Source organism: Dendropsophus ebraccatus, chromosome 1 (assembly GCF_027789765.1).
Source record: "Dendropsophus ebraccatus isolate aDenEbr1 chromosome 1, aDenEbr1.pat, whole genome shotgun sequence".
Classification (NCBI taxonomy): Eukaryota; Metazoa; Chordata; class Amphibia; order Anura; family Hylidae; genus Dendropsophus; species Dendropsophus ebraccatus.
The window spans coordinates 11,913,428-12,057,606 of NC_091454.1; the positions used below are offsets into that span (position 1 = coordinate 11,913,428).

The window sequence follows — 144,179 nt, forward strand, 5'->3', positions numbered from 1 at the left end:
CATGGACAGAGGTGGCAGCGGAGAGCACTGTGTCAGACTGGAAAGAATACACCACTTCTTGCAGGACATACAGCAGCTGATAAGGACTGGAGATTTTTAAATAGAAGTAAATTACAAATCTATATAATTTTCTGACACCAGTTGATTTGAAAGAAAATTATTATTGCCAGATAACCCCTTTAAGATGTAATAAAACCGCAGCCAGTAGACATCCCATAGTTCTACTGAATGGATTCTACGACAACTAAAACCATAAAAAACAAACTTAACTCATCTGTCCCCGTGCCTCTTCAGCTTTGGTTGGTCACTCTAGGACCCCCGCCGGGCTCCGGGATCGTCTCCCAACCAATGTCACAAACTGGTTGATTGGCTACCTGCTCAGCCAATCAGTGACTGGGGTGGGGCGCTGCTGCAGTCACTGATTGGCTGAGCGGGCAGCCCATCAGACAGGAAGGCATTTTGGAGTACCGCCCCAATAGCTGAAGCTCACATCTCAGCCTCCCCCTCCCTGGGATTGACCACTTCAACAATTGCAGATTATGCTCATGTTTCCCATTCATCTTAAAGGGGTTGTCCAGGCTTAGAAAAACAGCGCCACTCTTGTTTTCAGGTTGAGCGTGTGGGTTTTGCAGCTCAGTTCCATTGAAGTGAATAGAGCTAAAGTGTAATACCCCACACACCCTGAGGACAGGGGTGGTGCTGTTTCTGCAAGATAGTAGCTGTTTTTTTTTATCCTGATAAGCTCCTGTCTTTCATCATCTATGTCCATGGGGCTTGCTGTAAAGCGTATGACTAAATGCTGTTAAAAAAAAATCTCAGGCAAGATGGCTGCTCCTATAACTAAAGGAAAAAACTAGGGATTTTTCTTTTTTTCAACTCATGAGGTGTCAAAAGGTTATACAGATTTGTAACTTAGTTCTATTCTAAAATCTCCAGGCTTCCAGTACTTATCAGCTGCTGTATGTCCTGCAGGAAGTGGTGTATTATCACCAGTCTGACACAGTGCTCTCTGTTCCCACCTCTGTCCATGTCAGGAACTGTCCAGAGCAGCAGCAAATCCCCATAGAAAACCTCTCCTGCTCTGGACAGAGGTGGCAGCAGAGAGCACTGTGCCAGACTGGAAAGAATACACCACTTCCTGTAGGTCAGTCAGCTGCTGATAAGTACTGGAAGTAAGTAAATCACAAATCTGTATAACTTTCTGACACCAGTTAATTAGAAAATGATTTTGGCCGGAGTGCCCCTTTAAGTATAATGCTGTGTGTAGTCCTGGACTCTGTCGTCTTCATGTGGATATGAAGGACGGGCGGGGTATCTGCGGGCACCAGTGCTGGCATACATCGCTGGTATATATTATTCATCCTATCCCCAGGAGGAGCGGACCACCGCTCACAGGGGGAGACTTATCAAACATGGTGTAAAGTGAAACTGGCTCAGTTGCCCCTAGTAACCAATCAGATTCCACCTTTCATTCCTCACAGACTCTTTGGAAAATGAAAGGTGGAATCTGATTGGTTGCTAGGGGCAACTGAGCCTGTTTCACTTTACACCATGTCTGATAAATCTCCCCCCGTGGTGTTTTTTTATAGATAAGACTTTTCGCCTTTCTCTCTCTTTGGCTCCTACCAATGCCAGGGACAGAGATGTGAGAGTGACAGGTGAGGGGCAGAGTGACAGCCGGCCCCATGAGAAGTTCCTAACAGGGTTATCAAGGCTTAGATAAACATGGCCGCTTTCTTCCAGAAACAGCGCCTCTCCTGTCCATGGGTTGGTTGTGCGCTATTGCAGCTCAGGTGAAGTGACTGGAGTGGAAATATGATACCACCCATAACCAGAAGACAGGGGTGGCGCTGTTTCTGCAAGAAAGTAGCTGTGCTTTTTGTAATCCTGGAAAACTTCTTTAAATCTAGTAGGGCAAGAATCACGTCACCCGCGACGTCTGTATATTCCCATATTAGCGGGACGAGACGATGGTTGAGTTACACCTTCCTGATGAACCTGGTTAGGTCAGGTTGTCGGTGGACATCAAGTTATGATGAGACCAGGTTGTCAGTTAATGTAAGGTTGTTGGTGGGTGTTAGGTTGTTAGTGAGGCCAGGATGTCAGTGGGGGTAGGTTGTAGGTGGAGCCAGGTTGTTGGTAACCATCAGGCTGTCAGTGGGGATAGGCTGTAGGTGGGTGTCAGGTTGTCAGTGGGGTCAGGTTTAAGAGACCATCAAGTTGATGGTGGGTGTATAGTTGTAAGTGGCTCCAAGGCTCAGTGGGGAAAAGTTGTTGGTGAGGTCAGGTTGTGGGTTGTGGTTAGTGGGTCTCTGTCAGTGGGGATAAGCTGCATGTGGGTGTCAGGTTGTAGGTGGGTGTTAGGTTGTTGTCAGGTTGTTGGTGAGGTCAGGTAGTTGGTGGGGATAAGTTGCAGGGGGGTGTCAGGTTGTCAGTGGGGATAAGTTGCAGAGGGGTGTCAGGTTGCCGGTGGGGATAAGTTGCAGTGGGGTGTCAGGTTGTCAGGGGGATAAGTTGCAGGGGGGTGTCAGGCTGTTGTTGGGGATAAGTTGCAGGGGGGTGTCAGGTTGCCGGTGGGAATAAGTTGCAGGGGGGTGTCAGGCAGTTGTTGGGGATAAGTTGCAGGGGGGTGTCAGGCAGTTGTTGGGGATAAGTTGCAGGGGGGTGTCAGGCAGTTGTTGGGGATAAGTTGCAGGGGGGTGTCAGGTTGTCAGTGGGGATAAGTTGCAGGAGGGTGTCAGGCTGTTGTTGGGGATAAGTTGCAGGAGGGTGTCAGGCTGTTGGGGATAAGTTGCAGGGGGGTGTCAGGTTGTTGGGGATAAGTTGCAGGGGGGTGTCAGGCAGTTGTTGGGGATAAGTTGCAGGGGGTGTCAGGCTGTTGGGGATAAGTTGCAGTAGGGTGTCAGGCTGTTGGGGATAAGTTGCAGGAGGGTGTCAGGCTGTTGTTGGGGATAAGTTGCAGGAGGGTGTCAGGCTGTTGTTGGGGATAAGTTGCAGGAGGGTGTCAGGCTGTTGGGGATAAGTTGCAGGAGGGTGTCAGGCTGTTGTTGGGTATACGTTGCAGGAGGGTGTCAGGCTGTTGTTGGGGATAAGTTGCAGGGGGGTGTCAGGCTGTTGTTGGGTATACGTTGCAGGAGGGTGTCAGGATGTTGGGGATAAGTTGCAGGAGGGTGTCAGGCTGTTGTTGGGGATAAGTTGCAGGAGGGTGTCAGGCTGTTGTTGGGGATAAGTTGCAGGAGGGTGTCAGGCTGTTGGGGATAAGTTGCAGGGGGGTGTCAGGCTGTTGGGGATAAGTTGCAGGAGGGTGTCAGGCTGTTGGGGATAAGTTGCAGGAGGGTGTCAGGCTGTTGGGGATAAGTTGCAGGAGGGTGTCAGGCTGTTGGGGATAAGTTGCAGGAGGGTGTCAGGCTGTTGGGGATAAGTTGCAGGAGGGTGTCAGGCTGTTGTTGGGAATAAGTTGCAGGGGGTGTCAGGCTGTTGTTGGGAATAAGTTGCAGGAGGGTGTCAGGCTGTTGTTGGGGATAAGTTGCAGGAGGGTGTCAGGCTGTTGTTGGGGATAAGTTGCAGGAGGGTGTCAGGCTGTTGTTGGGGATAAGTTGCAGGAGGGTGTCAGGCTGTTGTTGGGGATAAGTTGCAGGAGGGTGTCAGGCTGTTGGGGATAAGTTGCAGGAGGGTGTCAGGCTGTTGGGGATAAGTTGCAGGAGGGTGTCAGGCTGTTGGGGATAAGTTGCAGGAGGGTGCCAGGCTGTTGGGGATAAGTTGCAGGTGGGTGTCAGGTTGTCAGTGGGGATGAGTTGCAGGAGGGTGTCAGGCTGTTGGTTCCCACACAGTGATGGCCTGATTAGTAATACATCCCACCGTCCATATCTGGGAGGAGGAGCAGTATCCCCCCCATCCGTCCTCCATGCTCCCCCTATCCCCCCCCATCCCTCCTCCATGCTCCCCCTATCCCCCCCATCCGTCCTCCATGCTCCCCCTCCCATCCGTCCTCCATGCTCCCCCTCTATCCCCCCCATCCGTCCTCCATGTTCCCCCCCCCCATCCGTCCTCCATGTTCCTCCTATCCCCCTTATCCGTCCTCCATGTTCCTCCTATCCCCCTTATCCGTCCTCCATGCTCCCCCTCTATCCCCCCCCATCCGTCCTCCATGCTCCCCCTCTATCCCCCCATCCGTCCTCCATGCTCCCCCTATCCCCCCCATCCATCCTCCATGCTCCCCCCATCCATCCTCCATGCTCCCCCTATCCCCCCCATCCGTCCTCCATGCTCCCCCTCTATCCCCCCCATCCGTCCTCCATGCTCCCCCTCTATCCCCCCCATCCGTCCTCCATGCTCCCCCTCTATCCCCCCCATCCGTCCTCCATGCTCCCCCTCTATCCCCCCCCATCCGTCCTCCATGCTCCCCCTCTATCCCCCCCCATCCGTCCTCCATGCTCCCCCTATCCCCCCCATCCGTCCTCCATGCTCCCCCTCAACCCCCCCCTCCATCCGTCCTCCATGTTCCCCCTCTATCCCCCCGTCCTCCATGCTCCCCCTCTATCCCCCCATCCGTCCTCCATGATCCCCCTCTATCCCCACCATCCGTCCTCCATGCTCCCCCTCTATCCCCCCGTCCTCCATGCTCCCCCTCTATCCCCCCCATCCGTCCTCCATGCTCCCCCTCTATCCCCCCCATCCGTCCTCCATGCTCCCCCTATCCCTCCCATCCGTCCTCCATGCTTCCCCTCTATCCCCCCCCATCCGTCCTCCATGCTCCCCCTATCCCCCCATCCGTCCTCCATGCTCCCCCTATCCCCCCCATCCGTCCTCCATGCTTCCCCTCTATCCCCCCCATCCGTCCTCCATGCTTCCCCTCTATCCCCCCCATCCGTCCTCCATGCTCCCCCTCTATCCCCCCCCATCCGTCCTCCATGGTCCCCCTCTATCCCCCCCATCCGTCCTCCATGCTTCCCCTCTATCCCCACCATCCGTCCTCCATGTTTCCCCTCTATCCCCCCCATCCGTCCTCCATGTTCCCCCTATCCCCCCCATCCGTCCTCCATGCTCCCCCTCTATCCCCCCGTCCTCCATGCTCCCCCTCATCCGTCCTCCATGTTCCCCCTATCCCCCCCATCCGTCCTCCATGCTCCCCCTCTATCCCCCCGTCCTCCATGCTCCCCCTCTATCCCCCCCATCCTCCCCCTCTATCCCCCCCATCCTCCCCCTCTATCCCCCCCCATCCGTCCTCCATGCTCCCCCTCTATCCCCCCCATCCGTCCTCCATGCTCCCCCTCTATCCCCCCCATCCGTCCTCCATGCTCCCCCTCTATCCCCCCCCATCCGTCCTCCATGCTCCCCCTCTATCCCCCCCATCCGTCCTCCATGCTCCCCCTCTATCCCCCCCATCCGTCCTCCATGCTCCCCCTCTATCCCCCCCCATCCGTCCTCCATGCTCCCCCTCTATCCCCCCCATCCGTCCTCCATGCTCCCCCTCTATCCCCCCCATCCGTCCTCCATGCTCCCCCTCTATCCCCCCCATCCGTCCTCCATGCTCCCCCTTTATCCCCCCATGCCCCCCCCTATCCCCCCCCCATCCATCCTCCCCCTCTATCCCCCCCATCCATCCTCCATGCTCCCCCCATCCTCCATGCTCCCCCCCCCATATCCGTCCTCCATGCTCCCCCTCTATCCCCCCGATCCTCCATGCTCCCCCTCTATCCTCCATCCTCCCCCTCTATCCCCCTCCCATCCGTCCCCCATGCTCCCCCTATCCTCCCCCTTTATCCCCCCATGCCCCCATCCTCCATGCTCCCCCTATCCCCCCATCCTCCCCCCCATCCGTCCTCCATGCTCCCCCTTTATCCCCCTCCCATCCGTCCTCCATGCTCCGGGGGGGGCCGCAGACACAATGCCCCACTTGTCCGGACTCCTTTGTGTCGCTCTATGACAGGCAGCTCTGGGCACAACAGCTGTTCTGGCCCTGGACGGAAGTGACGTCAGTTGTGAAAGTCGTCTATCTCTCCCCGTGCACACCGGGACATAGAGCGGTGTCACAGGTGGTTGGCTCCTCCCCCTAACTTCCGGCGCCCGGGGCTGCTGACAGCTCTCAGCGGAATGGCCGCCCGCACGGACCGGGCTCCGCTCCTGGACTGGGCCGAGGCGCCGGGGGTGAGTCCCGTCCCGGAGGCCGAGCGGGATGCCAAGTGGCCCCGGGGCTATGGGGCGGGCTGGAGCCGGACCCCGCCGGGAGAGCTGTGCCCGCTGCCGCAGCTGGAGGACGATCACATCGTGGCCGTGTTCGTGGTCACATTCGATCCCAGGAGCGGTGAGAGGAGCCGGGGGAGCGGGGACGGGGGGTGCGCGGGGGAGCGCGGGGGAGCGATGGTGTAACGGCCGGATAATGTAATATACCACAGTGATGGCTGTATGTGTATATATGTATGATGGCTGTATGTATGTATGATGGCTGTATGTGTATATATATATATATATATATATATATATATATATATGTATGTATGATGGCTGTATGTATGTATGATGGATGTATGTATGTATGATGGCTGTATGTATGTATGATGGATGTATGTATGTATGATGGCTGTATGTATGTATGATGGATGTATGTATGTATGTATGATGTATGTATGTATGATGGCTGTATGTATGTATGTATGATGGCTGTATGTATGTATGTATGATGGCTGTATGTATGTATGTATGATGGCTGTATGTATGTATGTATGATGGCTGTATGTATGTATGTATGATGGCTGTATGTATGTATGTATGATGGCTGTATGTATGTATGATGGCTGTATGTATGTATGTATGATGGCTGTATGTATGTATGTATGTATGATGGCTGTATGTATGTATGTATGATGGCTGTATGTATGTATGTATGATGGCTGTATGTATGTATGTATGATGGCTGTATGTATGTATGATGGCTGTATGTATGTATGATGGCTGTATGTATGTATGTATGATGGCTGTATATATGTATGATGGCTGTATATATGTATGTATGTATGATGGCTGTATATATGTATGATGGCCGGAGACTGTGATGGCTGTATGTATATGTATGATGGCCTGATAATATAATATACCACAGTGATGGCTGTATGTATGATGGCCGGAGACTGTGATGGCTGTATATGTGTATGATGGCTGTATGTTATATGTACCATAGTGATGGCTGTATGTATGATGGCCGGAGACAGTGATGGCTGTACGTTATGTACCATAGGGATGGCTGTATGTATGTATGATGGGCGGAGCCTATGATGGCTGGAGACTCTAATACAGTGATGGCTGTATAATGATTGTATAGATGATGATGGTTGTACAGTATTGTGACTGATGGCTGTATGTGTGATGGCCTGATATTATAGTGATGCCTGTATAATACAATATAGTGATGGCTGGAGACTATAATATATAGTGATGGCTGTATGTATGATGGCCTGATATTGTATTGATGGCTGTACAGTGTTATAGTGACTGTATGGATGGTGGCTGTATAGTGACTGTATGGATGGTGGCTGTATAGTGACTGTATGGATGGTGGCTGTATAGTGACTGTATGGATGGTGGCTGTATGGATGGTGGCTGTATAGTGACTGTATGGATGGTGGCTGTATAGTGACTGTATGGATGGTGGCTGTATGGATGGTGGCTGTATAGTGACTGTATGGATGGTGGCTGTATAGTGACTGTATGGATGGTGGCTGTACGATATAGTGACTGTATGGATGATGGCTGTATAGTATAGTGACTGTATGGATGATGGCTGTATAGTATAGTGACTGTATGGATGATGGCTGTATAGTATAGTGACTATGTATGAAGGCTGTATAGTATAGTGGTGACTGTGTATGAGGTGAGGACTATGTACAATATAGTGGGGACTATGTTGTGTGATAGTGATGACTATATACAGTATGATGATGACTATGCATAGTGTCTCCCATGGAGCATTGCTCGGTCTGTTGTCCACTTGTCCCTGTTTCCATAGATTTTCCTGGTTTCGGCCACAGATGGTTCTTTTCCCAACTGAATGACCTAAACCTGAGTAGGAGAATCCGTCCCATGCCGGTATATATCAGGCGTTATGGTCGCCCCTAAAAAAAGATTAAAGCCCAGAAGCTCTAAAAGGCGGGAAAAAGGCTCGTCTCGTTCAAAAACTAACCGACGCTGTTGCCCATAGCAACCACTCAGCGCTCATGTCCTAAACAGAAGGCTCTGATTGGCCGTTTTTCTGTCCGTGGTGTTTCCGTCTCTCTCCCTCATCGCCCTCGGGAGCCATCACACATCCCGGCTTCCAGCTGTCACCAGTTACCTGTATCCTGAGGAGGAGGATGGGCACCACCCTCCTCCCCATCTGCCTGGGTGCGCCCTACACGTGTCCCTATTGTCGCCCGTCTTGTGACTCCTGTTTTACCTGCGTCTGTGTGATCTGGCACCTGGTTCTAACGAAGCGGCGGGGGAAGGGCCCCTCCCCCCTCCTTCCCATCTCATTGTTCCCTCTGCCAGGTCCAGGATTATCAGGACTCCGCCTTCATTTGCTGACCTCACACAGTCCGGACAGACGCTTATTACCTCTCCGGATTTAAAAAAAAAAAAATAAAAAAAAAAAAGGGAAAACTCGAAATAACTGAGGGCAAGAGAGGCGCTGTTTCTGAAAGAAAGAGGCCATGATTTTCTAATCCTGGATAATCCCTTGAAGTGTAGTAACATACACTAATGGCTAGTGTAACGTGGGACTTTTAATGTTCAGGCTACTGTACTGACACAATCGCAACCGCCCGGCTGTCAGTACAGTAGCGCGAAGATTTAAACCGTTGCGGAGCGAATGGCTGATGATGCTGGGAATTCCGTTGCACATCGTCCATAGTTACGGAACGTGTGACTGCCCCCTGCCTGTAACACCTAGTCATCTATTCCCAGGAGGAGTAACAGAGGGACGTCAGAGAGTTCTGTGAGAAGACGTTCTACAACTAGAATCCTGGCCGTTCTAGAACAGATATGTTAGACGTCCGTATCGAAGACGCCTTATAATAGACACCCAGAAGGCCGATATAACTTATATTATACTTCAGTGGTGATTATATAAGGACTGTGGTAGCGACCGTTGGATATTATCATGTTATTACACTACTCGCGTCCGCCTCTCCTGCGGCTGACCGCCATATGTCACACGGCCTCCTCAGTAGTTGTGTCTCGTAAAACTTCTTCTTTCCTCTTCCTCTTTCTGTAAGTTTTTCTCTTCAGGACGTTTTACTTTCCAGCAATCGCTTTCTAGTACGGTTCTCAGTTACCATGAAGCGGCGGCTGAAGATGAAAGCAATGGTGACTGATAGCACTATCATGCCTGGAGTGCCTCACTGTACATCCTGTAGGAAAGCTGGGTGACCCTCTGTGTGGTAGCTGTGGTGATGGCCCATGGCAGTACTGTGTGGGGAGTATATGGCGGTGTTATGTTGGCACTCTATGGTGGTATTATGTGGATACTGTGTGGAGTTCTCTCAGCATTATGTGGCGGTATTGTGTGGTTGTTGTATGGAATGAACAGTATTTGACTATAGGTTAATGGTAATGGGCTCCACCTTGCTTGTTGCCCCTTGGGCTTCATTCTTTATAAACGTTCAGCTTCTCTGGAAGAACGTCATGTAAACTGCCTGATGTAACAGAAATCAGCTGTGTATTATACCCCAGAGCTGCGCTCACTATTCTGCTGGTGGGGTCACTGTGTACATACATTACATTACTGATCCTGAGTTACATCCAGAGCTGCACTCACTATTCTGCTGGTGGGGTCACTGATTACATACATTACTGATCCTGAGTTACATCCTGTATTATACTCCAGAGCTGCACTCACTATTCTGCTGGTGGGGTCACTGTGTACATACATTACATTACTGATCCTGTATTATACTCCAGATCTGCACTCACTATGCTCCTGGTGAGGTCACTGTGTACATATATTACAATACTGATCCTGAGTTACATCCTGTATTATACTCCAGAGCTGCACTCACTATTCTGCTGGTTAGGTCACTGTGTACATATATTACTGATCCTGAGTTACATCCTGTATTATACTCCAGAGCTGCACTCACTATTCTGCTGGTGGGGTCACTGTGTACATACATTACATTACTGATCCTGAGTTACATCCTGTATTATACTCCAGAGCTGCACTCACTATTCTGCTGGTGAGGTCACTGTGTACATACATTACATTACTGATTCTGAGTTACATCCTGTATTATACTCCAGCTCTGCACTCACTATGCTCCTGGTGAGGTCACTGTGTACATATATTACAATACTGATCCTGAGTTACATCCTGTATTATACTCCAGAGCTGCACTCACTATTCTGCTGGTGAGGTCACTGTGTACATATATTACTGATCCTGAGTTACATCCTGTATTATACTCCAGAGCTGCACTCACTATTCTGCTGGTGAGGTCACTGTGTACATACATTACATTACTGATCCTGTACTGATCCTGAGTTACATCCTGTATTATACTCCAGAGCTGCACTCAGTATTCTACTGGTGGGGTCACTGTGTACATACATTACATTACTGATCCTGAGTTACATTCTGTATTATACCCCAGAGCTGCACTCACTATTCTGCTGGTGGGGTCACTGTGTACATACATTACATTACTGATCCTGTATTATACTCCAGAGCTGCACTCACTATTCTGCTGGTGGGGTCACTGTGTACATACATTACATTACTGATCCTGAGTTACATCCTGTATTATACTCCAGAGCTGCACTCAGTATTCTACTGGTGGGGTCACTGTGTACATACATTACATTACTGATCCTGAGTTACATTCTGTATTATACCCCAGAGCTGCACTCACTATTCTGCTGGTGGGGTCACTGTGTACATACATTACATTACTGATCCTGTATTATACTCCAGAGCTGCACTCACTATTCTGCTGGTGGGGTCACTGTGTACATACATTACATTACTGATCCTGAGTTACATCCTGTATTATACTCCAGAGCTGCACTCAGTATTCTACTGGTGGGGTCACTGTGTACATACATTACATTACTGATCCTGAGTAACATCCTGTATTATACTCCAGAGCTGCACTCACTATTCTGCTGGTGCAGTCACGTTACATTTCTTGAGCACTGACCATGACTTTCGTCTCCAGGGAATATAGTGGAGTGGTGTTTGCCTCAAGACATCGACCTGGAAGGAGTGGAGTTCAAGTCGATGGCCAGTGGGTCACACAGGGTCCAGTCAGATTTCATGTAAGTAGCATCATGATATATATATATGTATATGTGTGTGTGTATATGTGTATATGTAATGTGTGTATGTATGTATGTGTGTGTGTATATGTGTATATGTAATGTGTGTGTGTATATATACACATATATACTGTACTGCTTTGCTTCTAGTTTGTATCATACACACATATATATTGTGTGTGTGTGTGTGTGTGTATATATTATATTTATGGCTCTACCCCTGTCTATAGCGCCGTCTCTTACCCATAAGCCTTTGCTTCTCTCCGCAGCTTTCTCTCTACTACCTCTTCTCCCCCTCCGCTTATTTTCATTCATTCCGTCGTATCATCATAAAATATTTACACCCTGGAATGTTAATATTTGTTGCTATCATTTCCTCCGCTCGAGCCTCGATATTGGTTTCCATACATTATTTAGAGGCGCTCTCCATTTATCCGCTCCGCTGATTCTCGGTTTGCCTCGTATTTTATGCTTTTTTTTTTTTTTTTTTTTTTTTTTTTGATAACTGTAAATCTACATAAAATAATGAAAATTTTCAGGCAAATTTAAAAAAATAAGTTTGGTAGGCGGGGCTTATACAATTGTGACAAGTGGGCGTTTTAGACCTAAGTTTTTTGTGCCCCCATCACGTCCTGCTTTCCAACAGTTTCACACCAGAAAGATGCAGAGAGATGTTGCCCATGGCAACCAATAAGATTTTAGCTTTCTTTTTCTCTAGGTTAGACCAGCACAGTGATGTTGCTCATGGCAACCAATAAGATTCTGGCTTTAATTTTCTGTGGGTTAGATAAGGCCTGAGATGTTGCCCATGGCGACCAATAAGATCCTCGTTTTTATTTTCTATCGGTTAAAGGAGGCCTGAGATGTTGCCCATGGCGACCAATAAGATCCTCGTTTTTATTTTCTATGGGTTAAAGGAGGCCTGAGATGTTGCCCATGGCAACCAATAAGATTCTGGCTTTCATTTTCTATTGGTTAGATAAAACCTGAGATGTTGCCCATGGCGACCAATGAGATTCTAGCTTTCTTTTTCTGCAGATTAGCCCAGCACGGTGATGTCGCCTATGGCAACCAATCAGACTCTAGCTCTCAGTTCCTGCAGCTTATAAAATGAAAGTTGATTGGTTGGCAGCTGTGCCAGTGGTCTGCTTTTATATAGCAAGATGGCCGCCATGTTGTTAATCAAGTCACCACCACATTATCTCTAGGACAAAGATGGTTACACCCCCCCCCCCCCCCCCCCCCCAGCTGTTGCGAAGCCCCAATTCCCATCTTGCCGCTACCAGTTGCCAATCTGTGAATTTTCCATATTTTGGAAAGAAATCGGAGTGGTAACTTTTCTTCTACGGTTTTCTCCTAGTTATTTTAGGAAAGGCGGCTTCTTCGGTCTGGCGTGTTTCGCCAACATGCCTGTGGAGAGCGAGCTGGAGAGAGGAGCGCGGATGAAGTCTGTGGGTATCCTGTCCCCGTCCTACACACTGCTGTACCGCTACATGCACTTTCTGGAGAACCAAGTCAGGTCAGTTGTTTTTTTTTTTTTTTTTATAAGGATGGCTACACCTCTTAAAGGGGTTATCCAGGATTAGAAAAGAGCACAGCTACTTTCTTGCAAAAACAGCACCACCTCTGTCCTCAGGCTGTGCGCGGTATTACAATTCAGCTTAATTCACCTCAATGGAACTGAGCTACAATACCACGACCAACAGTGGCGCTGTTTGTGGAAGAAAGCAGTCCTCACCCACGGCTCCATTATAATCGGAAACTGGAGTCCCCATTCTCGAAAATTAAGGTTGGACCGCCCCCGCCCCCAGATGTCAGCTGTAGATGAAAGGGTTATAATAGATTAAAGTCAACCCCTATGGAACGCTTAAAGGGTAGCTAGCTAATCCTGCGGGTGACTAATCACAACAACTGCGGTCACATGTCCCCTTGATGCATGGCCACCACTCTATTCACTCTCTGAGGGTCTTTTTGCCTTCTATGGGCATTTTAAAGTGACTCTGTACCCACAATCTGACCCCCCAAACCACTTGTACCTTCGGATAGCCGCTTTTAATCCAAGATCTGTCCTGGGGTCCGTTCGGCAGGTGATGCAGTTATTGTCCTAAAAAACAACTTTTAAACTTGCAGCCCCGTGCCCTACGGGCGTGGCTTAGAGTGTCTGTGCCCTAACTTTGCACCACCCCCTCCGTCCCTCCTCCCCACCCTCTTCATCATTAGGAATGCCACTGGAACATTTTCTCTTGTTTGAACATTGCACAGGTGCCTTAACAATCCAGCCCATGTGTCGGCCTGACGCAGGTGGGGAATAGCAGGCAATCTGCCTGGAGCATTTCTAATGATGAGGAGGGACGGAGAGGGTGTGCCAGCTTAATGCATATACAATCTAGGCCACGCCCGTAGGGCACGGGGCTGCAAGTTTAAAAGTTGTTTTTTAGGACAATAACTGCATCCCCTGCCGAACGGACCCCAGGACAGATCTTGGATTAAAAGTAGCTATCCGAAGGTACAAGTGGTTTGGGGGGGTCAGATTATGGGTACAGAGTCGCTTTAAATAAAGTCAGCCTTAGGCTGGGTTTACACTGCGTTTTTGCAATCCGTTTTTTTGCAAAAAACGGATGCATTTGTGTCTATCCGTTTTGATCCGTTTTTCCATTGACTTCCATTGTAAAAAAAAAAAAAAAAAAAAAGATCAAAGCGGATCAGTTTTTTTTTGACGGACGCAAAAATGTAGCTGACACTACTTTTGTGTCCGTTAAAAACCGGATCCGTTTTGATCCTTTTTTTTTTTTTTTTTTTTTTTTACAGTGGAAGTCAATGGAAAAATGGATCAAAACGGATGCACTCTAATTCATCCGTTTTTCCATCCGTTTTTTGCAAAAAACGAAGGAAAAAAACGGATTGCAAAAAAGGAAGTGTGAACCCAGCCTTAGCTCTACTGGAGCAGTGGGCAGGCTTCTCCATTAACTCAGGGGACAGTTGACCCCCATTCTTGTGATTGGTGGGGATCCCAGCACTGAGACCCCCAAAAGTCAGATGGTTATTCCCTATACTGTGGGTAGCAGATAACATTTTTAATTTTGGGATAACCCCTTTAAGTGACCATACATGCTGTGTATGGAGCAGGCTGAGTTGCTGAGCCTGCTCCACACACAGCTAACACCTCCATGATGTAATAGCAGAGCTGCAGTGGAGCCCCCTGGAGGATCTCATGCAAACCAGACTACAAAAGGGGCGGGGCTTATAGTAATTTTGCCACTAAATGGGGGCTTTCTCTAGAAAAATAAACGGGTCGTGCTTACAAAAACGTAGCAACCAGTCAGGGCTCGGACAAGGATTCCTTTTTTAGTTTTCCCATCTATAATCTACATTATATCAACTGGAATCTATGAAATCCTGGATTATAGGAACATCCCCCCCCCCCCCCCCCCCCCCCCCCCTTGTATTCCTAGCAGGTGCGCAGTCTCTTATCTCTGAGATGGTTCCTGGACTTTAGAAGGTCAAACTTCAGACTGTGTAATATTGATCGAGGCGTATGATAAAAATATCTGATGATAATTATAGAATTTATGGCCACTTGCTGGTTTCTGATCTTGTGTAGACCAGTTCTCGATCAGAGAGTACATTGTGTACCATTTGGATTAACTGAACCATGGGCCCCGGGCTGTTCATACAACTTTCCCCTATGTGATATCTATAGTTCACCTTAGGCGCTGCCGTTTATAGCACCTCCTACCCACCTGTATACAAACTCCCCATACATAGTGCCCAAAATCTTAAAAATGTCCCCTTCTGTGTACCCCTCTAATGCTCCCTAATAAAGTAGTTACCCCCTTATTTCTCCCACACAGTAGGTAATTCCATAATAGTGGCCCCATGTAGTCCTCAGCCCCCCTCAATAGTGGCCCCATGTAGTCCTCAGCCCCCCTCAATAGTGCCCCTTGTAGTGCTCAGCCCCCCTCAATAGTGGCCCTTGTAGTGCTCAGCCCCCCTCAATAGTGGCCCTTGTAGTGCTCAGCCCCCCTCAATAGTGCCCCTTGTAGTGCTCAGCCCCCCTCAATAGTGCCCCTTGTAGTGCTCAGCCCCCCTCAATAGTGCCCCTTGTAGTGCTCAGCCCCCCTCAATAGTGCCCCTTGTAGTGCTCAGCCCCCCTCAATAGTGCCCCTTGTAGTGCTCAGCCCCCCTCAATAGTGCCCCTTGTAGTGCTCAGCCCCCCTCAATAGTGCCCCTTGTAGTGCTCAGCCCCCCTCAATAGTGCCCCTTGTAGTGCTCAGCCCCCCTCAATAGGGCCCCTTGTAGTGCTCAGCCCCCCTCAATAGGGCCCCTTGTAGTGCTCAGCCCCCCTCAATAGGGCCCCTTGTAGTGCTCAGCCCCCCTCAATAGGGCCCCTTGTAGTGCTCAGCCCCCCTCAATAGGGCCCCTTGTAGTGCTCAGCCCCCCTCAATAGTGCCCCTTGTAGTGCTCAGCCCCCCTCAATAGTGCCCCTTGTAGTGCTCAGCCCCCCTCAATAGTGCCCTATATAGTACTCAGCCCCCCTCAATAGTGCCCTATATAGTACTCAGTCCCCCTCAATAGTGCCCTATATAGTACTCAGCCCCCTCAATAGTGCCCTATATAGTACTCAGTCCCCCTCAATAGGGTTCCATATAGTACTCAGCCCCCCTCAATAGTGCCCTATATAGTACTTAGTCCCCCTCAATAGTGCCCTATATAGTACTCAGCCCCCTCAATAGTGCCCTATATAGTACTCAGTCCCCCTCATTAGATTAGGGTTCCATATAGTACTCAGTCCCCCTCAATAGGGTTCCATATAGTACTCAGCCCCCCTCAATAGTGCCCTATATAGTACTCAGTCCCCCTCAATAGTGTTCCATATAGTACTTAACCCCCTTCAATAGTGGCCCCATATAGTACTCAGCCCCCTTCAATAGTGCCCCAAATAGTGCTCACCCATATTATAATTAGCTGAGCTGTCCTATCGGCGGGCCAGCTCTAGGAAGACAAAGTCTGCGGGCCAAAAAATAATGGCACCACAGGCCAAATTTTGACATGCCTGATCTAGAACCTATAAGATCCTGGATTATAGGAACATCCCCCCCCCCCCCCCCCCCCCCCTTGTACTCCTAGCAGGTGTGCAGTCTCTTATCTCTGAGATGGTTCCTGGACTTTAGAAGGTCAAACTTCAGACTGTGTAATAATGATCGAGGCGTATGATAAAAATATCTGTCTGATAACAATTCTAGAACTTACGGTCACTTGCTGGTTCCTGATCTTCTGTAGACCAGTTCTCAGAGAGTAAATTGTATAACGTTTGCAAGAACATTGCTTGCTGTCAGTGAATTACAATTTCCTCCTATGTTAGATGATCCTAGTCGGGTAAATGCCAAATCTCTTTCCTATGTTGCAGACATCAGCTGGAGCTCCCCGGCCACTACACACCTCTAGAGGCCTTTTATGAAGACAAGAAGGGGGTCTTACCTGCTGGCGTCTCCCCCCAGTCCTGCCAACCTAGTGTACAATGGCTGTCGTCCATACACAAGCACCTATACCCGGAGATGAAGGTCAGAACCCACTTTTTTTGGTGCTGCTGTGCTCCTGATCCCCTGCATAGTTAAAGAAGCACTCCCATTTTTTTTTTTACTCCTGTTTCTGCATTGTCATCTGTTTCATCCCAGCTCTGCTGCATCCATACATTCATTACAGTACTATATCTGCCTGCTGGCAGGGCAATATAATAATCCTCATCTTTAAATATACATCTATGAATAAGCTAAGTATACAGTGAGTGAGGCTGAACTGTCATCAAACTCATATTATATATCATATATATATATATATATATATATATATATATATATATATATTATATTATTATAATGTTTATTATAATTATCATCAGTAACTGTAATGGGCGTTTCTGCCTCCCCCCATAAAGAACATGCGTGGAACAGTCCATTCTAAATCATGATACAGGAGGTTCAGTTAGCTGCAATAGTGAACCCATTGAGAGCACAGAAACACGTGTAATTTCCAGGGGGGTCACCATATGATCACATGACTAAGCTAAAGGAAAGGATTCTAGGAACTTTCGAATAATAGGGACCAGCTAAATATAGAGGTATCACTATATACTGGCTGACTAGCTCCATATTGACTAATAAATTGAGGGAGTGTTTTGTTAAATGTTAATATTTATGACGGAGGCAAGCTTTAAAGGAATGAGAGGAATACTTTTCTTAAAGGTCTGAATATAACCAATTCATTATAAGGACTGTAATGTTATATGCAGAACATTGGGTTATGAATGACTATTTCAGTGTTCAGGGCTGTGGCGTTCATCCACACAGCTAGGCTTTTCGTGGCAGAGATGGGGGGGGGGGGGGGTGTAAGAAGCTTACATGTGACCTGGTATCCAGAGACATCAATGGATGTTGTGTCAGGCCCTTTCCATATGCCTGATACCCATGTGCATTCATGTGTTTGGGCACCTTAAGCCTTGAATAAAAACATCCTACTTTTTTTTTTATTTATACAGCTACTATGCAGACCTATGTGTCTCCATGGTAACAGACTACAGATTCCTGTGTAGTCTGATCCTAAATCATAGATTAGCTGTTAGATGTTATGCTGCTCCTCACCTCCATGTATTAATACTTGTTGATCCTGTTGCAGATCACTCACCCCGCCGGCTGTATGTCTCAGTTCATTAAGTTTTTCGGGGAGCAGATCTTTGTCCTCTGGAAGTTTGCGTTACTACGGAAACGCATCCTGATATTTTCGCCACCTCCTGTAGGTGTCGTCTGCTACCGAGGTAATTCATTTATTTTTCTTTGTTGTAGAGGAAGTAGCTGACTTCCTAACAATTCCTTGACTCTTGGGAAAGTGTAGGCTGTCAGAGGAAGTAGCTAACTTCTCCTGTTTGAGTTCAGTACTCTCCAGCATAGCTGGCTGCCTTGGTTATCATGTTTAATATATTTGTTATTTTTTTCCCTCCCGCCCAGTTTACTGCTGTTGCTGTCTCGCCAATGTGACTTTGCCGGGTGTTGGCGCTACCGCTCCGGAGTCGAAGCCTTTCTTTTACGTAAATGTGGCCGATATTGAAACCCTTGACGATGAGGTTTCCTATGTGGCCTGTGAGTACTTGGGTTAAACAAGAGCGTCTGTCACCAAAATTCTGTGTATTTATGATATAAGGAATTTACCATCTTCATTTGATCCCTGATCACCCCCTTATTTGTATTACATTCTGCTAATTATTATGGGTCTGGCAGCAGAAACATATATCGATCAGATGTCATCATCAGTGGCAGATATATATTTCTCTTACAGTGGCCACTATAGGAGAAATTTGGTATTACATGTCCCTCTATTCAGTTGAATCAGGCAATGAGTCCTCCAACGTTTATTACAAACTCCACCTTATCTGTATTCCTTGTACCCAGGTACGACGGAGAAGATCTTTGAGCAGAAACAGGATCTCTATGATGTTTACGTAGACAACCAAAATGTGAAGACCCACCTGGAACATCTCCAGCCCCTGCTGAGGGTCAACAGTGCTGACAAAGAGAAATACCGGCGGCTTAATGATCAGCGGTGACTGCTCCTCTTATATCTTTCTAGAATCCAGATACTAGAAACATCGTTTTAAACCCCTTGGCCTCTCCTATATTGCTGTGAGATGCCTCTAGATGTTTAAGGTGGATTTCCCCTTTAAGTTAGTTCTAAGCTGGTCTGATCCGTCACCGTAAAACCAGAAGTGACTTTATCAGAGTGTTTTTTTATTTTTTATTTTAACCCATCTGCTGACGCGTTTTAACCTTCACAGTAAAATTAGAAAAACACCAGGAAATGTCCCTTTTTTCCATTGTAAATTTTGACTCATACATAAATATAGTTGCTGCGTTACTCGCATACTTTTTAACCTCTAACATAACATATGTTAACCTTAAAGTCCACTACTGTGCTGGATATTTATTACGTTTATAGTATGTTTTGTTTTGTTTTTTTTTGGTATAGTTAATTGATTAAGAGGATTTTTATTTGTCCATATATATATATAGTTGTGTCTCCATGGTAACAGACTACAACCCCTGTGTGTAGTCTGATTTTGCAGGCCATATGCTGCTTTTTTTTTTTAATAAGCAAGCAGAAAGGACAGGGGAAAGACAATAACATGTGACTGCAGGTCAGACTACACAATGTTTGTTTGTAGTCTGTAACTATGGCAACACGTGTATGCACCTTCTGTGCGGACCTAAGTTTTTATACACAAGAAAAGATGTGTTAAAGGAGAAGTCTCACCAAATTTAAAATGGGTAGGAAGGCAGGGGGGTGCAGGAAAATAATAAACAACCTGAACTCACCCATCCCTCGCCTCCGCTGTGCTGATCCCGGGTCCCGCTAACTGCTGCCAGAAGTCATTTTTGGCTGGAAACCAGTACCTGACTCTTCCAGGTGCATTTTCAAGCAATTGCCTGCTCAACCATTTAGTGACTGAGCCAGGGTCTCATCCTAGTCACTGATTGGCTGAGCGGGCAATCACTCAGCTGGGTGTAGGACATTGCAGCTGGAAATTCTACAAGACACCGGCGGCTGCCAACAGGACCCCAGAGTGGCGCTGCAGGGCATGTGGACAGGTAACTTTTACTTGATTTATTTTTCCACACTCCCCTGGTTTCCTGACTTTATTTAATTTGGTGGGACTTCTCCTTTAATTTAGAGCAATAAAAATGTTTGCAAAAGTATACACGCCCTTCAAGTCTATAAAGTTGGTAAAGATTATGAAGGTTTAGTCACACCAATCGCTGTCTTGTCTTTTCAGGCAGCTGCTGATGTACTCGCAGGAGGTAGACGGGGACTGTTCATCCTGTGAGGAGGATCTCTTCATACTGTAAGTAAATCCACACCTGAAGTAGTGGCTTCTGGGAGTTGTAGTTTTTTTTGCCACCGATTGCCCTTTAAGGGTTAATGGTGCGAGACATCATATTCTGTTATCTGTGCATCTCTCGTCTGACGGTTTTCTCCACTTGTCTTGCAGCTTCTTCATGGAGCAGAATAACAGGATATTCCAGATCCTTCTGGAAGTGGCTTCGAGCCAAGATAAGACTCTCACAGCCGATCACGCCCGCAGCATGGGCCTGGACCCGCAGGGCGACCGTAACTTCCTCATGGACCTTCTGGAAGTGTACGGCTTTGACCTGATGCTGGTCATCGACAACCCCTGTTGCCCCTGACACTGTGTACGACTCGTCTCGTGTAAATATTCTGACACTCGTAGACTGACTGCGGAGGTGGATGGGATGGCGCCCCCCCTCCCCCAATACCGGAATTGGCTGTCACATGTAAGATATGCAATAATGAGATTGCAGGAGTCTGAGGACATGTGGATACATCGCCCTGCAGAAAGGTCCAGGTCACTAGTCAGCACAGACACAAAGATGGCTGCCTCCTGTCTGTCTGATCCACTTTAAGGAGTCTGTCCACTTTTGAACACCATCTCTATCTTGTTTTTTGAATTAATTATAGTGAGTTACAGCATGTGTTCTAGTCCAGAGCTGCAATCGCAATTCTGCTGCTTTCGGAAACAGTCAGCAAGCTTGTCTTTCTGCGGGTTGGACACCCGTCCTAATAGTGTCTATAATGCAGGGGAATAGGTATTTTATGCAAAGCCAGGTGCAAGCAGAGAATGCAGGGAGATTTCAGCTCTGAAGCCTCGCAAGTGTATAGAAATATAACTCAGGATCAGTACAGGGTAAGTAATGTATGTATAAAGTGACTGCACTAACAGAATAGTGAGTGCAGCTCTGGAGTATAATACAGGATGTAACTCAGGATCAGTACAGAATAAGTAATGTAATGTATGTACACAGTGACCTCACCAGCAGAATAGTGAGTGCAGCTCTGGGGTATAATACAGGATGTAACTCAGGATCAGTAATGTAATGTATGTACACAGTGACCCCACCAGCAGTATAGTGAGTGCAGCTCTGGGGTATAATACAGGATGTAAGGCAGGATCAGTAATGTAATGTATGTACACAGTGACCCCACCAGCAGAACAGTGAGTGCAGCTCTGGAGTATAATACCTGATAAGTAATGTATGTACAAAGTGACCAAACTTATAGGTTGGGTCATTCTATAAACCAAGGGTAAAATGGTGTTGAAAGGTGGACTTGCCCTTTAAGTATTTGAAACCAGTTTTATGGTGACAGAAGTCATTTATGAAATGTAAAATAACCTAATAATAGTTGCACATAAACACTTTGGTAAAGCCCTCTCGATTAAGGGGGCGTCCAGGATTTCAAAAAGTGTTCATTTCTAGAAACAGCACCACTTCTGTCCACTGGCTGAGTTTGGTATTGCAGCTCATCCCATTCAAGTGCATGGAGTTGAGCTGCAGTACCGCCCACAACCTGTATACAGGTGAGGTGCTGCTACAATCCTAGACAACCTCTTTAAAAACAGGGGCTCAGTGATTACAGGGAAGCAACACTCCAGACAATAAGCAAGCGTCTCGGCTTATTGCCCCCTCCTGACATTGAGCATTGTGTGAATGATATCGGAATGGTCGGTGACCAGCCAGCTGCTTCTTGGTAAGGGCATCTCTTTAGAATAATTGATGCAGTGCGGTCGCCGCGCCATATGTGTAGTTATGCTGCCAGTGCCGGTCCTGCACCTACTATATCAGAGATAAGCCCAACCATACTGTATAAGACTAGTCATCGGAAAAAATTTGGAGTATTGGACTTGAATCCTTACATCATCCACTGTACCAAATTATCTGGCATAGCTGCCTTTCTCCAAAAACAGTGCCCCACCTCTCCTCAGGTTGTGGGTGGTATGGCAGCTTGGCCATGTTTTCCTAAATTTGGACCTAAAAGTGAAATGTTGAAGATTCTTCAGGATGGGGACCGACTGCTTGGACCAAAGTCACGTTTCACGTTTGTGGGGCCCAACAAAAAAAAAACATTGACCGCACTGTGTACATCAGGGACAGACCTGACAGATTGTAGCTTAAAGGGGTTATCCCAAGATTATAACCTACTACCAGAACTGCAGATAAGGGGTAGGAAATAAATTGGGGGGGGTCCCTTTTCCTGCTGTGTGAGATGGGCGGTGGTCAAATGTGTTCACTGTTCATTGCGGTGGAGTACAGTGCTTGGCTGTCTTTTTTGGTGATAGAATAGTACAATGCTCAGCTATCTTTTGTTTTGGAAACAGTGAAGTACAGTGCTTGGCTGTCTTTTGGAGACAGTAGAGTACAGTGCTTGGCTGTCTTTTGGAAACGGTGAAGTACAGTGCTTGGCTGTCTTTTGGAGACAGTAGAGTACAGTGCTTGGCTGTCTTTTGGAAACGGTGAAGTACAGTGCTTGGCTGTCTTTTGGAAACGGTGAAGTACAGTGCTTGGCTGCCTTTTGGAGACAGTAGAGTACAGTACAGATCACATAAGCTATCACATGGAAGGAAGTAGTTTGACCATTTGGATTTCCTCCCCCCCCCCCTTAAAGGATATAGTCACTCTAATAGGTATATTGTCTTTGCTCAAATGCGTATAAAAATAATGAATCAACTAAATGGTCTTTATATATATGCTACTGTTAGGTGTCTACAGCTCCTGCAGCGAATCGGTCAGTAGAGGAGTACAGTGCTCGGCTGTCTTTTGGACATAGAGGAGTACAGTGCTTGCCCAATTTTTTGGTAGATATGGAGGAGTATAGTGCACAGCTGTATTTTGGAGGTGGTGGAGTAAAGTGTTTGGTTTGTTTTTTTTTGGAGATCGTGGAGTACAGTGCTCGGTTGTATTATGGAGGTAGAAGAGTACAGTGCTCGGTCGTCTTATGGAGGTGGTGGAATAAAGTGTTTGGGTTTTTTTTGGGAGATCGTGGAGTACAGTGCTCGGTTGTATTATGGAGGTAGAGGAGTACAGTGCTCGGTCATCTTATGGAGGTGGTGGAGTACAGTGCTCGGTCATCTTATGGAGGTGGTGGAGTACAGTGCTCGGTCGTCTTATGGAGGTAGAGGAGTACAGTGCTCGGTCGTCTTATGGAGGTAGAGGAGTACAGTGCTCGGTTGTATTATGGAGGTAGAGGAGTACAGTGCTCGGTCATCTTATGGAGGTAGAGGAGTACAGTGCTCGGTCGTCTTATGGAGGTGGTGGAGTACAGTGCTCGGTCATTTTATGGAGGTGGTGGAGTACAGTGCTCGGTCGTCTTATGGAGGTAGAGGAGTACAGTGCTCGGTCATCTTATGGAGGTAGAGGAGTACAGTGCTCGGTCGTCTTATGGAGGTGGTGGAGTACAGTGCTCGGTCATCTTATGGAGGTAGAGGAGTACAGTGCTCGGTCGTCTTATGGAGGTGGTGGAATAAAGTGTTTGGGTTTTTTTGGGAGATCGTGGAGTACAGTGCTCGGTTGTATTATGGAGGTAGAGGAGTACAGTGCTCGGTCATCTTATGGAGGTAGAGGAGTACAGTGCTCGGTCGTCTTATGGAGGTGGTGGAGTACAGTGCTCGGTCATTTTATGGAGGTGGTGGAGTACAGTGCTCGGTCATCTTATGGAGGTAGAGGAGTACAGTGCTCGGTCGTCTTATGGAGGTGGTGGAGTACAGTGCTCGGTCATCTTATGGAGGTGGTGGAGTACAGTGTTCGACTATCTTTTGGCAGAATTTTTTCGCAATTGAATGTAGCAGCAGTACACATACTCGATCACTGCTCCACTCACATAGATGGACAAGGGATCCCTGTTCCTGTAATCTACTGTGGGAACCCTGTTGATCGGTACACATTATTATCTGGGTACAGGTGATAGGTTGTAATCTTGGGATGGTCCCTTTATTGTGCCATAGGACGGTACAGTCATTCCCTTCACCCAGGCCACGGATTTAGCTCACTGCCCTAGTCCTGTATATAAATACCCTGACCAAGGTGGAGTGGCTTCTTGGCACCATCTCTTCTATGGGCACCACATTATTGTAGCCTGGAATCACACTGGACTGATGGTTGCTGGTGGTTATTAACAAAACAAATAACATGGCTGCACAGTGGTTTCCACCCAACTTTCCAGATATACTGTCTAGTAAATCTGTATTTATGTAAAACTAGATAGAACTTAGGAGAGCCGGCTGACTTATATTATCTTGACCACTTGGCCAATATGTACTTTGTTTTCTGTGGCCAATCACAGCACATACTCCTCTCTGCTGTAACATGCACTGAACTAACAGGCTCGCACTGTGTATGGGAAACTTTACACATAGACAAGGGGTTACTGATGCACTGGCTTTGCAAGGTGCTATGTGGAAAGGAAAAGCAGCAGCATCACAGGAACGAAAGGGTTACACCAAATACTGATCTGCGGGGAAGGAAGCCATGATTTATCTTTTTGGACAGTGTAGATCCAATGGCGAATATAGACAGGCTCAGATAGCCGGTACATAGTCTTCCTCTCTCCTGTACACAGCAGTAGCCAAGCTCTTTCCAGTTCCTGTGTTCTGTCTTGCTGTCTCTATTACAAGAGACAGAATTCCCCTAGCAACAGGCAGTGGACAGCAGATTGCAGGGAAAGGAGACACCTAGTGGCCAAGATCTTAAAGCTGTTTTTCTGTTGTAAGGAGTCATTTTTGGTAAATGAAGTGATATACAAGTCTGTTACAGATCACATAAGCTATCACTTGGAAGGAAGTTGCTTGACCATTTGGATAACCCCCTTAAATGATATAGTTACACTGGTAACTATATTATCTTTATAAGTAAGTAAATGGTCTTTATATATCCTACTATTTGGCATCTACAGCTTCTGCAGAGACCTATGTGTTTCCATGGTTACAGACTACAAACAGACCTCGTGTAGTCAAGCCCCTCTCCTTGATATCCTATAGATAACAGAAGACGGGATTTGGGTGGTTAGTTTGCAATCTGAAACCTTTGAGATACATGGATTTGCGTAGGAGCTGTGTACATAAAACGAGAATTTTTTTTATGTTAGATGCAAACGTTTACATGCCCTTTGAATCCTCTTTGTATGTGAGCCGCACCTTCCTGTATACATTCCTGTAGTGTCCTTGCTGCTTTCTATATGTACTGATCTGTGGCCTCCCCGAGCTGTGTATATTTTTAGTGAGTTACAGTAGAAGGAAATGTTGTTATAAAATCTGCATAATACTGGGGATATACCGGTCAGTGACCCATCCGCTCGCGGGTTCTGTCCGGGACCACAAGGACCAAGACTCTACATGGACTCTACTACAGACTTTCTAATAACGCTGTGTCTCCGGGCAGGGAGCCCAGCTGCGAACCACTGGAATAAAGATTGCGTTATATAAATGTGTGTATGTTATGTCAAGGACTCGGGAGGAAGATGAAGGAAATGTATGTTGAGATGAATGCTAAATAAATGAAGTAATTATTACAATGTATTGTATCATTAGAGTGTACCATCCATTTATAGTACAAGAATATAACTGCTATAATACTGCTCCTATATACAGGAATATATCTACTATAATACTGCTCCTATATACAGGGATATAACTACTATAATCAGCACAAGGCATTGAGAAAGGACAAACCAGCGGCACTCACCAGATAGATGCATAAATGGTGATTTATTGATGCGATGTCATCAAGCAGGTAACTTCAGGGCAGGGGGAGACGGGTCCAAGGGGTGCTGTGCACCGTGGCAACAGCCGTTTCGCGGGTTAACTTTCCCGCTTCATCTGGCCTTGGACCCGTCTCCCCCTGCCCTGAAGTTACCTGCTTGATGACATCGCATCAATAAATCACCATTTATGCATCTATCCGGTGAGTGCCGCTGGTTTGTCCTTTCTCAATGGCTTGTGCTGATTAAATAAACTGTTTTCTCATGTACGCTGAGCACCACTGGGATGCTATCACGTTGCTGAAAGTACTCAGCTTTTAAGATTACATCGCTCCCCATCACATAGAGTTTTTCTGCACACTGAAACAGCCTCAGATTACCACGGGATTTTGATAGTGCCAACACATCTACCTGCTTGTGCATATAACTACTATAATACTGCTCCTATATACAAGAATATAACTACTATAATACTGCTCCTATATACAGGAATATAACTACTATAATACTGCTCCTATATACAAGAATATAACTACTATAATACTGCTCCTATATACAGGAATATAACTACTATAATACTGCTCCTATATACAAGAATATAACTACTATAATACTGCTTCTATATACAGGAATATAACTACTATAATACTGCCCCCTATGTACAGGAATATAACTACTATAATACTGCCCCCTATATACAGGAATATAACTACTATAATACTGCTCATATATACAAGAATATAACTACTATAATACTGCCCCTATGTACAAGAATATAACTACTATAATTCAGGGTCAAGAAACAGAGTCTCGCACTCACCGGACTGAAGCTGCAAGTGGTTTATTTCCGATACATCAGAATAGGCTTGGCGGGGAGAGGGGAGATGGCAGAGCAGGTGTGTTCAGCAGAAGCAACAAATGTTTCACGCCTTCAGTGGCGCTTCGTCGGGCTAGGAACCACTGAAGCGCCACTGAAGGCGTGAAACATTTGTTGCTCCTGCTGAACACACCTGCTCTGCCATCTCCCCTCTCCCCGCCAAGCCTATTCTGATGTATCGGAAATAAACCACTTGCAGCTTCAGTCCGGTGAGTGCGAGACTCTGTTTCTTGACCCTGAATTATATATCTTGCTTTATTTTGCCTCTGCACCGCCGCTCTACGGTTCGGATACAGTTTGCTTGCTCTAGACCCTAGTCCCGGGCTTCCTACACTGGGTGTACCTTACAGTTAGTGCCGGCCGGAGCTCTCACCACGCCAATAACTACTATAATACTGCTCCTATATACAAGAATATAACTACTATAATACTGCTCCTATATACAGGAATATAACTACTATAATCACAGAAAGGGAGAGAGTGGATCGCACCGCCCTCGCAATCTCCGGCTACCGGATTCACAGGTGAGAGTCCAGCAAGGTATCCCCCATATGGCCACTGTGTATAGGGTGCTCCGTATAAGTAATGGAATATTGTACAAACGAAAGAGAATAAAGATACGTGCACTCACCAATGTAGTGTGCCGCTGGGGTACTTTAATGGAGGTTACATCCACATATGCAGGGAGGGGGGAGTGGAGGCAGGTGTCTGTTCAGTGGTAGTCTACCACTGAACAGACACCTGCCTCCACTCCCCCCTCCCTGCATATGTGGATGTAACCTCCATTAAAGTACCCCAGCGGCACACTACATTGGTGAGTGCACGTATCTTTATTCTCTTTCGTTTGTATAACTACTATAATACTGCTTCCTATATACAGGAATATAACTACTATAATACTGCTCCTATATACAAGAATATAACTACTATAATACACGAACTGGAGAGAATGGAACCACTGCACATCCCATCTATGGCTGATACTAATGCCGCTAGACCTATATTAAAAATCAACACCAGAGTGTCTGTATATGAATTGATCAAGCCATATTGCCCCGTGTACCACCGCGCAGGTCCTCTGGTCCACACGGGTACCTACGCTAACTCCACACCGTGTCGGTCAGCGACCGCCAACCCCGCAAAGCGTGCACATGCAGGGAAGGGAGGGCATGGAACGGCCCTGCAACCCCAATGTCACAGGACCAGACCCAAAAAGCCCCACCAAAACCCAGCCAGCACCACCGGCGGAGAAGGCTGCCCCCAAACGACACAAGTATGGATATGGTATTACACTTACCATTGCTGCTCTCACAGAATGGGGAAGACATAGGGTCCAGATATGTGAGCACAGACATATCCTGCTAACTTTGGTCATGTGGGTCTTATAAAGGAGTGCTAGCTGTTCAGAGAGGGAGAACTGTAAAACACGAATTGGAGAGAGTGGAACGGCTGCACATCCCATCTATGGCTGATACTAATGCCGCTAGGCCTATATTAAAAATCAACACCAGAGTGTCTGTATATGAATTGATCAAGCCATATTGCCCCGTGTACCACCGCGCAGGTCCGCGCAGGTGTAATACCTTATCCAGACTTGTGCTGCTTGGGGGCGACCTTCTCCGCCGGCGGTGCTGGCCGGGTTCTGGTGTGGTGTTTTTGGGTCTGGTCCTGTGGCATGGGGGTCGCAGGGCCGTCCCATGGCCCCCGTTCCCTGGCTGTGCACGCCTGCGGGGTTGGTGGCCACTGACTGGCACGGTGTGGACTTAGTGTAGGGACCCATGTGTATCAGATACCGGCACGAGGTACATGGGGCAGTATGGCTTGATCAATTCATACACAAAATTCTGATGTGTTTTTTTATTTAGCCAAGCGGCACTAGTATCAGCCATAGGTGTGAGGTGCAGCACTCTGTGTCTTCCCTGAACCATAACTACTATAATACTGCTCCTATATACAGGAATATAACTACTATAATACTGCTGCTATATACAGGAATATACCTACTATAATACTGCTCCTATATACAAGAATATAACTACTATAATACTGCTCCTATATACAGGAATATAACTACTATAATACTGCTCCTATATACAAGAATATAACTACTATAATACTGCCCCCTATATACAGGAATATAACTACTATAATACGGAAACTGGAGAGAAAGGAACGGCTGCACATCCCATCTATGGCTGACACTATTGCCGCTAGGCCTATATTAAAAATCAACACCAGAGTGTCTGTATATGAATTGATCAAGCCATATTGCCCCGTGTACCACCGCGCAGGTCCTCTGGTCCACACGGGTCCCTACGCTAACTCCACACCGTGTCGGTCAGCGACCGCCAACCCCGCAAAGCGTGCACATGCAGGGAAGGGAGGCCATGGAACGGCCCTGCAACCCCAATGTCACAGGACCAGACCCAAAAAGCCCCACCAAAACCCAGCCAGCACCACCGGCGGGGAAGGCTGCCCCCAAACGACACAAGTATGGATATGGTATTACACTTACCATTGCTGCTCTCACAGAATGGGGAAGACATAGGGTCCAGACATGTGAGCACAGACATATCCTGCTAATTTTGGTCATGTGGGTCTTATAAAGGAGTGCTAGCTGTTCAGAGAGGGAGAACATTAAAACACGGAAACTGGAGAGAAAGGAACGGCTGCACATCCCATCTATGGCTGATACTATACCATATCCATACTTGTGTCGTTTGGGGGCAGCCTTCCCCGCCGGTGGTGCTGGCTGGGTTTTGGTGGGGCTTTTTGGGTCTGGTCCTGTGACATTGGGGTTGCAGGGCCGTTCCATGGCCTCCCTTCCCTGCATGTGCACGCTTTGCGGGGTTGGCAGTCCCTGACAGACACGGTGTGGAGTTATCGTAGAGACCCATGTGAACCAGGAGACCGGCACGTGGTACACTGGGCAGTATGGTTTGATCAAATTATATACCGACACCCTGGCGGTGATTTTTAAAATAGGCCTAGTGTTAGCCATAGGTGGGATGTGCAGCCGCTCCTTTCTCTCCATGTCATATATAGCTACTATAATACTGCCCACTTTGTACAAGAATATAACTACTATAACGTGAGGAGGATGAGAAAACAGAAGCAGGCACTCACCGGCAATATATGTGTCTTCAGGTCAGTTTATTGAGGATTCACTTCAATACGCAGGGGGGGTGGGGGGGTGGAGCAAACACGTCCTGTGCGTAGACTACAATTGTTTCACACTATGACGCGCTTCTTCTGGTCTACCGATCCGTAGACCGGAAGAAGCGCGTCATCGTGTGTGTCTCTAGTTGCATCTGTATACACATGTGTCTTAAGGCCCTATTCCACGGAACGATTATCGTTCGTTTTCGGACGATATCGGCCGCTACGGACGATAATCGTTCCGTGGAATAGAGTGCAACGATCAGCCGACACCGTTCATGTCGGCTGATCGTTGCAGTCGCTTGTTTTTCAACATGTTGAAAAACAAGCGACTGATATAGCAGCGATCTGCTGCCATCGCTCCGTTGAATAGGAGCGTCGGCAGCAGATGCTGCTATATCCTATGGGCTGCCCGGACGATCTAGCGATCCCCCGGGCAGCCCCCCCGCAGCTCCCCGCGGCCCCTCCCGCACTCACCCGCTCGCTGCAGCCGCGTTGAATAGCGGCAGCAGCGAGCGGCGAACGAGGAGCAAACGAGCGCTGACAGCGCTCGTTTGCTCCTCTGACGACCAGTGGAATAGGGGCATTAGACTCAACTCACTAAAACACACTCTGAACTGACTTGTCCCAGACAAGGGTCCTGGCAGAGCCAGGCCCTGGCTTGGCTTTAGCAGGTACGTCTGCTCTGTGTGTCCTTCTCCCACGAGAGTCAGAACTGATGCTATGCCTCCTGCCATCAAGTAACCTCCTACAGGGGATGTGTTATGAGTATGGGTATGAGTGATAGGCTAGAAGTAAAGAGCATCTCCTATAGGTCAGCAAAAGACACGGTACACATAGAACAGTAACCCAGTCAACTTCAGCTGTGCCATACATATAGAATTCTGACATCTAGTGGTGAAACTATATCGCCACTTAACCCGGAGTAAGGAGCTTTTGCGACAGGTGTACATGAGTAAGAACACCCGTCGTGGGACACCACGCATTGATTTTAATGGAGCAGTCACAGAGGGGAGATTGTTACACTGGGGGTTGGCGGTCCTGCCCACAGTGCTTTCTGCTGGACAGTGCTCGGGAATAGACCTGCACTGTGTGCAAGAACCAGGTGGGGGTTCAAATAAAGGACTGTGCCACCGGCATCCCTGCGCTGGCGCTGATCCATTTAGGTAAAAAACCCAAAGAGATTAACTTAGTGCTACATTCACTTTAAGGACATGTTAACGCTCTTGACTGGCCGATTTTCCCTTTCTGGAATAGGAACAGGTGCTTAAAACATTCTTCTCGGCGTGGTTCTTCTACATGGGCCAATTATTGTAAAGGAGATTTGTTAGAAACGCCTCTTTGGCCAATAAATGTCCCATGTAAAAGTGTCAGCGATCAGCAGAGGAGCGGGAAAATACCTGCACAATGGCTGATCGCATCTTTTGTGCAGGTGGTAAAATTTATTGCTGTCGTCCCCACATCTCCTCCGTACGCTGCAATTGTTACTTTAAGAATTTTTACTGCAAGCACCAGCGCGTCTTTCTATGTGTATTTACAATGTGGAACCTAAACGTATAGCAGGTAGGATATATGATTCTTACAGACGGACGTAAAGAGGTTAATAGTAACTGATTTTGTGTTGTTAAGCCCTGCCCTGTGTACTCAGGGATAACCCTGACCTCTGGAATCTGAGAACTGTAGTTTCGTTTCTCTCTTCCTCCTCCGTCAGCCATGGCGTCTGCTGCTCTGAGAGACGAGCTGGACTGTTCCGTCTGTCTGATCACTTATACAGATCCTGTAATGCTGAGATGTGGCCACAACTTCTGCCGGCTCTGTATTGGTCGTGTGCTGGATACACAGGACGGGGCTGGAGTTTATTCCTGTCCTGAATGCAGAGAAGAGTATCAGGAGCGGCCTGCACTGATGAGGAACATCGCTCTGCGTAATCTAATGGAGAATATACTGCTGACTCCTCCAACACCGACAGAAACCGGGATCTGCTGCACTTACTGTGTGGACTCTGCTGTACCTGCTGTGAGATCCTGTCTGCACTGTGAGGCTTCTCTGTGTGATAAACACCTGAGAGCTCACAGCAAGTCACCAGAACACGTCTTATCTGAGCCCAGCACTTCCCTGGAGAAGAGGAAATGTTCTGTCCATAAGAAGATGCTGGAATATTACTGCACTGAGGACGCTGCTTGTATCTGTGTGTCCTGCAGACTGGATGGAGAACATCAGGGACATCGGGTGGAAATGCTGGATGAGGCCTCTGAGAAGAAGAAGAAGAAACTGAGAAATGTTCTCCAGAAACTGATGACAAAGAGGAAGGAGACTGAGGAAAGAGTCCGGAGTGTGGAGGAGCGCAGGAGAAAAGCTCAAGAAAAAGCAGCTGGAGAAGCCAAGAGAGTCACTGCCCTGTTTACAGACATCAGGAGACGGCTGGACGACCTGGAGAAGAGGGTCCTGAGCGAGATCTCCAGGCAGCAAAAGGAAGAGTCACTGTCACTGTCTGCTCTGATCCAGCAGCTGGAAATAAAGAAGGACGAGCTGTCCAGGAAGATGAGACACATTGAGGAGCTGTGTAACATGGTGGATCCACTGACTGTCTTACAGGAACCAGACACAGGTGACTTGTGTGATCCTGAGGAGGGGGGAGGTGATGAGGACACAGGGGGACATGATAGACAGCTCCATGGTGTAGATGATCTGGATGTGACTGTGATCTCAGACACATTCCGCACATTATGTGACATAATATCAGGTATAAGGAACTATGGGGAGGGTCCTGCAGACATATTACTGGATGTAAACACGGCTGCTAATAATCTCATTATATCAGACGACCTGAAAACTGCAACCAGGACAGAAGAGAAGCAGAATCGTCCAGAAACAGCAGTGAGATTCCAGGGTTATTATTGTCCTCAGGTGATGAGCAGCAGGAGATTCTCCTCAGGGCGACATTACTGGGATGTGGAGATCAGTAGATCAGTATGGTGGAGGGTGGGGATGTGTTATCCCAGTATAGACAGGAGAGGAGATCAGTCACACATTGGAAATAATAACAAGTCCTGGTGTATGGAGATGTGGAATAATCAGTATTCAGTGAGACATGACAATAAATATATCCAGTTACCTGATAATATCTCCAGTGATAGATTCAGGATCTGTGTGGATTATGAGGCCGGGCAGCTCTCCTTTTATGAGCTGTGTGACCCCATCAGACACTTACACACCTTCACCGCCACCTTCTCCGAGCCCCTCCATGCTGCATTATATGTATGGGAAGGTTCTATAAATATATTGGGGGGAGGCAGCAACTGGGAGAAACCAAAGTAACCTAAAAAAAAAAACCAGACAGAGACTTGTGATTTGGTATCACTGAATGTACAATATAATTGTAGTAACCCAGGTGGTGTTAGCAAGGACAGGGCAGATGTTATTATGCTGCTTAGGAACTTGTCACGGTGTGTAGAAACTTTTTAAAGGCACAGTACATGTTAGAACAGTCTCTCTTGAATAAAGGTGCAATACAGAGTTTGTGAACACTGACTGAGATCCCCTGTAAATAGCTGGGTGCTGGAGATGGAATACTTGAAATCACTGCCACAAGCAGGTTATACTGTTTAGAAGACGAGGAGAATGCTTTATATTAGGACAAAGTCTCTGTCTACTTGAGATAAACTTGACTTAGGTGACAGTGGGCTACTTGAAGGATGGGGGACTTATCCATTCCTTAGGGCTCCCAACTGGAGCAGCTTTAACCACCTTGTGTGGGTGACGATGAAACAGTACCTGCATCCACAGCTCTGACATTCTGCCTCTTGCTGTCTGTGGGCAACGAGTGGCACAAATCCAAAAACACAGGTCTCAGGTAAAGAATCCTAGTGCTAGGATGAACTGTTCTTACTTAACTGATTTTTGTATACTCCTGTCAAGTTATCAGAATGCTCTTGCAGAGCTGGAAAAGGACAACCCCTCAGTGTGGATAAGCTTTCCCCCCGCCTCTTGTAGCCTCTGTATTCTCTTTACTACTCCTTCTCTCACTCTCTGCCTAGACTGGTCACATGGCCTGCTTCCACGTCGTATATGGGCGGCCTTAGGGAACTGGCAGTGGATTGGAGGAAATGGACACCAGAGACTGACTGTCTAACCTTTGATAGGTTAGCTGGATAAAGGAGGGACAAGTTAGAGGTACCCAGCTTAGGGACCGATTCTCAGTCAGTTGGACAAAAAGTACCTTAATATTGTGCTCATGTTGATGGCTCCATCTGTATCCTTATTATGTTCGAAAGAATTCCATTATTCTACATTTTTGCCAACACCTGAAGGTTAATGTGGATGTATATCACCAAAGCCAGAACCCAATGACAGTACCAATCCATATAGAGCCCTGCTGCTCTGTACATAACTATTATCTAATGCTTTTTCTATGGTTAAATAACTAGTTTACTAATCCAAATGTCTGTACATGGAACTTACCGTATTTTTCGTTTCATAAGACGCACCCGTCGATAAGACGCCCCCCTGATTTCATGCTAATATTTCTAAGGTCATGAAGGGGATAATGCAGTGAAGGGGTCAAAGTTTATTCAAATGACAGTGCCTTGTATCTACACATACACAGCTGGTGCATGCACAACACACACTGCTACACCATACACACTCAGCTCTGCTATGTCATATACACCCAGCTACATCATACACACTCAGCTCTGCTATGTCATATACACCCAGCTACATCACACACACTCAGCTCTGCTATGTCATATACACCCAGCTACATCATACACACTCAGCTCTGTTATGTCATATACACCCAGCTACATCACACACACTCAGCTCTACTATGTCATATACTCCTAGCTACATCATACACACTCAGCTCTGCTATGTCATATACACCCAGGTACATCACACACACTCAGCTCTGCTATGTCATATACACCCAGCCACATCATACACACTCAGCTCTGCTATGTCATATAAACCCAGCTACATCATACACACTCGGCTCTGCTATGTCATATACACCCAGGTACATCACACACACTCAGCTCTGCTATGTCATATACACCCAGCTACATCATACACACTCAGCTCTGCTATGTCATATACACCCAGCTACATCACACACACTCAGCTCTGCTATGTCATATACACCCAGCTACATCACACACACTCAGCTCTACTATGTCATATATACCCAGGTACATCACACACACTCAGCTCTGATATGTCATATACACCCAGCTACATCACACACACTCAGCTCTGCTATGTCATATATACCCAGCTACATCACACACACTCAGCTCTGCTATGTCATATAAATCCAGCTACATAACACACACTCGGCTCTGCTATGTCATATACACCCAGCTACATCACACACACTCAGCTCTACTATGTCATATATACCCAGCTACATCATACACACTCAGCTCTACTATGTCATATACTCCTAGCTACATCACACACACTCAGCTCTGCTATGTCATATATACCCAGCTACATCATACACACTCAGCTCTACTATGTAATATACACCCAGCTACATCATACACACTCAGCTCTGCTATGTCACATACACCCAGCTACATCACACACACTCAGCTCTGCTATGTCATATACACCCAGCTACATCATACACACTCAGCTCTGTTATGTCATATACACCCAGCTACATCACACACACTCAGCTCTACTATGTCATATACTCCTAGCTACATCATACACACTCAGCTCTACTATGTCATATACACCCAGGTACATCACACACACTTAGCTCTGCTATGTCATATACACCCAGCCACATCATACACACTCGGCTCTGCTATGTCATATAAACCAAGCTACATCATACACACTCGGCTCTGCTATGTCATATACACCCAGGTACATCACACACACTCAGCTCTGCTATGTCATATACACCCAGCTACATCATACACACTCAGCTCTGCTATGTCATATACACCCAGCTACATCACACACACTCAGCTCTGCTATGTCATATACACCCAGCTACATCACACACACTCAGCTCTACTATGTCATATATACCCAGGTACATCACACACACTCAGCTCTGATATGTCATATACACCCAGCTACATCACACACACTCGGCTCTGCTATGTCATATACACCCAGCTACATCACACACACTCAGCTCTACTATGTCATATATACCCAGCTACATCATACACACTCAGCTCTGCTATGTCATATAAATCCAGCTACATCACACACACTCAGCTCTTCTATGTCATATACTCCCAGCTACATCACACACACTCAGCTCTGCTATGTCATATACACCCAGCTACATCATACACACTCAGCTCTACTATGTCATATACACCTAGCTACATCACACACACTCAGCTCTGCTATGTCATATACACCCAGCTACATCACATACACTCAGCTCTACTATGTCATATACACCCAGCTACATCATACACACTCAGCTCTACTATGTCATATACTCCCAGCTACATCACACACACTCAGCTCTGCTATGTCATATACACCCAGCTACATCACACACACTCAGCTCTACTATGTCATATACTCCCAGCTACATCATACACACTCAGCTCTACTATGTCATATACTCCTAGCTACATCACACACACTCAGCTCTGCTATTTCACATATACCCAGCTACATCATACACACTCAGCTCTGCTATGTCATATACACCCAGCTACATCATACACACTCAGCTCTGCTATGTCATATACACCCAGCTACATCATACGCACTCAGCTCTACTATGTCATATACTCCCAGCTACATCACACACACTCAGCTCTACTATGTCATATATACCCAGCTACATCATACACACTCAGCTCTACTATGTCATATACTCCTAGCTACATCATACACACTCAGCTCTGCTATGTCATATACACCCAGCTACATCATACACACTCAGCTCTACTATGTCATATACACCTAGCTACATCACACACACTCAGCTCTGCTATGTCATATACACCCAGCTACATCACATACACTCAGCTCTACTATGTCATATACACCCAGCTACATCATACACACTCAGCTCTACTATGTCATATACACCCAGCTACATCACACACACTCAGCTCTACTATGTCATATACTCCCAGCTACATCATACACACTCAGCTCTACTATGTCATATACTCCTAGCTACATCACACACACTCAGCTCTGCTATTTCACATATACCCAGCTACATCATACACACTCAGCTCTGCTATGTCATATACACCCAGCTACATCATACACACTCAGCTCTGCTATGTCATATACACCCAGCTACATCATACGCACTCAGCTCTACTATGTCATATACTCCCAGCTACATCACACACACTCAGCTCTACTATGTCATATATACCCAGCTACATCATACACACTCAGCTCTGCTATGTCATATAAATCCAGCTACATCACACACACTCAGCTCTTCTATGTCATATACTCCCAGCTACATCACACACAGTCAGCTCTGCTATGTCATATACTCCCAGCTACATCACACACACTCAGCTCTGCTATGTCATATACACCCAGCTACATCATACACACTCAGCTCTACTATGTCATATACACCCAGCTACATCATACACACTCAGCTCTGCTATGTCATATACACCCAGCTACATCATACACACTCAGCTCTACTATGTCATATACACCCAGCTACATCACACACACTCAGCTCTACTATGTCATATACACCCAGCTACATCACACACACTCAGCTCTACTATGTCATATACTCCTAGCTACATCATACACACTCAGCTCTGCTATGTCATATACACCCAGCTACATCATACACACTCAGCTCTGCTATGTCATATAAACCCAGCTACATCATACACACTCAGCTCTGTTATGTCATATACACCCAGCTACATCACACACACTCAGCTCTACTATTTCATATACACCCAGCTACATCACACACACTCAGCTCTACTATGTCATATACACCCAGCTACATCACACACACTCAGCTCTGCTATGTCATATATACCCAGCTACATCATACACACTCAGCTCTGCTATGTCATATACACCCAGCTACATCACACACTCAGCTCTACTATGTCATATACTCCCAGCTACATCATACACACTCAGCTCTACTATGTCATATACTCCTAGCTACATCATACACACTCAGCTCTGCTATGTCATATACACCCAGCTACATCATACGCACTCAGCTCTACTATGTCATATACACCCAGCTACATCATACACACTCAGCTCTGCTATGTCATATACACCCAGCTACATCATACACACTCAGCTCTACTATGTCATATACACCCAGCTACATCATACACACTCAGCTCTACTATGTCATATACACCCAGCTACATCACACACACTCAGCTCTACTATGTCATATACACCCAGCTACATCACACACACTCAGCTCTACTATGTCATATACACCCAGCTACATCACACACACTCAGCTCTACTATGTCATATACTCCTAGCTACATCATACACACTCAGCTCTGCTATGTCATATACACCCAGCTACATCATACACACTCAGCTCTACTATGTCATATACACCCAGCTACATCACACACACTCAGCTCTACTATGTCATATACACCCAGCTACATCACACACACTCAGCTCTACTATGTCATATACTCCTAGCTACATCATACACACTCAGCTCTGCTATGTCATATACACCCAGCTACATCATACACACTCAGCTCTGCTATGTCATATAAACCCAGCTACATCATACACACTCAGCTCTGCTATGTCATATACACCCAGCTACATCACACACACTCAGCTCTACTATGTCATATACACCCAGCTACATCATACACACTCAGCTCTACTATGTCATATACACCCAGCTACATCATACACACTCAGCTCTGCTATGTCATATACACCCAGCTACATCATACACACTCAGCTCTACTATGTCATATACACCCAGCTACATCATACACACTCAGCTCTACTATGTCATATACACCCAGCTACATCATACACACTCAGCTCTGCTATGTCATATACACCCAGCTACATCATACACACTCGGCTCTGCTATGTCATATATACCCAGCTACATCACACACACTCAGCTCTGTTATGTCATATACACCCAGCTACATCACACACACTCGGCTCTACTATGTCATATACTCCCAGCTACATCACACACACTCAGCTCTACTATGTCATATACACCCAGGTACATCACACACACTCAGCTCTACTATGTCATATACTCCCAGCTACATCACACACACTCAGCTCTACTATGTCATATACTCCCAGCTACATCACACACACTCAGCTCTACTATGTCATATATACCCAGCTACATCACACACACTCAGCTCTACTATGTCATATACTCCCAGCTACATCACACACACTCAGCTCTGCTATGTCATATACTTCCAGCTACATCACACACACTCAGTTTGGCTGTACAAACATCCACAGGCACACAATGTTTTATCAATACACATAGACACACACACACACACACACACACACACAACTCTGCTACACCACCATAAAAAACACAGACAAATGTTAATGCAGATTGTATTTCCCTGCAGTATTACAGTATTACTGCAGGTACAGTGTAAAAGTGATGGTAATGCCAACAGACACCAGTTATATAGATCCATATGAATATACAGAGAATAAAACTTTAAATGTTTTCCTTTTCTTGCATATTTCACCTTTCAGGATGCCAGTCATGTGATCAGTGTCTCCTGAATATAAGACGCGGGCACTTTATAGCAAGATATTTTCTTGTTAAAAAATGCGTCTTATAAAACGAAAAATACAGTATACAGTGAATTTCCTTTAATCCGGCATCTGATAATCCAAGTGATATTGATTTTTCATAATTTCTTTTTCTGTTTTCCATGCAATGACAGAATCACATGCTCTGTGTAACTGTTTGATATTTTAGGGGTTAATAAAAAAATCTATGTATATAATTGATCAGCCGGTTTTCTGCCAGGAGAGTGGCAAGAAATGCTCCAGCGGTCTATAACTGGGTTGTGTAAAAGTGACAGCGATCAGCTGAAGATAGCGGAAATGCCTGACCCTCGGCTGATCGCGCGCTTAGAGCAGGCTTCAAACTGTAAAGGCGCTGATCCCGCTGATCGTCGCTCGTCTGCATCCCCACGCGATAACACATCTGTTAATGTAAATGGACGTTATATAGACCAAAGAATAGTGTGTGTCATATATAACTAGGCACACTACCAGAAGTTAGAAAAATATATGAATCCTATATTAAACAAATAGAAAAAAAAATCACTAGTGAAAACTAAATTTGCATTTCCAGGGAAATACATAGTGCTTGAAAAGAGCGCCCCTTTAATAGTGACTTCCAGAGCGCCCCTTTAATAGTGACTTCCAGAGCGCCCCTTTAATAGTGACTTCCAGAGCGCCCCTTTAATAGTGACTTCCAGAGCGCCCCTTTAATAGTGACTTCCAGAGCGCCCCTTTCCCAGTGACTTCCTTTTAAGAGAAACTTTAACCCTGGGTGCCGTCCCTTTAAGAGCAACTTGGGTCGCGTTCCTTTAAGAGCGACCTGGGTCCCTTTAAGAGCAACATGGGTCCCTTTGCTCTTAAAGGGACAGAGGTCGCTCTTAAAGGGACCTGGGTCGCTCTTAAAGGGACCCGAGTCGCACTTAAAGGGACAGAGGTCGCTCTTAAAGGGACAGAGGTCGCTCATAAAAGGGACCCGGGTCGCTCTTAAAAGGGACCCGGGTCGCTCTTAAAAGGGACCCGGGTCGCTCTTAAAAGGGACCCGGGTCGCTCTTAAAAGGGACCCAAGTCGCTCTTAAAGGGGTAGTGCGGCGCTAAGAAATTATTCACAGAATAACACACATTACAAAGTTATACAACTTTGTAATGTATGTTATGTCTGTGAATCACCCCCTTCCCTGTGTCCCCCCACCCCCGCACGTGTACCCGGAAGTGTTGGTGCATTAAACATTACCTGATCCGTGTCGCGCCCGTCCGCCATCTTGTGCCAAACGTTATCTTCGCGATTGGCTGAGCATAACTCGGCCAATCGCGGCTGAGCATCGGATGACGCGGCAGAGGGCGGCCGGCACTCGGGACGATCAGAGAGCTTCGCAGGCCGGCCGAAGATGACGTCACTTTCAGAAGATCGGAGACAATGTCGACACGGATCAGGTATGTATAATGCACCACACTTCCGGGTACACGTGCGGGGGTGGGGGGACACAGGGAAGGGGGCAATTCACAGACATAACACACATTACAAAGTTGTATAACTGTAATGTGTGTTATTCTGTGAATAATTTCTTAGCGCCGCACTACCCCTTTAACCTCTTAAGGACATATGACGTACCCGTACGTCCTATGTCCTCACTTGCACTTCAAAGCGGGGCCGCGATCCCGAGTGCCGCGTGTAGCCCGGGATCGCCGCTATTAGCGGGCACGGTCGAATCGCCGTGCCCGCTAATTAGCTAATCGGAGGCAGCTGTCAAAGTTGACAGCTGCCTCCGATTACCAGAGGCAACGTTTCTCTGGTGTCTAGTGGGGGAGATCGCTCCTCCGGGACCTTGTCCCGGAGGAGCGATCTCCGTAACTGAAGCCAGCCGGGGACTCGTCCAAGATGGCGCCGTCCCCGGCTCGGCACTCGTTTGTTTTCGGCTGCAGCAGCCGAAAGCAAACGAGTGCCGATCTCATGGATCATCGATCTCAATGAGAGATCCAAGTGTATATACTAGAAGTCCCCCAGGGGGAATAACCCTAACCCCAGGGGGAATAACCCTAACCCCAGGGGGAATAACCCTAACCCCAGGGGGAATAACCCTAAACCCAGGGGGTATAACCCTAAACCCAGGGGGTATAACCCTAACCCCAGGGGGAATAACCCTAACCCCAGGGGGAATAACCCTAACCCCAGGGGGGAATAACCCTAACCCCAGGGGGAATAACCCTAACCCCAGGGGGAATAACCCTAACCCCAGGGGGGCTTCTAGTATAAGTGTAAAAAAGAAAAAAAAAGTGTCATTATTAGTAAAAAGCCCCCTCCCCTAATAAAAGTTTGAATCACCCCCTTTTTCCAGGTTTTAAATAAAAATAAATAAACAAACATGTTTGCTATCGCCGCGTGCGTAATCGCCTGAACTATTAATTAATCACATTTCTGATCTCGCACGGTAAACGGCGTCAGCGCAAAAAAATCCCAAAGTGCAAAATTGCGCATTTTTGGTCGCATCAAATCCAGAAAAAATGTAATAAAAAGCGATCAAAAAGTCGTAAATGCGCAATCAAGGTACCGATAGAAAGATCACATCATGGCGCAAAAAATGACACCTCACACAGCCCCATAGACCAAAGGATAAAAGCGCTATAAGCCTGGGAATGGAGCGGTTTTAAGGAACGTATATATGTTAACAATGGTTTGAATTTTTTACAGGCCATCAGATACAATATAAGTTATACATGTTACATATCATAGTAATCGTAACGACTTGAGGAACATGCATAACACGTCAGTTTTACCCCAGGGCGAATGGCGTAAAAACACATACCCACCAAATAAAATAAATGCGTTTTTTTTTTTCAATTTCACCACACTTTCAATTTTTTTCTGGTTTCGCAGTGTACTTTATGCAAAAATTCAGCCTGTCATTGCAAAGTACAATTAGTGACGCAAAAAATAAAGGCTCATGTGGGTTTCTAGGTGGAAAAATGCAAGTGCTATGGCCTTTTATGCACAAGGAGGAAAAAACGAAAACGCAAAAACGAAAATGGGCCCCGTCCTTAAAGGGTTAAAGTCTTTCTTAAAGGGACCCAGGACGCTCTTAAAGGGACCCATTTCGCTCTTAAAGGGACCCAGGTTGCTCTTAAAAGGAGTCCCGGGGTCCCTTAAAAGAGCGAAATGGGTCCCTTTAAGAGCGACTTGGGTCCCATCCCTTTTAAGAGCGACCAGGGTCCCTTTAAGAGGGACCTGAAGATAGGAGACGGTGTCGACACGGATCAGGTATGTATAATGCACCACACTTCCGGGTACACAGAAGGGGGTGGGGGGACACGGAAGGGGGCAATTCACAGACATACATTTCAAAGTTGTATAACACTTTTTTTTTTTCTGGTTTCGCAGTGTACTTTATGCAAAAATTCAGCCTTTCATTGCAAAGTACAATTAGTGACGCAAAAAATAAAGGCTCATGTGGGTTTCTAGGTGGAAAAATGCAAGTGCTATGGCCTTTTAAGCACAAGGAGGAAAAAAAGGAAAACGCAAACATCAAAATTGGCTCTGTCTTTAAGGGGTTAAACATAAATTTCTTAAAAAACTACAATTCCAATTGAAACAAAAAATAGTTAGCACACCTGTCACCGCCGAGGGCTTCCAAACACAGTTTGAACGGAGTCTGTGCCCAAAGCGGTTCGGGCTGTATTACGCGCAGAATAATGGCTGGAAGAAGAAACCGAAGAAGAAGAAGAATACGGATTACAATATAGGGATTTTCAAGCTCTATAATAAAGTGAGCAGTGCTGGAGAGAGGCAGTAGTAAGATACCACCATGTGGAGCGTGGCCGGCTAGATGTATAGGCTTGTATAGGTGTTTTGTAAACGTACCCTTAGCTATGAAGCACCTTGTGCGAGGTCCAGGCCTTTCCTTCCCATCCCACACCTATCTGGTAGAAGAGATAAGTGTATTCTCCCAATCATCCGGTGACTCGGTCTTCAGGTGCTACCACTCAAATTGCCCAGTTCCTGCATTCTCCGAGGCTGGTCTAACAGACAGCAACATACTGCCTAATAGGCTGCACATGAGCTATGCAGCAGCCCATATGTACCCCTGAAGTTGGATTCTACCCCTGGTACCCTATGGAATCCCTGGAACGCGAATTTGTGCATTCACGCTTCCATACCCAGCAGCTTATGCTCCTCCTAGATGATCAGGAGAACTAGGGAGCAAAACAATGTTTGTCTTAAAGGGAATATGTCACCTAAATTTTCATTTAGTTTTTTCCCTCCGTGTGTTTTTAAACCATAGTGCTTGTATTTTTTTTTTCACGTATAGACCCACATGAGCCCTTATTTTTTGCACCACTAATTGTACTTTGCAATGATAGACTCAATTTTTCCATAAAATAGCTGCGAAACCAGAAAAATTGTTTGTCCTATGGTACCTCGCTTGTGTATGTGCCTATATTTTTTATCACTTTTTATTACAATTTTTCTGGATTTGACTTGACTAAAAATCTGCAATTTTGCACTATGGAATTTTTTGGGGAGAGATCAGTAAAGTGATGCATGCGGCGATACCAAATTTATTTGTTTATTTATTTTTATTTATAAAATGCAAAAAGGGGGAGGGGGGGTGGTTCATGGGAAGGGGCTTATTAATATAAAAAGACTTTCCTTTCAATTTAACTACATTACCTTATCGCCCCACTACGACATTGTACACTTAAAGTGTCACTGTCGTGAATTTTTTTTTTGCAGAAATCAATAGTACAGGCGATTTTAACAAACTTTGTAATTGGGTTTATTATCCGAAAAATGCATTTTTATCATGAAAAAGCAGTTTGAAGCTCTCCCCCCTGTCTTCATTGTTCTCCTATGGAGAGAGCTAAAGAAAAGACCAAAACAGGACAACAAAGAGTTAATCTACAAACACCTCACCCATTATCTCCTGGGACAGTCACCACTGACCTGTCTGAGCTCGGATTACAGCTGTCACCCAGCTCTGTGCCTGTAATCCTCTGTTATCTGCTTTCTGCTGCCGGCTAACTCCCTCCTTCCTCCTCCCCCCTCCCCTCTCTATAGAGCAGACAGGGGACGTCTCCTGCAACAAGTCAGAATTTTCAGATTTTTCGGAGTGGATGAAGAAGAGGAAGGTGGGGGGGACCTGGGAAAAGGCTTTTTACATGCAGATAATGGCAGATTTGGCTAATAAACCCAATTACAAAGTTTCTTAAAATCGCCTGGACTATTGATTTCTGCAAAAAAAAAATAAAAAAAAAATAAAAAATACGACAGTGACTCTTTAATTGATTTTTCAACATCCAGACCCCTGGATTCTGACTTTACTCTGGGCAAAGTCCTTAGAGTTGCACAGGCACAACCACACAACTCCACTACCTTCAGGGACATACTCTGCAGACTTTACTATTACTCAGATACGGAGACCATTATGCAGACCTCATGGACTGTGCAATATGAGGACGTCTCAGTGCACCTTTTTCCTGACATTTAGGTGTGTACCCTCTACATGAGATGCCTTCTACAACCAGTCCGCCATCAGCGACACAGAGACAACATACAGATGGGGACAACCCCGCGGATGATCGTGCGCAGAGGCTCTTCCACCTTTACCCTGTGCTTCCATAGTGATCTGACACATTTGTTTTGCTTTCTGGACTCTCCCGCTGTCTCCCTCCCAGACTGGCTTGCTGTTGACCACTAGAGATGATGGAACATCGGGATTGTGCTGGTTCGATCGTAATAGGCTGGTAATAGATTGTATCCCAGAATTCAAGGCGGTACTCGGGCTGTCTCCTCCTTCCCCATGGAACGGGAAGGCATCGGGAATCAAATGCTGAAGGTTCGAGTTCGATCAAACCAGCAAAATCCCGATGTTCGATCATTTCTATTGACCACTTGGAATCTGGTCCTTTCATCGTCACCACAGCCCGTTGGCACCGGCAGACCAGTCCCCTCTTCCTCCTTCTCCTCTAATGTAGTCAGTATAATAGAGGAGCTGGGTCATTACAATTTGGGTGGCTTTACTTGCCAATTTCTCTAATTAGGGAGGCCTGCAGAATGTCATACCTTTCCACCACCAGTTGTCTCTGATCCTGGTCCTGATACCATCTACTCCTGCATCTACGCTCATGGGATTCCCAATTGGCATTCCCTTTATGTTCCCTCCTGTCCCCACACCTAGCCTTGTTGCCCTTCTCTAGTTCCCCTGGAAGTTCCTTGCTCTGCGCAGCCTGGTGGGCTCCTTCCTATGTGCCTTTATAAGATGCAGTTTGGGCATCAGTTTACATTAGTTTCAATTTCTACCTAATTTCTTCCCACCACCTCTTCTGTCATTCGTAGGCCCTGTGGGGTCCCTGAGACCAATTCTCCTGCTGCTCACCACCCTCTTCTGTCATTCGTACGCCCTGTGGGGTCCCTGAGACCAATTCTCCTGCTGCCCACCACCCTCTTCTGTCATTCGTAGGCCCTGTGGGGTCCCTGAGACCAATTCTCCTGCTGCTCACCATCCTCTTCTGTCATTCATACGCCCTGTGGGGTCCCTGAGACCAATTCTCCTGCTGCCCACCACCCTCTTCTGTCATTCGTAGGCAGTGTCGGACTGGAGTGCTTGGGCCCACCAGGGGAAATCATTCTTGGGGCCCACCCTTCAGCCACTATACTTATCTATGGTAACATTAATAAGGGTCCATTAACATGGTGTGATATGGGGCAGCATAGGGCTGAAAACGATTGCTAATCAGCAGGGCAGGAATACACTGAGATGTGCGGCCAACAACAATGATTTATACAGCTGCACAAAAGATCAAATCAGCCGACTAGCGGGCATTTGCGCGTCAGCTGATCTCTGACACTTTTACATAGGGCTTCCTAGGAGCTTTTGTTACCTATAATTGCCCTGTGCAATTGGCTATAAGACAGGTTTCTTTGCATGATAACACTTTATACAGATACAAAAGTCATACAGCTACCAATAACACCAGTATATAAAGAGCAAATATCCCCACACATATTACCGCCATACTGTTACTGACCAGATCCTGTCTATCACGACCGATATTACCAATAATACCAGTATATAGGAGGGAAATAGTATCACCATACATATTACCGCTATACTGGTGCTGACCAAATCCTGTATACTATGACTAATATTACCAGTATACAAGGGGGAAATATTACCGCCGCTACTACTGACTAGTACCACCACATACTGACTTACACCGTCACCACTGCTACTGAATAAAATCCTCTGTACACAAACCACTATCACCTCATCCAGTCATATAGAGGCAGACCCAGCTCTACACAGGCTCTATACACCATATACATTACACTGCAGTTACATCAGGTGACTCACAGGAGACGTCTTCTCTGATCGGAGTTCTTCGCTTTTCATTTTCTTCTCCATCTGCCCTGGGCCATTAGAACTTCTCCGAGCCACGAATCCACAGAATCTGCCAGACAGACATATTAGGCTTCACACTCTGGCACCATCCTCATCTCTCTACACACTGCACATCTGTATTGGCCCCTTTACTGGTCCCTTGTTCAGTCTTCCATATAGATGGCCCCATGTGCATCTACTATAGTAGAAATCCCCCTATGCGCAGTCCCCCTATAGTAGATGACAACCTCTGTGCATCCCCTATACAAGGGGTAGGGAACCATGGCCCTCCAGCTGTTGCAAAACTACAACTCCCATCATGCCTGGACAGCCACAGCTAAAGCTGTAGTTTTGCATTAGCTGGAGAGCCAAGGTTCCCTATCACTGCCCAATAGTATATGACCCCCTCTGTGCATGCCCTATTATATACATCCCCCCTGTGTTGTCTCACCTATAAATGGCTCCCCTATGTTGTCCCCCTTATAAATGGCTCCCCTGTGTTATCCATCCCCCATATACTGTAGATAGCCCCCTTTTGTTGTCCATCCCCCTATACAGCCCCCTTATGTTGTCCATCCCCTATATAGCCCCCTTCTGTTGTCAATCCCCCTATATAGCCCCTTATGTTGTCCATCCTCCTATATGGCCCCCTTATGTTGTCCATCGCCCTAAACAGCCCCCTTTTGTTGTCCATCCCCCTATACAGCCCCCTTTTGTTGTTCACCCCCCCTATATAGCCCCCTTCTGTTGTTCACCCCCCTATATAGCCCCCTTCTGTTATTCACACCCCTATTTAGCCTCCTTCTGTTGTCCATCCCCCTATATAGCCCCCTTCTGTTATTCACCCCCTATATAGCCCCCCTTTGTTGTTTACCCCCCTATATAGCCCCCTTCTGTTGTCCATCCCCCCATATAGCCCCCTTCTGTTGTCCATCCCCCTATATAGCCCCCTTCTGTTTTCCATCCCCCCATATAGCCCCCTTCTGTTGTTCACCCCCCTATTTAGCCCCCTTCTGTTGCCCCCCCCCATTTAGCCCCCTTCTGTTGTTCACCCCCCTATATAGCCCCCTTCTGTTGTTCACCCCCTATATAGCCCCCTTCTGTTGTTCACCCCCCTATATAGCCCCCTTCTGTTGTTCACCCCCCTATATAGCCCCCTTCTGTTGTTCACCCCCCTAAATAGCCCCCTTCTGTTTTTAATCCCTCTATATAGCCCCCCTTCTGTTGTTAATCCCCATATAGCCCCCTTCTGTTGTTAATCCCCATATAGCCCCCCTTCTGTTGTTAATCCCCCATATAGCCCCCTTCTGTTGTTAATCCCTCTATATAGCCCCCCTCCTGTTGTTAATCCCCCATATAGCCCCCTTCTGTTGTTCACCCCCTATATAGCCCCCTTCTGTTTTTCACCCCCCTATACAGTCCCCGTCTGTTGTCCATCCCCCTATACAGCCCCCTTTCGTTGTCTATCCCCCATATAGCCCCCTTCTGTTGTCTATCCCCCATATAGCCCCCTTCTGTTGTCCACCCCCCATATAGCCCCCTCCTGTTGTCCATCCCCCATATAGCCCCCCTTCTGTTGTTAATCCCCCATATAGCCCCCTCCTGTTGTCCATCCCCCATATAGCCCCCCTTCTGTTGTTAATCCCCCATATAGCCCCCTTCTGTTGTTCACCCCCTATATAGCCCCCTTCTGTTTTTCACCCCCCTATATAGCCCCCGTCTGTTGTCCATCCCCCTATACAGCCCCCTTTCGTTGTCTATCCCCCATATAGCCCCCTTCTGTTGTCCACCCCCTATATAGCCCCCTTCTGTTGTCCATCCCACATATAGCCCCCTCCTGTTGTCCATCCCCCATATAGCCCCCTCCTGTTGTCCATCCCCCATATAGCCCCCTCCTGTTGTCCATCCCCCATATAGCCCCCCTTCTGTTGTTCAACCCAAAATAGCCCCCCTTCTGTTGTCCATCCCCCATATAGCCCCCCTTCTGTTGTCCATCCCCCATATAGCCCCTCTTCTGTTGTTCAACCCAATATAGCCCCCCCTTCTGTTGTCCATCCCCCATATAGCCCCCTCCTGTTGTCCATCCCCCATATAGCCCCCCTTCTGTTGTCCATCCCCCATATAGCCCCCTCCTGTTGTCCATCCCCCATATAGCCCCCCTTCTGTTGTCCATCCCCCATATAGCCCCCCTTCTGTTGTCCATCCCCCATATAGCCCCCCTTCTGTTGTCCATCCCCCATATAGCCCCCTCCTGTTGTCCATCCCCCATATAGCCCCCTCCTGTTGTCCATCCCCCATATAGCCCCCTCCTGTTGTCCATCCCCCATATAGCCCCCTCCTGTTGTCCATCCCCCATATAGCCCCCTCCTGTTGTCCATCCCCCATATAGTCCCCCTTCTGTTGTCCATCCCCCATATAGCCCCCCTTCTGTTGTCCATCCCCCATATAGCCCCCCTTCTGTTGTCCATCCCCCATATAGCCCCCTTCTGTTGTTCACCCCCTATATAACCCCCTTTTGTTGTCCATCCCCCATATAGCCCCCTTCTGTTGTCCATCCCCCATATAGCCCCCCTTCTGTTGTCCATCCCCCATATAGCCCCCTTCTGTTGTCCATCCCCCATATAGCCCCCCTTCTGTTGTTCACCCCAATATAGCCCCCCTTCTGTTGTCCATCCCCCATATAGCCCCCTTCTGTTGTCCATCCCCCATATAGCCCCCTTCTGTTGTCCATCCCCCATATAGCCCCCTCCTGTTGTCCATCCCCCATATAGCCCCCCTTCTGTTGTTCACCCCAATATAGCCCCCCTTCTGTTGTCCATCCCCCATATAGCCCCCTTCTGTTGTTCACCCCAATATAGCCCCCTTGTTTTTCACCCCCCTATATAGCCCCCGTCTGTTGTCCATCCCCCTATACAGCCCCCTTTCGTTGTCTATCCCTCATATAGCCCCCCTTCTGTTGTTAATCCCCCCTATAGCCCCCTTCTGTTGTTAATCCCTCTATATAGCCCCCCTTCTGTTGTTAATCCCCCATATAGCCCCCTTCTGTTGTTAATCCCTCTATATAGCCCCCCTCCTGTTGTTAATCCCCCATATAGCCCCCTTCTGTTGTTCACCTCCTATATAGCCCCCTTGTTTTTCACCCCCCTATATAGCCCCGTCTGTTGTCCATCCCCCTATACAGCCCCCTTTCGTTGTCTATCCCCCATATAGCCCCCTTCTGTTGTCCATCCCCCATATAGCCCCCTCCTGTTGTCCATCCCCCATATAGCCCCCCTTCTGTTGTCCATCCCCCATATAGCCCCCTCCTGTTGTCCATCCCCCATATAGCCCCCCTTCTGTTGTCCATCCCCCATATAGCCCCCTTTCTGTTGTCCATCCCCCATATAGCCCCCTCCTGTTGTCCATCCCCCATATAGCCCCCCTTCTGTTGTCCATCCCCCATATAGCCCCCCTTCTGTTGTCCATCCCCCATATAGCCCCCCTTCTGTTGTCCATCCCCCATATAGCCCCCTTTCTGTTGTCCATCCCCCATATAGCCCCCCTTCTGTTGTTCACCCCAATATAGCCCCCTTCTGTTGTCCATCCCCCATATAGCCCCCTCCTGTTGTCCATCCCCCATATAGCCCCCCTTCTGTTGTTCACCCCAATATAGCCCCCCTTCTGTTGTTCACCCCAATATAGCCCCCCTTCTGTTGTCCATCCCCCATATAGCCCTCTCCTGATGTCCCCCTAAAAATAAACAAAAACAACTCACCTTACAACACGCTCCCCCGTCGGTCGCGGGTGTCTTCTTCTCTCTTCACGACAGATCAGCCGCATCCTGTTGAAGTCCCGGGCAGCACGTCGCCTCTGAGCTCTGTGTGCGCCGCGGCGGCTGAGACTTCCGGTACACGCTCCCAGCCGGAAGTCCCAGCCGCCGCAGCGCACACTGAGCTCAGAGGCGACGTGCTGCCCGGGACTTCCCCAGGATGCTGCGGATCTGTCGGGGGCGGGAGCGGAGGTGACACTGACACTCTTGTGATCGCAAGCAAACGCTGCTTGCGGTCACAAGAGTGATTGACAGGGCGGGAAGCCTATGGCTTCTCGCGCTGTCAATCAGCACACTACATTTAACTGGAAGCGATTGTTGCGATCGCTTCCAGTTAAAAAGATAGGTGCGGCACCTGAGTGGGCCCCCCGGGAGCACGGGGCCCCGGCTGGGCTTGTTGGCTGGAGACCACATGGCTGCAGTCTCCAGCCCTGTGTCCCCTGACAGGGGGGCGGGGCCCACTCCAGCTCGGGGCCCACCGGGGGTTTCCCCGGCCCCCCGGTGGCCCAGTCCGAGCCTGTTCGTAGGCCCTGTGGGGTCCCTGAGACCAATTCTCCTGCTGCTCACCACCCTCTTCTGTCATTCGTAGGCCCTGTGGGGTCCCTGAGACCAATTCTCCTGCTGCCCACCACCCTCTTCTGTCATTCGTAGGCCCTGTGGGGTCCCTGACACTGCTCTTCCTGCTACATACTCCCTGCTGTCACTCCGTTAAAATTTATTGAATCTCAAGTTTGCTCACCTCTATTAATAAGAACTCTAATGTATTTAAAAACACTCCCAGACAACCTAGAAATGTGTTGCAGGGCTTTTTAGAGAGTAAAAATCCTGAAATTTTGGAACCAGATGAAACAAACTTTTCAAAACTTCAATCATCTCTACTTATGAATTGAAAGGTCCAGTCTAGACAACACTTTGTAGCCCCCTGCTAGTTACTACCAGTATAGAGGAGAAAAGAGGAGTGTGCCGTGCAGCTGATCAGCTCTACCACCGACTTATACCGACAAAAATTTGGGTAAGGTAATAGAGTCCTTGAGGAACTGTTAAAGGGGAACTCCGGATAAGGAAAACTTGTTTTCTATTAAAAGTACATTAAAAGTTATATAGATGTGTCTATACAATGTATTACCGTATCTGTGCTGTTCTGCCACACTGGTAGCTGATAGAAATCCAGGAAGTGAAGAAAAATGGCCCCTGTGCCAATCCACATTGTCTCTTGCTCCTTCTGCTCTCCCCCCTTAGGAGACAAATATCCCATGCCTCTGTCTCACATTGTGTGTGTTTGCCAGACACAGGCTGATGATGCAGGGAGGGTGTGATTCACCATCTCTGACCGGCCAGAAGAAGGTGTTTCAACTTCGCTGATTGTGCAAAAGTCTACAGAGAAATTAGGGCTGTGTTCACACATGTTGGAGTGTCATTGCAGTACTGCAGTATCTGCACAAAAGTTATTCAGTAACACAAATAGATAATGCTAAACAGCAGAGAGGATAAGAGCCGACACTGCCAATCCCACCTGCACAAAAGGCATAAACAGTATATGCCATGTAAGATAGTATCGGATAAAGTCCTTTTTGTTGTAGGAATCAACTTCAAAGATAAAAGATGCTTGATCATATTATGTGTGGTGTTACAGGTAGAGAATACAGCGTGCTGTGTGGTGTTACAGGTAGAGAATACAGTGTGCTGTGTGGTGTTACAGGTAGAGAATACAGTGCTGTGTGGTGTTACAGGTAGAGAATACAGTGCTCCGTGGTGTTACAGGTAGAGAATACAGCGTGCTGTGTGGTGTTACAGGTAGAGAATACAGCATGCTGTGTGGTGTTACAGGTAGAGAATACAGTGTGCTGTGTGGTGTTACAGGTAGAGAATACAGTGTGCTGTGTGGTGTTACAGGTAGAGAATACAGCGGGCTGTGTGGTGTTACAGGTAGAGAATACAGCATGCTGTGTGGTGTTACAGGTAGAGAATACAGTGTGCTGTGTGGTGTTACAGGTAGAGAATACAGTGTGCTGTGTGGTGTTACAGGTAGAGAATACAGCGTGCTGTGTGGTGTTACAGGTAGAGAATACAGTGTGCTGTGTGGTGTTACAGGTAGAGAATACAGCGTGCTGTGCGGTGTTACAGGTAGAGAATACAGTGTGCTGTGTGGTGTTACAGGTAGAGAATACAGCGTGCTGTGTGGTGTTACAGGTAGAGAATACAGTGTGCTGTGTGGTGTTACAGGTAGAGAATACAGTGTGCTGTGTGGTGTTACAGGTAGAGAATACAGCGTGCTGTGTGGTGTTACAGGTAGAGAATACAGTGCTGTGTGGTGTTACAGGTAGAGAATACAGCGCGCTGTGTGGTGTTACAGGTAGAGAATACAGTGTGCTGTGTGGTGTTACAGGTAGAGAATACAGTGCTGTGTGGTGTTACAGGTAGAGAATACAGCGCGCTGTGTGGTGTTACAGGTAGAGAATACAGCGTGCTGTGTGGTGTTACAGGTAGAGAATACAGCGTGCTGTGTGGTGTTACAGGTAGAGAATACAGTGTGCTGTGTGGTGTTACAGGTAGAGAATACAGCATGGTGTCTGGTGTTACAGGTAGAGAATACAGCGTGCTGTGTGGTGTTACAGGTAGAGAATACAGTGCTGTGTGGTGTTACAGGTAGAGAATACAGCGTGCTGTGTGGTGTTACAGGTAGAGAATACAGTGTGCTGTGTGGTGTTACAGGTAGAGAATACAGTGTGCTGTGTGGTGTTACAGGTAGAGAATACAGTGCTGCGCAGTGTTACAGGTAGAGAATACAGTGTGCTGTGTGGTGTTACAGAAAGAGAATACAGTGTGCTGTGTGGTGTTACAGAAAGAGAATACAGTGTGCTGTGTGGTGTTACAGGTAGAGAATACAGTGTGCTGTGTGGTGTTACAGGTAGAGAATACAGCGTGCTGTGTGGTGTTACAGGTAGAGAATACATCGTGCTGTGTGGTGTTACAGGTAGAGAATACAGTGCTGTGTGGTGTTACAGGTAGAGAATACAGTGTGCTGTGTGGTGTTACAGGTAGAGAATACAGCATGCTGTGTGGTGTTACAGGTAGAGAATACAGCGTGCTGTGTGGTGTTACAGGTAGAGAATACAGCATGCTGTGTGGTGTTACAGGTAGAGAATACAGCGTGCTGTGTGGTGTTACAGGTAGAGAATACAGCGTGCTGTGTGGTGTTACAGGTAGAGAATACAGTGTGCTGTGTGGTGTTACAGGTAGAGAATACAGTGTGCTGTGTGGTGTTACAGGTAGAGAATACAGTGTGCTGTGTGGTGTTACAGGTAGAGAATACAGTGCTGTGTGGTGTTACAGGTAGAGAATACAGCGTGCTGTGTGGTGTTACAGGTAGAGAATACAGTGTGCTGTGTGGTGTTACAGGTAGAGAATACAGTGTGCTGTGTGGTGTTACAGGTAGAGAATACAGTGTGCTGTGTGGTGTTACAGGTAGAGAATACAGTGTGCTGTGTGGTGTTACAGGTAGAGAATACAGTGCTGTGTGGTGTTACAGGTAGAGAATACAGCGTGCTGTGTGGTGTTACAGGTAGAGAATACAGTGTGCTGTGTGGTGTTACAGGTAGAGAATACAGTGTGCTGTGTGGTGTTACATATAGAGAATACAGCGTGCTGTGTGGTGTTACAGGTAGAGAATACAGTGTGCTGTGTGGTGTTACAGGTAGAGAATACAGTGCTGTGTGGTGTTACAGGTAGAGAATACAGTGTGCTGTGTGGTGTTACAGGTAGAGAATACAGTGTGCTGTGTGGTGTTACAGGTAGAGAATACAGCGTGCTGTGTGGTGTTACAGGTAGAGAATACAGCGTGCTGTGTGGTGTTACAGGTAGAGAATACAGCGTGCTGTGCGGGTGGGACAACAATGAAATGATAAATTACTGCAAATAATTCAGTAACATAATGAAACTGCAATGTGTGAACACAGGGTGGGGGACTGTGATGGAACAGCTGAGGGAAAGCATTGCATTCTGGAACCTGTAGTACTGAGTACATCTGCTCAAACAGGAAATACAGAAACACAAAACAGAACAAAACCCCCCACAACAAATGGATTTTTGGTAGTTTCAAAACTGGGATATATAGGTAAGTAATGCTATATGCTTCTGCAGAAGTTTCATTTTTTTTTACCTCTACCCGGAGTTCCCCTTTAACTCTTATAGCTAGCCGATTTTCCCTTTCTGGAATAGGAAACATTATCAGTGTGGACTATAGACATTCTTGAAGGCCCTTTTATATGGGCTGATTATCAGCAAGGAGCAATGCTAGAGACTCTCATTCAGCCAATAATCGGACTGTGTAAAAGTGTCAGCGATCAGTCAAAGAGTGGAAAAAAATACCCGCTCATCAGCTGATCGCATCTTTTCTGTGGGCGGTTTATTTAATTTATCACTGTCGGCCGCACATTCCCCTGTACACTGCAATTGTTACTTTAAAGGGACTCTGTCACCTTCAACCCACCCTCCTCAAAACACTAAACACATGAAAATCAAAAATATAATGGTCAGAACTACTTATGCTAAGTTTACACAAGGCGATTGTTGGCCCGATCGTACGATTAACGATTTCGAAGTTTAGACGGTATGATATATCGTACAGATTGTTCGCTTTGCGATCTAGCACATAGGTAAAATCAGTGAACGACTGTTTACACGGAAGGATGTGCGAATTTTTTGCGAACGACGATTTATGAACCTGTTAAAAGATCAAAATGAACGATTTTTCGATCGTTCGCCGCGTTTACACGTACGATTATCATTCAAATTCGATCGTTATCGCGAAAATTCGCCCGATAATCGCTCCGTGTAAACGTAGCATAGGGGTCCATTTACACAGAAAGATTATCTGACAGAGTATCTGCCAAAGATTTGAAGCCAAAGCAAGCAACACACTATAACCAGAGATCAGGTCTGAGATTTCTCCTCTTTTCAAATCCATTCCTGGCTTTGGCTTCAAATCTGTCAGATAATCTGTGTAAATTGACCCTTAGACTCCTTCATTTGTGGCTCATAGCAATGCAAGGAATGCAAGAGCATATGTGGTGTCACAAAGTTCTCTCTCCAGATTCAGTGGTGATGAAGGTAGTATTCTCTAGTTTCACCACTAGGTGTCAGTGTTACTTTTAAACCCTGTTATATCATGCATAGCTGAAGTTAAGCAAAGGGTTACTTTTTTCCATGTACCATGTGTTCAGTGCTGACCTATCCCTGCTCTACACCTACACAAACACACACACACACACACACACACACACACACACACGCACACACACACACACACACACACTGAGGATGTAACTAGTAAGCCCATGTGGACAGGAAGTCAGTTCAGTCTAGATAATGTGTTCAGTGAGTGCAGTCTACACATGTATGAAGCAACCAGAGACACTCAGTTCTTTCAGTCTATATCCTATATCTATACTGCAGTGCTAGACACTACAAAAGGGAGAAAAATCAGGGATCATCCCAGCCGAGAACCACACTACAAAGTGCAGGGCAGTATCCTACTACACAAAAGGAACTAGCCTGGATAGGACAAAGCTACCAGCGGGTATACGTATCCTATCTCGCAGTGCAAGTAACCCCTGGAAGTCTTGGACACTTAACTTCACCCAGGTAACCACGGCTGGGGCTTATATCACCCTAGTAGGACGAGTAGCTCGACACTGTAGGGCAGAAGTCTAAACACGGGTACAAGTATCTCTCCAATGTTCCGGCAAAGCACAAGTAAGTACTACATTGGGTTGGGACTCCTTTGACAAATTCCTCTACTCTGCTCCACTCAACTCTCAACTCTAGCAGTACCGCTACAACTACCTCTACTATTTTCTTCTCTTCCAAGTATCTCTGTAGCAGAAGCTAAGTTAAGGACTAAAGTCTGTATAAAAATTATCTATTTGCTGCAAAAGTGTTCTGTATTGTCCAGAGATTGCACAGAAAAGCTTTTCTATTTTTATCACTGGGACTCAGTCATCTTTTCATCCGCACCAGCACATATACACATTCACTTTGGGTCATTTCCCCTTTCTGTGGGTGGTGGGACAGATAGTCCGGGTGGGTCGATTGACACTCAGGACAACTTTGACAAGAGCCCAAGGGACTGATCACAGCCCGGCAGGTCACCAACCATTTGGGGAACAGTACAGCCAGCCACAACAAAAAGCAGGTACCAACATCACACCTGTGTGCTGGACTAGCACTGGCGTCACGACAATACCATCCCTGGCTGAGCTGTAAAACACAACCGACCAACCACCACAGAAGTAACATCAACAGTAACATCACAGCACGTCACCGGTCAAGTACCTTACATAAAAAGATAAAAATTGCAGATATAGAATCAACGTTGTATAATCTACTGATAACCTAAGTTTAGAGGGTGTTTTGGAGCCGAGTCCCTTTAAAAAATTTTACTGCAAGCACCAGCGCAGCTTTCTATTTCGAATCACAATGTGGGACTTAAATGTATAGTAGAATATATGATTCTTACAGACATAAATAAGCAGGTTAATAGTTACTGATATTCTGATCTTCAGCCCTGCCCTGTGTACACAAGTATAACCCGCCCTCTGGTTTCTGTAGTTTCGTTTCTCTCTCCCTCCGTCAGCCATGGCGTCTGCTGCTCTGAGAGACCAGCTGGACTGTTCCATCTGTCTGATCACTTATACAGATCCTGTAATGCTGAGATGTGGACACAACTTCTGCCGGGTCTGTATTGGTCGTGTGCTGGATACACAGGATGGGTCTGGAGTTTATTCCTGTCCTGAATGCAGAGAAGAGTATCAGGAGCGGCCTGCACTGATGAGGTGTGTAGCTCTGTGTAATCTAATGGAGAATATACTGCTGACTCCTCCAACACCGACAGAAACCGGGATCTGCTGCACTTACTGTGTGGACTCTGCTGTACCTGCTGTGAGATCCTGTCTGCACTGTGAGGCTTCTCTGTGTGATAAACACCTGAGAGCTCACAGCAAGTCACCAGAACACGTCTTATCTGAGCCCAGCACTTCCCTGGAGAAGAGGAAATGTTCTGTCCATAAGAAGATGCTGGAATATTACTGCACTGAGGATGCTGCTTGTATCTGTGTGTCCTGCAGTTTGGCCGGAGAACATCGGGGACACCGGGTGGAGATACTGGATGAGGCCTCTGAAAAAAAGAAGAAGAAACTGAGAAATGTTCTCCAGAAACTGATGACAAAGAGAGAGAAGACTGAGGAAAGAGTCCAGAGTGTGGAGGAGCGCAGGAGAAAAGCTCAAGAAAAAGCAGCTGGAGAAGCCGAGAGAGTCACTGCCCTGTTTACAGACATCAGGAGACGGCTGGACGACCTGGAGAAGAGGATCCTGAGCGAGATCTCCAGGCAGGAAAAGGAAGAGTCACTGTCACTGTCTGTTCTTATCCAGCAGCTGGAAATAAAGAAGGACGAGCTGTCCAGGAAGATGAGACACATTGAGGAGCTGTGTAACATGGCGGATCCACTGACTGTCTTACAGGAACCAGACACAGGTGACTTGTGTGATCCTGAGGAGGGGGGAGGTGATGAGGACACAGGGGGACATGATAGACAGCTCCATGATGTAGATGATCTGGATGTGACTGTGATCTCAGACACATTCCGCACATTATGTGACATAATATCAGGTATAAGGATCTATGTGGAGGATCCTGCAGACATATTACTGGATGTAAACACTGCTAATAATTATCTCCTTATATCAGACGACCTGAAAACTGCAACCAGAGCACAAAAGAAACAGAATCGTCCAGAAACAGCAGAGAGATTCCAGGATTATTATCATCCTCAGGTGATGAGCAGCAGTAGATTCTCCTCAGGGCGACATTACTGGGATGTGGAGATCAGCAGATCAGCGGAGGGGAGGGTGGGGATGTGTTATCCCAGTATAGACAGGAGGGGGTTAGTTATTGGAAATAATAACAAGTCCTGGTGTATGAAGAGGTGGAACAATCAGTATTCAGTGATACATGACAGCAATGAGATCAAGTTACCTGACAATATCTCCAGTAATAGATTCAGGATCTGTCTGGATTATGAGGCCGGGCAGCTGTCCTTTTATGAGCTGTGTGACCCCATGAGACACCTACACACCTTTACCCACACCTTCACCGAGCCTCTTCATGCTGCATTAGGTGTATGGAAAGGTTCTATAAAGATATCGGGGCTAGGCAGCAACTAGGAGAAACTAAAGTTACCTTAAAGCGACTCTGTACCCACAATCTGACCCCCCCAAACACCTTGTACCTTCGGATAGCTGCTTTTAATCCAAGATCTGTCCTGGGGTCCGTTCGGCAGGGGATGCAGTTATTGTGCTAAAAACAACTTTTAATCCTACAGCGCTGTGTCTAACGGCCGGGGCTTACATTTGTATATGCATTAGGCTGGCACACCCTCTCTGTCCCTCCTCTCCACCATCCTCATCATTAGGAATGTTCCAGGCAGATTGCTTCCTATTCCCCACCTGTGTTACCACAGCACATGGGCTGGATTGTTAATGCACCTGTGCAAAGCTTAAACAGCAGTAAATGTTCCTGGATCATTCCTAATGATGAGGAGGGTGGGGAGGAAGGACGGAGAGGTGGTACCAGCCTAATGCATATACAAATGTAAGCCCCGGCCGTTAGACACAGCGTTGCCGGATTAAAAGTTGTTTTTAGCACAATAACTGCATCCCCTGCCGAACAGACCCCCGGACAGATCTTGGATTAAAAGCAGCTATCTGAAGGTAGTGGTGGGGGGTCAGATTGTGGGTACAGAGTCGCTTTAAAAAATACTTAGAAATCCAGACAGAGAATTGCAATTTGGCATCACTAATACAATTGGGGTAACTCAGGGGAGCCAGATGTTATTAGCTAGGGCAGGGCAGATTGTATGTACCCCTTAGGCACTTGTCACGGTGGCCAGGAATGGTATGTGCCCACCCCTGGATATACCGCCACATGCCTGTTAAAGGTTAGTGTAGTGCAGAGAAACCACAGAGTCCAGCAACTACTTAAACAGGTGAAAACGTTTAAACTTTTACTTGTAGAAACTTTCTAAAGACACAGTACACGTTAAAACAGTCTCTCTTGAATAAAGGTGCAATGCAGATAGTTTCAAGAGACGACTGAGATCGCTTGTAGTGAGCTGGGTAGTTGAGATACAATACTTGAAATCAATGCCACACATAGGTTATACTGTTTAGAAGACTTGGAGACTTGAGAATACTTTAAGGCAGTTAGAACAAAGTCTCTTGTTAATTGACATAAACTTGACTTAGGTGACATTGGGCTACTTGAAGGAACGGGGACCTATGCAGACCCTTGCATTCTCAACTAGAGGGACTCTAACCACCTTGTGTGAGTGGCAATTAAACAGTACCGGCATCGAAGGCTCTAACAATCCACCTCTTGCTTACCTTGGGCACCAAATGACACAAATCCAGGAATGCAGGCCCCACCCATGAGTAAACTAGCTTTTGTGGTGACCCCTTTAGAATCCTAGCGTGTTGCAGCAGGGTGTAGCTGCTGTCTGTTAAAGCGGTATTATACGTAGCGATAATTTATCATTTAAAGATTGGCTATAAGGATCAGTGGCTAGTGTAAACAATTCTGAGGTTACTACATTTCCCAATTACTGTTATGAACAATAATTTTTATTTCGTTATATGGTCGCTAATCATTTTTCAGGACAACCCACACAACATGTTTTATCTGCGAATGACTTATTACACAAACAGATATAGGAACGATCGGCAAACTACCAACGATAATTTTTAAACATGTTGAAAGACAGAAATGAACGATTTTTCATTTGTTATCTGATTGTTGGGTGTTATTACACGGAGAGATAATCGCTCATTTTTGATCGTTATAGTGAATTTTTAAACGATTATAGCTCTGTGTTATAGGGCCTTTACTCCTATCAAGTTTTCAGGATGCTCTTGCAGAACCAAAAAAGGATAGCCTCTCAGTGGGGATAAGCCCCCCCAAATATCTTGTAGCCTCACTGAAAAGTTACTAGCCTAGTATGACTAGTTCTGGAACTCTTTCAGAATCAAAATAATACATTGCAGCTCATGTACACTTGTCTGGATAACATCTGTCCGGGGGTAAGGGATGCTTGCATGCTGCATATTGGCTCATATTGCTTGTGGCGACATCTGTATCCTTATTATGCTCAAGTCATGACTATTAACTAATGCTTTTTCCATAGTTAAAACTACTTTACTAATCCAAAAGTCTGTACATGGAATTTATATGGCTTATTTCCTTTAATCTGGCATCTGATAATCCAGTGATATTGATTTTCAACATTTCTTTGGCTATTTTCCATGCAATGACGGAATCACATGACATGTGCCTTTATTTTTTCAGTTTGTATAACTTCTGGGCACAGAAGATCTTTGTAACTGTTGGATATTTTAATGGTTATTAAAAATCTGTGTATATCATTGAAAGGCGCCCGCGTCATGATTTGGGATTCTTTCTTCCCCATCACACATGATTGTCAGAGCAGAGAGGCTATCCCTGGTGGCTAGAAGGGGGGGGGGATGGCTTAAAGTGACTGTACCACCAGGCCCAGGCTGAAGCACTGGAGGCAGGCCGACCCACCCCCAGTGGGAGGAAACCCCCGCCCCTCTATAATAGGGTTCCATTGATTCTAATGGAGTCACGTCATGGAGGGGCTGGAGTTTCTCCCCACTAAGGGTGGGTGGGCCGCCTCCAGTGCTTCAGCCTGTGCCTGGTGGTACAGTCCCTTTAAGGGCCCTTTACATTGGATGATTATCGGTCAGGAGTGTTGTAAGAAATGCTCCTACAGTTGATGATCGGCTTGTGTAAAAGTGACAATGATCAGCTGAAGACGGGGAAAATGGCTGGTCTTTGGCTGATCGTGTGTTTAGAGCAGGCTTCAAAATTTGTTATCGGCTGTACATCTCCCTGTGTAAAAGGGAGATAACACTAAAGACAAACTGACAGCACGGATAAACATGTATCTGTGCTGTCGTTTCCAGATCACAAAGTAGTGAATACTTGCCTAGTGCGCTGCTGCTGTGATCTGGCATCCTATTCTCTGGCTCTCCAGTCTAGCCCCTGTGTATTCAGGCCCTGCCTTCTCCAGAATGATTGGCAGCCAGAGGAAATAGGGCCTAAAGATATAACCAGAGGACTAGAGAGACGGATGCCGGATCACAATCAACGTGGCTGGTAAGTATACACTGCTTGAAATCTAGAAAATTACAGCACTGGCAGATACATATCTGTGCTCTCAGTTTCAATAGCTGCACAATCTTGCTGATTGGCGCTTGTTTGCATCTGCCTGCGGCCGACAAATCTGTTACTGTAAAAGGAATCTTAGCAATGGAGCTGTGAGGATGCACCTTGTGAGAGCTCCGGTGCGCACGGCACAGATTCAGCCCTTTTCTTCCCATCCCACACCTATTGGTTGCTGGCAAAGAAGATAAAGGAGTGGTCAACCCCAACCATCTGTTGACCCAGTCTTCAGGCGCTACCATTCGAATTGTCCGGTTCCTGCATCCTCCGAGACGACAACATGGTGGTGGCTCCTGCCTAACAGACTCTACGTGAGCTATGCAGCAGCCAAATTGCACCCTTAGAGTTGGATTCTGGCTCTCATAAGAGGACCTGGACTTGACAGACTGGACCTTGACCTCCCTTTACCTCACCAGGACAACAGAGAGCCTTCTGCAGATCACCAGTTGCAAGGTACATTAGTCCATGTTGCCATTAACTGATTTAGGCCTTAGCGACTAAGCAAGATTTAGCCTCAGTAGTCTACAGAATAGAGTCGATTTCCCAACACACTACCACGACTGAGGATGCCACCGCCATTTTATCTGACAGGCTGGAATCCCTGGAACTCCTATACCTAGCAGCTCACGCTTCTCCTAAATGATCAGGTGTAAGTGTAACAATGTTCATCTTAAAGAGGATGTACCACCTGGTACATCCTTTTTAATCTGAACCCACTGATTGAACGGTGCCGGCAGGGGGAAGCCGTGCCGCGGTCCGTTTTCCGGACCGTGGCCCGGTTCCCGTGCACGGTGCCGTTCTATGCACCGGAATCAGCCGGTGCTTCTCCGTGCCGGCGCCGTTCGATCAGTGGGTTCAGATTAAAGAGGATGTACCAGGTGGTACATCCTCTTTAAAGGCCTACCTGAGTGTCACCCACAAGACTACCTTGCAGCAAGCGCTGCACAGGACTCTAGGACTGTGCAATTTGGGGGTCTCAGTGCACCTGCAAACTCCCCCCCTCCACACACACACTTAAAGGGAACCTGTCACCCCCCGTGCCAGGGTGACAGGTTCCCGACCCCCCGTTAGAGCCCCCTATACTTACCTCTTCGCGCCGGGTCCCGCTTCTGGAGATGGTCGGGTCACGGAGATCTCAGCCGCTGCAGCCCGCTGCGAGCGCTGAGAGATGAGTCCAACGCTCATAGAGAATGACAGGAGAGTCCAGCGCTCCGTCACGACAATGGGGGTCGGGAACCTGTCACCCCGGCACGAGGGGTGACAGGTTCCCTTTATAGCAGGCCCTGCAAGCAGTCTTAATAGGGGACCCTGCTAAAAAACATTTACCCACATGGATATTCCTTTCCACAACATATACATTACTTACATATGGATTCTTAATCTGTGCTGCCACTTTTCTGCTCTCAGCTGCTGCCCAGGAAGTTCTGTAGTTTCTATTTTTTCTATTACTGCTGACCCCTCTTATCTCCGGCTGCCGCCATTTTGTGTCAGCCTGTCAGTGTGCAGCCATTTTGTGTCAGCCTGTCAGTGTGCAGTCACTGCTCTGGGCTGGGGATTCTCTGTCCTGGCTTGTAAACCATCCCCGTTCCTCATGGCTAATTTGCATCAGTTGTCCTGTCACTTCTGATTAGCCTGTAATGGTCCTTTTACACGGAACGATTGATCGTACGAATATGCGTGATAACGGTCAAATTCGAACGATAATCGTACGTGTAAACACAGCGAACGATCAAACGATCGTTCCCAAAAAATTCGCAGATCGTACAGTGTAAACAGTCTTTCAACGATTTCCCCTATGTGTGAGATAGGCTAAGCGTTCGCAAAACGATCGCGAAACGATCGCAATGCGAATATTCTGTACGATGTATCGTTCCGTCTAAACGCCGATCGTTCTAAAAAAAAAAATCGTTCATTCAAAATCGTTAATCGCGCGATCGGGCGAATTATCGCTCCATGTAAAAGTACTATTAGTCACATGGTGCTTGCTGGCCAATAACCGACCAGGCTGGGACACTGATCACATGATCATGCTGAGGGAAAGTTTCCTCACACAGGCAGCTCCTCTACTTTCCTATATGGAATTACCTCACATATATCTGTCTATTACTGCCTGTTATTTGCACAACTAAAGGGCAGAAGGTTATATGTTATTCCTGCACAGGCTTTCATGTCATCTCATAACAACATGTGTGAGGGTGATATGCAGAGATATACAAAGACATGGAGAGACAGAGAAGGGGGGAGGGTGAAGTGTGAGAGACAGAGAATGAGGTGTTAGTACACATCTTCACCTCATCCTAATTCCTGTGAGTAGCTGTAGTATATTTGCATCCCTCTCTCTCTATTTTCTACCTATCTCTTTTCCCTCACTCTCTTTCTCCCCCTCCCCCGTCTCTCCATTTCCTGTTATCTCTGTATATCTCGCTCTCTTTCTGTCTCCATGTTGTTATAAGATCACAATTATCCAGCTGTGATGAATAACATATACACGTATGCCCTTCAGTTTGATTCACACAGGCAGGCACCCAGCTTTCCCAGGTGCTGATAAGTCACTGTGTGATGGTTACATTCCCTCTGCAGGCTGGGGCCGGAGGGGCTGTGGGGTGTCTGTTGGGTTGTGTGATGTGATATCCTGGGCTGATCTTATTGGCCTCATTGAGGTGAGGAGGGGTGAGGGGGCTATCTTAGCAGCAGTGGGCGTTACTGAGTGGACTGTCTTAGCAGCAGTGGGTGTTACTGAGGGGGCTGTCTTAGCAGCAGTGGGTGTTACTGAGGGGGCTGTCTTAGCAGCAGTGGGTGTTACTGAGGGGGCTGTCTTAGCAGCAGTGGGCGTTACTGAGTGGACTGTCTTAGCAGCAGTGGGTGTTACTGAGGGGGCTGGATTAGCAGCAGTGGGCATTACTGAGTGGACTGTCTTAGCAGCAGTGGGTGTTACTGAGGGGGCTGGCTTAACAGCAGTGGGTGTTACTGAGGGGGCTGTCTTAGCAGCAGTGGGTGTTACTGAGGGGGCTGTCTTAGCAGCAGTGGGCATTACTGAGGTGGCTGGCTTAGCAGCAGTGGGTGTTACTGAGGGGGCTGGCTTAGCAGCAGTGGGTGTTACTGAGGGGGCTGTCTTAGCAGCAGTGGGCATTACTGAGGGGGCTGGCTTAGCAGCAGTGGGCGTTACTGAGGTGGCTGGCTTAGCAGCAGTGGGCATTACTGAGGTGGCTGGCTTAGCAGCAGTGGGCGTTACTGAGGGGGGCTGGCTTAGCAGCAGTGGGTGTGGCTAAGGGGGCTGGCTTGCACACAGGGAATGCTGGCCTCAGTAGTTTTAGGCCTCACAGGCAAACACAATATTAAACAGGAAGTGAAGAGAACATGGATGGTAGGGAACAGCTCCACAGCAGCTACAAAAAAAACATAGCAGAGAAACATGGCAGGGATATTTGGATAAGCCTTAGACACAACACCAGCAGTTTTTTTTTTTAATGATAGTTGAACAACCCCTTTAACCTGTGAGCCTAACTACTCCTGGTGCATCTTATAGTCTTCTAGGGCATATACAAAATGTAAAACTTTCATTCTAGAATGATGTTGTATCATGAAAAGAGGCCATTTAGAGAGAACCTATCACCTAAAACTCACTATCCCTATTATCAAAGTACATCTCTCCTAAAGTCTATCTATGAAGATACCGACTGCCTTTGCAGTCTGTATCTTATACTTTACCTTCTTCAGTGCAGTAACGAAGGGCGACACCATCTTGATGACATCACGCTGGAATGCACTGCTGGAACGCAAGTGACGTCATCAAGATGGCAGCGGCAGGCATTACTGTACCGGAATACAGGAGTAGGTAAAGTATAAGATACAGACTGCAAATACAGTCTGTATCTTCATTTTGTCTATTTATGAAGATACAGACTGCCTTTGCAGTCTGTATCTTTTACTTTACCCAATCCTCTTGTCCACTGCAGCAAGGCCGGGCGCCGCCATCTTGATTTAGTCACTTGCGTTCCAGCGGTGGAACGCAAGTGACGTCATCAAAATGGCAGCGCATGGCCCTGCCGCTCTGCATGACGGGAGCTTCCTGATAGGAAAGTAAAAAGTAAATATTAAAAAAAAAACGCAGCATTAACCTCTTAACGACGCATGACGGGTTTACCCGTCATGCGGCCGTTAAGTGTAAACAGAGAGGGCTCCCAGCGTGAGCCCTCTCTGCAGCGCGCAGTCCCCGGTTGCTATGTGCAGCCAGGGACCGCGTGTATTAGCCGCCGCGGCCGGCTAATTAACCATTCAAATGCAGCTGTCAAAGCTGACAGCTGCATTTGAATGGCAGCTGTGCCCCCTCTCCCTGGTGTCCAGTGGGGGATCTCCCCCCCGCGATGCGATCGCGGAGGGGAGATCTGCTCTAATGAGCCGGCCGGGGCTCAGCGTCGGAATGACGCTGATCCCGGCTCGGCAATCTATTCAGGTGGTCTGCAGCAGACCATTATAATAGAGCCATGATCTGATGGATCATTGCTCTATTATATACACAGGATTGATCTCAATGGGAGATCAGTTCTGTGTATATAGAAGTCCCCCAGGGGGCTTCATATTACTGTAAGTGAAAGTAAAAAAAAGTGTCATTATTAGTAAAAAGCCCCCTCCCCTAATAAAAGTCTGAATCACCCCCCTTTTCCCATTTTACAAATAAAAGTAAACAAATAAATAAATAAATAAACATGTTTGCTATCGCCGCGTGCGTAATCGCCCGAACTATTAATTAATCACATTCCTGATCTCGCACGGTAAACGGCGTAAGCACAAAAAAATCCCAAAGTACAAGATTGCGCATTTTCAGTCGCATTAAATCCAGAAAAATTGTAATAAAAAGCGATCAAAAAGTCGTATATGCACAATCAAGGTACCGATAGAAAGATCACATCATGGCGCAAAAAATGTCACCTCACTCAGCCCCATAGGCCAAAGGATAAAAGCGCTATAAGCCTGGGGATAGAGGGATTTTAAGGAACGTATATTTGTTAACAATGGTTTTAATTTTTTACAGCCCATCAGATACAATATAAGTTATACATGTTACATATCGTTTTAATCGTAACGACTTTAGGAACATATATAACAAGAAAGTTTTTCCATAGGACACACGACGTAAAAATGAAGCCCCCCCAAAGAAAAATAATTGCGTTTTTTTTTTTCAATTTCACTGCGTATATAATTTTTTTCTGGTTTCGCAGCATATTTTATGGAAAAATTCAGCCTGTCATTGCGAAGTACAATTAGTGACGCAAAAAAATAAGGGCTCATGTAGGTCTGTAGGTGTAAAATGCAAGTGCTATGGCCTTTTAAGCACAAGGAGGAAAAAACGAAAACGCAAAAACGAAAGTTAGCCCGGTCCTTAAGGGGTTAAAAATAATGCATTATATTTACAAATAATAATAAAATCATTATTTATATCTAATTAGGGAAAAAAAAAAATTAGACTTTCGTCCATGATTGGTTCTCTTTAAGTAGACGCAGCAGTGGTGATTTCCTCATCTCAAACAATTTATTGAAACGAAAGCCAACAGCGGTGGTGGGTGTAGCAGTCTGTAGTGAGGGAATCACTCAGGGAGGGGGAAGGGAACATTGTATAGATAAATGTCCTGTCACAGGCCGAGTGGTAATGGCTTTCTTCCTTCCGGAGGTGAATACTGCCACAGAGGTTATAGAGGGGACTACACCTAGGTGTTTGGTGATGATGGCACTTGTAGTTCCCACTGGAGCTTCTCTATTACTGCTGTCTGAGATGGTGATGAAGTGCAGAGAAAATCAGACAACAGGGAGTGGAGGCTTGAAGTGCAAGTCTTTTACTTAATTTTTTATTTAAATATTAGATCAATTGATTCTAAACCCTTTTTCTAAGCTGGGTGACCATTCAGGGGCATGGGAAAGCAGGGTGACCATTCAGGACCATGGGAAAGCTGGGTGACCATTCAGGACCATGGGATAGCTGTCAGCCTTGCTGTATAGCAGACCTCTCTGTTTAAAGCGACTCTGTACCCACAATTTGACCCCCCTCCCCAAACCACTTGTACCTTCGGATAGCTGCTTTTAATCCAAGATCTGGCCTAGATTGTGTATGCATTAGGCTGGCACAACCTCTCTGTCCCTCCTCCCCACCCTCTTCATCATTAGGAATGCTCCAGGCAGATTGCCTCCTATTTGTCAGCTGTGTGAATACTGAACGTGGGCAGGAGAAAATGTTCCAGTGGCATTCCTAATTATGAAGAGGGTGGGGAGGAGGGACAGAGGGGTGGTGCAAAGTTAGGGCACAGATATTCTAAGCCACTCCCATTGGGCACTGGGCTGCAAGTTTAAAAGTTGTTTTTTAGGACAAGAACTGCATCACCTGCTGAACAGATCCCAGGACAGATCTTGGATTAAAAGCAGCTATCCGAAGGTACAAGTGGTTTGGGGGGGGTCAGATTGTGGGTACAGAGTCTCTTTAAAAACAGCATTTGCACAGGTGGGACAGCTCTACAGATCGTCTGAGAGCAGAATGGGAGGGATGTAGGGGCGATGTGTTGGAGCCGGAGGCTGCGCGCTGCTGAGTGACGTCATCAGAGGCCTGACACGACCCCTGCAGAAGAAAGAATAGGAAGTGTATGAGCAACACTTTGGGGGCCATAGCTCTCTGCAGGAACATCAGACAGGCGCCAAATATTTGAATGGAAGACTGTCCAGGGGGAGCTCTGCAGGTGGGAAATTATGATTTTTAACTTGTGTAACGACAGAAGGTTTAAAACACGAACAGTTCTCTGTACTTCAACTCCTCTCTTATAATGGCCGCCGGACATAGATGGGTCACTGTTGTCTTAGTGAGGTACATGGGGTCGCCCCTTTAGTGGTAAAGTAGTCAGTGAATCACATCCCAGTACCATGGAGGGCCTTTGGGGGATTTCTGGGCTGGGCCTTAAGCCACAATGACTAAGGGCACTTGGAGCCATTATCCCTCAGTGTTTCACAGTACATTAGAGAACGGCGTCCATCCTTCCCTTCCTTCGTCTGACATAAATAAATAATTAAGCTTCTTGGCTCAACACCTCCATTGGTTAGCACTTGGTTGCGGTACGGCCCCACCTAAAGAGTGCATGTAGAAAAGATGGCTGTGACCGTGCATGAGCACTAACTCCAACTAGAGATGAGCAAACCGGGTTCGGGTCGATCCGAACCCGAACGATCGGCATTTGATTAGCTGGGGCTGCTGAAGTTGGATAAAGCTCTAAGGTTGTCTGGAAAACGTGGATACAGCCAATGACTATATCCATGTTTTCCACATAGCCTTAGGGCTTTATCCAACTTCAGCAGCCACCGCTAATTAAATGCCGATGATTCGGGTTCGCATCGTCTCGAGCATGCTCCAGGTTCGCTCTTCTCTAACTCCGACTTATACCGATAAAAATTTAGGTAAGGCAAGAAAGTCCTTGAGGACATGTTACCTCTCTTGACTAGGCGATTTTCCCTCTGGCATAGGAACAGGTGCTTAAATAAAACTTTTTTTCTCAGGACTATAGACATACTGAAGCGATACCGCCTAAATCAACACAATACTATTCTCACTATGTAAGAAGCCTAGATCCGTCCCCCCATTTACTACCCATTAGCCACATCACACAGGCAACAGTGTCTTGTGACATCAGTGCACTCCTCATTTATCACTGTAGTGGGAAAGTGTCTCAGCGCCAGAGGTCCCACTCCAGCTGCTATGACACGAGTATTACTGCCTTTAGAAACTACAAGTCGCAGTTGGCCATCAGTATACAATCTTCACATTCCCAGCTGTACGCTGCAATTTTTACTTTAAGAATATTTACTGCAAGCACTAACTTGGCTTCTCATGTGTGATTACATTGTGGGACTTAAATGTATAGCAGCTAGAAAATGATGTACATGAAGAGGTTACTCGTGACTGATCTTGTGTTGTTCAGCCCTGCCCTGAAATATAAAACCCGCCCTCTGGATTTGGAGAACTGTAGTTCCATTTTGCTCCTCCTCCGCCAGCCATGGCGTCTGCTGCTCTGAGAGAGCTGGATTGTTCCGTCTGTCTGATCACTTATACAGATCCTGTAATGCTGAGATGTGGACACAACTTCTGCCGGGTCTGTATTGGTCGTGTGCTGGATACACAGGACGGGGCTGGAGTTTATTCCTGTCCTGAATGCAGAGAAGAGTATCAGGAGCGGCCTGCACTGATGAGGAACATCGCTCTGCGTAATCTAATGGAGAATATACTGCTGACTCCTCCAACACCAACAGAAACCGGGATCTGCTGCACTTACTGTGTGGACTCTGCTGTACCTGCTGTGATATCCTGTCTGCTCTGTGAGGCTTCTCTGTGTGATAAACACCTGAGAGCTCACAGCAAGTCACCAGAACACGTCTTATCTGAGCCCAGCACTTCCCTGGAGAAGAGGAAATGTTCTGTCCATAAGGAACTCATAAGGTATTACTGCACTGAGGACGCTGCTTGTATCTGTGTGTCCTGTTATCGGATTGGAGAACACAATGGACATAAAATGGAGTCACTGGATGAGGCCTCTAAAAACAAGAAAAAGAAACTGAGAAATTTTCTCCAGCAACTGATGACAAAGAGAGAGGAGACCGAGGAAAGAGCCCAGAGTGTGGAGGAGCGCAGGAGAAAAGTTCAAGAAAAAGCAGCTGGAGAAGCCGAGAGAGTCACTGCCCTGTTTACAGACATCAGGAGACAGCTGGACGACCTGGAGAAGAGGGTCCTGAGCGAGATCTCCAGGCAGGAAAAGGAAGAGACGCTGCCACTTTCTGCTCTGATCCAGCAGCTGGAAATAAAGAAGGAAAAGCTGTCCAGGAAGATGAGACACATTGAGGAGCTATGTAACCTGGCGGATCCACTGACTGTCTTACAGGAACCAGACACAGGTGACTTGTGTGATCCTGAGGAGGGGGGAGGTGATGAGGACACAGGGGGACATGATAGACAGCCCCATGATGTAGATGATCTGGATGTGGCTGTGATCTCAGACACATTCCGCACATTATGTGACATAATATCAGGTATAAGGATCTATGGGGAGGTTCCTGCAGACATATTAGTGGATGTAAACACAGCTAATAATAATCTCCTAATATCAGACGACCTGAAAACTGCAACCTGGACAAAAAAGAAACAGAATCGTTCAGAAAGATCAGACAGATTCCAGGATTATCAGGTGATGAGCAGCAGGAGATTCTCCTCAGGGCGACATTACTGGGATGTGGAGATCAGTAGATCAGTACAGTCGAAGGTGGGAATGTGTTATCCCAGTATAGACAGGAGGGGGGATCAGTCACTCGTTGGCGATAACAACAAGTCCTGGTGTATGTGGAGGTGGAATAATCAATGTTCAGTGATACATAACAGTAAAGTGATCTGGTTACCTGACAATATCGCCAGTAATAGATTCAGGATCTGTCTGGATTATGAGGCCGGGCAGCTGTCCTTTTATGAGCTGTGTGACCCCATCAGACACTTACACACCTTCACCGCCACCTTCACCGAGCCCCTTCATGCTGTATTATGGTTATCTAGAGGTTCTGTAAAGATATTATAGACAAGGAAAAAGCATCATAATCTAAAAACAATCTTAAAAAATCCGGACAGACTTGTGATTTGGCATCACTGAATGTATAATACAATGAGCAGGGATACATACAACTCTGTATAATATATTCACTAGGCCTAGCGAGAGTACCCAGCCTAGTGAATGTACAGTGATGAGCACTAATGGACACACTCTTCTGGATCATATCTGTCTGGGGGTAAGAGATGCTTGCATGCTGCAGTACTTTGTTGTTGTGCTCATGTTGGTGGTGGCTATACCTGTATCCGGAGAATTACAGTATTCCAAATTTTTGCTGACACCTGAAGGTGACTGTAGATGTATATCACTAAAGCCAGAACACAATGACAGTACCAATCCATATAGAGCCCTGCCAGTCTGCACATGACTATTATCTAATGCTTTTTCTATAGTTAAAATAACTAGTTTACTAATCAAATTGTTTGTACATGGAATCTATACTTTAACCTGGCATCTGATAATTCACTGATATTGATCATTATTTCTTTGGCTATTTTCCATGTATTGATGGAATCACGTTTATTGGCTTACCTTCTTTGGTATAATTGTATAATTTCTGGGCACTCTAGATTCTTGTAACTGCTCGATATTTTAGGGGTTAATAAAAATCTATGCATATAATTGATGGACGCCTGGGCTATCATTTGTAACAGAGTAAAAAGCTTGTCCAAGGACAGTGACTGTAATAGAACTGTAACAGTAACTGTCAGAATGGCCCTAATGGGGACGTGGCTCTGCCATGGAGCTGTGAGGGCCCATCCTTGTGGGAGCTCTGGGCCTTGCAGTGGATACCCTTTTCTTACCCTCCCAGACCATTTATCGATGGCTGGCAGAAATAAAGTAGTGGACTCCCCTAACCCTTAGGGCCCTATTCCACCGGACGATTATCGTTTGCATATTAGTTAACGATCTCAACCGACCACTATTGCGAAAGACCTGAAAAACTTCACTCATTTCCATGGAACGATAGTCGTTACTTATGATCGTAATTGCGATAGTTTTTCTTCACCTTTCCTTCGCAATTGCTTTCTTATCTATTGCGAACGACCGAAACGATGTCTTATTCAATGCGAACGATTTGCGAACGAACAACGATAAAAATAGGTCCAGGTCTTATAAAGCGATCAACGATTTCTCGTTCGGTCGTTAATTGTTAACTGCATTTCAAGCGAACGATTATCGTTTAGATTCGAACGATTTAACGATAATCTGAACGATAATCGTCTGGTGGAATAGGGCCCTTAGGTGGCCCAGTTGAATTGACCGGTTTCTGCATCTTCCAAAGCCTGAACAGGTTGGTCTAGCAGGCGGTAATATGGCACTGGTGCCTGCACAACATGCTCTTCGTAAGCTATGCATCAACCCAAATGCACTTCTGAAGTTATATTCTACCTCTGGTACTTTATCAGAGGACCTGTGCTTGACAGACTGGATCTTCACCTCCCTTCTTCTACATTCCCACGACAACAGGGTGCCTTTTAGAGATGGCCAGAAGGAAAGTACTTTGTCTACACAGAGCTCCCAGGAAATGATTCATGCCTTACCGTAAGATTTGGATTCAATAGTTACTAGAGATGAGTGAACCTCGAGCATGCTGGAGTCCATCCGAACCCGAACTTTCGGCATTTGATTAGCGGTGGCTGCTGAAGTTGGATAAAGCCCTAAGGCTATGTGGAAAACATGGATATAGTCATTGGCTGTATCCATGTTTTCCAGACAAACTTAGAGCTTTATCCAAGTTCAGCAGCCACCGCTAATCAAAAGCCGATCATTTGGGTTCGGATCGACTCGAACCCGGTTCGCTCATCTCTAATAGTTACCAAGGCAGTCCGCACAAAGCTCGAGTCATTTGTCCAAAGCATTACTGCCACTGAGGATGCAACAGCCATTTTATTTGGCAGGTTTGACTCCCTGAAAAACGACATGCCCCGGCAGCTCATGCTTCTCCTAGATCAGAGGTGGGATACCTTTTCCCTCTCGAATGCCATTTGTAAAATCATAGAAGGACCATACAAAAATATCACGATTGTGCCTTCTGAGTCACCGATACGTTGACACTGTTTTAACGACAGACGCAGACCTCATTTACTTCTATGGCCCAAATGTAGTCAGCCAGGGACTATGTTTGAGTAATGTCTTTTTAAAGAGTAACTGAAATGTTTTACGGTCAGTAGGATACGCTGTAAAAAAACAAACAAACAAACAAAAAAAACACCCTGCCACACCGTTCCCGGCGCTCTCCGGATGTAGGCACGTGTCAGGTACGGATTTCTTAGAGCAGTGTTTTTTATTGCATTGCAACCTCCCACCGTTCTTTTTTAAATGGGAAGATCTTCAAACAACATACATTTTCACCATAGCTCATAAAATCATTGGGAGCTTACTTTCAAGAAGCAGGGTACAAAATCTTACCATAATGGTACTAGTTAAACATGCGATTTGGCCTAAAGCCTACTCAACCTGCTATCAATCGAACCGGGTTCGGGTTCGAGTTGATCCGAACCCCAACGATCTGCATTTAACTAGCGGGGGCTTCTGAACTTGGATAAAGCTGTAAGGTTGTCTGGAAAACATGGATACAGCCAATGACTATATCCATGATTTCCACATGGCCTTAGGGCTTTATCCAAGTTCAGCAGCCAGCGCTAATCAAATACTGAAAGTTCGGGTTCGGATAGACTCCAGCATGCTCGAGGTTCGCTCATCTCTAGACGTGACACATCGTGTTAAAGGACTCCCGGTAGCACTCACTCCGGCCCTATTTCTTCTTTAGCATGGCGAGAGCTCAATGAAATAGTACAGGTGCTTGCTCTTGTGCTACCTACTCCTGGCAGAGAGCCTGCACACCACTCTACTGAAAACGCTCTGATCCCCCCACCTATCTCATTCTGGATGAAGCAGCTAAATGATCTGATGAGAATGGAAGACTTGACATCCTCTCTTCATGATTCCAACACATACTTTTGCCAGCTTTGGCTTGAATAGATAGAATTCCAGGACACCGATGAGTATACTACCTTACTGAGATCTGACTGTAATTCTTAGGTCCAGAAGCCTTGCACTTTCAAGCCTACTGGTTTAAAATAGTAAAATATTAAAGCTGTGCATGGGTATAGTTCTAATCGGACTGACCTATGGAATAAAGATCACATTACATCAGTTTTAATGTAAACATTAGCAAAATTGCACTTTTTCCCTCTATTTCACACAATAGTATTTTTGAGTATTTAGAGATGAGCAAAGCACTCATCTACACAAAGTCAAGTGCTTTGTTTGATCAGAGATCATGCCGCCGACCTTTCAGTGCTGCATTTACCACTAGGCTCCCGTGGTCCAGTGCCTAGGGCAGCACCAGGGAGGAAAGAAACTTCTTTTTTGTTTTTATTTTTTTAGTCTTCCCACCTCCCATTCAGACTTGCCAGTAAATCTGGTGTCTTTTCAAGGGGGGTGCATAGTGGTATTGGTCAGGTCTGGTAGTCATGTGCTGTTACCAGGATTATTGGCCATACGCCTATTGGTTACCGCATGTGGGTCTGGTTTCGGCTGCATGTTGTGACATACAGTAAACGTGGGAACGCGGCCTAAGACTGATCAGATATCAATATGATGTTCAGAAACTCATGATGCTAATCGGTGAGTGAAGATAGGGCGTCTTCAGGGTTAGTGCCTGGGGCGGCAGCAGCTGTTAATACGGCCCTGGCTTGGCTCCCTGACACTCCCCCCAGGATGCCAGGAAATGCAGCATCCAATCCTGGGAAACTTCTCCCAGTTTCCCAGGATTGGATCCAGCTTTTCGCCGCCACCCAGGGTGGAGCAGCAGGGAGCGGAGCAATGCTGAAAGGCCGGCGGCATGATTAGTTGAGCGCTAACCAAATGAAGCACTTCACTCATCTCTAGTCCTAACTTTTATGGTAGATTATGGTGTCCTCAACGATTTTTCAGACTCTGTCCTTAGGGGTTACAATGAACCTGTCAGCAGCTTTAATGATGTGAAGCTGTTGGCAGTGTCATTGGGTCATCTCTCTGCATTCATCTTTACCTACTTTAAGCACACCTCCTGTCTGATAATTGACAAATGAGGTCACAGCAGGAAAGTCCATCAATCACCGGAGACGTGTTTAAAGCAGGGGGATTGAAATGCAGAGAGAACACTTCTTGACTGACTGACTGACTGTGAAATCCCTCAATAGCTTCAGATACTTTGTTTTCTGCCTGTGCTGTATATAAATCCAGGAAATCATTGGGGTATTAACAGTCAAGGAGTCATCTCTCTGGATTCATGTCTCCCTCTACTGCAAGCATGCCTCCTGCCTGATGATTAATAGCGCTTCTCACTGTGACATCAGCTGTCAATCATCAGACAGGAGGCATACTTGCAGTAGAGGGTGAGATAAATGCAGAGAAATGACTGCTCGATCCAGAGCTGCTGTGTGATGCCACAATGACTCCAAATACTTTATATTTACACACACAGCAAAGGTTGCAATATTTACTAAGTAAAAACATATTAAACACAAGCATATGGAATGTGTATAATATAACCTACATCACACTGCCAGCAGCTGCTGACAGGTTCTTTTATCATGTTTTAGCCCAAAATTCGTAATTATTCAACCAAAACAAAATTGAGAACAAGGAGTTGATGTCAGAGATCGCAATACCAGCTGCGGATTTCAGTACAACAGCGCCATCTGGTTGTGAAATAAAAGATGTTACATTAGTCACTGTTCCCGCTGTCTATGATAAAAAAAAAGGAATCGGATTACATAGGACATTTCAGCTGCAGCTTCATGTCCAGTGACTTCATGGAAAGTGACTACAAGTATGGAAGAAGGCGCATTGCCTGATGGATCATGTTCATCATGTGGACGGCCGGGTGCTGGTGCGTCACTTACCTGGGCAACAAATGGCACCAAGATGCACTATGGGAAGAAGAAAAGATTGCGGTGACAGTGTAATGGGCAATGTTCTTCTGGGGACCTTGTGTCCTGGCATCACATGGATATTATTGTGACATGTACCACCGACCCAACCTATGTACATAACGTAATGATATGCTAAAAATGGATACAAAATATTCACACTATCTTTATTTATTCACTATGGGCGCCACTGACAAAAACAAATGCGCTTACACGCCTTGGCATGCTATCAATAAAAAGGTTATTAATGGTCGTCTGAGGAACGTTTTGCCACGCTGAATGCACTCGGACAACAAATCATCAACAGTAGACCAATGTCCCAGATGTGCTTGATGGAAAACAAGTTCCAGAGATGCTTCAGGCTATGGTAACATGTTTAGACCATGTAGGATCTGTGTGAGTTTCCGTCAATATTGAAATTGCAACATCAAGGAGAAGCTGTAAGGTTGTGGAGGTCTATCCTGTACAGTGATGTAATGATAGCTACAGACCAAGATGAGGCCTTCACGAGGGAACATCAGTCCGGTCCTTCTAGGATAAGGGCTCTATTACATGGAGCGATTATCTGCCAAATTAGGCCAATTCACGCAGATATTTTTCATTGTAATAAAGGCAATGATCAGCCAAGGAGCTGTTAGCTGATCTTTGCCTTCAACATTTAAAAAAAATCATCGGCCACCAACCCTGTATCGTTACAAGTAATAGTGCTGTCCAATGACTGATCACAAATGTTAATGGCTGATTTAAAGAAAATAATAAAAAGTTATACTTACCTGTCCATGCGCCTCAGTGTCCTGCTGCATTTTCCCTGCTTACTGCAGCCACCACTGATGCGGCAGGCTGTTCAGCCAATCACTGGTGCTGTCCCGTCTTAGCCAGTGATTTGCTGAGTGGGCCATCATTTCAGAGGCAGCTTCAAAAGCATCAGTGGCAGCTGTGGTGTGGAAAAAAAGGCAGCAGGACACCGGAAAAGCATGGACAGGTAAGTATTACTTTATTATTTTTTTATATAAAGAAAGGGATTCAATGACATTGCTTACAATGCAGATGCGGCCGTTGCCGTACAATTCTTAAGCCGTGAAGTAGGCTCTGTAAGAGGAGTTGGTCTAGCAGATTGGTGCTCGCTTACAATGATCATCGGGCTGTGTAATGCCACTCATAGTCTGGATAGCTGATATGGTACAATGACAGCTCGGCATGGAACCAGTATTATGGCCATTCTTTCAGAGTGTTCCAAAAGCAGTTTTCCAAATCGACACCCTCATGTTACTGTGACCAGTCAACATGGTCTAAATGTGCTACTACGGTCTGCAGTGACTCCAGACTTGTGTCCCATCGTCCACTACCAGGACGCCATCGGTCAACAATTACAATGGGATCTGCCAGTAGTGTATCTTTATGATTTGCAGCATTGCAGAACAATCCTGATAACCTCAATATCATCTACACATGGTCTCCACACTCATTACTGAATCAACTGAGACGTTTCCATATTTTGCCTCCATCTTAGCATTTACATATCATTAACCAGCTCACCGATCCCACCATTTCCATCATTCAGCGACTTTTGCTTCTCGGCACTGTAATTCCACCAATTATTAGTAAGAGGCAACAGTATATAGATACAAATCCTTTATGAGTATGTACATGGCGTTCATATACATAATACATGGGCAGTGTATGGAGTCCTATGAAGTTCTCATAGGATTTTACCATCTCCAATGGACATACGTTAGTGTTCCCTGTTATCAGCCATTACAGGCTGTGCTGTCAAGGGGATGTAAAAAACAAGCGAGACCGTCCACCCCACATCTATATACAGCTATCAGCTGCTTGTCTTATAACACTGCCACATTTACAGCTCAATCCGCAATACAAGATGTAGTATCTCCTGCTCCACAGTGCACCGGGTACCCCCGATACTGGACGGTAAGTGCTCGCAGGCTGGTACTTTGATCGTTCGCACCTTCGATCAGTGCGGATCAGCAGCCAGTAAGGTTATGTACTTGCTACAGAAGTCTGGGTAAACTTTTCTTTTTGGGATGGGTGACAGATGAAGTGCAATTTCCTTGGCAGAAGCGTCACCTCCACCGACATGGCGTCATACTCCTCGGAGTCTATGCTGAAATGACCCTCTGTTCCCTGAGCAAAAAACAAAAACACACGAGTGATGATGTCAGCTGACTGCAGTGATGTCATAACACATCATACTATTACTACATACTACAATTGATCACCTATCCACAGAATAGCCTATCAATAGTTGACCGTAGTTGTTGTGACTATAGTTGACCTATAGCTACATTGTCCACACCCATCTTATAATACCCCACCCCCCATATAACTCACCTCTGGCAGTCGGATATTGCAGCGGCTGACATGTAGGAGCCGGGCATCCTTAGGGCACAGATACTGATCCTGAGTCTTCTCCACGCTAAAATATATAAGACAACAAACACACATGCTGAGCAGGGGATGCTGAGAGACCAGAGCTCAGGACAATGGAGTAACAGGAAAAGGTGTCTTACCCCAGCCGAATGAATTCAGACTTGCTGATGGTGTCCGGCTCAATGCAGACACTCATGGAGTCCATCGGCCGCTGTGAGTAATGACAAATATTAGAGAGAAGACGCAACTGCTGTGGTTCGCTCTGTAACGAGGGTCCTCGTGAAATGAGCAACTCGTCTATAGTAAACTCTTGGTTCCAGCCAATGAATGTGAGCAATAGCAAACACATTTCCATTCACTGACAACGTATACACATCAGACAACCACCTGCTCTCTGCTGTATTACCTGGAGGTCCGGCTGGTGGTTCTGTGTGCTTATAGATAGTTCTACAGCCGAAAGCTGAGCTTCCTCCCATGGCTCCGGGGCCACTTCTACTGGAACCTCTGAGGATTTTAGGGAAAAATAAATTGTCACAATAAATAGACTAAGCTTTGATGTTCCTCTGTTATTCCTCCTGGAAATGTAAGAATAAATTGACAATCGGGTGTCCTTATAAGTCTAGGAATAAATTGACAATTGGTGAGTCAATGGTGACCATGTCAAAGGGGGCGCACTCTATGAACAATGGGAATGATAACACCCAGTTGTCAATTTCTACATTTCCAAAAGGAATAACTGCATTGTCCTGTTCCTCTGTTATTCCTCCTGGAAATATAAGATTAAACCAACAACTTAGTGATATCACAGGATGTGTCCCCAAACATTGTCGGCATTGACTGGACAGATACATTAAAAAGGAAAATGATAACACCCAGTTGTCAATTTATTCCTACATTTACAGGATGAACAACTGTATTGTGCTTTTCCTCTATTATTCCTCCTGGAAATGTAAGAATAAACTGACCATTCCCCTTGTTCACAGGTTGTGTCCTCATAAATTATCTGAACAGTTTAACTATGTAAACACAAACCCCATGAACAAGGGGAATATTAACTCCCAGTTGTCAATTTAGAATTTTGAGGAGATATAACTACATTGTCCTGTTACTCTGGTATTCCTCCTGGAAATGTAAGAGTAAATTGACCATTCCCCTTCTTCATAGTATGTGTCTCAATACATTGAGACACTCAATGCAGAAAGACACTCGCTATGCACAAGGATGACGCTAACACCCAGTTGTCAATTTATTCCTACATTTCCAGGAGGAATAACTATACTGTTCTTGCCACGCCCCTTGATCAAAGGATGTGTGCCTATACGCTGTGAGCACAGAATAGGAAGTTCAATGATATATGGACACATATTTAAAATAAGAACGGTAACACCAAGTTGTCGATTTATTCCTTTATTTCCAGGAGGAATAACTGCACTGTCCTGTTCCTCTGTTGTTCCCCCTGAAAAAAATAACAAGAGGAACGGTATTGTCAAGTTTTCAATTTATTTTATTTTTTTCAGGGGGAACAACAGAGGAACAGGACAGTGCAGTTATTCCTCCTGGAAATAAAGGAATAAATCGACAACTTGGTGTTACCGTTCTTATTTTAAATATGTGTCCATATATCATTGAACTTCCTATTCTGTGCTCACAGCGTATAGGCACACATCCTATGATCAAGGGGCGTGGCAAGAACAGTATAGTTATTCCTCCTGGAACTGTAGGAATAAATTGATAACTTGGTTTTACCAAGCGTCTTCTAATGGGGGGGTCTTTTTTCATTGACAATTAACAAGAGGAACGGTATTGTCAAGTTTTAAATTTATTTTAATTGTCAATGAAAAAAGACACCCCCCCCCCCATTAGAAGACGCTTGGTAAACCCAAGTTATCAATTTATTCCTACAGTTCCAGGAGGAATAACTGCACTGTCTTGTTCCTCTGCTATTTCTCCTGGAAAAAAAATAACTGACAACTAGATGATACCATTCCTCTTGTTCATTGTCAATTCATAAATATACACCATATTAGAAGGCAAATGGTATCACCCAGTTGTCAACTGACTCCTACATTTCCAGGAGGAATAACTGCACTGTCCTGTTCCTCTGTTATTCCTCCTGAAAAAAATTAAATAAACTGACTAGATGATACCAATCCTCTTGTTGATCGACAGTATGGATTTGTTTATATTTTAATCTGTGATTATTGGTGGACTTTTATGTCTTAATGTCCTTTTTTATTGTGATGTGTTATTGATATGAAAAGGAAAAAAAAAAGACACACCCAGTTGTCAATTTATTCTAATATTTTCAAGAGGAATAACAGAGGAACAGCACAATGTAGAATACTAGGAAAAGATGCCCTATAGTTGCTGCTTTTTAGGGAATAGTTTCAGTGGAAGTGACAACCACTGGTCTGAGCATGATCTATGGTCAAGGAGGTGGTCACTGAAGCTCCTCCTATATGAGTAGTATAGAACATGTGTACAGGAAGAACGTACCAACTTCTGGGGGTGACCAGTAGTTCACCAGCCTGCGGTATATCCTGACATGCAGAGGAGGGCGGCCCGGTCTCTCCTTGGCCTCTTCTTCCTGTGGCCGTTCTGTGGGCCCTAAGAAGACTATGGAAGCCTCGTGCCTCTGGGGCCACTCCTGGAAAATAGAAGCTGTAAAAGGTCCTGCCAGAAATAGATCCACCTGGCATGGCTACAAAAGGAGCGGCTGACAGCATTAGAGATGGCCTCAATAAGTGTCTTTTTCTAGCAGTCTCGCTGCTCAGCCATTTACCGATCATCTCTGAATCACACATGAATGGAGCCTTGAAAAGCTAAAATAAGGCAAATTATCCCAGAATACACCTTGGGCGGCCATAATTGTACGTTCTCTCTTTCCAGATCTGAGGTCGGATCATTCAGCGCATTGTGAAGGAGCTGAGGCCCTGTCTCTTTCTTTAAGGAATGTTATAAATACCACTATGTGCGCTCAGGTGCTAAATTGCAGACTGTGACTCAGACCTGGTAATTGTACAGAGCAAGGAGAAGACTGGTAACTGTTCAGACCTCGCAGCTTTTTCAGTCACTCAGATAGTTGCCTATCATGCATAGAAACTCCAGGCAAAACATAGGAGCAGTATTATAGTAGTTATATTCTTGTATATAGGAGCAGTATTATAGTAGTTATATTCCTGTATATAGGAGCAGTATTATATTAGTTATATTCTTGTACATAGGGGGCAGTATTATAGTAGTTATATTCTTGTATATAGGGGCAGTATTATAGTAGTTATATTTCTGTATATAGGAGCAGTATTATAGTAGTTATATTCCTGTATATAGGAGCAGTATTATAGTAGTTATATTCCTGTATATAGGAGCAGTATTATAGTAGTTATATTCTTGTATATAGGGGGCAGTATTATAGTAGCTATATTCTTGTATATAGGGGCAGTATTATAGTAGTTATATTCCTGTATATAGGAGCAGTATTATAGTTGTTATATTCCTTGCTGTAAGGAGCTCACCTGCGTAACACCTTCCCCCTCCCAGCCACTGCCTCTGGTGTTTGGATCATTAAACCTACTCTTTCTGCTGACCGGTGAGTGCGGATTCCTCTTTCTCCATTGCATTATCATACCTATCTCCCCAGTCTCCAGCACCCCGGTTTACCAGGTTTATCCAACAGTGACTGTTTACTGCATTTACCTGCCCTCGGTCCTACTCAAGTGGCGATATCAGCTGGTGCCGGCTGAACCTTTCTCACCCATCTGTGATTATAGTAGTTATATTCCTGTATATAGGAGCAGTATTATAGTAGTTATATTCTTGTATATAGGAGCAGTATTATAGTAGTTATATTCCTGTATATAGGAGCAGTATTATAGTAGGTATATTCTTGTATATAGGAGCAGTATTATAGTAGTTATATTCTTGTATATAGGGGGCAGTATTATAGTAGTTATATTCTTGTATATAGGAGCAGTATTATAGTAGGTATATTCTTGTATATAGGGAGCAGTATTATAGTAGTTATATTCTTGTATATAGGGAGCAGTATTATAGTAGTTATATTCTTGTATATAGGAGCAGTATTATAGTAGTTATATTCTTGTATATAGGAGCAGTATTATAGTAGTTATATTCCTGTATATAGGAGCAGTATTATAGTAGGTATATTCTTGTACATAGGGGGCAGTACTATAGTAGTTATATTCCTGTATATAGGAGCAGTATTATAGTAGTTATATTCTTGTATATAGGAGCAGTATTATAGTAGTTATATTCTTGTATATAGGGACACTATTATAGTAGTTATACTCCTGTATATAGGGACACTATTATAGTAGTTATACTCCTGTATATAGGGGGCAGTTTATATTTTCGATAAATTCTTGTATATGGGGCAGTATTATAGTAGTTATATTCCTGTATATAGGAGCAGTATTATAGTAGGTATATTCTTGTATATAGGAGCAGTATTATAGTAGTTATATTCCTGTATATAGGGACAGTATTATAGTAGTTATATTCATATATATAGGAGCAGTATTAGAGTAAATATACACACAGTATAATATATTATATATATATATATATATATATATATATATATATATATATACACACACACACAATCTTTACATATAGTTGATATGGATGGCGCCTAGAATATTTTTTTTTTTATTAAACTGCAGAAATCCCATAATGAAAAAATAATATTTTTCTGAGGATTACAGCCCGCCGAGCCCTCACTGTCAGGGGTTAACACATCTCAGCATTCTGCCCGTTGGCCACATTTTCTGGACTATAAAACCGTACGGGGCACCTGGGAATGGTGTCCTAGATAAACAGTCCAGGCCGTACCTTGAGTGTACTGAACAAATAAGCAGCTCTCGTCTTCAATGGCCCCAAATACCAATATCTGCAAAGAATAGGAGACAAAGAAGATTGTGACTGGCAAAAAGGGAGCAATTACGGTCACCCACCAGACAATGACGTTAAATGGTGATAATGCGTTTACAAGAGAGCAGGCGATGTGGCACTCATCATCCTGCAGTAGTATATAGGACGTTCTGCACAGTTTACCCATCAGAGTGGGGTCTCCATAGGGCTGTGAAACACGGTGTGAAAGTAAAATAGACAAAAGACAAAAACAAAATGTTCTCAAACACCTAAAGGAGTCGTCCAGGCTTAGAAAAACATGTCCGCTTTCTTCCAGAAACAGCATAGCTCTTTTCCTCTGTTTGGGTTTTGCAGCTCAGTTCCATTAAAGTAAATGCAGCTAAAGTGTAATACCACACATAACCTGCGGGGAATGGTGGCGTTGTTTTTGTAAAAATGTAACCCCTTTAATGAATCCAGAAGAACAAATTAAAACTGATGACTATGTGATGATATACTATAGGGAAACCCTCTCTAAAAAGCTCCAGGAACACTCCAGCAAAAAAAAAAATAAAATTCTTTCAAATCAACTGGTGTCAGAAAGTGCAAAAGAATTAAACTATCTTCAGTCTTCCAGTACTTATCAGCTGCTGTATGTCCTGCAGGAAGTGGTGTATTCTCTCCAGTCTGACACAGCGCTCTCTGCTGCCACCTCTGTCCATGCCAGGAACTGTCCAGAGAAGTAGAAGTTTTCTATGGGGATTTGCTGCTGCTCTGGACAGTTCTTGACATGGACAGAGGTGGCAGCAGAGAGCACTCTGTCAGACTGGAGAGAATACACCACTTCCTGCAGGACATACAGCAGCTAATAAGTACTGGAAAACGAGATTTTTTTAATAGAAGTAAATGGCAAATCTTTGACACTTTCTGGTACCTGTTAATTAGGAACAATGTTTTTTTTTTGCTAGAGTACCCCTTTTAAGGGGACCTGTCAAAGTAACAGACTATACATCATTACGTCAGGACAGTGTCTTACAGGGTTCTTCTAGGCTTAGGTAAACATGGCTACTTTCTTCCAGAAACAGCATCACTCTTGTCCTCAGTTTGAGTGGGGGTTTTGCAGCTCAGTTTTGTAGAAGTGAATGAAGCCTCGTTGTAATATCACACACATACCTGAGAACCGGGGTGGTGCTGTTTTAGCAAGAAAGCAGCGGTGCTTTTTCTAATCCTGGATAGCCCCCCAAAGTAAGCAGGACTAAGATGTGACGATTTTATTAAAAGGTGCATGCCGGGACTAGAAGAAAGTATAGCCACTATCTTACACAAAACAGTGCCACCCCTGTCTTCAGGCTGTGACTGGTAGTACAACCAGGCTCAATTTATTCCAAAGGAACAAAGCTGCAATACCACATGTAACCTGAGGACAAGAGTGGTGCCGTTTCTGGATGATACCAAATACAGACGCAAACACGCCGCCGTATTACGCTCGTCCAAGATTGGCCTCCTATTTACAGATATAGGGAGAAAGACTCTCCAATGATGTGAACTTACTTGGTGGATTTTACAGCAGCGTCTCGGAAACTGCCCCATCTCAAGCCGCTCAGGGCGAACACCGGCTGCTCCTGCTCCCCCTGAGGAGAGAGAAGAGAAATTAGAAGCAATAGACACCAAGGACGACCGGAGAAGCAAAAACCCAACGGCCGGAACAGATTCCTCTGCACTAATAATGGATAACAGGCCGGGACCCGGCGAGCGGCGCGATCAGCGCGACCGATCACATATCGTTTATTTTACTTAATGAGACGTGATTATTCTCCCTGGAGTTTTTTTCTTTTTACTCACCTTCCTCCTGATCAATAAAAGTTCTATTATATATATTGGATTAAAATTAGGATTGAACAAGAGGTTCAGCTGGATGGATAAACACATTTATTTAAGCCAATTTAGTGTTAGCGAGAGTGTGAGCGGACTCATGCATCTTCCCGGCTCCGGCGTCAGCGTGTGGAAGCGCCAATAGGCGCAGGAGGAAAGACATCGTGGACCTGCCACCTCCACACATGGCTCTAGGGGTGTGCGGCTGCACTGGATACATTACCTCTGTGAACCCTCCAGTGATCCAAATACCTCCTACGATTCGTACCTCAGTGTGTGTCGATTCATGCTTCTAAGCTGGGTTTAAAGGGGTAGTTCAGCAAAAAAAAAAAAAACTTTCAAATCAACAACTGGTGCTAGAAAGAGCCAGAGATTTGAAATTTACATTTATCAAAAAATCTCCAGTCCTCCAATACTTATCAGCTGCTGTATGTCCTGCAGGAAGTGGTGTATTCTTTCCAGTCTGACACAGTGCTCTCTGCTGCCACCTCTGTCCATGTCAGGAACTGTCCAGAGCAGTAGCAAATCCTCATAGAAACCCTCTTCTGCTCTCCATACCCAAAATAATACGTCACTTCCTGCAGGACATACGGCAGCTGATAAGTTTTGGAGGACTGGAGATTTTTGATAAATGTAAATTTCAAATCTCTGGCTCTTTCTAGCCGGGGTCGGGAGCCTGTCACCCCGGCACGGGGGGTGACAGGTTCCCTTTATTGTACCATTGTGATGTATGATGAGTTTATTATTTCTTTTTGTGGATTCCTACCCCTCACCAAAAGAAGGGAAATGGTGGAAAAATTTAATATATTAATAAAATATCTAATACCCCCGGCATGTGTCAAAAAGCAAAACCTGTTAAGCAAAGTGCAAATGCCTAATAAATATGCCAAACACTCCATCCTTTAAAAAGCTGCAGCCCTTTAATTTTACCCTGCTGAAAAAAAGAAACAGCTTGTGAGAGAGAGCTAAAAAAAAAAAAAAAATTTGAATCTCTCACACAAACTGGGGATTATAAACCATTTGTGCGCATGTGGATGGAACTTCCTAGTAAGTAAGGTCATGTGATTACTGCAGCCTCTACACTCTTTTACATTTCACTCTTCAAGTTTTAACTTTTTCCCAATATAATATGTGCTAAATTTATTGTATATAATAAATATACGATGAATTTGACAAAATTATTTGTCTTGAGGATTTCTATGTCAAGGTGAGTAAAACAAAACAATTTTTTTTTTAACCATTTAGAGCAATGAAATAAATCCCTAACTAGGGTCCTTACCTTTATTTGCAGCACATCGAGCGGCATTGTTTCCCCTTTTAGGATGGACAGTGTAGCATCAGAGATATGCCTGCAAGATACAGATGAAGAATTCAGATCCAGGGAGGAGATCTGGACCAATCTGTGCTTCGTTTTAGTACATATTAGGGGTGTATAAGGACACAAATAGAGCGCTGTACAAGGGTTTTGGCACATGTCAATGATTGCCACCCCCTGGCACACTTTACCTACAGTAAACTGTGTGCATATTTCTTAGGATTTTTACCTTAAAGTTTCTAGTCATAAATTAAAAAAAACAAACAAAAAAAAAAAAAAACTTACTGCTATCTGCTCTTTATTAACTTGCTATACTAGATACAGTTTGCTACTGAAATACTGTAGCCCTTTACTTCCACCCTGCTAAGAGATAAAAAAGATAGAGAAATACATGTAAAATAACTTGAATCTCACCCAAATTGGGAATTACAAGCCATGCGTATACCTGTAGAGGGAGCATACTTGCTTGCTTACTAATAAGGTCCTGTGATTACAGCAGCCTCTGCACTGTACCACTAAGGGATAGGAGGAGAAGTGGCAAATGCAAAAGACGTTACTGAATAGCGGCCACAGAAAACTGACGTGTTGTTTGCGGCGCCACTAGGTATACGCTACTATAGCCTCCGGCCAGGATCCCGTAGAAGAAATGGTAGCGTATATTTTCGGAATAATCACATTTTACGACAATATATGTTGTGTGAACATAGCCTAAAGGCGTAGTTCACCAATTTTTTCTTTCTTTCAAATCAACTGGTGCCAGAAATTTGTAATTACCTCTATTTAAAAAATCTCCAGTCTTCCAGTACTTATCAGCTGCTGTATGTCCTTCATAAAGTGGTGTATTCTTTCCAGTCTGACACAGTTCTCTCTGCTGCCACCTCTGTCCATATCAGGAATTGTCCAGAGCAGCAGCAAATCCCCATAGAAAACCTCTCCTGCTCTGGACAGTTCCTGACATGGACAGAGGTGGCAGCAGGGAGCACTGTGTCAGACTGAAAAGAATCTAACACTTCCTGCAGGACATACAGTGGCTGATAAGTACTGGAAGAATTGAGATTTTTTTTTTAGAAAAATAAATAAGTAAATTACAAATCTTTGGCACTTTCTGACACCAGTGGATTTGAAAGAAAATGCATGAGTATGGAATGGGGAACAGGCGCTGCCAGACATTTCTACTGGCAGTTCATCTCCCCTGAAAACAAAAAAAAACACGTAATGAATTCAAAGCAGAGCGTCTGATCTCCCCTGTACACATTAGGTAGATGTTCATTCCCTCCAAAAATGGCCTAATATGTTAATCTAATACGTATGGGCACCTTGAAGAAGTACAGGGAATGCTCTACAAGCTTACTGTACCTAAGACTCTACGTTTTAATTCTTCTCCAGGGCTCATATTGCTATGCAGCCCCCAAACGTTAAATTAATACCCCGGCTCTGTTACTCCGGTGCTCCCGTCCTGTTTAGCGCTGTTTCCTCAGTAGATCTTTCTGTTATACGAATACTATGAAATTTTCATGAGCAAAACAAATGAAACCTCCAGACACCTTTGAAGGCTCCTACACGGCGAGTCCTGATAATAACCAGTCTATAATGGCCGTCTCTTTTAACTGGAGAAAGACGATTGTCAATTATCCCTCCCCCATCTTTACCCTAGAAACGTCCCAGACGATTGTTCGGCCTGTAGAGATAGACAAGGGGGTTCGCCTCTGTATAGGTCAAACAAGGAGAGGGAGACAGGGGCCAATTACCGCGTTACAAGTGCGCGGTTACTTGACGAATCTCTAAAGGGTAAGTCATGCGGGCGCATAGCCGTCATCCCTGCCATGTACTGTCGTCTACATTGAAGGCATATTTATGAGCAATAAAACGCACTGAATTAGATTGCCTCTGCTGGCAATCAGCGTGGCGACGGGTTTATTTGTCAGGAACGGGAAAGCGGCGACGGAACGGATCAGAAATTGCGGAGAAGAGGATGCAAAGATCTCCATGTCCTCAGTGTGTTTATGGAAAAGATGGGTGACAACCTGAATCAGTGGCGTCCCAGCTACTGGACAAGTGAAGCCGAAGCTGGACACCAGCTACATGGACTTTGTTACTGAATGTAAGCTGGGTAATACACAGACAAAAGCTGCTAAAGGAACAGAAAGAACTAGACTGTTACAAAGCTACAGATCCGCTGCTTCTAAGGGGCCTATTCCACAGACCGATTCAGCCGATTATCGTTCCGTGGAATAGAGACAACGATTAGCTGATTTTTATTTAGGTTCAAACCTAAAATCATCGGGCACCGACCGCGCGTCGCTAGTGGAATAGAGATGCGCAGCGGGCGACCGACGATCTCACAAGCACCATATATTACCTACACATGTTGCAGGGCTTCTCCTGCACTCCTTCCTCCCAGTCCCGCGCACAGCAGCAGCTTCAGTGCGGCCTGCCCAAGATGACAGACCGCTCAGCCAATCACTGACCAGGATCGCTGCGGTCAGCTCAGACAGGCCACACCGAAGCTGCCGCTGCGTGCGGGACCGGGAGGAAGAGGAAGCGCAAGAGAAGCCCTGCAACATGTTTAGGTAATTTATGGTGCTTACAGAAGGGCTGCAAGGACATTGGTAACAATGTCCCTGCAGCACTCGCTAAACGATTATCGGGCCGTGGAATAGGCTCAGTAAACGAGCACCGATTGCAGATTGATGCTCGTTTACATTATTGATCAGGCCCCCATCAACCTGTGGAATAGGACCCTAAGCCTACTGTCGCCACTAGGGGCAACCTGCAGAAGACAGATTTATATAGTTCCTATACAAATAAATAAATCTGTAGCGTATACAGGGAGCTCCCCCTAGTGGTGGCAGATGGCAAGAATAATTAAATATGTATGAATTACTTTGATAGTAACCTATGGGTTTGTTACTTTAATGGGTTGTACGGTGAGCAGAAAACCGCCAAAGCCTTCTGCTTGCCGGCACTGAAATTTTTTCTCTCTTCCTCCCTTCCAAGATGAATATAAGACCACTGGGATCTGAGTTCAGGCACCACAGCTGAAAAGGCCACAGTCTCCACCATACTTTTAGTAGGGGCTTTTCCTGGGGTTACAATTCAGGCACCTGTTGGAGCCATTGCAAAAATATGGCACTGTGCCTAGTAAGCAATGAAAAAAAGATGTAGAGCTTGCTGGAGAACCGCTGCCCAATTAACAAGTTTACTAGAGTGGTAAGAGTTAAATCACCATTGATGTAACATTGATGGTGTATCTCAAGGACGGGCAATCACTGTAGCAGCTGAAGAAGCCCTTGTAAGCTCATTAGTTTATATGAAATCTATCACTTTAATATTGAGTTCAGTGGAAGCCATGTAAATCTGTACACAGTGAGCTCCCCCTAGAGGTGGCTGCAGGCAGCCAGAATGTTTTATGTATCTATATGGCTAGATGATGGGATTTTGATGGGAGGTTTGATCCCATTTGAATAAAAATTTTTTTAGTCGAGAACATATATATGCACCCACATGTGACCTTTAGATGACAAACAGCACTTACTGGACTTTGTTCTCGGACTGGGGGTACAGGGTCTGGCTTATGGTGTTGGTGGAGCCCAGAGGGATGAAGCCGATTGGGATTTTACTGTAGGAAGCCTGCAAAACAGATGACATCCATAAAGACATATAATAAAGAGTTCTGCTTGCTGTCAGTGAATAGGAGTCCCGATCCCATAGTTGCAGTTTGGTACAATGTGTCAGGGCAAGAAACGCTATCAGCCTTGTGTTCAGGACAGGAGAGGGATTTGTGCTCAGCGTCTACAATGATCCATTGTAACAAACCCTCATCTGTGTGTGCACGGCTGGGTACTTCCATCCAAGCCTGGGGAAAGAAGTACGCGTGGACTCTGTGTATAGAGATGACTATTACCTCATCGGCTCTGCGGAGAAGTCCGGTAACAACCTGCAAGACATAATGCCAACCTGTTACTTCGTATGAGATGGACTCCTTGTTACAGTGTGTCAGTATAGACAATGTAATTTTCAAACTTACCTCTTGCAACGTCCCATCTCCACCAGCGACGATGATCAGGTCCGTGTTTTCCATCAGCTCCAGCATCTTTTTGGCCTGACCTTCATAGTCCGTCTGTATTGAGATATCAATGTCAGAGTATTAAAGGTTACGTCACTGGGAAAGCTGAGCGGGATGAAGTCAATTGTCGGTCGACGGGGGAAGGTAACCTGATTCCAGGTCATTTATCGGACACTTTTTTGGTCATTCAGATGGCAGGTACAAGACTGAGACTCATGCCGTTCTCTCTCATCTCTCGGAGCTGTCACCGCTATTTATGTATAAATCACAATCAAACAATCTGCCAGCTGAGAATAGCTGGATGGCAATTAGCGGTCGCCGTGCTAATCACCGCTCTTCACGCGATCTGTCACAGCACTTCAGGAAGACACTGGCGCCATGCCTGACACGAGCGACACCTGGTATGTGTAAGGGAAGACAAGAGAGGCGGTAATGGACGCCCAAAACTGGGCAGGTGACAACTCACCTGTGTATCCTGCCCGCGAAAGAGGGGCCACTGCTTCATATTATTATATAAACGAATATATTAAAGGGGACTAAACACCTGGTAGACGCAAATCAAAAAGGCGAAAACCATCTGTCAGTATGTTACTCCTAGGCTGAGATATCATCACTTGAATGTACAGGCCCGAAGCCTGAGGCAGCACTACAGAGGCTGGAATTCTGTCATGTGATGCAAGGCCACTGGTGCTTTAACTCAATGCGTTAATAAAGTGTGATAATCGGGGCATTTAGACGCACAAGTGTACACTATTGTATACCGTAATATCCATCAAATGACAGGAAACTGATGATGTCTCAGTAGTGCAGCCTCAGGCTTAGGAGGATAAAAGAATTAAGATACTGATATGCATTTTTCACACTTTTATGCCAGGTTGCTATCCATTGCACACTTAGGGCGGGTTCAGACTACCGGATTCTCGCGGATAATTTCTGCGTGTCAATTCTTTTGGAGGAATGCGGAATCAGTCGACCCATAGAATGGTGTCTATGGAGCCGGCGCACAGGCGCGCGGCCGTGAGCGCGTGCAGGCAATGGAATTCCGAGTAAGTTATCTGTGAGAATTCCGTAGTCTGAACCAACCCTTACAGCGCTGAACTTCGGTAGTGTCAAGTGCCGTGAAACTGTAGGTCCCTCCCCTGCACAGAATTGTGGGAGGGACAAAACTGTAGGCTCCTCCCCTGCTTTACTGTACGGAACTCTGGGAGGGCAAGAGCAGCAGTTCCCTTGCCTGCTTTACTGCAATAAATTGTGGGAGGGCCAAAACTGTAGGTCCCTCCCCTGCACAGAAATGTGGGAGGGCCAAAACTGTAGGTCCCTCCCCAGCTTTACTGCAATGAATTGTGGGAGGACACAGAATAAAACTATAAAACGCAAACTATAACTACCAGCTGTAGGTAACTCTGCACTAGTGGTTTCAGTCTATGAGGCCTACTTTAATCCCTTACCCCTGCAGAGAATGTCTCCTCTTCAGCCAGTCTTAGTACGTGGCACTTTAAGGGATGATCATGGGTGAAATGAAAATTTGAGGCCGTCAAGCAACCCAGTCTTCCATCCCACCCAAATGAAATCCAAGTACATATCCACTATTTGGTAAGCGATCAGCTACCAACTCTACCTATCTTGGAACAGGTTATCAAACGGGTCAGTAATTTCGACACACAGTACAATAGCAATAGGTGTGGACAAAGTTGGACAGAGGGGGTTAAATTGCTCCCCGACTCCCGGTTGCTTTCTCGCCGACCTCTCTGTTTAACATTCACAGCGGCCGCGTGGAAAGTGTCTTCTAATTTCGGAGCGGGGCGGTCGCTCCAAACGGCTCTAATTAATCCGCAACACTTGATTGCATTTCCAATTCCCCCTCCTCTCCCTTCTTTCCACTTGCAATTTTCTTTGCTGACTTGAACAGGTCCGCAGCCGGCTGATACTGTGACCTACAAAGCCAGCAGGCGGATCCAAAGGCTACAACTTTAGGATGAGGATTATTACTGGTATACGGGGGACAGATCGAGGAAAGTCACGGGAACTAAAACTTAGAGGGCACGCCAACATCAAGAAACTGCATAAAGAACTATTCCATAAAAGAGGGTCACTACAGTAAGACTCAGTAAGGAATCAGTACCCAATTCTGATTTCCTCTGCACATTCCTGAGTGGGTGGGATCTTCCTGATCTAATAATCACTCAGATGACATTTACTACACACCCCTCCAAGCATGCAGCCTCAAAGATGGGGCTATTTATAAGATTTTGAAACATTAGCAAAGAACCTGCAGTCTGTAGAAGAGAAACTACTGGTAGAAGGGGAGAAAGAAAATAACTGTGTTATACTGCTCCCCTATATACAAGAATATAACTACTATAATACTGCTCCCTATATACAAGAATATAACTACTATAATACTGCTCCTATATACAGGAATATAACTACTATAATACTGCCCCTATATACAGGAATATAACTACTATAATACTGCCCCTATATACAGGAATATAACTACTATAATACTGCTCCTATATACAGGAGTATAACTACTATAATACTGCTCCTATATACAAGGATATAACTGCTATAATACTGCTCCAATATACAGGAATATAACTACTATAATACTGCTCCTATATACAGGAATATAACTACTATAATACTGCCCCCTATATACAAGAGTATAGCTACTATAATACTGCTCCTATATACAAGAATATAGCTACTATAATACTGCTCCTATATACAGGAATATAACTACTATAATACTGCTCCTATATACAGGAATATAACTACTATAATACTGCTCCTATATACAGGAATATAACTACTATAATACTGCTCCTATATACAAGAATATAACTACTATAATACTGTCCCTTATATACAAGAATATAACTACTATAATACTGTCCCTTATATACAAGAATATAACTACTATAATACTGCCTCCTATATACAGGAATATAACTACTATAATACGGTTCAGGGAAGAAAAAGAGTGCTGCACCTCACACCTATGGCTGATACTAGTACCTCTCGGCTGCATAAAAAACAGCAGAATTCTGTATGTGAATTGATCAAGCCATACTGCCCCATGTACCGCGTGCAGGTATCTGATACACATGGGTCCCTACACTAAGTCCACACTGTGCCAGTCAGCGACCACCATCCCCGCCGCCGTGCACAGTCTGGGAAGGGAGGCCATGGAACAGCCCTGCAAACCCCATGCCACAGGACCAGACCCAAAAATGCCACACCAAAACCCAGCTAGCACCACCGGCGGAGGAAGCTGCCCCCAAACAGCACAAGTCTGGATAAGGTATTGCACTCACCATAGCTATCAAAGACAGAATGGGACAGACAGGAGGGATTAAAACCATGAGCACTCAGGTGTCTCCTGCTAATTGGGGTCATGTGGGTCTTCCAGGAGGAGTGCAAAACACGGAGAAAACAGAGAAACAAAATACGGTTCAGGGAAGAAAAAGAGTGCTGCACCTAACACCTATGGTGTGACCCACATGACCGCAATTAGCAGGAGACACCTGAGTGCTCATGGTTTTAATCCCTCCTGTCTGTCCCATTCTATCTTTGATAGCTATGGTGAGTGCAATACCTTATCCAGACTTGTGCTGTTTGGGGGCAGCTTCCTCCGCCGGTGGTGCTGGCTGGGTTTTGGTGTGGCATTTTTGGGTCTGGTCCTGTGGCATGGGGGTTGCAGGGCCGTTCCATGGCCTCCCTTCCCTGACTGTGCACGCCTGCAAGGGTGGTGGTCGCTGACTGGCACAGTGTGGACTTAGTGTAGGGACCCATGTGTATCAGATACCTGCACGCGGTACATAGGGGAGTGTGGCTTGATCAATTCACGTACAGAATTCTGATGTTTTTTTATGCAGCCGAGAGGTACTAGTATCAGCCATAGGTGTGAGGTGCAGCACTCTTTTTCTTCCCTGAACCATAACTAATATAATACCGCTCCTATATACAAGAATATAACTACTATAATACGAACTGGAGAGAATGGAACCGCTGCACATCCCATCTATGGCTGATACTAATGCCGCTAGGCCTATATTAAAAATCAACACCAGAGTGTCTGTATATGAAGTGATCAAGCCATATTGCCCAGTGTACCACCGCGCAGGTCCTCTGGTCCACACGGGTCCCTACGCTAACTCCACACCGTGTCGGTCAGCGACCGCCAACCCCGCAAAGCGTGCACGTGCAGGGGAGGGAGGCCATGGAACGGCCCTGCAACCCCAATGTCACAGGACCAGACCCAAAAAGCCCCACCAAAACCCAGCCAGCACCACCGGCGGGGAAGGCTGCCCCCAAATGACACAAGTATGGATATGGTATTACACTTACCATTGCTGACCCGTGTGGACCAGAGGACCTGCGCGGTGGTACACGGGGCAATATGGCTTGATCAATTCATATACAGACACTCTGGTGTTGATTTTTAATATAGGCCTAGCGGCATTAGTATCAGCCATAGATGGGATGTGCAGCCGTTCCATTCTCTCCAGTTCATAACTACTATAATACTGCTCCTATATACAGGGATATAACTACTATAATATTGCTCCTATATACAGGAATACAACTACTATAATACTGCTCCTATATACAGGAATATACTACTATAATACTGCTCCTATATACAGGAATACAACTACTATAATACTGCTCCTATATACAGGAATATAACTACTATAATACTGCTCCTATATACATGCATATAACTATTATAATACTGCTCCTATATACAGGAATATAACTACTATAATACTGCTCCTATATACAGGAATATAAGTACTATAATACTGCCCCCTATATACAAGAATATAACTACTATAATACTGCTCCTATATACAGGAATATAACTACTATAATACTGCTCCCTATATACAGGAATATAACTACTATAATACTGCTCCTATATACAGGAATATAACTACTATAATACTGCCCCCTATATACAAGAATATAACTACTATAATACTGCTCCTATATACAGGAATATAACTACTATAATACTGCTCCCTATATACAGGAATATAACTACTATAATACTGCTCCTATATACAGGAATATAACTACTATAATACTGCTCCTATATACAGGAATACAACTACTATAATACTGCTCCTATATACAGGAATATAACTACTATAATACTGCTCCTATATACATGCATATAACTATTATAATACTGCTCCTATATACAGGAATATAACTACTATAATACTGCTCCTATATACAAGAATATAACTATTATAATACTGCTCCTATATACAGGGATATAACTACTATAATACTGCTCCTATATACAGGAATATAACTACTATAATACTGCTCCTATATACAAGAATATAACTATTATAATACTGCTCCTATATACAGGGATATAACTACTATAATACTGCTTCTATATACAGGAATATAACTACTATAATACTGCCCCCTATATACAGGAATATAACTACTATAATACTGCCCCCTATATACAGGAATATAACTACTATAATACTGCCTATTATGACTGTTTTAGAGGAATCTCTGATGCGGAGACACTTTGCGGGGACATTGTGTTATGCGGGAGGATTATTTGGATGGTGGATGAGCTTTTAAGTAGGCTAATAGTTTACCATTAGGCTATTAGTAATTTAGTAAATTAGTAAGGCGCCTTTTCCTCTAAGTAATGACGGCCTCCGGGGGACATACATTAGTACGCGGCATCCATCCCACATCATAAGGGGGCGATTACAGCGACACCCTCCTTGAGGCATATTTTACTTTTTGTAATGAGATTTGTATCCTGAGGCAGAGAATCCTTGATCACCAACACAAGGATTTCTATACGGTATTACAATGAGTGAAAACTCTTCCATCAGTCGGCTTTCCCTTCCTCAGGCCAGAAGGGGGCGCTGCTTATATCAGAACATCAGCTTGTAGATAGAATTTGCAGCATTAAGGACGATCTATTTCTTATACAGTGAGGAGTTTGCTATATTATATTAAAACATTAAAAAAAAATTTTAAACACAAAAACAAACCAGCAGCAGGCGCTCACCTTCACTACATGAACATCAATACCAGCAAGGTGCAGTATAGGGGCAGCGTTCTTCTCAAAGAGCGTCCTGGCTTTCCTGAAAGAAAGAAACACAAACAAACTGTAGTAAGGGATACATAATAAACATAAATCTACCAGAAATCCCTCATACACAGCTCCTTCAGGAGTGGATTCTGCGCCTCCGGAACAAGATGGAAGCATAATAGATATAGGTCACTACAAGGCAATAGACTAAGGGTCTTATTACACGGCCCGATGGGGGCCCGAGCGGGCTAAATTCCACTCAGTTGACTCAGTGACACAAACACACACACACACATTATATATACAGTATATCTATCTATCTATATATACATATATATATACACACACACATTATATATACAGTATATCTATCTATATATACATATATATATACACACACACATTATATATACAGTATATCTATCTATATATATATATACACACACACACACACACATTATATATACAGTATATCTATCTATCTATACATATATATATACACACACACATTATATATACAGTATATCTATCTATATATACATATATATATACACACACACATTATATATACAGTATATCTATCTATATATATATATACACACACACACACATTATATATACAGTATATCTATCTATATATATATACACACACACACACATTATATATACAGTATATCTATCTATATATATCTATCTCTATCTCTCTCTCTCTATATCTATATATATATATATATATATATATATATATATATATATATATATATATATATATATATATATATATATATATATATATATACATACACACACACACATACATACTACTGCCGGCTCCATCTTTCCCTGTATATTGTTTAGGCACAGATAGTACTGCCTCCATCTTTCCCTGTAAATAATTTAGGCCTCTGATAATACTGCCTCCATCTTTTCCTGTATATTGTTTAGGCACAGATAGTACTGCCTCCATCTTTCCCTGTATATAATTTAGGCACAGATAGTACTGCCTCCATCTTTCCCTGTATATTATTTAGGCACAGATAGTACTGCCTCCATCTTTCCCTGTATATAATTTAGGCACAGATAGTACTGCCTCCAACTTTCCCTGTATATAATTTAGGCACAGATAGTACTGCCTCGATCTTTCCCTGTATATAATTTAGGCACAGATAGTACTGCCTCCAACTTTACCTGTATATAATTTAGGCACAGATAGTACTGCCTCCAACTTTCCCTGTATATAATTTAGGCACAGATAGTACTGCCTCGATCTTTCCCTGTATATAATTTAGGCACAGATAGTACTGCCTCCATCTTTCCCTGTATATAATTTAGGCACAGATAGTGCTCCCTTCATCTTTTCCAGTCTTTGATTTAGGCACAGATAATACTGCCTCCATGTTTCCCTGTTCTTTATGTAATTACATATTGTATAGTAATGGTTATGTGGTTACATATAACCACTGCCTTCTTGTATGTGATGTAGTTACAGATCGTATATTCCCCCAGAATATAATCTCGGTACAGATAGTGCTGCCTCCCTGTCTTTCCTAGAATATATAATATAATTAAAGATTGTATAAGCCTCCCCGAATATGATGTACCTAGATACAAATAGTACTGCCTCCTTTATACAATCAGATCCGGAGGACTGCAACTACAACTCCCAGCATGCCCTGACAGGTAAGTTTTAATCATGCAAGGCTTGTTTTTTCCAAGCAAGAAACTTACTGAATGGAACAAAAATGACAGGAAGAGCTGCCCTTTAACATGTTCATCCTTTTTTTTCGCATTATACATCTTTATACAGGAGATGAAGGTCAGAAGGACCTTTCTGAATGTGATTACGGATCAATCGATGATCAATGCACCAGCAGTCAATAGAGCGTATACAGGTCAGCCTGCCCGCAGCGAACACCTTACAGGACTAAAAGTCAAGGGAGCTAATAGGTTAAGAGGTGGCTACTCCTCCCGATCACACAGATCAATGGCTTTACTTCCAGCAACGCTTGACCTGGTTTTGTGGGGTTGCCCTTTTGAAAAACAGCGAGGAAGCGTTAGGCTGCGGTCTGGTGGCTTCTCCCCCCCCCCTCTCCCCCTGTCGGGTGAAATTGCTGTGAAATTAGTCGCTGGAATAAAAGATCAGGTGATGGTGGTGCATATGGAGGTCAGGTCTGGTCGGCTAGCCTTAACCCCTTCCCGTTGCGAAGGTTGTGGGGCTCCATGTCTAACCCCCATCCCTATTAAACATCTAGGGGGTTAAATATTGAGGAGCAGAGACTTCTGTAATATACAGCTAAAACAGAGTGGTGAGAAGGTAATAAGACGCTGCCAGACACCTCTGACAAAGGAAGGATCAGCTGTGTTAAAATCCAAAAGCTTAACCCTTCTTTTACAAACATCTGTCATTGGGGATAGTCATAACCATATATATGAGATGGTCAGCTGGTCCCCCCATTGTGTACGGTCACTATCTATCGCATATGGTTAACACTAAAGATAAGTAAACTATAGTGTATGGTCAGCTCCTAGAGTGTACTGTGGCCACTTATTGTGTATGGATACCATCTCTAATGTACGGTCACCATATATAGTGTATGGTCGCCATCTTTAAAGTGTCACTGTTGTTTAAATTTTTTTTTTTTTTTAAATCAATAGTCCAGGCGATTTTAAGAAACTTTGTAAATGGGTTTATTAGCCGAAAAATGCATTTTTATTATGAAAAAGCAGTTTGAAGCTCTCCCCCCTGTCTTCATGGTTCTCTATGGAGAGGGGAGGGGTGGAGAAAGAGGAGGCACCAAAACAGGACACTAAAGAGTCAATTTACAGCTACATCACCGGGCTATCTCCTCTAAAGTCAGCACTGACCTCTTTGGCCTCTGAATACTGGCTTTCACACAGCCCCCGCTGTGTAATCCTTTGTTCTCTGCTGCCGACTAATCTCCCTCCTCCCCCCTCCCCTCTCCATAGGTTACACAGGGCTCGACTGATGTAAAAGAGTTGAGATTTCCTGATAATGAGCAGTGAATGAGAGAAAGGGGGGAGGGGGGACCTGGGGAAAGTCTTTATGAATGTAGATAATGCCATATTTGCCTAATAAACCCAATTACAAAGTTTCTTAAAATCGCCTGGACTATTGATTTCTGCAAAAAAAAAACAAAAAAAACAAAACAAACCATGACAGTGACACTTTAATGTATGGTCACCATCTATAGTGTATATGGTCGCCATCTTTAATGTACGGTCACCTTTAAACTAAGCAATCTGCAGGTTACTTTCCCTTTATTCAGTGACTATTCTCTGTCACCAGCTCCGCTCACCCTTTGCATGCGGCCGGGTTTAGAAACACTGTTGCTTTCTTCACCGTTGTATTGGGGTAAATGAGCTGGTCTCCAAACACCTAAAAGTGAAGAGAAAAATAAGTTAAAAGATACAAATAAAGACCTACCCAAAAAAGAGAATATTGCACGTTACAATGCGACGGCCCTATCCTTCTCTCCCCTGACCATCGGTCATTAGATGGGTTGGTCGGTCCCGCCATGAACTGTGCACGCATGTAGCCAACTTTTTATATTTTCTCCTATTTCTGTTTCAGAGATGACACCCCACCTATGAAACATTTAACGATGGTATCCTGTATCTTTCCTAACTTGCTAAAAGGTGCCTGTATCTTATATTTAGGAGACAAGGCGGCCCAAAAGTGTCCGACCATCCCGGACAGCTTTCCTGTCACAGGACCTTCAGTGATGTCACAGCCAGGATTAGTCACATGACTGTGAGGAGTGTGCACTAGTGATACTGTAGGTAGGGACAATCGGTATTAAAATTTGTGCGTCTGTATGTAGCAGTGCTGTTTGTTTATGGTGATGTAGCAGTGGTGTGTGTCTGTATACTGATTCAGCCCTGTGAGTGTGTACGATGCAGCGGGGCTGGGTGTGTACGATGCAGCGGGGCTGGGTGTGTACGATGCAGCGGGGCTGGGTGTGTACGATGCAGCGGGGCTGGGTGTGTACGATGCAGCGGGGCTGGGTGTGTACGATGCAGCGGGGCTGGGTGTGTACGATGCAGCGGGGCTGGGTGTGTACGATGCAGCGGGGCTGGGTGTGTACGATGCAGCGGGGCTGGGTGTGTACGATGCAGCGGGGCTGGGTGTGTACGATGCAGCGGGGCTGGGTGTGTACGATGCAGCGGGGCTGGGTGTGTACGATGCAGCGGGGCTGGGTGTGTACGATGCAGCGGGGCTGGGTGTGTACGATGCAGCGGGGCTGGGTGTGTACGATGCAGCGGGGCTGGGTGTGTACGATGCAGCGGGGCTGGGTGTGTACGATGCAGCGGGGCTGGGTGTGTACGATGCAGCGGGGCTGGGTGTGTACGATGCAGCGGGGCTGGGTGTGTACGATGCAGCGGGGCTGGGTGTGTACGATGCAGCGGGGCTGGGTGTGTACGATGCAGCGGGGCTGGGTGTGTACGATGCAGCGGGGCTGGGTGTGTACGATGCAGCGGGGCTGGGAGTGTACGATAAAGCAGGGCTGGGTGTGTACGATGCAGCAGAGCTGTATCTGTATTGTGCATGCTGACGAGCTGTGTATGTGTTTGTATAATGAACTGTCATGGAGAGTGTTAAAGTGGCCCAGTCATTTTAAGTGTCGCTATCGTTTAATATTTTTTTTTTGCAGAAATCAATAGTACAGGTGATTTTAAGAAACTTTGGAATTGGGTTTATTAGCCGTAAAATTGATTTTTATTATGAAAAAGCAGTTTGAAGCTCTCCCCCCTGTCTTCATGGTTCTTGGGGAGGGGTGGAGGGAGATGAGGCACCAAAACAGGACAACAAAGAGTTAATTTACAGCTACATCACCGGGCTATCTCCTCTGACAGTCAGCACTGACCTCTCTGACCTCTGAATACCGGCTTTCACACAGTTCCTGCTGTAAAATCCTTTGCTCTCTGCTGGCGACTAATCTCCCTCCTCCCCCCTCCATAAGTTACACTGGGCTCAACTGATGTAAAAGAATTGAGATTTCCTGATAATGAGCAGTGAATGAGAGAGAGAGGGGGGGGGGGGGTGACCTGGGGAAAGTCTTTTTGAATGCAGATAATGCCATATTTGCCTAATAAACCTAATTACAAAATTTCGTAAAATCGCATGGACTATTGATTTCTGCAAAAAAAAAGAAAAAAAAAATGAAACGACAGTGACACTTTAACCTCTTAAGGACATATGACCGTACGCGTACCCGTACGTCATATGTCCTCATTAGCACTTCAAAGCGGGGCCGCGCGGCGACCCAGCTTTGAAGCGCCGCGGTCCCGGGTGCCGTGTGTAGCCCGGGACCGCCGCTATTAGCGGGCACGGTCTGATCGCCGTGCCCGCTAATTAGCTAACCGGAGGCAACCGTTCCCTGGTGTCTAGTGGGGGAGGAGCGATCTCCGTTACTGATGCCGGCCGGGGACTCGTCCAAGATGGCGCCGTCCCCGACTCAGCACTCATTTACTTCCGGCTGCAGCAGCCGGAAGTAAACGAGTGCCTATCTCATTGATCTCTGCAGCATATCTATGCTGCAGAGATCTCAATGAGAGATCAAAGTATATATACTAGAAGTCCCCCAGGGGGAATAACCCTAACCCCAGGGGGGAATAACCCTAACCCCAGGGGGGCTTCTAGTATATGTGTAAAAAAAAAAAAAAAGTGTTGTTTATAGTAAAAAGCCCCCTCCCCTAATAAAAGTCTGAATCACCCCCCTTTTCCCAGGTTTTAAATAAAAGTAAACAAATAAATAAACATGTTTGGTATCGCCGCGTGCGTAATCGCCCAAACTATTAATCACATTCCTAATCTCGCACGGTAAATGGCGTCAGCGCAAAAAAATCCCAAAGTGCAAAATTGCGCATTTTTGGTCGCATCAAATCCAGAAAAAATGTAATAAAAAGCGATCAAAAAGTCGTATATGCGCAATCAAGGTACCGATAGAAAGAACATGTCATGGCGCAAAAAATGACACCTGACACAGCCCCATAGACCAAAGGATAAAAGCGCTATAAGCCTGGGAATGGAGCGATTTTAAGGAACGTATATTGGTTAACAACGGTTTGAATTTTTTACAGGCCATCAGATACAATATAAGTTATACATGTTACATATCGTTTTAATCGTAACGACTTGTGGAACATGCATAACCAGTCAGTTTTACCCCAGGGCGAATGGCGTAAAAACACAGTTCCCCCAAATAAAAGAAATGCGTTTTTTTTTTTTCAATTTCACCACACTTTGAATTTTTTTCTGGTTTCGTAGTGTACCAAATGCAAAAATTCAGCCTGTCATTGCAAAGTACAATTAGTGACGCAAAAAATAAGGGCTCATGTGGGTTTCTAGGTGGAAAAATGCAAGTGCTATGGCCTTTTAAACACAAGGAGGAAAAACCGAAAACGCAACAACGAAAATGGGCCCCGTCCTTAAGGGGTTAAATAAAATTTTGACCCTTTCCCTGCCCTGGGCCACTAGGGAAATGTAATTCGCATAAAACATTTTGTTTTTTGTTGACTAAACCATGGGTACATTTTATAGTCCAGTGCGTCTTATAAAGCAAAAAATACAGTACATAAAAAAAAAAATTATAAATAAAAAGAAGTCATGGAGATCTGTCAGCCTCTGCAGAACGTACCTGTGCTTCCTGGCAGGCCGCTCTCCTCAGGAGGTTGTCACTGTGCGGGAGGAAACAAGGAGACAGAGGAAGCTCGTGTTAATACAGATTTATTGTTTTCATTAATATCTCAGTTTAATGAGTTTTATTTTTTTACTGCCCAATGGAGAGCGATGGCGCTATACATGTGGCTAATATGAAGGCGGCACAAGAGGCACAGACAAGTGGTGCGATGATCATCTCATGGACTACTATGGGCGATATCACTGCTTAAAGGGGTTTTCTGGGCAAAACTGACTGATGAGCTATCCACGATACAATGAAATTAAGAGGAGAGAAGAGAAAGAGTGGATGGAGGGGGACGTTGTTTGTGGAAAAGTGAGGTCGGACTATTGTTTGATATGTGAAGAGAAAAAGCGCTTAGGCTCGAAACGCGCTGAATAGATGCAGCTTTTATACTGATTTCTACCCCAGATGAATAACGATTAAGCAGATTTGATTTCACCATGGTGGCTGCCGGATTATCCCGATGTAAAGAATTAGCCAGGACTATCGGAGAACACAGATAATCCTTTTTAGAAGCACCGAGGCGGAGAGATGGGAGAAGAAAGTCCCTTAAAGAATAGGACTTCTTTGGACGGTTCTCTCTTCTGTCAAGAGGGTCCCCTTAAACAAAGGTCATCACCACAATGTGTATGGTACCTTTAAAGAGGGTTATCCAGGTTTTGCAGCTCAGTTCCATTGAAGTGAATGGAGATTAACTGTAATACTGCACACAACCTGAGGACAGGGGTGGCGCTAAGTCTATCTTCTCTAGTCCTGGATAACCCCCCTAATGAGGCAGCCATGAGTTTTCCAAGCTCATATGACCCCATTCTGGTTCCCCTTTTTCCACTTCTCTTTGAGCCCTCTGTAGTCCTGGTCCTTACCAGTATTTGCCGTACATCCAGTTGCTTCCATACGCCAGCACGCAGAAGCCCACTGTGCTTTTCTTCCAGTGGTTGCGGAGCGTTTTATATATGCGGACGACTCTCGCCATGGCTTCGACACCGGTCACTACACAATGGAAAAAAGCACGTCATATATAGGGACTTAGTAACAACATGAAAACAAAGGTGCCTGCCCATCCAGCACTGCACTCCTCTAACCTACAGCAGGGGCGCATCCCCCCCCCCCATGGGCTTTGCCTGGTATTACTACTTCACTCCATTAAGTGAATATGTTGGGTCTATATGAGGCTTAGGCTAAATTCAAGAGTCACAGAGGCTGGGCTGAGCTGCAGAATGTACACCTTCTCCCTCCCCCACACGACTGATGTTCAAAGCTCAGTGCTTGAAGCCAAAGCTTACACAATAAATATTCAGCAAGTAGTGGAGGAAGGAAGAGGCATGCATGCTGTAGCTCAGCCCAGCTTGTTTGACACTAAGGGTAGCTTCACACATCCCGGATCTGCAGCGGATTTCACGATGCGAGTTTGCAGCGAAAAACGCTGCGGATCGTGTACTGTGAAGCTGAATGGGTCCGTGTATGGGACCCAGCCCCTTTAACCCCCCCACCGCTGGCCACCCGCCCACAGCCCCGATTGGCTGACAGGGAGCCGGGAGCGTCACACACAGCCGCGGCGCCGAGCAGGTAATGTATACCCGGGGTCGGGGCTGCGGGGTGCTTAAAGGGGCCGGGTCTCATACACGCAGCGGATCCGGTACATGTGAAGCTACCCTTAAAGTGAATGTACCATCAGGCCCGGGCTGAAGGACTGGAGGCGGGCCTGATGGTACTATGACGCGGCTTCATTAGAATCAATGAAGCCCTATCATAGAGGGGCAGAGGCTTCCTCCCACTGGAGGGTGGGTTGGCCTGCCTTCAGTGCTTCAGCCCAGGCCTGATGGTACAGTCACTAAGGAAAATGTGAGGGGTTTCAGTTCATTTGAACCTGTCAAACTTGGAATCAATTTCACTTTTCAGAAAGGCTTGTAGAAACGAAACGCGTTGTGCATGAAAAAGTGAGTTCCATTTAATTACTTTACATTGACAAGTCCCTTTAAAAGGAATAGGGCTAAGCTGAAATACCACACACATCCTGTGGACAGGTGGGGCGCTGTTGTTGGTTACAGTTTGCAAAACCAAGACAAACCCTAAACCTCCATACACATTATAGATGTGGTGATTAAACTTTTGACAGGATTGTCTGACCATTCATTTAATGTATACGGGCTTCCTACTGTCTCCTGACAGGGAGAGGGGGATTAGGCAGCTCTATTATTAGCTGCCTGATCCATTTGCTCTTAACACGTCTGGAATTAGTCACAGACACCCTTCTGGATTTTTCCGGAAGGGTGTCTGTTCCGGAAAATAGATCCGTATTTTATGGGACATGTCCTATATTTGTCTGGAATTCTGGCCTGGGCACCCCCATAGAAGTCTATGGGAGCACTGGAACCGCGGACGCTTTTCTGATGCATATAAGGAAAGTGTCCAGTTACGGATTGGTACCCTCCAGTTGTAGTTCTGCAGCCTATGGCCATTCAGGTTGCAGAACTACCACTCCCATCATGTCCTGCTGACAGTCCAAGATAGGAGTTGTAGTTTTGAAACCTGTTGCTCTCCCTGTTACAGAACTACAACCCCTATCATTCCCTACTGGCAGTTCATAATGGGAGTTGTAGTTCTGCAACAGATAAGAGGATGACACATGGCATGAGGGGCTGTGTGGGTACGTGTGATGTATGTTGGCATACTAGACCATATTGAAATGACATTTTTTTGCCTCATCAGGAAATCCTGAAGACATTTACTGATGGTTTCATGAAGGTAAAAACAGATACTTTCCTGATGTCTTTGAGGCCTCCTGATCAGGACTTCTTGACAGTAAAAACTGAAACGGCCGTGTGAATGAGGCCTAAAGCTGGAGAGTACATGGGTATCTGGTAGCGTCTCAAAGGGGTTGTTCACCAATTTTTTTTTTCTTTCAAATCAACTGGTGTCATAAAGTGCCAGAGATTTGTAATCAACTTCTATTAAAAAATCTCCAGTCTTCCAGTACTTAACAGCTGCTGTGTGTCTTGCAGGAAGTGGTGTTTTCTTTCCTGTCTGAGACAGTGTTCTCTGTTGCCTCCTCTGTCCATGTCAGGAACTGTCCAGAGCAGCAGCAAATCCCCATAGCAAATCCCACCTCTCCTGCTCTCCAGCCTGGAAATAATACAACTTCCTGTTGGGCATACAGCAGCTGATAAGTACTGGAAGGCTTGAGATTTTTTTATAGAAGTAAATTACAAATCTCTGGCACTTTATGGCAGCAGTTGATTTGAAAGAAAAAAATTTTTGGGTGTACAACCCCTTTAACCCCTTTCCATTCTGAACATATCAATGCACGGCCAAAACCAGCATTCACATGAGTGCATCATAATATATCATCATTTAAATATAATAATAATATATTATAATAAATATAATTAAAAAATATATATAATAAAAATAAAATAAGAAACCATTAAAAAAAACATGATCATAATAAAAAATAAAAAAACCTCACCTTTCTAACTGACTTAAAGCGACTCTGTACCCACAATCTGTCCCCCCAAACCACTTGTACTTTCGGATAGCTGCTTTTAATCCAAGATCTGTCCTGGGGTCCGTTCGGCAGGTGATGCAGTTATTGTCCTAAAAAACAACTTTTAAACTTGCAGCCCTGTGCCCAACGGGAGTATCTGTGCGTTAACTTTGCACCACCCCTCCGTCCCTCCTCCCCACCCGCTTCATCATTAGGAATGCCACTGGAACATTTTCTCCTGTCTGAACATTGCACAGGTGCCTTAACGATCCAGCCCATGTTCAGTATTCACACAGCTGATGAGTAGGAGGCAATCTGCCTGGAACATTCCTAATGATGAGGGGGGCGGGAGGAGGGATAGAGAGGGTGTGCCAGCCTAATGCATACACAATCTAAGCCCCGGCTGTTGGGCACGGGGCTGCAAGTTTACCGTTAGAGGACCGGGCCAATTAAAATTTTAGCATTTTCATTTTTTCCTCCTTGTGCTTTTAAGCCATAGTAGTTGCATTTTTTTTTACCTAGAAACCCATATGAGCCCTAATTGTACTTTGCAAGAACAGGCTGAATTTTTTCATAAAGTACACTGCGAAAGCAGGAAAAAACTAAATGTGTGGTGATATTGGGGGGAAAAAAAAAAGCTTTTTTTTTATTTGGAGGGTTTTTGTTTTTACGCCGTTTTCCCTGGGGTAAAACTGACTTGTTATATATGTTCCTCAAGTCGTTATGATTACAATGATATAAAACATGTATAACTTTTCTTTTATCTGTAAAAATTTAAAACCATTGTTAACAGATATATGTTCCTTAAAATCGCTCCATTCCCAGGCTTATAGCGCTTTTATCCTTTGGTCTATGGGGCTGTGTGAGGTGTCATTTTTTTGCGCCATTATGTGTTTTTTCTATCGGTACCTTGATTGTAATAAAAAGCGATCAAAACATCGCATATGCTCAATTTTTATGGATTTGATGCAACCCAAAATGCCCAATTTTGCACTTTGTTTTTTTTTTGCGCTTGCGCCATTTATCGTGCGAGATCAGGAATGTGATTAATTAATAGTTCGGGCGATTACACACGCGGCGATAGCAAACATGTTTAGTTATTTATTTTTATTTATAACATGGGAAAAGGGGGGTGATTCAAACTTTTATTAGGGGAGGGGGCTTTTTATTAATAATACAATTTTTTTTTTCACACTTATACTAGAAGCCCCCCTGGGGTTAGGGTTATTCTCCCCTGGGGGACTTCTAGTACAAGTACACTGCTCTCTCATAGAGATCTATGCAGTATAGATATACTGCATAGATCGATAAGATCGGCACTCAAGAGCAGCCGAGTGCCGATTCGGGATCAGCGACATTACGGCGCAGACCCCGGCCAGGTAAGAACACGGGGATTGCCACTCTGCGACAACGTTATGGGGGAGGCTTGCGATCTCCCCTCTAGACACCAGGGATGAGGCAGCAGTATGTATTCAGATGCAGCTTTGACAGCTGCATCTGAATATTTAATTAGCGGGCACAGCGAACAGACCGTGCCCGCTAATAGCCGCGGTCCCGGGCTACATGCGGCACCCGGGACCGCGTGGCCCCGCTCTGAACACCCCTAGGCGGCCTGGGACGTACGGGTACACACACACATTATATATATATATATATATATATATATATATATATATATATATATATATATATATATATATATATATATATTACACACACACACACACACACACACAAAACTGTTCAAAAGTTTGGGGTCACCCAAACAAATTTTGCGTTTTCCATGAAAGTCACACTTCACCACCATACGTTGTGAAATGAATAGAAAATAGAGACAAGACATTGACAAGGTTAGAAATAATGATTTGTATGTGAAATAACATTGTTCTTCCATCACACTTTGCTTTCGGCAAAGAATCCTCCTTTTGCAGCAATTCCAGCATTGCACACCTTTGGCATTCTAGCTATTAATCTGTTGGGGTAAGCTGGAGAAATTGCCCCCCACGCTTCTAGAAGCAGCTCCCACAAGTTGGATTGGTTGGATGGGCACTTCTGGCGTACCATACGGTCCAGCTGCTCCCACAACAGCTCAATGGGGTGGTGATCTGGTGACTGCGCTGGCCACTCCATTACCGATAGAATACCAGCTGCTGCTTCTGCTGTAAATAGTTCTTGCACAATTTGGAGGTGTGTTTAGGGTCATTGTCCTGTTGTAGGATGAAATTGGCTCCAACCAAGCGTTGTCCACTGGGTATGGCATGGCGGTGCAGAGTGATAGCCTTCCTTATTCTGAATCCCTTTTACCCTGTACAAATCTCCCACCTTACCAGCACCAAAGCAACCCCAGACCATCACATGACCTCCACCATGTATAACAGATGGCGTCAGGCATTCTTCCAGCATCTTTTCATTTCTTCTGCGTCTCACAAACGTTCTTCTTTGTAATCCAAACACCTCAAACTTGGATTCATCCGTCCACAACACTTTTTTCCAGTCTTCCTCTGTCCAATGTCTGTGTTCTTTTGCCCATCTTAATCTTTTTTTTTTTTGGCCAGTCTCAGATATGGCTTTTTCTTTTCCACTCTGCCCTGAAGCCCAAAATCCCGCGGGCGCCTCTTCACTGTAGATGTTGACACTGGTGTTTTGCGGGTACTATTTAACGAAAATGCCAGTTGGGGACCTGTGAGGCGTCTGTTTCTCAAACTAGAGACTCTAATGTGCTTATCTTCTTGCTTAGTTGTGCAACGCAGCCTCCCACTTCTTTTTCTACTCTGGTTAGAGCCTGTTTGTGCTGTCCTCTGAAGGGAGTAGTACACACCGTTGTAGGAAATCTTCAATTTCTAAGAACAAGAATAGACTGTCGAGTTTCAGATGAAAGTTCTCTTTTTCTGGCCATTTTGAGCGTTTAATTGACCCCACAAATGTGATGCTCCAGAAACACAATCTGCTCAAAGTAAGGTCAGTTTTGTAGCTTCTGTAACGAGCTAGACTGTTTTCAGATGTGTAAACATGATTGCACAAGGGTTTTCTAATCTTCAATTAGCCTTCTGAGCCAATGAGCAAACACATTGTACCATTAGAACACTGGAGTGATAGTTGCTGGAAATGGGCCTCTATACACCTATGTAGATATTGCACCAAAAACCAGACATTTGCAGCTAGAATAGTCATTTACCACATTAGCAATGTATAGAGTGTATTTCTTTAAAGTTAGGACTAGTTTAAAGTTATCTTCATTGAAAAGTACAGTGCTTTTCCTTCATAAATAAGGACATTTCACTGTGACCCCAAACTTTTGAATGGTAGTGTATAGAATTTATAATTAAAAAGTATATATAAGAAAAGACGAAACCATAAAAAATTCACTATACTATAATTAAAAAAAATAACTATATAACATAAAATAAAATAAAAAAGATACCATAAAAAACACACTATCATAATTTGTGAAATATACATAATTTTGGCGGCATCTGTAAGGAGTTAAACTTAAGGTTTTTTTTTATTCTGTTTTATTAATATCAATGTCTTTAGTTTTTATAGAGCTGATGACAACTTCTTTATCTGGCGCAGCGCTCACGTATACATGAGGTGTCACAGCCGGGAGCGGAGATGAATGCGGCCTCGCTGCTCTTATCTAGACACCTCTCCCTGAATATCCGAGCAGGTTATCTGCACAACATCATCTGCCCGAGATTCCCCCCAGGGAGACGGCGGTAATGGAGTCTCCGGTGAAGTCTGTCTGACCACTATCTCCGCAGTCTCTGTGTCACACCGATGCCTGACAGACAAAATCAATGCAAAGCAGCCACTGCCCCCGGCTTCCCCGCAACAACGGGGGCACTGGTGTGTCTGCCAGGAGACGAGACTGCGGCACATATCAATGCTGGAGATAAGTGGCAGCCAGAGGAGAAACGTAACTGGAATCCTAAGAGGAAGAGAATGCTCTCCGGATCAAGTCTCAGGATGTAAGGAAATTATTCTTAAAGGGATTCTCAGCTTTAGACAGTACCCTATCAGAATGTGATCCCCAGTGATCACCTGTAATTTGTGGGAATACCAGGTTGTAAATGCAGCGCCACCTCATGGGGAACTAAGTATTACACAGTGCTTAGTCACATGAATGGTCTATGTAACGCGGGACAGGCCAGGTCCTCCAAAGCAGAGGACACTCTTTGTATCCTGGCTCCACTCGGTCAAAATAGAACTCATTTTTAAATTTTGATAAAATGACGGCATTACCATAACTTCATTGTAAACAAGTCTCAATAATTGTGCTTAACCCTTTGAGGACCAGGCCCAAAATGACCCAGTGGACCGCGCAAATTTTGATCTTAGGGTTTCCGTTTTTCCCTCCTCCCCTTCTAAGAGCTCTAGCACTCTCAGTTTTTTATCTACAGGGCCATGTAAGGGCTTATTTGTTACAGGAATAGTTGTACTTTGCAATGGCGTCTTTCATTTTACCATAACATGTATGATGGAATTCCAAATATATTATTTATGAAGATATAAATTGGTGAAATCGCAAAAAAGAATGCAATATGGTAACTTTTGGGGGATTCCTGTGTCTACATAATGCACTATATGGTAAAAGCGACATGATATTATTCTATAGGTCAGTCCGAACACAACCATATGCAGGTTACACAGATTCTCTAATGTTATATATATTTTTTTTAAATGAAATCCTTTTTTTTGGCAATTAATTATAAATAAAATGGGACTATTGTGACGCTTATAACGGTTTTATTTTTTCACCTATGAGGCTGTATGGGGTGTCATTTTTTCCGCCATGATCTCTAGTTTTTATTAATACCATATTTGTGAAGATCGGACGTTTTGATCACTTTTTATAACATTTTTTTAATATATAATGTAACATAAAATCGGTAATCCGCGCACTTTTTTCCCTCTTTTCGTGCACGCCGTTTACCGTTCGCAATGACGCTTGTTATATTTTAATAGATCGGACAATTACGCACGCTACGGTATATTATATGTTTATTTGTTTATTTATTTTTATATGTTTTATTTATATAATGGGAAAGGGGGGTGATTTCAACTTTTATTGGGGGAGGGGTTGTGTGTTAGTGTTTGTAACTTTTTTTTTTTTTTACACATTTGAAGTCCCTTTGGGGGACTTTTACATCCAGTACTTGGATTTTTACACTGATGAATGCTATGCCATAGGCATAGCATTGATCAGTGTTATCGGTGATCTGCTCATTGAGCCTGCCTGTGCAGGCTCAGTGTAGCAGATCGCCGATCGGACCGCACGGAGGCAGGTGAGAGACCTCCAGTGGCCCGTTTTACCGATCGGGACCCCCGCAGTCACACTGCGGGGGTCCCGATTGGTAAGTGACAGGGGACTCCCCCTGTCACTTACACTTAAACGCCGCGGCCGCGGCGTTTAAGGAGTTAATGACACGCGGCAGCGCGATCGCTGCAGCGTGTCATTACCGGTGAGGTCCCGGCTGCTGATTGCAGCCGGCCCCCACCTGCTATGAAGCGCGCTCCGCTCCGGAGCACGCTTCATAGCGGGAGAAACACCCAGGGCGTACAGTTACGCCCTAGGTCGTCTGGGGACAGACTTCCATGGCGTAACTATACGCCCTGGGTCGTCTAGGGGTTAAAGTGTCACTGTTGTTTATTTTTTTTTGCAGAAATCAATAGTACAGGTGATTTTAAGAAACTTTGTAGTTGGGTTTATTAGCCAAAAAATGCATTTTTATCATGGAAAAGCAGTTTGAAGCTCTCCCCCCTGTCTTCATGGTTTTCCTATGGAAAGGGGAGGGGTGGAGGAAGATGAGGCACCAAAACAGGGCAACAAGGAGTTAATTTACAGCTACATCACCGGGCTATTTCCTCTGACGTCAGCACTGACCTCTGGATATGCTTTCATACAGCTCCCACTGTGCAATCCTTTGTTCTCTGCTGGCAACTAATCCTGCTCCTCCCGCTCCATAGCACAGACAGGATCCAACTGATGTAAAAGAGTCGAGATTTCCTGATAATGAGCAGTGAATGAGAGAGAGGAGGGAGGGGGGACCTGGGGAAAAAAATTTTGAATGCAGATAATGGCATATTTGCCTAATAAACCCAAATACAAAGTTTCTTAAAATTGCCTGGACTATTGATTTCTGCAAAAAAAAAAAATAAATTTAAAAATTTAAACGACAGTGACACTTTAAAGTCAATAAAAATTCTCAGAAAATTCCCATAATTTAAAAGGAACATTTAATCACTGCCTAAACCATTGAGGCAGTCCAAACCTTGCCAGCCTAAACAGCGTGACATCTACAAATGAAGACTGATGAGATTGGATGAAGCCAACAAGGACCGCCCCTACGACCCAAGATTCAGATCACCCCACCCTAGCTCCAGTTCGGGGAGATCCCTGTATGAAATAAGACAGCCATTTACTCTGTAATTTCCAATGTGTAATGGTGGCTTCCCAAAGCAAAGTCCGTAATTAGTCACGGTTGGGAGTAGTGGCCGCAGTGAGCGGGGGAGGGGACCGGCCTCCGGACCCCCGCCAGAAGGCTTTTTCTCCTAAGTTGTGATGCCATCCTGGCTGAAGGACTGGACACTCAGCCAATCAGTGAATGGAGCAGAGTGCGGCTCCAGTCACTGATTGGCTGAGTGGCTAGCCCATCAGCCAGGTCTTGACGTGACGTGAATTTCCCTCCTGCAAGCTGCTACATTAAAGAAAACGCCAGACTTCTCCTTTAAAGTGACTGTACAACCAGGCCCTGGCTGAAGCACTGGAGGCGGGCCAACCGACCCTTAGTGGGAGGAAACCCCTGCCCCTCTATGATAGGGTTCCATTGATTCTAAACGAGTCATGTCATGGAGGGGCTGGGGTTTCTTCCCACTAAGGGTGGGTCGGCCCGCCTCCAGTGCTTCTGCCTGGGCCTGGTGGTACAGTCACTTTAAAGGGGTATTTTGATTTGGTTAAAGGGGTAGTGCGGCGCTAAGAAATTATTCACAGAATAACACACATTACAAAGTTATACAACTTTGTAATGTATGTAATGTCTGTGAATCGCCCCCTTCCCGTGTCCCACCACCCCCGCACGTGTACCCGGAAGTGTTGGTGCATTATACATTACCTGATCCGTGTCGCGCATGTCCGCCATCTTGTGTCGAACGTCATCTTCGGACGGACGAATCGCTGCCGCCGTCCCTCCTCTGCCGCGATTGGCTGAGCACAATTATGCTCAGCCAATCGTGGCTGAGCAGCTGATGACGTACAGACAGCTTCCTCCAGTGTAATGTCTATTCTAATACTAACATGTATTATATAGACATCAGGGGAGGCTGCAGCAGTAATGACATAGACAGCTCCCCCAGTGTAATGTCTATTCTAATGCTAGCATGTATTATATAGATATTAGGGGAGGCTCAGTATCTACAGAAAGTAACGCAAATTATTTGCCTGACAGGACCAGGGCTTTAGCAGCAGAGGGGCTGTGTTGCTCCTAACGGCAACCAGGCAATATAAAAAAAAAAATAATAATAATAATCATTTTCCCCTTTAAAGGACAAGTGCCATGAAAAACTTTTTCCCAGTAATTGAAGCACATTACAAAGTTATATAACTCTTTAATATGCTTCAATCACCTATCTGCCTCCCTTCCCTGTCTTTTCCCCCCTCCACCCCCCACCAGGAAGTGTCCTGACTCACACAGACCTGATTACTGCCGTCACCAGGCAGCTCCTTCTTGTTAGGATGAGTCATCAGCAGGAGGGCTGCTCTAGGTCCTGTTACAGCGGCCCCCCCTCCCCTCCTTGTCCGGTGGCTCTGCTTGCTCAGCTTATCTTCTCTAGTGACATGACTCCTTCACTGAGTCCATGGCAGCAGGAGAGAGGGTATGAAGGGAGGGGGGAGCTGCCTAAAGCCCCTATTCCACGGGTCGTTTAAAGGAGCAATATCGTTCGTATTCGGCCGATATCAGCCGCTACCAACAATATTCGTCCCGTGGAATAGAGTGCAACGATCAGCCGACATCGTTCATGTCGGCTGATCTTTGCAGTCGCTTGTTTTTCAACATGTTGAAAAACAAGCGACTGATATAGCAGCGATCTGCTGCAGTCGCTCCGTTGAATAGGAGCATCGGCAGCAGACGCTGCTATATCCTATGGGCTGCCCGGACGATCAGCGATCCCCCGGGCAGCCCCCCGCCGCCCCCTCCCGTACTCACCCGCTCGCTGCAGCCGCGTTGAATAGCGGCGTCAGCGAGCGGGGAACGAGGAGCAAACGAGCGCTAATAGCACTCGTTTGCTCCTCCAAACGACTCGTGGAATAGGGGCATAAGTGCCGGAGTCAGTCTGAGGGAAGATAAGCAAGTGAGATGTGACAAGTGATGGCTTGCAGTTGTTCAGCCAATGGGAGCTGAGCAAGCCTGTCACCTGACAAGGCAGGGGAGGCGGGAGGCTAGTGTAACAGGAGAAGGAGCTGAGAGAAGAGCTTGGTGACGGTGACGACAGTAATCAGGTCTGTGTGAGTCAGGACACTTCCTGGTGGGGGGTGGAGGGGGGAAAAGACAGGGAAGGGAGGCAGATAGGTGATTGAAGCATATTACAGAGTTATATAACTTTGTAATGTGCTTCAATTACTGGGAAAAAGTTTTTCATGGCACTTGTCCTTTAACCTCTGCTGGGGCCACATGGCAGGATACGACACTACGGAAACACATTTGGCTGCAGTAATGAGCTGTCCTTTGAGACCATGTGAATCCTGTAAAAGCCTTTCTCTGCAAACCTCCATTCAGCGAGAGCTGCTCATCCGCCATCACATTCTTATGATTATTTGGGTTCCCAGAAGTCACCCCCCCCCCCCCCCACCCATCGCAGATTATCCACTAACAGCATATCCCGGGACACTCCACCACTCTACGAGATGGGAATACCCCTACACATACAGTGTGGTTGCCTCCATTTATATGAATGGGATGAAGTTGCATGTCAGGCTCTGTTCAGCTATGATGGCAGTGCCGGACCGGGCATGCTGACTTATAATGGAGGTCTGTTAGGTCTCTGGGTGATGTTTATGAAGAATGGCGCTGTATGCCGCACTGTTTCTTCTTGTCAAATACAGACGCGTCAGAGAAGTAACGCTTTGTGTGAACGGAGACTGTACGTATCTCTTAATACCTGTCACTTTAGCTTTGGTGACACCAATAGGGGTCCGCTATAGAAGTCAATGGAAAGGATGGACAACATGGCTGACATGTGCAATACCTACCATCTGATGGCGCAAAAGCCACAGGGGCTCCTCTACCATGCCTGTCTTTGGTTGCCAATGGTTACAGGCGGCCATAACATTTCACATTGGCTCCTCATGGATTGTGGAGGTCAGTGGCACAGTGCTCCTCACATGACAGAACACTCTATGACAGGATTCTATACACCTCCTCCCGTCACTCTCTCCGTCTGTCCCTCAATGTTATAGGGTCTCGTCCCCACCCCCTGTCCCCGGCCGCACACCCGTCCCTCCGCCTCACCTGTGTCCTCTCTGTCACGTTGTCTCCTCACAGTGAGCTCTGCGGGTGCACCGCACTATGCTTCCCCAGTGGAAACTACAGACTACGCTTTCAGTTCCGGCCCGGGCTGAACGTTCCCCGGTTACCACGGCAACCGCTAGACTGCGGCAATGTGTACTGCGGGCGGCGGGGACGGAACATGCTGGGAGTTGTAGTGTCACAACCGATAGCAGAGGCTCCAGGGCACACTGCTGCCGTATATAATGCACATATAATAAGTTACATCCATAATTCTACACATTAATGTAATAACTCCATTTTATAGCACCCCCATAAGTGTAACAGGGCACCCAACATATGTACCTCATAGATCACCCCCTAAACGTGCCCCACATATAACCTCATAACTGTACCCCACAGATCACCCTTTAAATTTAAGATCACCTTATAACTGTACATCCCAAATCACCTCACAACTGCACCCGAGATCACCACATAAATGTACCTCACAGATAACCCTATAAATATACCTCATAGAACACCCCATAACTGTCTGTACCCCACAGATCACCCCATAACTGTACCCCACAGATAACCCTATAAATATACCTCATAGAACACCCCATAACTGTCTGTACCCCACAGATCACCCCATAACTGTACCCCACAGATAACCCTATAAATATACCTCATAGAACACCCCATAACTGTCTGTACCCCACAGATCACCCCATAACTGTACCCCACAGATAACCCTATAAATATACCTCATAGAACACCCCATAACTGTCTGTACCCCACAGATCACCCCATAACTGTACCCCACAGATAACCCAATAAATATACCTCATAGAACACCCCATAACTGTCTGTACCCCACAGATCACCCCATAACTGTACCCCACAGATAACCCTATAAATATACCTCATAGAACACCCCATAACTGTCTGTACCCCACAGATCACCCCATAACTGTACCCCACAGATAACCCTATAAATATACCTCATAGAACACCCCATAACTGTCTGTACCCCACAGATCACCCCATAACTGTACCCCACAGATAACCCTATAAATATACCTCATAGAACACCCCATAACTGTCTGTACCCCACAGATCACCCCATAACTGTACCTCACAGATAACCCTATAAATATACCTCATAGAACACCCCATAACTGTCTGTACCCCACAGATCACCCCATAACTGTACCTCACAGATAACCCTATAAATATACCTCATAGAACACCCCATAACTGTCTGTACCCCACAGATCACCCCATAACTGTACCCCACAGATAACCCTATAAATATACCTCATAGAACACCCCATAACTGTCTGTACCCCACAGATCACCCCATAACTGTACCCCACAGATAACCCAATAAATATACCTCATAGAACACCCCATAACTGTCTGTACCCCACAGATCACCCCATAACTGTACCCCACAGATAACCCTATAAATATACCTCATAGAACACCCCATAACTGTCTGTACCCCACAGATCACCCCATAACTGTACCCCACAGATAACCCTATAAATTTAGCCTACAAATCACCCACCACAGATCACCCCATAAATGTACCCCACACATCACCCCATAACTGTACCCTACAGGCCACCCCCAAAATGTACCTTACAGGTCATCCTATAAATGTACTCCCCACCACCCCATAAATGTACCTTCAGATCACCCTATAAATACTCCTACAGATCACGTGCAGGTGTACACATTGGACTGTAGATCAGTAAACAGCAGGTGAGCCCCGGAACATGGACACAGAACTCATAGAAACTGTAGAACAACAAGTACCAGACGAGAGCAGGAAGGTGGACACAGTACTTATAGGAGTAGTCACAGAACATTAGAGCAACAAGTCCCAGGAATGGTATCCAGAAAGGAACTGGCAGAAGCACAGATGCCTCCAGACATCATACCAGCTACAGCCTCCTAGGATCAGTTATTAACACTGTGAGGTCGAGAAGCCAAAAAAATCCACCACCAAACTGCTCTAGTGACAGCAATCACAAAAACCCCATGTGCCAAAATGTGTGCTTTATTATAAAGATTAGACTGGTCCATTTACGCAAAAATTATCTGACAGAATAGATTTGAAAAGAGGAGAAATCTCAGTCTTTCCTTTATGACCTGATCTCCGTTTATAGTCTGTTTCTGGCTTTGGCTTCAAATAATCTTTCTGTGTAAATGGACTCTATGTGTTACTGGTCGCCACTAGTGACGAGGGAGCTGCCCACCAGGCTCTTTTGGTGGTACTCATGGATCAACACAAAGCTCCAGGAGATATAAAAAAAGGGTCGCATAAAGCGTGTTGAAAAAAAAGGCGCAAAATAACTGCCCATGAATTGAGGAAAATCAAGCGTAAAGCTGCCAAGATGCCATTAGCCACCAGTTTTGCCATATTTCAGAGCTGCAACATTACTGGAGTATCAAAAAGCACAAGGTGTGCGATACTCAGGGACCTTTGAACGAGAAACATAAGATAAAACGTCAAGACTGGGCCAAGAAATATCTTAAGACGCTGATGAAATGAGAGTGACTCTTGATGGGCCAGATGGATAGGCACGAAGCTGGATCAGTAAAGGGCAGAGAGTTCCACTCTGACTCAGACGCAGCAAGGTAGAGGTGGTATACTGGTATGGACTGGTATCATCACTTGTGGGACCTTTTCGGGTTGAGAATGCAGTAATTCTCAACTCCCAGACCTACTGCCAGTTTCTGGAAGACACCTTGCAGAAAGTCGGTATCGTTCAAGAAAAACATTATTTTCATGCAGGACAATGTGCCATCATGTGCATCCAAATACTCCACAGCGTAACTGGCTAGTAAAGGTCTAAAAGAAGAAAAAATAATGACATGGCCCCCTTGTTTACCTCATCTGAACCCCTGTGTTTCCTCATAAAATGTGAGATCTACAGGGAGGGAAAACAGTACACCTCTCTGAACAGTGTCTGGGAGGCTGTGGTGGCTGCTCCACGCAATGCTGATCTTAAACAGATCAAGCATCTGACAGAATCTATGGATGGAAGGCTTCTTAGTGTCATCGTAAAGAAAGGTGGCTATATTGGTCATTGATTTGTTTTTGGTTTTGAATGTCAGAAATGTTTATTTCTAAATTTTTGGTTGTTATATTGGTTTACCTGGTGAAATCAAACAAGTAAAATGGGTATACAGTATTTTTTTTTTTTTATCAAGTTGCCTAATAATTTTGCACAGTAATAGTTACCTGCACAGATATCCTCCTAAAATAGCCAAATCTAAAAAAAACAAAAACACTCCAACTTCTAAAAAAAATTAAGCTTTGTTATTTGAGTCTTTTGGGTTGATTGAGAACACAGTTGTTGTTGAATAATAAGGACAATCCTCTCAAATACAACTTGCCTAATAATTCTGCACACACTGCATATGGAAGTCACAGATCTAAGTCTATACTGACAGTCAATGAGTGGATTCGGTGCAAACATTTTTTATTTTCCTTTGTATAAAGTGGTGTATTCTTTGCAATCTGACACAGTGCTCTCTGTTGCTACCCCTGTCCATGTCAGGAACTGTCCAGAGCAGGAGAGGTTTTCTATGGTGATTTGCTACTGCTCTGGACAGTTCCTGACATGGACAAAGGTGGCAGCAGAGAGCACTGTGTCAGACTGGAGAGAATACACCACTTCCTGCAGGACATACAGCAGCTTAAAAGTACTTGGAAGTACTTTACAAATCTTTATGACACCAGTTTATATTATTTCTCAGGAGTACCCCTTTAATAAAACAGGGTAACAATCTAAGAACTCTTTTGGGACTGTCAGGTGCCCATACATTTTCAATGACTGTCGTCCTTTATACGGAGGGGTAACCTGCAGCAGGACAGCTCCCCCAATAACAATTGGCCCCTCTTACAAGCTCCAGCTTTGGTGGAGGCAGCCATGTTTTACAGAGAAGACCAATTATTTAACTCTTCCCACGGCATCATGATAAAACAACAAGTCAATAGTGCACAACCAACAGAAGGGGTGCCTCATTTGCAGCCCCCTTGTTTCTAGGTATCATTAGGATCCCCATCTGACACGTCATGCCGTAGCTCAGAGCGCCAGGGTGACTTTAAATCATAAAGCCGAGATAATTTTTCCCGGAGGTAAAAGCCATTGCAGCATCTGAATAAAGGCAGGCTGTGCATTTTTACGATGACCCGTTGTGACATTCACTTAACCTAGAGGTGTTGGTGAATTTTAATCTCGAATGGTGGAAGCTATTTCACTTCCAGAAATGTCATAAAGATCCGGGCTTGCGCTGCAGCCGCGGGGGCCGGGGAACAAAATAAATTGTACGATCTGGTGTTTTGTTTGTTGCGGTGTCTGCCTAAATTATACTCAATTACCAAGGCGATAATAGCTGCAAGGTATTCATTAGAATTCATTACCACTGCAGCAAATCATTGCCGGCCGCTACATTTTTGCTCTTGTAAAAAAAAAAAAATTTAATAAATTTACATTAACCGATTCCCTATCCGCCATTTATTGTGTTTTAATCTCATTAAGGATTTCAAAGACAGAGTGCGCGCTTACCTGGATGTGATGGCTCGCCGCAGAAATCCTCGGCGTGATGTCCGCCACGTCTACACGAGAAATACCTGAATGTAGAAAAGTGTTTAAAAAGAAGTCATTTACAAATTTCTATAACTTTCTGAAGTCGATTTGAAAGAAAAATCTTTTTTGCTGGAGTACCCCTTTAGGTGCCGGTATCGGCAGTGCATTCAAAGTAAGGGCCCTATTACACGGGACGATTATCATGCGAAAAATCGTTAAATCATTTGAATTTAAACGATAATCGTTTTGTGTAATTGCAGGCAACGATCGAAAAATCGTGAGTATGTCGTTGATCGTTGATTTAGATCTCAACCTAATTATTGTTAATCGTTCGCTGTAATTCCACATTCATTCACTCAAGTTCTGCATTTTTTCACTAATCGTTCAGTGTAATTGCACATTGTTCATTGTTTTGCTGGGATCAGAAGGAGTAAACGATCATAGTAACAATGGCAATAATGATAGTAGTAACCATCGTAACTAACGACTCTTGTTCTGTGTAATATGGTGAACGATTTCAGGTTAACGACAAACAATTGTGTTTATCATTAGTCGTTAATCGTTAAAACCACCATATTAAGTGGCCCTATAAGTCAATGTAATGACAAGGGAATAACTAAGGCCAGATATCCATCTACAGACAGCTGTTTCTGGGTTTTGCCCCTCATCAGTGTGGAGCAGGATTCTGGCTAGGTGGGAGCAATGCCTAATAAAGCCTTAAGAGAAACAGATCACTGATCTCAAGGAGACCAGCCAAACGATAACACCGCCAGCTGCCGGTTATAGCGCTCAATGCAGTGAAATCCTAGGTGCATTGCTCCCTGGGAAACATGAATATGCAAAAGAAGAGCCTGTGGAGCCTCATTAAAGAGTCTTGAAACAGAGGACTAGCCAGATATCCCTCCGAGAAGGACCCAGCCAGGTGTTGGCTCCTGTAAGGAAACCACCAAAACCACCATATTAAGTAGCCCTACAAGTCAATGTAATGACAAGGGAAAAACCAAGGCCAGGTATCCATCCACAGACAGCTGTTTCGGGGTGTTGTCCCTCATCAGTGTGGAGCAGGATTCTGGCTAGGTGGGAGCAATGCCGAGTAGAGCCATAAGAGAAACAGATATGGATGGATACCTAGCCTCGGTTTTTCCCTTGTCATTATATTGACTTATAGGGCCACTTAATATGATGGTTTTGGTGGTTTCCTTACAGGAGCCACCCCTTGGCTGGGTCCTTACCGGAGGGATATCTGGCTAGTCCTGTGTTTCGAGAATCTTCGATGAGGCTCCACAGGCTCTTCTTTTGCATATTCATGTTGGGTGTAGAGGCATACCTGCTGCGTAAGAAAGGTTCAAGTGGAGCTGGCTATAGAGAAGACAGAAGAAGAAGACAGAAGTTGGTGGGTACAGTAAACCCATGTTGGGTTTTGACCCTTGCTCTACTGGGTAATCTGGTCTTGAGTTCTTGTCGTTCTCGAGTCAACCACCACAAGCTTGGACCTGACTTTGGTTGATCTTTAAAGGGCCCTGATGCAGATTGCACCACTACAAAGGCATGTGACGGCGGAACGGTCCTTGAATGAAGGAAGCAGATGGCGCAACACGCACTTTGTTTGAATAATTGCAAATTTGTTTGGGTTAACGTCCACTTGATTAACAAGTTATCGTCCTCGTATTTCCAAACAACAAAGCAATTTAATTGCTGTCAGTGAATGGTATATTACATTGAGCCATCGGAACTGAGATGAATGTATCTCTCCACATTGATAATAATCTGTGTCACTCCGGGAGAAGGAACCAGAATTAGCTCATTGATTGTTTGTGCAGAGGATAGTAGAATATTTAAAGGGATTTTACTGAATTACAATACATGGTGGATTCCTTCTAAAAACCTAAATGCTGTAAAGCAGATCAGTTCTATTCACTGCAATGGAACAGAGCTACAACACTGGACATGGATTATAGACAAGTTTGTTATGGAAGAAAACAGCAATGGGTTTATAGACCTAACATAGCTGTGCAGTGTCCCACTGTGAGTGTTTTTTATATTGGTTGGTTAGGTGTAGCACGTAATGTCAGGTTATATATGCCGCCTTGTCCTTATTCCTTTTGGGCTTTTACAGTGTTATGTACAATGTGGTTATGCTGTTATTTCTCTCGCATTGGACAAGTAATAAAGGAGTCAACCTTCTCTCACACGCACCATCTTTGTTGTATTTTGCCATCCAGTAGCCATTAGTAGTTTATATAGTTTGCATTTCCAATAGACATATATTGAGAAATATTGTAGATTAGGGGGGAGCTAGACAGGTCAGTTCCATTTCATAGTGGAGTTTGAGTCTTTATGTAGCCTGAGCTGAGGAGGCCTACCCAGGACTTCTTGGGGCCTACATTGTTTCTGCAAACTATTCTTGAAAGGTCCCAAGTAGAGATGAGCGAACCTGGAGCATGCTCGAGTCCATCCGAACCCGAACTTTCGGCATTTGATTAGCGGTGGCTGCTGAAGTTGGATAAAGCCCTAAGGCTATGTGGAAATCATGGATATAGTCATTCGCTGTATCCATGTTTTCCAGACAACCTTAGAGCTTTATCCAAGTTCAGCAGCCCCCGCTAATCAAATGCCGAACTCTCGGGTTCGGATGGACTCGAACCCGAACCCGGTTCACTCATCTCTAGTCCTGAGTAACAGCCTAGCCCTCCCTGAGGAATCGACCAGCGGGAGAAATTTCTTCAACTTGCAGTCTTTAAGAAGGACTTTTTGGGATCTGAAAGGTCTCCAAGCCGGACCTAGAGATACACTTCATCAAGACCTTCACACCACAGATCCACTTGCATCTAATGTGAGTTACCACTGGACACCAACCAGTGTGATTTCATTGACTTGGGAAAATGAAGGCAGCAGGGACTAATCTAGACTTATACCACCATTTAACAGGTTAACCTTTTCATTGCCTTACAAGTTAACTTGTTAGTTCAGCTACATTAAGATAAATAGGACTGACTTGTGGTGTCCCACAACCCTACTTCCTGTGCTGCTAAAGAAGTATATATATGTAGGGTGGCACTGTGCTAAGGTTTATTGAGTCTAAGGGTAATGTGTGTGATGAAGGATGTCTAAACTGTATTTCTATGTCTTCTACTGTGTATTCCATTCACTAACAGCAAGCATATTCTGAAGGCTTATCTGCTAAGGGTTAACCGTGTACATGTATTTCTGCACATAACTTGTCTGCCATCTGCTAGCGGAGCCGGTCTGTCTCTGGTTTCCTCCCCTCTCTTAGCCCTATCAGGGCCTTAGCTTAGTCTCCCCCATTCCTCTCAGTTGTCAAGTTATCTCAGGCTTCTCTCCACCAATAGGGAACCAGCCCCTTGAGTGCATAAGTAGGGGTAGACGGAGCCATGTGCTCAGTCTTGTGTCTGAGCAGTCTAATGAGTAGTCTAGTCTATTGTGGTAGTAGAGTGTAGACTGCTGTCTGTTCCATTTTCCTGTGTTCCTGCCAGCCTAAGCATGGATTGCTAGAACACCAGAGGTGCCTGTACAACCAGAGGGATCCAGCCTGTCCACGCTGAGAGGGTCATCAAGTCTTCAGTCAAGTCCTGCATTCTTCAGCATCTCTCAAGTCTAACCAGGGATTGGAGAAGTTGCCTTTGTACCGATGGGCCCCCCTGCTCCTGCCAAGTCATGTTTCCTGTTAAAGCAGCAGTACTGCACCATCTACTAACTCCTTCACTACACCACTTTGCAGATCCCTCGGTTACCACAGACTTAAGATACCACGCTTAACTTGTATTATTTTTTTTTGGAGAGATCAACAGGTTAGAATCTGTAGTTCCACCCCTAGTGCATTGAAGCATGACGGCTGCAAAGGTGACCTCTGAGAAGCTTCCTTTCACAACATCTTGATCACATGATGTCCTTCTTAAAGGAGTTAACATGGACACTTTATTCTAAAGCCAGCACCTTTTTGTCTCCAGTTTGGGTGGGGATTTCTGCAGCTTATTTCTATTGAAGAGAATGAAGCTGAATTGTAATACCGCACACAACCTGAGGACACTTGTTGGCGCTGTTTTTCTAACTGTGTCTTTATTAATCCAGCGATCGACCATAATCTTTGGTAGAATCTGACAGCAAGTGCTCAGTTTCCCTGCAGCACCACCACAGGAGAAATGAAGTACTGCGCCCTTCTCATTAAACTCTACAGACTGTCAGTGTAATAGGTGGACACAATGAGACCTCTTTAGTAGATGCTCTTTCCTCCGGCTAACAGGCGAGGGTCCTGAACCCCTTTAATGTTGGCAGCACCTCTATTGCCCTCCGCTAATAAAGAAAGAAAGGGAACAGAAACCTCCTCAGGAATATAATTTCTCAGCACGTCCGCCGAACATTTTCTAGACATAAGTAAAGTGAAATTATCCTGCATTTAATTGTTTCAGAAATAGACTTGCCCCCGCTGGATGTGCGGTGTGGAATAATCAGTAGCTGCAGGATTAGAAGAGGAGAAATCTGCAGCGCAGGCAGAAAATACAATAATTCCAGTATTGGGAAAGGAGGAGATTTCGTTAGAAGTAGCGGCGAGCGTCGGAGAGACACAGAACCGAGCTATCTGCATTTGCCTGATAAGGATGCTGGAGAGAGAGGGAGAGGAATTATTTCTGTCGTATTGTGCTGAGGAGCAGCAATGCGGGCCCTTCCATCATTCAGAGCATCTCCTTCACAATATGTCAGCCTATAGACAGATTGGCGCAGACCCTCTCTGTCCTTGCGCCCCATCCGATGCGTAGTTATAGAGTAGATGGTATAAAGGCGGAGGGGAAGAGACTGCAGATATGCAGCATTCATCGCCGCCCTGTGGTGCAAAGACAGACCTGTTACTGGTGGGAGTCATGCAATGGGAGTAGAGCGCTTTTACGTGGGTCGATTATCGGGAAAAGAGAGTTTGTAGGAATTCATTCCCGACAATTGGCCCATGACTGATCACATCTTTTGCACATCGATACTTGCCGCACATCTTCTCATGTACACGAGGGGACGTGCGAGTTAGAATGATGAGGTTAAAGGAGACCTGTCACCCCGGCTGCTGGGGTGAAGCTCCAGTTATTCTCTATGGGCATCGGACTCATCTCTGATGAGCGCGCGCACGGCTTCCGACTGGGATTTCCCGGCAACAGGACGATGAGTTCGACACCAATAGAGAATGACTGCTCCAGTCATTCTCTTTGGGTGTCGGACTCATCTCTGATGAGCCCGCGCACGGCTTCCGACGGGGATTTCTCGGCAACGGGACAGGGTCCAGGAGTGGGACTTCGAGGAAGGAGTAAGTATAAGGGGCTCCACTGGGGGGGGGGGGGGGTCAAGCGGGCTTGGACCACGTCCCTTTGCTGAGAAATCCCCATGAGAAGCCGTGCGCACGCTCACCAGAAATGAGTCTGACGCCCATAGAAAATGACCGCTCCAGTCATTCCCTATGGGCGGCGGACTCATCTCTGATGAGAGCGCGTACGGCTTCTGTCGGGAATAAAGGCATTTAGCCGAAACGTACGTCGGGGTGCACTGCACTGGGCTTCTGTGTGCACTAAGATATTGTATATTTGTGAGTCTTTCTGATATTACTACTCCTGCTTTTGGTGTTTGTGCTATCACTAATGTGCTTTGCCAATATAGTTCTGATTCGTTCTTTTGTCATTAATTTGTATTTTAATTGAAGATCAATAAAGAGTAATTATATATATAGAGATTTGGGTTTTCAGTTATAGTTGTTTGTAAGTTTGATGTTAGTTTGTGCTGAGCTAAACCCCCCATTTTTCTGATTACCCCATTATGATACTTATGGCACTAGCCAATTGATTTAAGTGGGGCAGTATGTCTCACTACGGAATATAAGTGATATAAAGCAAATCATATGATTTGTGTAATGCTTCATTTGCCCCGTGGTGGCGCTGTAAGGAAATTAAACCACAAAGTATCCACTCTGATTACAGCTGACCGCTGCGGGTCTATGATCACTGTATTGGGCGCCCTTTTAACAAGTTGGGATTGTCAAAAACATTTTAAGTTTCCAGTATACGGCTTGCAGTATATAGACATATAGGCCATTACAGTAAAGCAGCCCCTACAGCCATTATGTTACATGGAAATCAGAGGAAAATTAACTTTACCGCATTGTGAAATAATAACAGGAATACTCCGGTCTGGAGTGATATTACTGTCTGAGGTACACTAAACCCAACTGAGCTAAATGGGGAGGAAAATCCATTTTGCTAAATACCTTTTGTTTTTAATCTGCCCCTACCTGGCTCTGCGGCAGCCATAACAGAGCGAGTCACGTACTATGGAGGGAGAAGAGAGGAAAACAATACTGACTACATGTAGCTTTGTTTATTGCAATGTATACGTGGTGGGTGGCAGGGACTACGGGATGCCCAGCAGGACCACCATATTGAATTGCTGTGGCTAATAACAGGCTGGAATCCATTGAGTTAATGGTCATAGGGGCAGGTAAAGGTACTGCATAGGTAATGCAAGAGCTTGGCATTGTTGTTACACCACCATGTTGAATTTAAGGGAGCCTGGGGGGTGGAAATGAAGCGCGAGCGGCGGGCTCGTCTTTCTAAAGTTAAGGTGTATGGGGGCCTTTGAGGTCCCCATACAGCTTCAATAACTGACGGCCCCTGTTTGGCCCCTATCCTCCCCATACACAAGAAAGGTAAAGCAACCCTGTGTGCTCTGTAGTAGTGGAGGTCTCACCGTCTACGGCTTATCTCTCCCACAACAAAGAGGTCAAGCATTTTTTTTTTTTTTTTTTGCATCACGTCCGACCCCTGTCTCCACCATCATCTGTCAGTGGTTGATTGGGAGAGCCCCATACATCTTCTACTGATGGCCAACAAGATATAAGGTGTATGGGTACCTGTACACTCCCACCAGTTGGTTATAAGAAGAGACCTGGACATGGGCCTTAGTGAGATCAAGTGGGACCAGTAGGAGGAGGTAGCCTAACGTGCTATATTATTGTGGAAAATCTAACTCTGTATTATTGAGAAATATTTCAGGAATGATGCCACCTAGTGTAAATGTATAGTCAGGGGCATAACTAGAAAGAGCTGTGCCCCATAGCAAAATTTTGATTGGGTCCCCCTTCTCACCCCCATCCTACTGTAGGTAATCCCCCTGTTTGTTAGCCCTCCGTCCAGTAGATAGCATGTGTTAGGCATCTCCCCTGGTATCCCCCCCAGTAAATAGTGCGCCCCATGGCATGGATCTCCCCTAGTGTCCCCCATGGTTGGTATCTCCCCTACTGTCCCCATGGTAGGCATCCCCCCTAGTCCCCTGTGTCCCCCATGGTAAGTATCTCCCCAGTGTCCTCCATGGTAGACATCTCCCCTAGTGTCCTCTATGGTAAGCATCTCCCCTAGTGTCCCCCATGGTAGGCATCTCCCCTAGTGTCCCCCATGGTAGGCATCTCCCCTAGTGTCCCCCATGGTAGGCATCTCCCCTAGTGTCCTCTATGGTAAGCATCTCCCCTAGTGTACCCCATGGTAGACATCTTCCCTAGTGTCCCCCATGGTAGGCATCTCCCCTAGTGTCCTCTATGGTAAGCATCTCCCCTAGTGTTCTCCATGGTAGACATCTTCCCTAGTGTCCCCCATGGTAGGCATCTCCCCTAGTGTCCTCTATGGTAAGCATCTCCCCTAGTGTCCCCCATGGTAGACATCTCCCCTAGTGTCCTCTATGGTAAGCATCTCCCCTAGCGTGCCCATGGTAGACATCTCCCCTAGTGTCTACCATGGTAGGCATCTCCCCTAGTGTTCTCCATGGTAGACATCTCCCCTAGTGTCCCCCATGGTAGACATCTCCCCTAGTGTCCCCCCATGGTAGACATCTCCCCTAGTGTTCTCCATGGTAGACATCTCCCCTAGTGTCCCCCATGGTAGGCATCTCCCCTAGTGTCCGCCCATGGTAGACATCTCCCCTAGTGTTCTCCATGGTAGACATCTCCCCTAGTGTCCCCCATGGTAGGCATCTCCCCTAGTGTCCCCCATGATAGGCATCTCCGCTAGTGTCCCCATGGTAGACATCTCCCCTAGTGTCCACCCATGGTAGACATCTCCCCTAGTGTCCCCATGGTAGACATCTCCCCTAGTGTCCCCATGGTAGGCATCTCCCCTAGTGTCCCCCATGGTAGGCATCTCCCCTAGTGTTCTCCATGGTAGACATCTCCCCTAGTGTCCCCCATGGTAGGCATCTCCTCTAGTGTCCCCATGGTAGACATCTCCCCTAATGTCCCCCATGGTAGACATCTCCCCTAGTGTCCCCCATGGTAGACATCTCCCCTAGTGTCCCCCATGGTAGACATCTCCCCTAGTGTCCCCCATGGTAGGCATCTCTCCTAGTGTCCCCATGGTAGACATCTCCCCTAGTGTCCCCCATGGTAGACATCTCCCCTAGTGTCCCCCATGGTAGGCATCTCTCCTAGTGTCCCCATGGTAGACATCTCCCCTAGTGTCTACCATGGTAGGCATCTCCCCTAGTGTCCCCATGGTAGACATCTCCCCTAGTGTCCCCATGGTAGACATCTCCCCTAGTGTGCCCATGGTAGGCATCTCCGCTAGTGTGCCCATGGTAAGCATCATAAATTTCCACTCCTTTGTCCAAACTGACAACCGCTAAGGTGGATGATAATATTTCCAGGCTTGTATATGACACCTTATATAAGATTAGTACGGGGGTGCCCTTTAAGGTGTCTCTTGGTAATCGGAGTCATCGTTCTCCGCTCTGGCTCTCGGCTCAGCCTATCCTGCTCGGTAAATGTTAGCCGCCATTGATTGGACTTTAATGAGCACTAAATCCTCCACTAACATTCCATAATGACGCTTGCCGCGTCTGTTTGCTTTTCCACCAGCAGGTGGCGCAGAACTCATTTATTGGAAGTGTTAAAATTCTCATCAACACTTCAAGGTGATAGTCTGAGGGTAAGAAAAAAAAAATCACATTCAGAAAATAACACAACAATGTAATTATCGCCGCTAAAGACGCCGAATTAGAGAATCTTCTGTAAGTGAAGGATAATTTCGCTTTCCACTTTATAAAGCCTGAACGGGACTGCGACGTTCACCGGCAAACTTAATTTATCCTAATCTGGGAATTAAGTAAATTATTATTATTTTTATTATTATTTTTTTTACTGTATTATTTGTCCTTTTTTGGCAGAAGATCAATGGTAATGGGATCAGTGGAATTTAAAAATTTAAATATGATGACATTTTGGTGAAACCGGTCACCTGGTACCATTGACTATGTTAAAGGGGTTGTTCACCTAAATTTTTTCTTTCAAATCAACTTATGAAGGAAAGTGACAGAGATTTGTAATTTACTTCTAATAAAAAAAATCTCCAGTCTTCCACCACTTACCAGCTGCTGTATGTCCTGCAGGAAGTAGTGTATTCTCTCCAGTCTGACACAGTGCCCTCTGCTGCAAATCCCCAGAGAAAACCACTCCTGCCCTGGACAGAGGTGGCAGCAGAGAGAACTGTGTCAGGCTGGAAATAATACGCCACTTCCTGCAGGACGTACAGTAGCTGATGAGTACTGGAAAACTGAAGATGACAAAAATACAAATCTCTGGCACTTTCTGGTACAGCTGATTTGAAAGAAAAAAAAATGGTGAAATACCCCTTTAACTTGGCAGGTAAAGGGTAAACAGTGTATATATTTGTGTCCTATTGAACTTAAAGGAATTTACCAGGACATTAATATTGATAACCAATTCCTAGGATAAGTGATCAATATCTAATCGGTGTGAATCAGACTCCAGGCACCTCTACTGTTTCATTGCAGTCTCTACACAGCGCTATACATTTGGTAGTTACTGTACCTGCTATTGCATCCCATTCACTTAAAGGGGTTATCCACCTAAGAGCGAAAAAATGAAATGCTAGCTGGTCTTACTCAACAAGTCCCCCTGAGTATTTTGAGCCGTCTCCTGTCTTTCTAGCTGCTGCCGTTCCTGAGTTACAAGTTTTTCTAAAAGCTGATCTATATCCAAGATAGAAAACTACATTTCCCATCATTTATCTCCCTGATTGGTCCATTTGTGTACTTGCCCCCTTAGCTTTCCTTCCTGCCCGCGGCTGTCATTACTATTGCACAGTAAACACAGGACTGTTGTTATCACTGATTTTGCATCATATCACCCTAATATGTATTCCATACTAGCTGATGATGTAGCAGAGCTGACGCTCAAATCCCCATAGAAAACCTCTTCTGCTCTGGACAGTTTCTGACATGGACAGAGGTGGCAGCAGAGAGCACTGTGTCAGACTGGAAAGACTACACCACTTCCTGCAGGACATACAGCAGCTGATAAGTACCGGAAGACTGGAGATAAATAGAAGTAAATTACAAATCTATATAACTTTCTGAAACCAGTTGATTTAAAAGAAAAAAGATTTCCCCTGGATAACTCGTTTTATTTGGAACTCCAAATCATTAAAGGAGAAGTCCGGAGAAAATTTTTATTGTATTGCCCCCCAAAAGTTATACAAATCCCCAATATACACTTATTATGGGAAATGCTTATAAAGTGCTTTTTTCCCTGCACTTACTACTGCGTCAAGGCTTCACTTCCTGGATAACATGGTGATGTCACTTCCTTGATAACATGGTGATGTCACTTCCTGGATAACATGGTGATGTCACTTCCTGGATAACATGGTGATTTCACTTCCTGGATAAAATGGTGATGTCACTTCCTGGCTAACATGGTGATGTCACTTCCTGGATAAAATGGTGATGTCACTTCCTGGCTAACATGGTGATGTCACGACCCGACTCCCAGAGCTCCCAGAGGGGATAATGCCAGGGGGACACTGAGGGACACTGAGCATCCCTCTGCCATTATCCTCTCCAGCAGCCACAGCCCGCAGAGCTATGGTAGTCACCATTTTAACCAGGAAGTGACATCACCATGTTATCCAGGAAGTGACATCACCATATTATTCAGGAAGTGACATCATCATATTATCCAGGAAGTGACATCACCATGCTATCCAGGAAGTGAAGCATTGATGCAGTAGTAAGTGCAGAAAAAGCACTTTATAACCATTTCCCATAATAAGTGTATATTGGGGATCGTATAACTTTTGGGGGGAACTTTACTTTAATAAAATTTTTTGCCAGACTAAATGATAAAATTTTGCATGACCACAGCCACCACTAGAGGGAGCTTAGTGTATACCTCTCCTACTATATGAGGACAGTATGCAGTAGGCTCCCCCTAGTGGTGGGACATGTTGTACCAAAAGTTGGTGGTAAAAGACACACATGTGGTCGAAAACGCTGACAATGAATTCTTTATTTCGATAACATGAACTAAATATGACAGAACCTTATTAATAATCTCTTTTTATTCCTGAAAGCCATCTCTTTTTTTTCTGCAGCAGTAAAAGCTACGTGGACGCCTTGTGCCGCAGTTACAGGACAATTCACATGTGGAAAATGGCGAGAAAATGACTTTTTGTTACACTCCGGAGGAACATTTAGCACAGCGGTGGCTCTGGATTCTTCTGCGACCTCATAACATGTTTCTATATCTTTCCACCACCATTATGTCTGATTTCTCTTTCAGCTCACTCTCCCTAAAATGTCCTTCTTCTCTCTTAAAAGAACAAATCCTGCAATATTTCACATGCTTTTCAGCCATTTAGAAGCCTTCTCACCAGATTAAATGCAGAAAACATATTTTACTATGATCTGATTTTCTATTCACACCTGGAATTAATATCAATTGTGCGGTAAATCTGTAGTATATATATATATATATATATATATATATATATGGTACAGGTGAGAACATATACATGTGTACTAAAATACTGCCCCATGTGTAGAAGACTAACTCTACTTTAAAAATGTCCCCTATGTATATAAGAATATAACTACTATAATAACAACTGGTAGAGTAGATCTGAGTTAGTACCAAAGTCCGTAGAGTGTTTGCTATATACCCATGAGCTAGGCAACGGAGAGCAGCATGGAGGTGCAAAGAGCTATTAAAGTACAGGTGCAATCCAAACAATGAGTAAAAAGAGCTTGCACTCACCAAAAATCGCTGCGGGTATAATCCGTTTATTCAGTCTCGTAGACATGTGTGGGGAGGGGGAGTGAAAGCAGGGGCGTCTGATGGCTACAGCTGTTTCACATGGTCAACCACGGATCTTCCGGCCTGAGGTCCTCAGGCCGGAAGAGCCGTGGTTGACCACGTGAAACAGCTGTAGCTGTAGCTGTAGCCATCAGACGGCTACAGCTGTTTCACGTGGTCAACCACGGAAGATCCGTGGTTGACCATGTGAAACAGCTGTAGCCATCAGACGCCCCTGCTTTCACTCCTTCTCCCCACACATGTCTATCGAGACTGAATAAACGGATTATACCCACAGTGATTTTTGGTGAGTGCAAGCTCTTTTTTCTCATTGTTTGGATAACTACTATAATACTTCTCCCTATATACAAGAATATAACTACTATAATACTGCTCCTATATACAAGAATATAACTACTATAATACTGCTCCTATATACAGGAATATAACTACTATAATACTGCTCTTATATACAAGAATATAACTGCTATAATACTGCTCCTATATACAAGAATATAACTACTATAATACTGCTCCTATATACAGGAATATAACTACTATAATACTGCTCCTATATACAGGGATATAACTACTATAATACTGCTCCTATATACAGGGATATAACTACTATAATACTGCCCCCTATATACAAGAATATAACTGCTATAATACTGCTCCTATATACAAGAATATAACTACTATAATACTGCTCCTATATACAGGAATATAACTACTATAATACTGCTCCTATATACAAGAATATAACTACTATAATACTGCTGCTATATACAAGAATATAACTACTATAATACTGCTCCAATATACAAGAATATAACTACTATAATACTGCTCCAATATATACAAGAATATAACTACTATAATACTGCTCCTATATACAGGAATATTACTACTATAACACTTCTCCTATATACAGGAATATAACTACTATAATACAGCTCCTATATACAAGAATATAAGTACTATAATACTGCTCCTATATACAGGAATATAACTACTATAATACTGCCCCCTATATACAGGAATATAACTACTATAATACTGCTCCTATATACAGAAATATAACTACTATAATACTGCTCCTATATACAAGAATATAACTACTATAATACTGCTCCTATATACAGGGATATAACTACTATAATACTGCTTCTATATACAAGAATATAACTGCTATAATACTGCCCCCTATATACAGGAATATAACTACTATAATACTGCTCCTATATACAAGAATATAACTACTATAATACTGCTCCTATATACAGGAATATAACTACTATAATACTGCTCCTATATACAAGAATACAAATACTATAATACTGCTCCCTATATACAAGAACTTGTACTAGACAACTACCAAACATGAATAATGGTGCCATACAGTACACAAATAATAGTTTACTGCCCTGAAATAATACCGCTATACGGTACCATATAATGACCAAAATAACAGGACATTTCCACCTCCCCCTTTTAGGAGTGTCCCCTTCCAGTCTGCAGAAGCCCTTCCTATTTGCGGTCCATGTTATGGAGCAGTCCCTGCGATTTGTAATGCTGAAAGGTAAAGTTGATGAGTCTCCCACCACATGTCTCTGCCACATCCTTCTCTTGTCCTCTCTTCTTCCTGAATGGTCGATTCCCAGGAAGCTGGTGGAGAGATCTGACAGATCCGACCAATCACAGCGAGACAAATCTGCTCCTCTCCATGCTGCCGCACATCACAGAAGGAAATGTGACCGTATCTCAGCGCTCTGTGCAGGCGGCACGTGCCAATGTCAGTTCTGGGTTTCAGACACTGTCAGATTGATGTCCTTATCTCAGTTATTTGGAATCCATACTTTTCTGGCAAGCTGAGAGCGGCTCATAAGCCAACGCTGAACAATCTGTGGCTCATAGCCAGTAAGTGTCCTGCGTATATTTCCTGCATGAGACAGACTGAGTGGTGTTATATATTCACTACAATTCCCAGCAATCTATACTCCAGAGCTGCACTCACTATTCTGCTGTGTACATATATTACATTACTGATCCTGAGTTACATCCTGTATTATACCCCAGAGCTGCACTCACTATTCTGCTGGTGGGGTCACTGTGTACATACATTACATTACTGATCCTGAGTTACATCCTGTATTATACTCCAGAGCTGCACTCACTATTCTGCTGGTGGGGTCACTGTGTACATACATTACATTACTGATCCTGAGTTACATCCTGTATTATACTCCAGAGCTGCACTCACTATTCTGCTGTGTACATACTTTACATTACTGATCCTGAATTACATCCTGCTGTATTATACTCCAGAGCTGCACTCACTATTCTGCTGTGTACATACATTACAGACTCATCAGGACTGCACCTATCTGCTACTTTGTATAGTCAGAGGACCCTTTTAAGTCCCATAATACGGGACTCTCTGATAATCTGCCATTCACCGCGCATCATGTATGCAGAGACAATTTTTCACGTAGACTTTATATCCGTAAATTTGATTTCCGCCAATATCAGCTCATAGAATATGAAACCTTAGAGCCAACCTGCAAATTCATCTGTATTGAGAGTCAGTGGAGGGCGTCAGCCGCCGCATAGATCTCGCTAAGCTGCGGCGCCCGGTCACGATTTATCTCCAGCTTTTCTGGCACCTTCCCCTCCGCTTCCCTCTCCGATCTGTTGTCGGTGGAGCCGGAACAAGAATAAATGTCCCAATTTGCTACAAAATCTTTGTTCTCTATCGGTGCCCGGGGTTCTCCTCTGTTCCTTTATATCTGCCACAAAGATGATGCCAATGAAGCCTAGGTGTGCATTAGTACTGAGTGTTATTAGCGCCCCCTGGTTCTACCGCCTGCGTGTATTCGGTTTGTTCTGTAATTTATAGCAGATATATAGGAAAGTGCTTCTCCCCTCCGCCGGCTCCAGTTATTATAGAAAATAGGGCCTAGCAGGGCTTCTCCTTTTAGACTTTTATTCTCATAAATGTAAAGATTGCATATATCAAATAATACCGTCATATACTATATAATTACAGCATACCATTATTACTATACTGTAATGTCCACATATATATATACACACAATAAGGACATTTAGGGCGAGATTTATCAAACATGGTGTAAAGTGAAACTGGCTCAGTTGCCCCTAGCAACCAATCAGATTCCACCTTTCATTCCTCACAGACTCTTTGGAAAATGAAAGGAGGAATCTGATTGGTTGCTAGGGGCAACTGAGCCAGTTTTACTTTACACCGTGTTCGATAAATCTCCCCCTTAGTGTTCAGAAATGTAAAAATACTGCCATATAATTCTGTATGGTGTCCCAATAATACTATCATATTATGTCTGTGTCTTTTGTTTACCTAATGCTGCCATTTAGTGCTTAAAGAAAAGTGATATTCAGTGTCTCAATAATACCACAATACAATTCCCGAATAATTCACTGTTCAACTAATACTGTACACATACCATATGACCCACATAACACTGCTGTATAATTTTAATATATTAGTGCCATATACTGTCCATATCCAACCATACAATGCATTATTAATAGTGTTCACATAATACCGTACATATATGACCCACATAACACTGTCCTATCATTTTAATATATTACTTCCATATACTGTCCATGTCCAGCCATACAATGCATTAATAATAGTGTGCACGTAATACTGTACATATATGAGCATTATAACCCTGTACTCTGATCTTCATATAATACTGCCATATACAGTCCAAATGCAACCATCCAATGCATGAGTAATAGCGCTCACGTAATACTGTACATATATGACCCACATAACACTGTCCTATCATTTCAATATAATACCGCCATATACAGTCCAAATGCAACCATACAATGCATGAATAATAGTGCTCACGTAATACCGTAAATGTATGAGCCACATAACACTGTCCTGTTGTAGGTTGGGGGGGCCCTTGGGTTTTGGTCCTGTGACATTGGGGTTGCAGGACCATTCCATGGCCTCCCTTCCCTGCATGTGCAGGGTTGGTGGTCGCTGACCGACACAATGTGGAGTTAGCGTAGGGACCCGTGTGAACCAGGGGACCTGCACGTGGTACACAAGGCTATATGGTTTGATCAAATTATATACCAACATCCTGGCGTTGGTTTTTAGGCCTAGCGGCATTAGTATCAGCCATAGGTGGGATGTGCAGCAGCTACTCTCTCTCCATGTCGTATCGTATAACTACTATAATACTGCTCCTATATACAGGAATATAACTACTATAATACTGCTCTTATATACAAGAATATAACTACTATAATACTGCTCCTATATACAGGAATATACCTACTATTATACTGCTCCTATATACAGGAATATAACTACTATAATACTGCTCTTATATACAAGAATATAACTACTATAATACTGCTCCTATATACAGGAATATAACTACTATAATACTGCTCTTATATACAAGAATATAACTGCTATAATACTGCTCCTATATACAGGAATATAACTACTATAATACTGCTCCTATATACAGGAATATAACTACTATAATACTTCTCCTATATACAAGAATATAACTACTATAATATTGCTCCTATATACAGGAATATAACTACTATAATACTGCTCCTATATACAAGAATATAACTACTATAATACTGCTCCTATATACAAGAATATACCTACTATAATACTACTCCTATATACAAGAATATAACTACTATAATACTGCTCCTATATACAGGAATATAACTACTATAATACTGCTCCTATATACAGGAATATAACTACTATAATACTGCCCCCTATATACAGGAATATAACTACTATAATACTGCTCCTATATACAGGAATATAACTACTATAATACAAACTGGAGAGAGTGGAACGGCTGCACATCCCATCTATGGCTGATACTAATGCCGCTAGGCCTATATTAAAAATCAACACCAGAGTGTCTGTATATGAATTGATCAAGCCATATTGCCCCGTGTACCACCGCGCAGGTCCTCTGGTCCACACGGGTCCCTACGCTAACTCCACACCGTGTCGGTCGGCGACCGCCAACCCCGCAAAGCGTGCACATACAGGGAAGGGAGGCCATGGAATGGCCCTGCAACCCCAATGTCACAGGACCAGACCCAAAAATGCCCCATCAAAATCCGGCCAGCACCACCGGCGGGAAAGGCTGCCCCCAAACGACACAAGTATGGACATGGTATTACACTTACCATTGCTGCTCTCACAGAATGGGGAAGACATAAGGTCCAGACATGTGAGCACAGGCATATCCTGCTAATTTTGGTCATGTGGGTCTTATGACTGGCACGGTGTGGACTTAGTGTAGGGACCCATGTGTATCAGATACCGGCACGAGGTACATGGGGCAGTATGGCTCATACACAAAATTCTGATGTGTTTTTTATTTAGCCTAGCGGCACTAGTATCAGCCATAGGTGTGAGGTGCAGCACTCTTTTTCTTCCCTGAACCGCATTTTGTTTCTCTCTTTTCTCCGTGTTTTGCACTCCTCCTGGTGAGACCCACATGACCGCAATTAGCAGGAGACACCTGAGTGCACATGGTTTTAATCCCTCCTGTTTTTTCCCATTCTGTTTGCTGCAGCTATGGTGAGTGTAATTCCTTATCCAGACTTGTGCTGTTTGGGGGGGGGGGCCTTCTCCGCCGGCGGTGCTGGCCGGGTTCTGGTGTGGTGTTTTTGGGTCTGGTCCTGTGACATGGGGGTCGCAGGGCCGTCCCATGGCCCCCGTTCCCTGACTGTGCGTGCCTGCGGGGTTGGTGGCCACTGACTGGCACGGTGTGGACTTAGTGTAGGGACCCATGTGTATCAGATACCGGCACGAGGTACATGGGGCAGTATGGCTTGATCAATTCATACACAAAATTCTGATGTGTTTTTTATTTAGCCTAGCGGCACTAGTATCAGCCGTAGGTGTGAGGTGCAGCACTCTGTTTCTTCCCTGAACCGCATAACTACTATAATACTGCTCCTATATACAGGAATATAACTACTATAATACTGCTCCTATATACAGGAATATAACTACTATAATACTGCTTCTATATACAGGAATATAACTACTATAATACTGCTCCTATATACAGGAATATAACTACTATAATACTGCCCCCTATATACAAGAATAGAACTACTATAATACTGCTCCTATATACAGGAATATAACTACTATTATACTGCTCCTATATACAGGAATATAACTACTATTATACTGCTCCTATATACAGGAATATAACTACTATTATACTGCTCCTATATACAGGAATATAACTACTATTATACTGCCCCCCATATACAAGAATATAGCTACTATAATGTTCAGGGAAGAAAAAGAGCGCTGCACCTTACACCTATGGCTGACACTAGTGCCTCTCGGCTGCATAAAAAACATCAGAATTTTGTGTATGAATCGATCAAGCCACACTGCCCCATGTACCGCGTGCAGGTATCTGATACACATGGGTCCCTACACTAAGTCCACATTGTGTCGGTCAGTGGCCACCACCCCCGCAGGCGTGCATGAGCAGGGAAGGGGGGCCATGGAAAGGCCCTGCAACCCCCATGCCACAGGACCAGACCCAAAAATGCCCCCCCCCCAAAAAAAAAACTCCCAGCCAGGACCGCCGGCGGAGGAAGCTGCCCCCAAACAGCACAAGTTTGGATAAGGTATTGCGCTCACCATTGCTACTGCAGATAGAATGTTTTTTATGCAGCCGAGAGGCACTAGTGTCAGCCATAGGTGTGAGGTGCAGCGCTCTTTTTCTTCCCTGAACCGTATTTTGTTTCTCTCTTTTCTCCGTGTTTTGCACTCCTCCTGGAAGACCCACATGACCGCAATTAGCAGGAGACACCTGAGTGCATGTGCTTTTATCCCTCCTGTTTGTCCCATTCTGTTTGCTGCAGCTATGGTGAGTGTAATACCTTAACCAGACTTGTGCTGTTTGGGGGCGACCTTCTCCGCCGGCGGTGCTGGCCGGGTTCTGGTGTGGTGTTTTTGGGTCTGGTCCTGTGGCATGGGGGTCGCAGGGCCGTCCCATGGCCCCCATTCCCTGGCTGTGCACGCCTGCGGGGTTGGTGGCCACTGACTGGCACGGTGTGGACTTAGTGTAGGGACCCATGTGTATCAGATACCGGCACGAGGTACATGGGGCAGTATGGCTTGATCAATTCATACACAAAATTCTGATGTGTTTTTTATTTAGCCTAGCGGCACTAGTATCAGCCATAGGTGTGAGGTGCAACACTCTGTTTCTTCCCTGAACCGCATAACTACTATAATACTGCTCCTATATACAAGAATATAACTACTATAATACTGCTCCCATATACAAGAATATAACTTCTATAATACTGCCCCCAATATACAGAAATATAACTACTATAATACCGCTCCTATATACAGGAATATAACTACTATAATACTGCTCCTATATACAAGAATATAACTACTATAATACTGCTCCCATATACAAGAATATAACTTCTATAATACTGCCCCCAATATACAGAAATATAACTACTATAATACTGCCCCTATATACAGGAATATAACTACTATAATTCTGCTCCTATATACAGGAATATAACTACTATAATACTGCTCCTATATACAGGAATATAACTACTATAATACTGCCCCCTATATACAGGAATATAACTACTATAATACTGCTCCTATATACAGGAATATAACTACTATAATACTGCTCCTATATGCAGGAATATAATTACTATAATACTGCCCCCTATATACAGGAATATAACTACCGGATGTCATGCTGTCTATGGGCGCTGGTTAATTAATCCTCCATTTGTGATGTCCACCTGCAGGACTACAGCTATAATGTTATGGACCATGTAATATTTATTAGGACTCCAGACAGTAAGCAGATCCCTAATAAAAAATGCAGAGCTTTGTAAAGAAACTATATGGCTATACCTGAGCCCGGGCTCCCGTACAGTGCTGCATACTGATCTCTGCAGGGAGGGAGAGGCTATGCTCACGTAGGCAATTATGGACAATTACCGACACTATTACAGCCACTTAAGGGCTATATTCAGCACAAGGCGGGGATGGGAAGCTGCTAGCAGAGCCGCAGCCAAATACCAGACCACCAGTCCAGGCTCCGGCTTCTATCTCTTCGAGGGAATTCTATATTGTTTTTAGTTATCACCCATGGAGGTCGACGTACCGTAGTGACATAGGATATAGAACATTACTGACGGTCTAGCCCTACTGATAGCTCATCAATACGTGATTTGTAGTTGACTCAAGGCATCCCCCGCCTATGAAATTTTCAAAAATGTGACACTGTCCCTTTAAAAGGGTAGTTCAGCAACAAAAAAAAAAAAAATATTTTAAATAAACTGGTGCCGGAAAGTTCTAAAAATTTGTAATTTATTTCTAGTAAAAAATATCCAGTCTTCCAGTATGTATCAGCTGCTGTATGTCCTGCAGGAAGTGGTGTATTCTTGGGCTCTCTGCTGCCACCTCTCTCCATGTCAGGAACTGTTCTGAGCAGCAGCAAGCGCCCATAGAAAACCTCTTCTGCTCTGGTGGCAGCAGAGAGCACAAGAATACACCACTTCCTGCAGGACATACAGCAGCTGTTAAGTACTTAAAGAAAATATTTTTTTTTAAGTAGACCTGTTATCCAAATCTGACACCAGTTGATTTGATTTTTTCCCCCTTTAAAACGTAACCTAACATTTACGTAACATAACATTGAAGAACATTGTCCCGGAAGAAATACAAAAATTATATAAATAATAGATTTCTTGGTCAACAACCCTCTAAGAATTCAAAAATTCAAAAAATTCGGTAGCCCTGAAAAAGATGTGTCCAGGGTTATCGTCCTTGTCTGTGAAAAGTCTTGGACATCCGCAGGGCTGCGGAGAGTTGACGTTGCTTAGCACAGGGGTAGTTGCCTTTCATCCTTTTTCCCTCCCACAATTTTATTTAGTGTTTATTAAGTCAACCCCACTGGTTGTCCCCTGATGAAACCAACACAACAGAAACATGTAGGGACTGTGAGACTGTATTGTATGTGTTACTATATCTATATACAGCTGCTACAAGCAAGTGGTCTGTTTTTTAGTAAACTTTTTTGCTTAGGACCCTATTATGATTATCGTGCGGAAAAATCGTTATATCGTTTTAATTTAAACAATAATCGTCCTATGTAATTGCAAGCAACAATCGAAAAATCATTCGTGGGTCGTTGATCGTTTAGACCCTAAAATCATTGTTAATCGTTCGCTTTAATTCCACATTGTTCCTTCCTTTGCTGGGATAAGATGGAGTTAACGATCGTAGTATCAATCGTTGGAATGATCGCAACTAACGATTATCGTTCTGTGTAATATGGTGAACGATTTCAGGTTAACGATAAACAATCTCGTTTTTAGTTAGTCGTTAATCGTTATCATCGCTAGGACCCTTAAGCCCCTATTACACGGGACGATGTGAAGAGCAAGTGAGCTTGCTCCTCGTTCCCCCTCCCACTGCCGGTGCTATTACACGCCAGTAGGAGCGGGTAAGAGTCGGGGGCCGCGGGGAGTTGCGGGGGGCCTGCCAGGATGATCGTCAGATCGTCCGGCAGCCCATAGCCCAGTCTTCTGCCGCCGCTCCTGTTGCACGAAGTGACGGCAGCAGATCGTTGCCAGGTTAATCGTTAGCGTTTCTTGTATTGTAGTGGAGACGGCACTTCTGTAGTGGTGGGGCTCGTGTGCAGGATGGCGTCCCAGACGTAGTAGATAAGAAAATCCCGGCACTCACCAAGTTGAGTATTGCTTGTTTTATTATGTGCAAAACATCATAAGGTACAGGAAGACACGTTTCGGCATCTAGCCTTCATCAGGCCGAAACGCATCCTCCTTTACCTCATGATGTTTTGCACATAATAAAACAAACAATACTCAACTTGGTGAGTGCTGGGATTTTCTTACCCGATCGTTAGCGTTTCAGCCTGTTGAAAGACGACGACCAGCCGACATCGTTACACAAAGTGATTAACGGCCATAACACGGACTGGGAGCCTTGGATCCGTCAGTGATTGGCTGGGCAAAGTAGGAAAAAGAGCAAAGAGCAGGTTGCTGAAAGATGTCACAGTGTCTCAGATTGGTGAGTGTGTGTGTGTTTTTTTTTAAATTTTCATAGTGACCCAAGCTAAATAAAAAAACTAAGTATATGGAATATCCCTTAAATACCCTAAATCAATCTGTGAACTTCATGTCCCTCCTCTACCACCAGAACTTCACCATGAGAAATAATTTACTTATAATGATGAGTGTCTGGACTTTTTTCTATCCCGTTATTGCTCCTACGTTACAGACGTAATGAAGTTGTATAAAGCTCCATTACATTCTCTATGGAAGGGCACCAGGCCACGCATACATTTACACAAGGCACAGACTATGAAC

General features: G+C 45.1%; 5 protein-coding genes across 6 annotated transcripts; 4 read left to right on the top strand and 1 right to left on the bottom strand.

The window, feature by feature from the left end:
- Window positions 1-5,990: 5,990 nt before the first annotated feature.
- Window positions 5,991-25,694, top strand: DENND11 (DENN domain containing 11). The gene is made up of 9 exons (XM_069967267.1): window positions 5,991-6,304; window positions 11,184-11,283; window positions 12,644-12,802; window positions 16,691-16,844; window positions 17,956-18,094; window positions 18,285-18,416; window positions 18,726-18,876; window positions 20,105-20,173; window positions 20,321-25,694. Exons 1-9 carry the CDS (start codon window positions 6,094-6,096, stop codon window positions 20,514-20,516), a joined length of 1,311 nt encoding a protein of 436 aa, XP_069823368.1. The 5' UTR covers window positions 5,991-6,093; the 3' UTR covers window positions 20,517-25,694.
- Window positions 25,695-31,627: 5,933 nt separating this feature from the next.
- On the top strand, window positions 31,628-40,121 carry LOC138788890 (E3 ubiquitin/ISG15 ligase TRIM25-like). The gene is made up of 2 exons (XM_069967275.1): window positions 31,628-34,802; window positions 39,487-40,121. The coding sequence occupies exon 1, from the start codon at window positions 31,628-31,630 to the stop codon at window positions 33,230-33,232; it is 1,605 nt and encodes a 534-aa protein (XP_069823376.1). The 3' UTR covers window positions 33,233-34,802; window positions 39,487-40,121.
- A 17,387-nt stretch (window positions 40,122-57,508) lies between these two features.
- On the top strand, window positions 57,509-76,451 carry LOC138788903 (E3 ubiquitin/ISG15 ligase TRIM25-like). Of its 2 annotated transcripts, XM_069967308.1 has the most exons (2): window positions 57,509-58,403; window positions 76,378-76,451. In XM_069967308.1, the coding sequence occupies exons 1-2, from the start codon at window positions 57,509-57,511 to the stop codon at window positions 76,389-76,391; spliced, it is 909 nt and encodes a 302-aa protein (XP_069823409.1). In that variant the 3' UTR covers window positions 76,392-76,451. The 2 variants fall into 2 exon arrangements, with proteins under 2 accessions (XP_069823409.1, XP_069823402.1); XM_069967301.1 differs by lacking the exon at window positions 76,378-76,451 and having other exon boundaries at window positions 57,509-59,167.
- On the top strand, window positions 70,193-72,389 carry LOC138772076 (E3 ubiquitin/ISG15 ligase TRIM25-like). The gene has a single exon (XM_069952189.1). The coding sequence runs from the start codon at window positions 70,193-70,195 to the stop codon at window positions 71,753-71,755; it is 1,563 nt and encodes a 520-aa protein (XP_069808290.1). The 3' UTR covers window positions 71,756-72,389.
- Window positions 76,452-76,853: 402 nt separating the features above from the next.
- AGK (acylglycerol kinase) lies at window positions 76,854-113,477 on the bottom strand. Its single transcript, XM_069967288.1, has 16 exons — window positions 113,378-113,477; window positions 104,873-104,999; window positions 103,965-104,004; window positions 100,623-100,702; window positions 97,282-97,357; window positions 91,182-91,274; window positions 91,059-91,091; window positions 90,690-90,784; window positions 87,119-87,188; window positions 85,519-85,598; window positions 83,950-84,007; window positions 81,592-81,742; window positions 79,502-79,599; window positions 79,236-79,306; window positions 79,057-79,141; window positions 76,854-78,849 (listed from the first exon to the last, which is right to left on the bottom strand). Exons 2-16 carry the CDS (start codon window positions 104,980-104,982, stop codon window positions 78,706-78,708), a joined length of 1,284 nt encoding a protein of 427 aa, XP_069823389.1. The 5' UTR covers window positions 104,983-104,999; window positions 113,378-113,477; the 3' UTR covers window positions 76,854-78,705.
- Window positions 113,478-144,179: the final 30,702 nt, after the last annotated feature.

Excerpts from the sequence above, each read along its gene's own strand:
- LOC138788890 (XM_069967275.1), top strand. The coding sequence starts at position 31,628 with ATGGCGTCTGCTGCTCTGAGAGACGAGCTGGACTGTTCCGTCTGTCTG.
- AGK (XM_069967288.1), bottom strand. The coding sequence starts at position 104,982 with ATGGCGAGAGTCGTCCGCATATATAAAACGCTCCGCAACCACTGGAAG. Across the intron at positions 97,358-100,622 it reads AACCCGGCCGCATGCAAAGG|GAAAGCCAGGACGCTCTTTG; the intron begins GTGAGCGGAGCT and ends TCTTTCTTTCAG. Across the intron at positions 78,850-79,056 it reads GCAATATCCGACTGCCAGAG|GGAACAGAGGGTCATTTCAG; the intron begins GTGAGTTATATG and ends TTTTTTGCTCAG.
- LOC138772076 (XM_069952189.1), top strand. The coding sequence starts at position 70,193 with ATGGCGTCTGCTGCTCTGAGAGAGCTGGATTGTTCCGTCTGTCTGATC.
- LOC138788903 (XM_069967301.1), top strand. The coding sequence starts at position 57,509 with ATGGCGTCTGCTGCTCTGAGAGACCAGCTGGACTGTTCCATCTGTCTG.
- DENND11 (XM_069967267.1), top strand. The coding sequence starts at position 6,094 with ATGGCCGCCCGCACGGACCGGGCTCCGCTCCTGGACTGGGCCGAGGCG. Across the intron at positions 6,305-11,183 it reads CACATTCGATCCCAGGAGCG|GGAATATAGTGGAGTGGTGT; the intron begins GTGAGAGGAGCC and ends TTTCGTCTCCAG. Across the intron at positions 18,417-18,725 it reads TGAGGTTTCCTATGTGGCCT|GTACGACGGAGAAGATCTTT; the intron begins GTGAGTACTTGG and ends CCTTGTACCCAG.